Source organism: Mus caroli, unplaced genomic scaffold, assembly GCF_978045245.1.
Source record: "Mus caroli unplaced genomic scaffold, Mus_caroli_1 scaffold_9, whole genome shotgun sequence".
NCBI lineage: Eukaryota > Metazoa > Chordata > Mammalia > Rodentia > Muridae > Mus > Mus caroli.
This window is the reverse complement of record NW_028227264.1, coordinates 93,008,083-93,117,468: the sequence shown is the minus strand read 5'-3', so window position 1 is coordinate 93,117,468 and position 109,386 is coordinate 93,008,083. Positions and strand designations below refer to the sequence as shown.

The 109,386-nt window shown below is 44.6% G+C and overlaps 3 protein-coding genes across 7 annotated transcripts; 2 read left to right on the top strand and 1 right to left on the bottom strand.

Annotated features, from left to right (window-relative positions):
- The first annotated feature begins 41,697 nt into the window (after positions 1–41,697).
- Snrpf (small nuclear ribonucleoprotein polypeptide F) lies at positions 41,698–48,104 on the top strand. The gene is made up of 4 exons (XM_021174681.2): positions 41,698–41,836; positions 43,275–43,400; positions 47,419–47,483; positions 47,969–48,104. Exons 1-4 carry the CDS (start codon positions 41,834–41,836, stop codon positions 48,033–48,035), a joined length of 261 nt encoding a protein of 86 aa, XP_021030340.1. The 5' UTR covers positions 41,698–41,833; the 3' UTR covers positions 48,036–48,104.
- Positions 48,105–48,896: 792 nt separating this feature from the next.
- On the bottom strand, positions 48,897–92,054 carry Ccdc38 (coiled-coil domain containing 38). 3 transcript variants are annotated; one of them, XM_021174676.3, is made up of 17 exons: positions 91,846–92,054; positions 87,182–87,232; positions 83,411–83,511; positions 82,094–82,259; positions 76,680–76,744; positions 69,729–69,892; positions 69,278–69,358; positions 66,603–66,754; positions 64,782–64,874; positions 62,568–62,625; positions 61,599–61,671; positions 57,590–57,741; positions 56,287–56,422; positions 52,594–52,776; positions 51,531–51,736; positions 49,668–49,761; positions 48,897–49,066 (listed from the first exon to the last, which is right to left on the bottom strand). In XM_021174676.3, exons 2-17 carry the CDS (start codon positions 87,216–87,218, stop codon positions 48,953–48,955), a joined length of 1,875 nt encoding a protein of 624 aa, XP_021030335.1. In that variant the 5' UTR covers positions 87,219–87,232; positions 91,846–92,054; the 3' UTR covers positions 48,897–48,952. The 3 variants fall into 3 exon arrangements, with proteins under 3 accessions (XP_021030335.1, XP_021030336.1, XP_021030337.1); XM_021174677.3 differs by lacking the exon at positions 52,594–52,776 and having other exon boundaries at positions 91,846–92,053; XM_021174678.3 differs by lacking the exons at positions 82,094–82,259; positions 83,411–83,511; positions 87,182–87,232; positions 91,846–92,054 and adding an exon at positions 77,253–77,375.
- A 467-nt stretch (positions 92,055–92,521) lies between these two features.
- Amdhd1 (amidohydrolase domain containing 1) lies at positions 92,522–108,891 on the top strand. Of its 3 annotated transcripts, XM_021174155.3 has the most exons (9): positions 92,527–92,745; positions 95,080–95,186; positions 95,782–95,846; positions 97,568–97,845; positions 100,499–100,724; positions 104,439–104,563; positions 104,874–104,967; positions 106,176–106,336; positions 107,677–108,891. In XM_021174155.3, the coding sequence occupies exons 1-9, from the start codon at positions 92,609–92,611 to the stop codon at positions 107,762–107,764; spliced, it is 1,281 nt and encodes a 426-aa protein (XP_021029814.1). In that variant the 5' UTR covers positions 92,527–92,608; the 3' UTR covers positions 107,765–108,891. The 3 variants fall into 3 exon arrangements, with proteins under 3 accessions (XP_021029815.1, XP_021029816.1, XP_021029814.1); XM_021174156.3 differs by lacking the exon at positions 107,677–108,891 and having other exon boundaries at positions 92,522–92,745; positions 106,076–106,207; XM_021174157.3 differs by lacking the exon at positions 106,176–106,336 and having other exon boundaries at positions 92,524–92,745.
- Positions 108,892–109,386: the final 495 nt, after the last annotated feature.

Genomic DNA, 109,386 nt, shown 5'->3' with positions numbered 1-109,386 from the left:
ATGTCATCAAAAGTTAGCAGTTTCGCCCATGTATTTTGCCCATATTGGCGTATTCCATGGCTCCCTGCCCCTCAGCAGATGGATTCACGCTGCCTGGTTTGGCATTCAAGCTTTTCCATGCTGAATCTGTTTGTGTCATGGGCTCCTTGCCACCCATAGTGAGCTTCCTGCAGTCTCAAAGATGAGCAGTCTCCTTTCCTTCTGGCTGACTCTGGCAGGTCCTTGGAAATCCAGTCTTGACAATAACTGTGGTGACACCTTCCTTTCAGAAGGGCTGTCTGCCCTTCTGCTTGCTGGTGGCACATATATATGACGCCAGTATTCTCAGATATGCTCTCCCTGTCTATAGTGGATTAAAACAGAAAGCAAAATTGAATATATGCTTTAATTATAATGATGGGAAACACACCTGTACTAAAGGGTGTACTTAATTATAATGATGGGAAACAGGCAAAGGACTGAAATGGATTTCCATGGTCGAGTCTCATCTAGTATGTGTGAGGCCCGAGGTTTAACCCCTAATACTAAAAGAAAGGAAGGAAGGAACAGGGAGAGGGAGAGGGAGAGGGAGAGGGAGAGGGAGCAAGCAAAGAGATAGATATAGCAATATAACCCATATACTGATTGAAATTACACCTTATTTAAGACTGACAGCAATTTACAGCAAGCTACTCAAAAGGCATAAGGTGGTTAAGAGTTCTGGATGTACTTGTGGAGGACCAGGGTTCAGCTCCAAGCAACTGTGTGGTGGCTTAAAGTCATCTAATTCTCAGATTCTCTCTCTCTCTCTCTCTCTCTCTCTCTCTCTCTCTCTCTCTCTCTCTCTCTCACACACACACACACACACACACACACACACAATGTGGACCTAAAGAGTATCATCTATGGTGGGATAAAAGCATCAAGCAGAACTCTGTGCCTTGGGAGGAGACAAGAGTGAAGTGAGGTTGAAGACTTCAGCTGGACCCAGCAGTTGGATGTGTGTGGACAGCTATGTGGAGGGCACGGGTGAGTGTTTGCTGGGATGGATGGTAAAAATCAGGGCTCACATAAAGTCTGGGCTGTAGGGGCTCATACCTGTAATTCCAGTACTCAGGAGGCTGAGGAAGAATTACCCGGAGTTCAAGGCTAGCCTGAGTTACAGAGTGAGACCCTATTTCAAAAGGGAAAAAGATGGAGTAGACGGGTAGCTGGGGTTATTGGGAAGTTACACCGTCCTACGTGCCATTGCTTAGAAACAGTGGGTCTTAGAATAGAAAAGAGAGGATCTGGAAGAATAGTGAAAGTCTCTCCAAGAGGAATTTCAGGTAGATGATACAACACTATATCCAAACTGTTGGCCAAGCTGGATATACTCCCAGAAGCTTTTAGCCATGAATATGCCCAGCATGGTGGTACACACCTTTAGTCCCAGCACTCAGGGAAGGTCTCTGTGAATTCAAGGCTAGCCTGGTCTACAAACAAACACATCTAGCTATTCTTCAATTCTAAACTTGTATTACAATTTTAAACAGACATCTACCTGAATTTTTCAAATGTGAAATTTCAAAATACTACTAAATGCAGTTTCAAAGGTCAATTATCACACAGTGTGGTGGTTTGAATAAAAAGGCCCTATAGGCTCTTAGGGCGTGGCCTTGTTGGAGTAGGTGTGGTCTTGTTGGAGGAAACATGTTACTGGGGGCGGGCTTTGAGGTCTCAGATGTACAAGCCTGGCCCAGTGTGGGGCTCTCTTCCTGCTGCCTGCCGATCCAGATGTAGAGACTCTGTGCTCCTACTCCAGCACCATATCTGCCTGCACACCTTCATGTTTCCCACCATGACAATAAGGGACTGAACCTCTGAAGCTATAAGCCAGCCCCAGTTAAATGTCTCTCTCCATAAGAGTTGCCATGGTTATGGTGTGGTCTTCATAGCAATAGAATGGTAACTGAAGCACACAGTTTTCTTTAACCCCAAGTTTTCCACAACAGACCTAATGCAGATAGAAATTCAGTTCCCAGAAACATCTAAAGAATCTCACTAAATGATGTCAAGCCCAAATGCTGTCTTCCAAGCTCACAGGAATGGCTACTAATGCTGTTATACTTTGAAAAGTCTGTGTATAAGGTGTTAGAGAAACTGGGACCATAGTCTCTCCAGCTTATATAAAAATCTGTTCCCGACTATTTCTCTGTGCTTCTGATGACACCTCGCATGGTCTGCTGCATTCACACCTCACAGATTCTGCTTAGCCACACAGGAAATTTCTCATTGGATTTGTGGAACCAAACCCTAAATCCAGAGTTAACGCCATGTTTATTGCTCTTGAACACCACACATTCTCCTGCGTGTGGTTGGTCCCTCTAATGTAAAAGCTTCCTTCTTAAAGGAAAAGAGTGTCATTTAGTCACTTCCTATTGTTCTTCAGGGATGTTTGAATGAATCCTGGTTTTTACTGCAAATAGGGGAAAGTATCCTTTGTTCTTCTCTTCCTCCTCTTCTGTTTCTCACTCTTCCTCTTCCTCTTCCTCCTCCTCCTCCTCTTCTTCTTCTTCTTCTTCTTCTTCTTCTTCTTCCCCTTCCCCTTCTTCCCCTTCCCCTTCTTCTCCTTCCCCTTCCCCTTCCTCCTCCTCCTCCTCCTCCTCCTCCTCCTCCTCCTCCTCTTCTTCTTCTTCTTCTTCTTCTTCTTCTTCTTCTTCTTCTTCTTCTTCTTCCTTCCCCTACTTCCCCTTCCCCTTCTTCCCCTTCCCCTTCTTCTCCTTCCCCTTTCCCTTCCCCTTCCCCTTCTTCTTCCTCCTTCTTCTTCTTCTTCTTCTTCTTCTTCTTCTTCTTCTTCTTCTTCTTCTTCTTCCTCTCCTCTTCTTCCTCCTCCTCCTTCTCTTCCTTCTTCCTCTTCTTCCTCCCCTCCTTCTTCCTCTTCCTCCTCTTCTTCTTGTTTTTCTCCTCCTTCTTCTTGTTTTTGATCCTCCTCCTCCTAACCCCTCCTCCTCCTTCTCCTAGTCATCCTCTTCCCCCACCTCTTCCTCTTCTTCAATTTATTATTATTTTATCCATATGGGTGTTTTACCAACACATCATGTACCTGCAGAGGCCAGAGGATGATGTTGGATTCTTTGGAGTAGTAGATGGTTGAATGCCACCATGTGGTGCTGGGAACCAAACCCAGGTCACCTGGAAGAGAAGCCAATGCTCTTAACCCTTGAGCCACCTCTCCAGTCCCAGGAATCTTCTTTAAAAATCACTACGGTGAGCATACATGGTATATTTATGAATGGCAGACTGGGGTTTGGGTCACAAAAATTATATGGAGGTACTTTTAACACTTTTCAAATAATATTCAATTTTATATTGACAAAAGTTCAGATTCACTGGGGGATTTCCTAGGCTACTAATGACCTTGTAAAGATTTTATTCTGTGGAAAGCTGTATTTTATGGTCTCTCACTCACCCACAGGATAAAGAAGACACCCATTGTTATCTTTTACTCTGAAAAAAAAATAATAAATCAGGACCTGCAGTCTTGAGGTAATAAGTAGCCACAGTCAGTAGCTTTGAGTTCCCCTGTGTCTCTGCTGTTTGGGGCACAGCACTTTTAAATACACAAAGAAAGTCAAAGATACTTATGTTTTTCCAGTGTGTACTTTATATGCACATAAAAGTTAATTGCCCCTTTATGACCCAAAACACCCTGCAATCCTCATCTAAAGCCTTGCATTTGCAAATCAGTTAGAGGAACTCTGTGGAGAACCAAGCCTGTGCACATCTGGATGAACTCGTCCTCAAGTGCCTACGGTTGATGGGACTTTCTCCTTCACCCTAACCTATAACAATAGCTGGCATCTAGTGTCTTTGGTGCCCAGCAGGCCCTGTGCTGAGCACCCTGCAGACACAACCTTCAGACCTGACAGTCACCAGGGAAGAACGGACATACAAAGCAAGTCCATACACAGAGAGAGAAGCCTCCTCTATACTCCAGAGATCATGAGCAAACCTAGTGTGGTCGCCATGGGTTTTAAGGGAAATACAGAAACACAGAAAGAAGGGAAAACCCACTAAACACAGAAACCAGCTCTTCAATTGGTACATCTCCTCCATGAATAAGTTACTGTCTTAGTTAGGGTTTTACTGCTGTGAACAGACACCATGACCAAGGCAAGTCTTATAAAAGACAACATTTAATTGGAGCTGGCTTACAGAATCAGAGGTTCAGTCCATTATCATCAAGGTGGGAGCATGGCAGCATCCAGGCAGGCATGGTGCAGGAGGAGCTGAGAGTTCTACATCTTCATCTGAAGGCTGCTATTGTAATACTGACTTCCAGGCAGCTAGGGTGAGGGTCTTAAAGCCCACACACACAGTGACACACCTACTCCAACAGGGTCATGACTACTCCAACAAGGCCACACCTACTCCAACAAGGCTACACCTTCTGATAGTGCCACTCCCTGGGCCTAGATATGCAACCATCACAGTTACTAATAATGCTCTTAAGAAAATGATTCTCAACCTTCCTAATGCTGTAACACTTAATATAGCTCATGTCACAGTGACCCCCCCAACCATAAAATGATTTTGTTACCATTTCATAACTGTACTTTTGCTACTGTTATGCAAAATGCAAACATCTGCTATGCAGGATACTTGATATGTGACCTCTGTGAAAGGGTCATTTGACCCCCCACAAGGGTCATGGCCCACAGCTTGAGAACCTCTGTCCACTGGCTGGAGAGGTAGCTCAGAGGTTAAGAGCACTGACTGCTCTTCCAGAGGTCCTGAGTTCAATTCCCAGCAACCACATGGTGGCTCACAACCATCTGTAATGGGATCCGATGCCCTCTTCTGGTGTGTCTGAAGACAGCTGTAGTGTACTAATATATAAAATAAATCTCTAAAAAAAAAGAAAGAAAAAAGAAAAGAGAACCTCTGTCTTAAGACATCAGTTTTCATGCCTATCTACTGTTTTAACACATGACTAGATCTCGTTCTCATTAGTACCGGAATTATTTGGTCCAAGGCTATTTTCAGTTTATTAATAGTACTTTAATATTTTGGTCTGTGAATTAAATGTTTTCTCAGTCTGGGATTGTTTCCTGATGATCCATTAAATTGGAAATAAATGGAAAAGTACATTTAGGTTACATTCCAAAGTTTCTAAGAAGGTTATATTCCTTTTATAACTTTGTAAATGTATACAATTACACATTCATAATTATCAAAATGTATTTGTGCAGTCACCACTAACGTATTGTGGGAAGCCACATGTGCTGTTGCAGGGTGGCGCTGGCTACTGCTGGCCACCACGCATAAGTTTGGGCAAACAACCAATGCGTACTTATGCAGTAAAGTTTTTCGCTAAAACACTGCCTGGCCCAGGCATGATAATGAGGCTCTGCAAAGTACTACTAGAGTTAACCAATCAGATGAGAGACATGCAAATGAGGTATGATAATGAGGTTCTGTAAGGTACTGAGAGAATAACCAATCAGATGAGGAACATGCAAATGAGGTAGAATGCACAACCAATCCAGGTGTGAGACATGCCTCTCCTAGGCCTATATAAGCAGCACCAGTTCTGGGCTTGGGGTCTCTTCACCTCTGCAATCAAGCTCTCCCAATAAACGTGTGCAGAAGGATCCTGTTGCAGCGTTGTTCTTGCTGGCGAGTCGAATGCGCACAAGAATGTATGGTTGTCTGTTTCCACCTGTCTTAGTCAGGGTTTTTATTCCTGCACAAACATCATGACCAAGAAGCAAATTGGGGAGGAAAGGGTTTATTCAGCTTACATTTCCACATTGCTGTTCATCACTGAAAGACGTCATGACTGAAATTCAAGCAGGTCAGAAGCAGGAGCTGATGCAGAGGCCATGGAGGGATGTTCTTTACTGGCTTGCTTTCCCTGGCTTGCTCAGCCTGCTCTCTTATAGAACCCAAGACTACCAGCCCAGAGATGGTCCCACCCACAAGGGGCCTGAAACCCTTGATCACTAATTGAGAAAATGCCTTACAGTTGGATCTCATGGAGGCATTTCCTCAACTGAAGGTCCTTTCTCTGTGATAACTCCAGCTGTGTCAAGTTGACAGAAAACTAGCCAGTACACCACATAATCATTATACTTTAAAATATATTTCCTACCCCAATATGAGAAAATGACATTTTTATTCACACAAGATTGAATTACACTTGAGGCAGAACTTTTTTCCTGTCTTTGCTAATCAGTCTTATTTTGCCCTTTTGTCAGCCTCAGAGGCAGGATTTCCTGACTTGCCTGGGAGGCTGAGTGCTTATAGTTAAATCAGGGTTTCTTAATCTGTAGGTCACAAGGCCCCTGGTGGGGTCACATATCAGATATCCTGCATATCAGATATTTACATTACAATTCATAACAGTAGCAAATTACAGTTATGAAGTAGCAATAAAATATTGTTATAAGTGAGGGTCACCACAATGTGAAGAACTGTATTGAAGGGGGGCAGTGTTAGGATAGTTGAGAACCACTGCTCTAATGTCTCTCAACAGGAGTGTGAGCACGGGAGGGAGTGTAAGCATGTGAGGGTGTGTGAGCATGGGAGGGGGTGTGAGCACGGGAGGGAGTGTGAGCATGGGAGAGGGTGTGAGCATGGGAGGGGATGTGAGCATGGGAGGGAGTGTGAGCATGGGAGGGGGTGTGAGCATGGGAAGGGGTGTGAGCATTGGAGGGGATGTGAGCATGGGAGGGAGTGTGAGCGTGGGAGGGGGTGTGAGCATTGGAGGGGATGTGAGCATGGGAGGGAGTGTGAGCGTGGGAGGGGGTGTGAGCATTGGAGGGGATGTGAGCATGGGAGGGAGTGTGAGCATGGGAGGGGGTGTGAGCATGGGAAAGAGTATGAGCATGGGAGGGGGTGTGAGCATGGGAGGGAGTGTGAGCATGTGAAGGTGTGTGAACATGGGAGGGAGTGTGAACATGGGAGGGAGTGTGAGCATGGGAGGGAGTGTGAACATGGGAGGGAGTGTGAGCATGGGAGGGAGTGTGAGCATGGGAGGGAGTGTGAACATGGGAGGGGGTGTGAGCATGGGAAAGAGTGTGAGCATGGGAGGGGGTGTGAACATGGGAGGGAGTGTGAGCATGGAAGAGAGTGTGAGCATGGGAGGGAGTGTGAACATGGGAGGGAGTGTGAGCATGGGAGGGAGTGTGAGCATGGGAGGGAGTGTGAGCATGTGAAGGTGTGTGAGCATGGGAGGGAGTGTAAGTAACCAACACTCCCAGTTTTCTTCTTATTACTGTTTCTTATGTTCCACAAACTATATTGTACTTATATTTTCCTTCTTTTTTTTGTTTTTTTGCTTTCATTTTTTTTTTTTTTTTGTGTGTGTGTGTGTTTTTCAAGACAGGGTTTCTCTGTGTAGAATTGGCTGTGCTGGAACTCACTTTGTAGACCAGGCTGGCCTCAAACTCAGAAATATGCCTGCCTCTGCCTCCCAAGTGCTGGTATTAAAGGCATGTGCCACCACACCCAGCCATACTTATATTTTCATCTAACTTAAAGAATTTATTGTTGTGGCAGGGTCTCATTCCATGTCCCAGGCTGACCCAGCACTCATGCAGATCTTGTGTCAGTCTCCTGAGGGCTGGCATTCCAGGAATGAGCCGTTATGTCCAGCTAACTTGAAATATTTTTGAAGTTGAGACTTTTATCCATCAGCATGCTGTGTCTCATGTAAATTTCCAGATATTTGAGGATTCTCTTGCTATTTTTAAAATTTGTTTCTGGTTTAATTCTGTTGTGGTCTCGGAAGAGATTCTGTACGCGTCTTGTCCTTTTGAATGCTCTGTCTTGCTCTATGTTCCGTGTGGGTCTGAGAAGCATCAGAATTATGGGGTGTTCTAGAAGGCTCAGTGGGCCAAATTGATCTATCGGCTTAGGTCACATACAGCTTTATTGTGGTCACTCTCTTCTGACAATACTTTTAGTAGCCAGTGAACAAGACAAAAGAAAGCAAATAAAACTCACTTTGTACTGAAAATACAAAGCAGATTGCCAGACACATTATCCATCAAATTTTCAGTTTGCGTCTGAAAATTTCCAACAACTATTCAGACACGTTCGAGGAAGGAGGGGTAAAAGGGCGGGTCTCGTCACCAGTCGGGTTCTTTCCATATTCTACACGCTTTATGACAACCTCCTGTGCCAAAGATTTTTACCTGTGGTGCTCTTGATAACACATAATAGAAAAACAGTAATAAAGCTTGTAGAAAGAGCATTTATAGACTCTTATTTTGGATCCTCTTTAAACTCTAAAATCCCAAAACCTCAGTGCTGTTGGCGCTACAGATGTTTGTCTAGTTGTACAGTGTTACGGTTTCAAGAGCGGTTTCAGAAGCAATCAGACTGTTTGGGAAACCTTTTTCATAGCAAATGAGTTCTTCCATCGAAATGTAAACAGTGGGCTGATCTCTGAGAGCAAACAGCGACTGCACACTCCCATGGAGTCGGTTGTTACAATGTCCTTCAGCTGTAACAATGCAGAAACGTGAAGCTGGGGTTTACTCTTTAACTCCAATCGTGTTCAAAGATCACTTATTGGCCTCTGAAGGGACAGGTGGCATGCCTGTTACACTTTAACAGGGAGCCTCTGGGCGAGGTTCTGTCAGTCAAATACCCTTGGATGCTCTCATGTGTGGCAGAGTGATCCCTACAACCCTCTCCTCTAGATCAGGAAGCCCAAGGTTCATATCCACTCTGGGTACAGGGCAGGTGTTCAAGACATTTCCTTCCAGTTGTGGTTGGAAAATGCTGTCTTACACCTGAGAGAATGATTGCTTTGCCAAGTAGTCACATTAATTTTCCAATGTTGACATAAATATTCCAAAATATATCTTGATAAATAAGATATATTTCTATCATAAGATATATTTCTATCGCATATACAAAATTCAGATGTTAATCCACATAGTTGCTTGAGCCAGTACTTTCTTAAACATATAATATAGATGATATACTATATGCATATATACATTTCTTTTTACAATATCCTTTGCATTCCTTTTGCATTCATCTTTTTGTGTAACAGAATTTACAGAGAATAACTTTCTATAAGATATGCCATAAATTCGACTAGACTCTCCAAAGAAGTAAAGATTCACTCTCCGTATCAGCAGAGGTTGAACTAGAATTGTTCTGAATTCCCCTTAGCATATAACGGAATGGATTTATTTGCTAAGGGGAATGGATTTGTGAGCATGCAATTCACCCCTCTCTAAAACATCTCAATATATTTATAGACTTTTCTTCATAAAAGCAGTACCAACAGCATATTACATTGACTCTAGACCTACTTTGGGTTGTTTTCATGGACGATATATGTTTAATTTTATAGTTATTTGTTTATTTTGTGTTGGGGAGGGGTATGCCCCAATGAACCCATGGAGGTTACAGGAGTCAGTTCTCGCCTTCCACTGTGTGGGTTCCAGGGGTCAAACTTGGCTTGCCCGGCTTGACTGCAAGCACCTTTATCCACTGAGCCCTCTCACCAGCCCTGAATAGCGTCTTTTAAAAAACAGTATTGTCTAACTCTTAGTTCTTGGCTTATGGAAATTATCAGATTTTGTACATTCATCTTACAACGAGCAACAGTCTATATTTTTAGTTGAAATCATCTGCACTCTCTTGATTTTTTTTCTGTACAAATTACACACAGTGTAATTAAATAGTTTGCTTTTTCCAGTCTCTAATGACTTAAAAAAAATCTTGAAACGTGTTTGTTTTTCTTTCCTAATTTCACCGGGTAAAACATTTAGTGTGTTTTGAAAAGTCACTGCATTGGGGGGCTTCAGGTTTCTCACATCCTCTTGTGTGTAAGGTCAGGCTCGTTTCGACCTAGCTCCGTGTTTTGTGCTAACGGAATTTACACGATGCGTAATCAGTCCACACGATTGCTCGAGTCGGTTCTTTCCCTGATGTTAGAGTCATGTCTTTCCTCACGTCCAGTGGTGTGTCTTGGGAGAAGGGAATACTCACCAGGCTTCTCTGCCGTTCGACCTTGGGAAGACTGTTGGTGTTATGTGAGTGGTGTGTCCTGGAATGTGACAGGACACAATCCACAGAGCTGAAAGTTGGACCTTGCCTGTGCGGCTCACATCTCTATTGCAAGCAAGCGATGGCAGTCCGAGAAGGGCTGACCACAAAAGCATCCCTAAATGTGTGCCAAGAAGGTTTATACTGCCAGCCGCAAGAGGGGACTATCTGGGATATATTATGTAATTAAGAGAATTGTCACTTCTGTTTATAGAAGCACAGTCAGGTGGGGGGAAAGAATGAACATATTCTTTGGAGGAAAAAAATATTAAAAACTGCAATTAACATTCTCATTAAAGGTACTGAAATGTTTTTTATGAGGTGCTGACAAATAGAGGTGATGATGGTGGTGATGGTGGTGATAGTGGTGATGGTGGTGATGGTGGTGGTGGTGATGGTGGTGGTGATGGTGGTGATGGTGGTGATAGTGGTGATGGTTATCATAATGGTGGTGATGGTGATGATGGTATACCCACGAATCCCAATTGTTTGGTCTAGCTCCAAGTTTAGATAAGCTTAGTGGTGGCTTATTTTTCCTTTTTCCTAGAAAAACATTGTGGGGATTACATAGTGACACTACAGTTTTCTTGGTAAGAAATGTCTCCCTTAATGACATACAGTGTCACTCTATATACAGAATAATTGCATCAGTTATAACAGGTACAACACGTATAACTTTAAGACAGCTCAGTGGGTAAGTCTGCCTGCTGCCAAGCCTGGAGGTCTGAGATCAATACCCAGGACCCATATAGTGAGAAGAGAGAACCAACTCCCCCAAACTGGCCTCCAAGCTCCACGTGTGCATACACCCCAAAATAAATGAATGTAAAGTAAATAAAGCTTTCATTCCATGCCCACTTTGGGTCAAAGTTCATTTTTTTTCAGACTAAAACTATTAGTCTCTCTTCAGGAAGGTATTCTGTAAGTAAGTCATACTGAGGTTGGCAAAGAGCACAGCAATCTTGTCTTTGTAGCCACACATCTGAAAATTCACACACAGAGACATTTAAATCACACACACACACACACACACACACACACACACACACACACACACACTGACAGACGTGTATGGTGCTTCACTTACTCATTGATTCTGAACTGGGTAGCACAGACCTAGTCCTCAGAGAGGATAACACCACAAAGGGACTACTGGTAAGGCTGGCCTGGGTACAGAGGGGTGGAGTTTGGGTGCTCTGGAATATTTGCAAGTGATAACATTAGCATATGAGCCAAACAGAGGTCAAGGGTCATAGAACAAAGAGAGGCTTGGAAGGATGTTTTAAAGCACTCCTCCCAGCACAAGGCTTTACTGCTACTGTGACCAAGGATCCCTCTAGGATTGGCTCATCTTTCTATTCCGGGTACCAGGCACCAATAGAGAGCGTATTGAGAAGAAATTCTCAGTAAATATCTGTTGAAAATAGAGGAAGAATGATCAACCAGATAGCTATGTGACCCAGTTAAAAATATCCCAATGCACCAATGCCATCCATGGTTAAGGGAAAAATCTGTCTGTGAGTTGTTTTTGTGGGTGTGGCCCACAGTCAGCTTTGGTGACACATCAGGAAAGATGGCAAACAGATCCAGGACGAGGGCTACAAGTGACCTCACCACAACAGCTTGGGTGGGCCCGGAGGTCAGTTCTCATGCAAGCACACCAGTTCTAGAATGTTCCCATGTGCTTGGGAGGAAGCCGACAGAAGGCTGTGTTCACCACTGTACAAACAGAAACATGACATAGGTAATGGGAACAGAGACTCCTGCCTCCCTCCTCCCCTCACGATGAGCTCCACCCCACCTCTTCAGGAGCACAAACAAAGCTGGGGTATTTCCCTATCCACTCAAAGACATCTTCTTTGGATGTGAACCTGCACAAGAGCACCCCGAAAGAAACCATTATTATTATATGGGGTGTCTGGGTTTCTCAAAAGTTCATGGCTGAAACCTAATACCCAAAAGTCTTCGTATGAAATCACCTTCTGAATGGGCTTCGTGCCCTTACAGACAGACCCAGAGAAAGCCTGTTTTCGTTTATTTTTTTTTTCCCATCAATCACCGAGAAAAGGTGCCATCTTTGAAACAGAGAGCAAGCCCCTCACAGGCAATGTCTCTGCTGGCGTCGCCTGCAACGTAGACTCCCCAGAGCTCCGGGAAGTAGATTCCTGTTGTGTTATAAATCACCTCGGCTGAAGTGTTTTGTTCTGGTCACCTTGGCACTAACAGGTTAAGACAGAGGAGGAGCGGAGACGGAGACAGACGCAGAGGAGATAGAGAGCTGACCTTAATCTTCCCATTGAACTCTATTGTGCACTAGCTGGCAGTCACTGACGCAAGCGCGCCACAGCCTTCAGAGCTTCGCTTTTGTTTCTTATTCTGTTTTAAAGAAACGTTGGCCTTCAACTGGGGTCACAGTCAAAGACCTCAACCTTCTTTACTAAAAAGTCTACTTGAAGTTCCTAAATCACTCATCAATGTAAAACAAGAAACACTAACGATCTTGAAAATGCCCATGCATAAAGAATAGAGGGAAATGGGGGATGAAGAAGAGGTGGGGGGGGGAGATGGGAAGGGGAGAAGGTGGGAGGGGGAGGGGGCGTGTTACCTCCCATTTATCCTCACTCATAAAATGAGGATAATAATACACGTTGTTATCAGATTGTGGTAAGGTTAAATAGCATTACTTAAAGCATTTACAATAATACTTAGTACCTAGCAAGTATTTAACAAAAGTTAATGACTTCTTACTTTTTTCTACCAAGTACAGTAGAATTTCTCTCTCTCTTTCTCTCTCTCTCTCTCTCTCTCTCTCTCTCTCTCTTCCTCCCTTCTCTCTCCCTTTCTCAATTTTTCTTTAGCCTTATTACACTATAGAACACTTCAGTTTTGGAATTTTATTGGATCTTTAGTTCCTTTCTACCCCCCTTTTTTTGTATATTCTCTAGACAATGCATTAGTATGCTATAGCAGAACACCAGCCTACCATAACTTTCTATTTTGTCCAGACATTCTAATTGCTGAAAGAAAAATGAACGGTTATGGATCATGTTGCGAAACAGGACGGAGAAAACTCACACGCTCTAACTTTCTGTTCGAATCTGTATCAGTCAGCTCGCCTCCGCTGAGAGAAGCCATCAGAGAGAGGCAACTCAGCAAGAATGGTTTCTGTGGAGCCAAGGTTTCAGAGCCTTTGGGGGGATAGAGAAAGAGGGGGTGGGGTGGGGAGAGACTTAGTTGCTGGGGACAAATTACACTCTTCATGATTGTCTCAGGGTTTGACTGCTGTGAACAGACACCATGACCAAGGCAAGTCTTATAAGGACAACATTTAATCGGGGCTGGCTTACAGGTTCAGAGGCTCAGTCCATTATCATCAAGGTGGAAGCATGGCTGCATCCAGGCAGGCATGGCTCAGGAGGAGAGAGTTGTGCATCTTCATCTGAAGGCTGCTAACAGAATACTGGTTTCCAGGCAGCTAGGATGAGGGTCTTCAAGCCCACACCCAGAGTGACACACCTACTCCAACAGGGCCACACCTTCTAATAGTGCCACTCCCTGGGCCGAGCATATAGAAACCATCACAATAACCATTCCCTCAATGAGCTATTTCCTCCTAAGATCCACCTCCTGAAGTTTTCAACATTTTCTAATACCCATTAAGTTATGAATCTAAAGTGGATTAGTTCATTCATATGGCCAGCGACCTCCTGATATAATCTCAGGGCTCCATCTCGAAACATTGCTGAACTAGGAACTGAATATTAAACAGATGAGCTCTGCAGGGCATCTCAGATCCAAACCAGAACACCCGCTCACTACCACCGTGACTTTGGGAAGACCCATGGACCTTCTGTATTGCCTGAGTTTCCTCATCTTCAAATGCTCTTATGAGTTTATGTGTAGCAAATGTGTACAGGAGTCCCCAGAGTCCAAAAGAAGGCAAATGGATCCCTTGGAACTGTAGGCACGGATGTTTGTGATCCATGATGTGGGCGCTGGGAACTGAACCTGGTCCTCTGCAAGAGCAGCAAGTGCTCTCAATGGCAGAGCCATCTCTAAAGCTCCGATAGTTTGTATCTTTAACTCTGTTTTAATCCTTATTTATTTATTTATTTATTTAGGATCATCCCCTCCCATTGTTCCAGTCTCTTTCCTTTCTCAAAATCCAGACGGGGGCTTAAATGTCAATGTTAGTATAATTTAGAAGCAAAAATCCCTGAGTAACGACCGCAAACTGTTAGATGATAGCAAATGTGGTATACGTTTAGAATGGTTTTACCTTCTTCTGTGGACATGGCTGAACATCATAAATCATAGGGCTTACGGATCTTAAAGAGTACACGCATGTGTTTTTAGTCTCTGTGTGTAACTACTGTTTATGAAGTCCCAGAATTAACAAGGGAAGCCAAGCCGTGAAGGCTGCCCGTGACTCAGCACATTTCTAATGCTGCTCAATGTGTAGGCTTCCTGTGTGAGTTAGCTCAGAGATACGGCACCTTTTAAAGAAAAGGGACCAAAATGTTCTCCATTTCCTGCCCAAATGTCCTTTTCAATGTCCTCTTAAGGGAAGATGCACGGACACGCTTCATATAAAGCTTCATTCTTTCTCGAGTCAGAATTACCTTACTAAACACATCTTAGAGTTCAGAAGACAAAGACAGGAGACCAGGAGGAAAGAAACCACATTATAAGTTCCGATTGGGCGGCATGGCTCCCTTTTAGCTGGAAACACCGTGCGCGTTACGGTCATTAACCAAAATGACATATACAATGGGGAAAAGGAGAGGTGCCCACTGCATGTCCTGTAAGGCTTTAAGAAAACGGGACATTGTGCTTTCACATACTAATCTCCAGGAGGTGACGTTGTGATGTAATGTTGAGAAACCACCAATTTCGCTATGGCAAAGGCAGAAGTTCAACTCTTACCCAGGACGCTGTTGGCTTTGTCATAAAGAAACAAGGACGAGAGTCTCACCCACAGAATTAGACGTGGCTTGAGCACACTAAGCATTTTGAGAGCAGAAACAGCTTCCTAAAATCTATGAAGGAAAGTGATTAGAGAAAGAAGGAACGCCAAAGAGAGAGGTCCGTGAGTTCTGTTAAGGCATCAGGGAATCATGGCTTGTGAGAACCAGTGGAAGGAAGCTGGAGCTGACAGCCGACACACAGACTCCCTGTGAGCCCACAGCATAACAGGTAAATGTGACTAATTAAAATGTCTTTGGACTGCAATGCATACATAAATATTAAAACCTCAAAAGGAAAGAACACCTGGGTGAGTTGGCACACACCTATAATCCCAACACTGAGGAGACAGAAGACAGAAGGATCACAAATCCAGGGCCAGCCTGGGCTACTTAACAAGCCTCAGTCTCAAAACAAGAAAAGCAAGATAAGAAAAGGATAGGTCTACATAGGAACCCCTCCCCCCCCAAAAAAAAAGTCAATCCAACATCACCTTTGTTGAAATATAACAGTAATAGCTTGCTGGATCCAATATCTAGTGTCACCTGCATGCCTGCACACCAGGTCTAGGTGACGTTAGGGCCACATATCTATCAATGATAACAGCTCCTTGGGAAATGCAAGGAAGAACGTTTGCTATTCAGTTCACTTCCTGCAAAGTTTCGGAGGTATAACAGAAAAAAAAAATGGAATATCAACTGTAAAAGTAGTCTTTTAAAAGAATTAAAATTTAGGAAGAAGCAGAAACACCTAGCATGGCAGGGGTGGGGTGCGGGTGGGGGGTGGGGTGCTCCTGCAATCCCAGGACCTGGAAGGCTGAGGCAGGAAGAGGAGATGAGCTGTGAGGATGGCTGCCCCCGCCCCCCCCCCCCCCCCCCGCACAGCAAGACCCTTGCTCCTAAAACAAAAAGATCCCCAACAAAGGGAAGCCAGAGAGCTCAGTATCCTTATTTATAATCATGAGAAACATGAGCTCAGATCGCCAAGGATGCCATCTTTTTTTTAATTAGGTATTTTCTTCATTTACATTTCAAATGCTATCCCGAAAGTTCCCTATACTCCCCCTGCCCCCGCCCTGCTCCACCACCCACCCACTCCCACTTCTTGGCCCTGGTGGTCCCCTGTACTGAGGCATATAAAGTTTGCAAGACCAAGGGGCCTCTCCTCCCAATGATGGCCGACTAGGCCATCTTCTGCTACATATGCAACTAGAGATATGAGCTCTGTGGTATTGGTTAGTTCATATTGTTGTTCCACCTATAGGGTGCAAACCCCTTCAGCTCCTTGGGTACTTTCTCTTAGCTCCTCCATTGGGGGCCCCCGTGTTCCATCCAATAGCTGACTGTGAGCATCTACTTCTGTGTTTGCCAGGCACTGGCATAGCCTCATACAAGACAGCTATATCAGGGTCCTTTCAGCAAAAGCTTGCTGGCAGATGCAATAGTGTCTGGGTGGGTTTGGTGGCTGAAGGATGCCATCTTAAATCCCAACTCTGTCCTCTCAACACACTAAATGTTTTCTCATTTTTTTTTTCTGACCAAATTTTAAAGCCCCACTTGTTGAAAAATCAAGCTACTATCCAAAAAAAAAAAAAAAAAAAAAGAGTCTTGTCCTGCCTCCCTGCTGTGATTGGTAAGGAGCTAGCTTTACACTGTTGGTGAGAACAGCGGCTGGGGGAGGCGGTTTACCCTCTACCTCCGAGTGATTTTAAACCACATCAATTCTTTTTTCACGTGCAGCTGTTTTCTATCCACAAATGATGGCTTGGGGCATTTTTACTTTGCCACCGGTTTCGGAATCGAAAGAATGAAGGGGGACCAGGTAATGTACAATCCCAGGAGATCGGACCCACAGTGTAGGGGTGCGGGAGGGGGACCCTCAGTGTGGGGGCGCGGGAGGGGACCCTCAAGCTGCTTTAGAAGTAGAGACTGCTTAGTGACAGCCTGGATGTCAACTATATTTCTAATTAACTTGCATTCAAGTATTCAACTAAATAGTGACTTTTGTTTCAATTTCTCCTAGTTTCTGTCAGTGAGAATTTATCCACGTGCTGGGACGTGTGCACACAAAGCATCAGATAGTTCTTTAGAGGCCTGCTGTGTGACTTGGTGTATAATACGTGTATATAAGCCTGGCGCGGTGACACACGCCTGTCTAACATTGCACTCGGGGAGCCTGAAGTAGGAAAATCGGTGGTGTGAGGCCAGCCTGGGCTATAGAGTAAGACATTGTCTCTACAAAACAAAATAGAACCCCCTCTCAAACAAAGTCAGATAAAACCTCACACATTAAACAAATCAGGCCAGAGACTGGGGTACCTAGGGGAAGGAGGTGGATAAATAAGATGGTGACTTTTGAGTAGGCCAAAAAGTGGCAAGAGAGACCTTTCCTGAAGGTATGTGTGAGGGTGGGGACGTCTAGGGGACATTTGGCAGTTCTTCTGTCTTGTGGAATTCAGTAGAATGATAAAGTTTGGTTATCAAATTTCGTAATCCTGTGTGTAACGCAAACGTGTTTCTTCTACTTGTGTGTAAAAGTTGTTGACACCTCAGTTCTCTCAGGTTATTGTAAAATACATGCAGACCAATGGGTCATTTTTGAGACAGAATTTTTCTGCACAAATTTTAAAAATGTTTGTCATTAAGAATTCCTCTTGGTATTTAAAAACCATGAAGCAAAAACCAGACAAACAACAACAGCCCACTGCGCCTCTTGGCAAGTGAAAACTGACACGGGTGCAATAAGTTTCTTATCCCAAAGCCAAAATAATATATTCCTAAATATTGGGTTGCTCATTCATTCATTCATTCATTCACTCATTCATTCACTCACTCACTTGGAAGGCTCCTCTGACACACTATTTCAGACACTGATGACTTCCGGTGGAATGGAGCAGTCGAGGTGCCTGCTAACTCAACACTGTCATTCTTAGAGGATGGGGGTGGAATAGGAGTGGAACTTAATCGTGAATATTAGATAGTTTATGTTTTTGCTAAAAAATTATACTATTCTGAACCCAGTTATTTCTGTCGTGTTTCTAAGAAAAAAGTAACTGGCTTGGTGAATTTGTGGCATCTCAGAATTTAGGAAACTGTAGTAGGAGGGTTGGGGTGACTTCGAGGCCACTCTGGGGTGCGTAGGGGATTTCGAGATAACCTGGGCTATAAAAAAAAAAGACTATCTTTCTTTTTTAAAAGGGGTGAGTAAAAAGTTACATAATCTCCATATATTTATAATCACCATTGAAAAGATAAAAAAAAAGAAAAGAAAAAAGAAAGAAAGAAAGAAAGAAAGAAAGAAAGAAAGAAAGAAAGAAAGAAAGAAAGAAAAAGAAAATCCATTGACCCGAGGAGTGCTTCAAGAGGGCGCCTTCAGCACTGCCTGATTGGCTTCCGCTTGGCAGGCTGCTCCGAACTCCTTAAATACAGCGTCTGGAATTAACATATACAGACAAAACATTCTATCACAGAAGCAGAAAAAAAAAAAAACCCAGTGATCCAGAGTGAGACTACGGCCACGTAGGTAAGGCAAGCGCGCCCTGAGCCGGCGTGACCAGTGTGACCCTTGTGACCCTTTGTGCGGGTGGCTTCTTCCAGAGAGAATCGTTTCCAGTCGAACTCCAGAGAAAGGAATCGGCTTTCAAACCAGCTCCAGGCAGGGCCAGAGAGAAGAATCAATTTTCAATCAAGCTCTTTGACCACTTGGTTTCCGGAAAGAGAAACTGAAGAGGCCAGAGAGACACGGAGAAGCCGGAACGTTTAAAATGTGCTTGCCTAATCATCAAGTACTTACTTGTGAAAATATAACTGTCCCCATAGGTTAAATATTCATACTGATAATTTTCCTTAATAAAATGCCCTGGGAGACATCGCCGATTGCAATGTGCGGGTCAGTATTCAGATTCTTGCTTTTGGTTTTTTTTTGTTTTTTTTTGAGTTGACATATCAGTATCCATTTTATTTAGCAAACAGTCTCATGTCTGCATTTCAAGTCCAAATAATTTTTTTTTTTTAATTTTTAATAGTTTTTGTTTTCAAGACAGGGAATCAGTATGTAGGTTCTGGTACCTATACCCACCCTTTTCCTTGACTTTTCCTTCACTTGGCTAAAGAAAATGGTGGCACGAAGTCCTTTGTGCCTCTGACCTGGGCCTTACAGACGTGAGTTTCTTTTAGAAAACGCTTCGGTTGAATACCTAGAAACCAAGTTAGAATCTCCCATTTTAAAGCAACGTCTATTCTCCACGCATCGTGTCATTTCACAGTGGGGCAGCGTATACTGAGTGGAATAATGCTTACTTTAAAATGTGGGGATCCCATATCCAGGGATCCATCCCATAATCAGCTTCCAAACGCTGACACCATTGCATACACTAGCAAGATTTTGCTGAAAGGACCCAGATATAGCTGTCTCTTGTGAGACAATGCCGGGGCCTAGCAAACACAGAAGTGGATGCTCACAGTCAGCTATTGGATGGATCACAGGGCCCCCAATGGAGGAGCTAGAGAAAGTACCCAAGGAGCTAAAGGGAACTGCAACCCCATAGGTGGAACATTATTATGAACTAACCAGTACCCCAGAGCTCTTGACTCTAGCTGCATTTGTATCAAAAGATGGCCTAGTAGGCCATCACTGGAAAGAGAGGCCCATTGGACTTGCCAACTTTATATGCCCCAGTACAGGGGAATGCCAGGGCCAAGGGGTGGGGGTGGGTGGGTGGGGGGCTGGGGGGGGTGTATTGGGGACTTTTTGGATAGCATTGGAAATGTAATTGAGGAAATTACCTAATTAAAAAAAAAAAAAGAATTTGAGGAATGAGTTAAAGACTGAGTTCTCACTTGTAACACTAATCAGATTACCAAAATTTATAACTACAACATAATTTTTATAAAGTAGAATAAAAAGGTTGCCACATAAAAATAAATAAATAAATAAATAAATAAATAAAATGTGGGGATCTGGGCGTGGCTTCGCAGGCCTTTCCCAGCGGTCCTGAGACTAAAGCAGAGCAGGTCAACCTGGGCTACAAAATAAGTCTTGTCAAGACCGAAAACAAGACGTCCAATCTATCTGTTGTAACGATGTCCTTAGCAGCAAACATAAAAGAGGGTGAGCAGGAATTACTGCCGGCTCTCAGTCTCCCATGGGATAGATAGCGCAGCCGGTAGAATCGACATCCTCTTTCTTTCTAACAAAGAACCCGGAGCAAAGACGCCGAGTAAGCTGGAAGCCTCCTAGTGATGCCTGGTGTCTTTACGCGCTACCTGGTGAAACTTGAAAATTCATTTTCTGTACCAGCCGCAGAAATTGATAAAAAACATTTCAACCAGAAAGGCTCACACTAAATTCAGCGCACGAGATAGATCGCCATCTAGTGTTGATTATGTGTCAGTGAACTCCCTCGGAGCACTGGGCGCTTGGAATTTGTTGTTGTTGCTGTTTGGCTTTGTTACATGGCCAGTTCTTAAAAACAATATTGTTGTTTTTTTTAAACTTTTGTTAAAAACAATGTTGTTGTTTTTCTTTTAAACTTTTTTTGTGTTTGGAATGATTTTTGAAGTAACCTGAATTTAAATGTTAATGGCACTGTTTTGAATATTTTTATCCAAGTGAGATACTCAAAGCACATTGATAACATGGAAAACGTAATAATAAAATAAAGCTATGTATCTATCCCCTATGTTATGTGTGTGACTCCTTATTTACCTGTCCCCCATGTACCTGTCCCCCTATGCAACTGTCCCCGTACATAATCACTTCCTATATACCTGTCCCTCTATGTACCTAGCCCCCTGTGTACTTATCCCTCATGTACCCATCTTCCTGTGTACCTGCCCCCCTGTATACCTATCCCACTACATACCTGGCCCCCTGTATACCTATTCCCCTCTGTACCCATCTCTCTGTGTACCTATCCCCCAGATTTGTCAAATCATTGATTTATTTCCTTCAGATAATTAAGCAATAAAATGCAATAAACACATTTGATCTCATATGAACTCTTTCCTGATTTCATCTCCATGGCTGCTCTTAGACTTGTATTATATATTTGCGTGTAGATATTCATATTGGTGTGGTTTCACATATAATTTAAATTGTTGTGCAAATCCTTCTACAGCTCCCTTCCTTTAGTTCATCTTGCTTCTGATGTGGCCATCGAGCCCTGGCTGCTTAGCCACTGCATAGCACTTGTTCACTGAATGATGATATCACAGTGTCCATGTTAGACCTAGTGAACATGGTCATCCTTGCGGATGCTTCCAGTCTCTTACTCTGGGTTCTGAGCTATGGTGACTAGCCATTCCTGTTTACCTTGAACTAAGGGGTTTCCCAAGATGACTGTTCCCAAGATGCAAGATGCTTTAAAAGAGCCTTAGTTAGGGTTTCATTACTGTGAGAAGACACCATGACCAAGGCAGCTCTTATAAAGGCAAAACTTTCATTGGGGCTGGCTTACAGTTTCAGAGGTTCAGTCCATTACCATCATGGTGGGAAGCATGGCAGCATGCCAGCAGATACGGTGCTGGAGAAGGAGCTGAGAATTCTACATCTTGATTGGAAGGCAGCCAGGAAAGACTGACATCCTCGGGCATCTACAAGGAAGCTCCCTTCTGCACTCGGTGGAGCCTGAGCCTAGGAGGAGACCTCCAAAGTCCACTCCTAACAATGCCATATCTCCTAACCATGCCACTCTCTATGGGCCAAGCATATGCAAACCACCACAGTGTGCATATGGGGAGAATGTGTTATGTTCTGTATATGTGGTATATGTGTGTAGGGGCATATTAAGTGCGTGCAGGTGTCCATGGGCATGCTTGTGGAGGCTAGAAGAGAAGACTGAATATCTTCCCCTATTGTCTACCTCGTGCCCTTGAGGCAGGGTCTCTCTTTGAACCTGCAGCTCATTGTTTTACTAGGCTGGTGGCCAAGAGGCTCCTGGAATTCTCCCATCTCTACCTCTCAACACTGGGGCTTATTGGCTCAGCTTTTAAGTGGGTGCTAGGGATTTGAACTCAGGTCCTCGTGCTTGCACAAAAAGCATTCCTACCCAGTGAGCCATCTCCCCAGCTCCTCCATACAGTACCTTGTTGAACAGTTACAGCTCTTTGGGTGGTTCTTCCACAGAATAGGGGAGGGGAGATGCTTAATTGGCTAGGACTGTGAAATTGCTGACACTGAAGAGTTAAAACCACGTCTCTTGACTACACTACTTGACCATTTCTACTGAGTTGAAGATTGTTGTTACTGCACATACAGAACTTACACTCCGTACTAACTGAACTTCTGGCCGAGGCCATTATGTCTGGCTTCTCACAGACCTTCAAATGGATCTTAGGTTGATATGATGTGTGGTTCTCTGGTGGTTTGAATAGTTGTGGCCCCCACAGACTCATGGGTTTGCATGCTTGGCCCATAGGGAATGGCAGTGTTAGTAGGTGTGGCCTTGTTGGAGGAAGTGTGTCACTGTGGGGGATGGGCTTTGAGGTCTCAGATGCTCAACCTCCATCCAGTGTGGCATGCAGTCTCCTGTTGCGGCTGGCAGATCCAAATGTATAGCTTTCAGCTCCTTCTCCAGTCCTATGTCCGCCTGTGTGCCGCCATGTTCCCGCTGTGACAGAAACGCACTACATCTCTGAAACCGTAAGCCAGCTCCAATTAAATGTTTTCCTTTATAAGAGTTGCCTTGGTGTGGAGAGCTTTTGGGGCCACTCTGCAGGAATCTGACAGTGGACCAGGACAAGGAAATGGGTTTCATGCAGGAATCTGACGTTGGGCCATGACAAGGAAGTAAGCTCAGGCAGGAATCTAATTTTAGGCTAGAACAGAGAAGTAGGCTTCCAGCAAGAATATGACTTTGGGCTAGGACAGGGAAGTAGGCTCAGATATCTTGGTCATCCTGATAAGCCCTTAGAAACAGCGAGCAGGGGAGTGATCCTGGGACCATGTTTATTGCCTTAGTGTTCCTTGACTATTCGTGTTTATTGTACTGCTTGACCTTATTACTCGCATATAATTAAAATGGTATAAAAGCGAATTGGGAAAAAAATAAATAAACCCACCTCAGCCTCAGAACTGGCTGGGGTCATGCTACAATGTTGTCTTATTGACTTCTTTTTAATCCTCCCTCTTGAGCTGGAGAATCTGTTGACTGACTGAACTGGCTTGGTCACCTTGGTCAGGGTGTCTCTTCACGGCAATAGAAGCCTTAACTAAGACAGGCACATACAGCAGACAGGCAGGCAGTGGAGTTTTTATGTTCTAAAGCCAGATCGCAGTTCCGTTTGCTTGGAACAGTGTGAGCTATGGAATGTCTCATTTGAACAAAACCTAGGGGAGACAGAGAAAGGCAGTGCAGCCTGGCAGTGCACTCCACATTGGCTGCACCGGGTGGAATGGTGCAGCTGACTGCAGCCCATGTAGGATTCCACCACACGGGGGGGGGGGGGGGGAAGGGACGGGGGGGCCGTGGTGGCGGTAGTGGGGTAGATTTTCATCTCCATCCATCTGAGCCTTCCCCAGATTTCTCTTGTTGCTGTGTTCCAAATGTTATTTGTAGGCGATGGGCGTAAAATATTCCTTGTTGGATGAGAGTTTCACAAATATTTACAGAAATTAAATGAGGAGCGGGAGAGTGAACATGTCAGTCTGGGACATGAATTAGAATTTCTCAGTTCCCATCTGGTCCGTTAACATTCATTGACTACCGTGCCATTTTCCTAGACCCTGACCTTCTCACGTGCACAATACCCTCCGATACCCTCTAGAGGGCAGCAGAGTCCCCTGGCTTCTGTCCAAGCACTTGTGCATTGATTTGTTTGATGGAGTGCTGAGAACGTGGTCTGTTATTATTAAGTTAGAGAGATAAAATTTCTTGTTCTTATAGAAGAAATGGGCATAAAAATTTAGTTCAATAATAATGAAATAACTATCTGGTGACGAAATACAGTACTAAAAATAAGCCAATCAAATCTCTGACTATGATTGCAAGAGACAAATACAACCACCACGACCCCCTCTCTAGAGGTATTCGGCTAAGAGTAAAGCACTGTTAAATACTGTTACTGACAGATAGATGCTCCTTCCAATGTTCCTTTAAATAACCTAAGATGTTGGTGGTCAAGCAAGATTTCACTCCCAAATCGAGACTTATTTGATTCTTCCCTGGTGACCAGCCACCTTGAATAGAGAACCAGAGGACCAGACGGCAAACCACCCATTTTAGGCAGACAGCTGGACTGCCCTTATGGCTGCCTGACTGCTCTGAACACTCCAGGGCTGTCCCGAGGTAGCTGTGCGGTAACCACAGCTTCTTGCTGCTGTCAGACAACTCTGACACCAGGAGGCACTGTAGGAGTTATCGCTGCCTCGGGTAGCTTTCTGTGAACCTCAGTGACCCAGCTGACCACTTCTCCAGGGCAGAGGGGCAGTACCTTATCTTGGCAGCCTATCAGAAAACAGTGTTCGACGACAGCCACACCCTTTTGGGAAGGGCTATGGCGGGATTAGTTCAAACATCCTCCGCCTTCATATCTTCTGGTAACATTAGCAGGTTATTTGGCTTCAACTTGAAGGGACTCTTCTGCACTGCCCCCTGGTGTGGCAATATTGGACCCAGTAGGGGTAATCCCCTGTGTTCTGTGTGGAAGCATCACCTGTCAATAAAAACCTAATGGCCAATAAGCCGAGGCGGGATTAGAAGGTGGGACTTCCAGTTGGGAAAAAGTCAGGTGAGAGGGTTTTTCCTGACCGGGATGACGTGAGAAGCTGAGGAGAGGAAACCACATAGCTGAGCTCAGTTTAGAATAAATGAGATATTAAGTTAAGAGTTAGTCGGGGAACCGGCCTAGCTTATGGCCCAGATATGTATTAATAATATTAAGCCTCTGAGTTGTTACTGGGGGACAAGGGCACAGGTAGAAAAGCCCGTGGCTTTAGGGCCCACTTAAGTGGTCTACAGTGTGTGTGTGCATGCGTGTGTGTGTGTGTGTTTTCATTTTTAAAATGGGGGTCTCACTCTGTAACCCAGGTTGGCCAGCAACTTACTGCTTAGCCCAGGCTAGTTTAGACTGAGCAATTCTCCTACGTCACTTCTCCCAAGGGCTGGGATTACTAGATCGCATCCGGCTAGGTTTAACCCCCTTTGCTAAGAGCTTCATTATTTATTAGACAAGGCTGAGCCTGTGACACCCGGAGGGAAGTGTGGAGGCAATATCCCAGTGTGACCGGAGGGGGGGGGGGGTGCTGGGGAGGGGGTGGGAAGGCAGCGTGGTAGTGTGGAAGCTCCAGAGCTCAGCCGCAGATATAGACCAAAGGCAACTGCTGTTCCGTAGACTTCTAAAAGTCTTGAGGCGGCAGCAGCTGCTAAGGATGGAGTCAGCAGAGAAATGGAAAGGAAGAATAGAGTCGAGAATGAAGGAGGATAGAGCCAGAGATGAGAAACTTCAGCAGGGTCTCTGAAAGAACTCGAGTGAACCAGCGAAACCTAGGAACAAGGTCCTTGGCACCTAGCTGTAGGAGGGGTCCCCTCAACCCCTGAGGCCTGCCTAGGAGCAGTAACAACCCCTGGGCACTCCTGCACCTGGAAGCCCAGTATTACTATCACTGCCAAGAGTGAGGGCGCCTCTGGGACTAAAGCCCAGAGCAGGCTTCGAACCCCAGTACAGAGCTGTAAGTCTCTGGATTTGGAAACCTAGAGCATCAAGTCAAGAGTTGTCAGGGCTTGATGCTTAAACCACCTAGGTCTATTGTGAGTAATCTCCTAGGTCCAGGATCTCCCAGACCTGGGATAGCCAGAGTTAGACCGTTCTCCTCCCGAACTCGTGAGGTCCACCTGGGATATATTAGACTCTTTCTCAGACAAAACAAAACAAAATAAAATGCAGTCATTGAAAACAAGATGTAAACAGAAATGTGTGTAACCATTTGTAAATTGTTCCTCAGTTGCTTAGCCACCATGTAACAGCTGATTCTCTCTCTCTCTCTCTCTCTCTCTCTCTCTCTCTCTCTCTCTCTCTCTCTCTCTGTGTGTGTGTGTGTGTGTGTGTGTGTGTGTGTTTCTCTCAGTGCTGGAGAATCAAAGCCAAGCCCTTGCACCTGTAGACAAGCACTCTACCACTGAGCTGAACTGTATCTGCAACTGATGGATGTTTTAAACAATGTATCTGATCCATCTTTTGTGAAGGGATCTAGAAATTGAATTAAAATATACAGCTAGGTCTCCTGAGTATATCTTGATTGGTTCTGATAAGTATGTTACTACTGTTCCCATTCTGTAGATGAGATAAGATATCTCAAGTTGAAATAATAAATTTCCCCATTGCTACTTGGTATTAAGGAAAACTGGCTCTCTAGTCTGTGTGTTTAACCACTGCAGTAGACTTAGAACTTATAGAAAAATAAATACTGCCATATGGAAAAATCTATATATTCTCACCTTACACATATATCTATTCTAAAGCACACGTTTATTATCTCTAAAATTTGGGATTTTGCAATTGGTGGTGTCTGCAATTAAAATCACCATAATTGAGACACAAAACAACAGTTCACCTTTGAAATAGACTAAAATAAATCTCATAGGCACTGGAGTAGCTAGTGTCTCTTTTAGGAAGGCACTTAAAGATGCAGACATCTTCTTTCCCCAGAGCACTGGTAAAAATAAATAAAATTTCTGAACATGAAATTTCATCCATTTAGTCAACCATCAAGAAAATTATTTTATAGCCGGGCGTAGTGGCGCACGCCTTTAATCCCAGCACTCGGGAGGCAGAGGCAGGCGGATTTCTGAGTTCGAGGCCAGCCTGGTCTACAGAGTGAGTTCCAGGACAGCCAGGGCTACACAGAGAAACCCTGTCTCGAAAAACCAAAAAAAAAAAAAAAAAAAAAAAAAAGAAAAAAAAGAAAATTATTTTAGTTTCAAGATCAATTAGAGACCCAACTCTGGCTTCGGATCAAATTCTGGCCAAGGCACTTTCAAGCACATGATTGTAAGTTTTATAACATCTGTTGGCCTCCCTCAATAAGATGGAGATGGTAGCAATATCTGCAGGATCACTGCGAGGATTAAATGTAATAGCACTGTCTAGGAGACAGTACAACATTTGTCACACGGTTATTGTCATCATCACGTGTGTATTTAGTTTATGTGTTTGCCTGCATACATGTATGTGCACCATATGAATGCAGTACCACAAGATACCACAAGAGGGCACCACATACTCCTGGACTTGAAGTTAACAGATGATAGCTGATGTGTGTTCTGAGAAACAAACTCATGACTTGTGCCAGAGCATCAAGTGCTCTTAACCACACAGCCATTTCTCCAGCTCCTATGATCATAACTTAAAAGCTTGATAAACACTTTTATGTGTTTCACGCAGTGCCCTTAGCAGAAAATAAATTAAGATATGCATAATTTGTGGGCAAAAACATCATGTTGATACCCAGGGAAAGGATCGATTTCATGGGCGAGAGGCTTTTTGTTGGATGTCCCCTCAGGGTTAGTTCTGGTAAGGAAGGTAGGGAGGGAAGGTAGGGTAGGTGTTCAAGGCTGAGAAAATACGTGTGTAAAAGCCACATGCTACCAATAGTCTATGCAATGAGCCTTCCCTACCTCGTGCCTGGAGACCAGTACGGACAGACATTAGACTATTTGGGACCGAAGGCTACAGTTAGCAGGACCCTTTCTTTGTTCTAACAGGACAAAACTGCTGGTAGGCCATGTTAAATGGCAGGGATGCTTTGCAGAAGCCCACGGCACCCTTCCTTAATGAGCTGTCAGAGGTTCTGCCGTGCTGTTTGTCTTGTGAGCACGTTTTTCTGAAGGTCGTCAGTGAAGAGCAAGTATGGGAATAGCAACAGGTTCACCAGTTGGCAGGAGGCTGGGAATCTGTGCATTCAGAATCAGGAGGGGGCAGTGGGAAAGAGTCTATTCTTCAAGCCTAGATTGACAGCTGCCTTTCAAAAGAGGGGGTGTGCTTGTCTGAAGCTCAGAGAGTCTTGCGCCAATTTGAGATCCAGAAGCTTCGGTAGGGCTCTGTCTGCTTGCAGTGAGATAAAGCCTAGTAGACTCAGTTTCAATGATCTTAATCTTGTGCACTCACCGGAGATGTGAAGTCAAGTCTGATAGAGGTCACATGTCGGGGCAACGATGCCTACTGCCACATAGTTCAAAATAATCTGAAGTTGGGCTGTCACACAAGGGTTCCATTGTTTTAGTGAGGCTGTTTAATTATATGTGAAATTTAGAATTAAAGGTTTAGAGTGGGGTTGGTTTTGCTCTCTCTACCCATGAAGTTCTTACGGTTGTGTTAAAAGGTTAAGGAATAGCATTTGGGGACAGAGAGACCTAGGTTTTGTACCTTGTCCCCTGTGGATCTTTGAGCAAGTTACTTAGAGACTGTAGACAATATCCCAGACTTCACAGACTTGCTTTGAGGATTAAATGAGGGAATGCTTGTGAAGTGCCAGCACAGACCACAGCAGAGATGCTTGTGTGGATGTTGTTACTATGTCTCAGCACAGACCCCTGCAGTGATGCTTGTGAGAATATCGTTACTATGTCTCAGCACAGACCACAGCAGAGATGCTTGTGTGGATGTTGTTACTATGTCTCAGCACAGACCCCTGCAGTGATGCTTGTGAGAATATCGTTACTATGTCTCAGCACAGACCACAGCAGAGATGCTTGTGTGGATGTTGTTACTATGTCTCAGCACAGACCCCTGCAGTGATGCTTGTGAGAATATCGTTACTATGTCTCAGCACAGACCACAGCAGAGATGCTTGTGTGAATATTACTATGTCTCAGCATAGACCACTGCAGTGATGATTGTGTCAGCACAGACCCCTGCAGTGATGCTTGTGAGAATATCGTTACTATGTCTCAGCACAGACCACAGCAGAGATGCTTGTGTGAATATCATTACTATGTCCTTCCAAGAGCAGCCTAACCTTCCCCCAGTGGTGTACCTATATAAAGATAAAAACTTTCATTTAATTCAAATAATCACAGATCAAGGAATTAGAAATAAAATTTTATACACTTTTTGTAATGATGTAATCTAGACTGCTAGCTATGAGTGTGTGTGTGTGTGTGTGTGTGTGTGTGTGTGTGTGTGTAATAATGCAATGTGATCAGTTAATCTTGGTCAGTCCTTGTTGGTATCCTCAATGTAGTGCATTTTCAGTTATTCAACTAGATTAAGTGCATGCAAGTCTGACAGGGCTGCAAACCTTGCTGCATCATGTACTATGTGAGAAAAACAGTATCTACCCCCCCTACCGTATACAGATAAAAAAAACATGAAGTATTATCTGTGAAAAACAAAACCAAAAAAAATTATTACTTTAACTGAAATATTAGCTTTTTTAGGACCTTTGTATAAGCTATTTATATAATTAAAAGCATGGCTAAGAAACTCAGGGAAGCTCTGCATTTTAATCTTTTTTTTTCAGTTATTAATTTAGATGATAATATAAATTTACTATTATACTAAAGCTGGAAAGATCATCTCTAGGATTATATTGTTGCCCTTTCACTTGACTAATACGAAAGCCCTGGGGAGGAGGAGGGTTTAATAAAGATGCAACAATGAGAGTTTAATTGTCCCCAGAATTGCTGTAATGATAATAAAGAGAACAGGAAGATAATGGAATGCGTGTAACAGGAGAGAAGTGGGGTCTGTTGGAGAGAGATCCAATCTCTGGCCTTCCTGACCAGAAAGGCAAGATGGGGCAGTTGGGGGAAGAGATGACTAAAGACAAAGTATGTGGGAAGATGGCTCAGTGGTTAAGAGCGCTGGCTGCTCTTGTATAGTACCTGGGTTTGGTTTCTATCGCCCATATTAGGTGACTCACAACAGCCTGGAACTATAGCAACAGGGGATCTGATGCCCTTTTCCAGCCTCCATGGGAACCTGAACATTCATGGCATATACAGGCACATAGAAATTTACACATCAAAAGCTTAAAAACCAACAACAACCACCTACCAAAATATCTATGAACATGTCAGAAGGAAACACATCACTTTGTAGGCTGCCTTAAAAGCTAATTAAAAAAAAAAAAAAAAGTACAATTGTCTGGAAACTAGTAGAAAGCAATAATAGAACTAAAATTTGCCATGGAGTGATGAGCTCTTTTTCTCTTCTAACTGGTCCTCAGCATGCAAGGACAAACATCAGTTAAGATGAAATGCTGTGTCTCTCTACAGTTCCTGTACACTGACCCAGATCATTTCTACAACATGTGGAGAATGCTCTCTAGTGTCTGGGACATTAAAACACCGTTCAAGCTCCCTCACTTTAGACACCTTGGAGAATTACATTCAGGGTAATATTTGGCTCTAGAAAATTTCACAAGCTTCCTGTCGTGTGGTGACTATATCCCTCAAGTGTGTGTCTATAATGTCTTGTTTACTGTAACTGCATAGGTAATGATGGTATTAACAATCTTTTTTTTGCTGTTTTGATATTTTGAGACAAGATCTCAATCTGTAGCCCAGGATGTCCCGAAACACAACTATAGAGCCCAGGTTAGCCTAAAACTCATGATAAACCCTCCTGCCTCAGCCTCTCCAGTGCTAGGAAATCGTAATTCTTTATTATCGATTTTAGTTATATTTTTATTTATTCATTTTGTGGCATGTCTTTATGACTACCCTCCCATTATATGGGGCCAGGGTATTAAACTCAGGTTGTCAGATTTGAGGCCTGCCTCTGGAGGGATTCACGCTTAGTATTATAAGACTCATCATGGCCAGGGAGGGCACAGGTCGTCAGTGGGAAATCGACAACTAACGGGTTTGCTAACTGGGCATGTTGCCCATTTACACACACACACACACACACACACACACACAATATTGAAGACAGCACTAACAGATATGTAATGTTGTCCAGTAAAGTTCCTGTGTACATTGGTCAGCAGCAGTTAACGCAGATGCACATAACTGGTCAAAGGTGCTGAGAATCAGTGAGCACTCGGCTCTGAACAGAACATCAGTAGCAACTGCCCACCACCATGTTCTGCAACCATTGCAGAAGAGGGGAGGGCTGTGTGTAAAGACTGTGAGAGTTGGTGGCTGGGTAGCCTTGCTGTGAGATGCTGTTTTTGGAGATGACCCCGACATTGTGTTGATGGGCTTACCGTCTTCCATCGCTGTGGGTACCCATCCAGTCAGTCAGCATCCCAACAGGAAGCAACATTTGGCTTGGTGTGTTGGTTTGTTTTTTTAAGGCGAGGACATGAGTTGGGAGAAGACATGCTGAGGGTGTCTGGGAGAAGGGAGGGGAACTTGGTTGGGATATGATCAAGATCCTGTGTACATGAGCAAAGTTGTCGGAAGGTAAAGGTAGCCTACTTATAAAAGCAAGCAAAAACAAGCCCTCGCTTTATGCTTTATATATGAAATAAATAAACTTGGCTTATCTGAAGGTTGCTCCAGGAATAGAAAAACGAGATACCGATTTGGTTGTCTGGTGATCTTACTGGAAGCCGTGGGCCTTTAGTTATGCTTGTACCTTTTTGGTGGTATCTGGGATGCCTCTTAGAAGTCAGAAAGTCTCTGTGGCTCTCTAGGGAGTCATTTGGCATTCTTTTTTATGTGGTAATTTTCTTAATAAGTTTTTTTTTTTTTCAGAGAACAATGGCTAAGTTCAGCTCCAATGGAATTCCCATAAATTCCAAATTAGTCATGTTTGCATTAATGTGGCTTTAATCACAGTCCGGGATAAGAGCGTAAAGAGCAGAACACTCTCGTTGCTCACCATGCACCGCAAGCATGGGGAATCATCTTATGAAGAAATCCTTTGAATGCATATTAATTCCCAGTATGTGTCAATACTAGTTCATATGTTATTGAAGCAAAACAAGTGCATAGCTGTGCAGGCTTGTAGGTCACGTGTAGTCACATATTTTGATCACAGTGCATATGTGGGGTCAAAGAACAAGCCTCAGGGATGTAGTCTCTCCTTCCCCCTGTAGGTTCCAGGGATCTGACTCAAGTTGTCCGGCTTGGCAGCACGCACCTGTATTCCCTGAGCTATCTGCATGACGGCTTTGATGAAAAAAAAAAAAAAAGACTCATGTTAACTGCATATAAAGCTCTAGGTTAATTTTGATCTATTGTTATTATTACTATTACCAATGATAACTTCTTTCTTTTGAAACGGAGCCATTCCACTATATAGTCCTGGCTGGCTTGGGACTTTCTATACAGACCAGGGCTGGCCTCAAACATGTGACCCTCCTGTCTCTGCTTCCCTAGAGCTAGGATTTCGGGTGTGCTACTGACATACTAGAGCTAACCTGGAGAATGAGTGTGTTTCTGCCACCTGTAGGGAGAGATTCCCTGCTTGACCCCTTCAGTCAAGGATTCAGTCTTCAGTGAGAAGTTTCATGTCTAAGCGAGGGTGCACGGGTGAATTAAGGAATGATATTCTATAGTGGGTCCTTGTATGGAACATAACGTTAGGATTATGGGCACAGATATTAATACATTTTTAAGTGCAAACGTCATAGAGTGTCCTCATTCAGTCCTAGACTGTACCACCTACTCCATCCAAGCTGAAACCTGTATGACATGCTCTTGGACCAAAGACTGTGCACAACTGGGACACAATCTAAACACAGGATGGGGGGGACCATGAATATACTAGGCAATAGGAATATTTCTCTGTTGTAATCTCGAAGCATACCTGCCATAACTGTGGCCCACGGTTAACCAGAATGTCATTAGCCACATGTGGCTGAACTGATGAGACTCCTCTAAACAAAGCAATGCTTTATCAAACCTTGCACGATGTAATTTCCTTTCCTCGGTTTTAGATTCTTCTACTTTAAGACTACATATGAATACAACATTGATAGTAAGAGTAGAATGGCTAAGGAACATCTCTACTAAATAATACTTGTATATAACAAATTGTAAACCATTTGAACATATTTGCTGATAATTTTAATTTCATGAAAAAAATATGATACCAAAATACATAACAGGAGTCTAATGATATTAAATAAAATATGAGTACTTTGGCTGGAAAGATGACTCTGTGGTGAAGAACACTGGCAGATCTTCCAGAGGACCTGGGTCTGATTCCCAGGACCCAGATGTTGGCTCACAGCTGTGTGTAACTGCAAGGATAAGGGGATATCCTGACACCCTCTCCTGGACTCCACAGGCTTAAGGCCTGTGTGTGAAGACTTGAGTTTGAAAGCTACATGAAATCCTGTCGAGAGAGAGAGAGAGAGAGAGAGAGAGGGAGAGGGAGAGGGAGAGGGAGAGGGAGAAGGGAAGGGGAGAAAGAACCCCACCACTTCTGGTTTGTCAGGACAGTTTTCTTTATAGTGTATCGCCATCTGAAATTATCTTACTTTATACATCAGTACACCTTTGCAAATACTTTCAACTCCTTACTTTTTCATTTGTTTTCTTCTCTGCCTATCCCTATGTTCCCTCTTAAGCCACACTGATTAATAAGGCTTTCAGTATCAACACTTTACTGGAATGCTCTTCGGAAAATGACCAATGCCTCATCCAATGAACAATGAGTCACCAGGCACGCCCTCATCTGTCTTGGTTTAGCCGCAGCCTCTGATGGGGCAGCTCCTGTTCTCATAGGAACTGGGTGGGACTCGAACCTGGGTCCTCTGGAAGGACGGCCAGTGCTTACAACACTTCAGCCATCTCCTTATTCCCCATACTTAACTGCTCTTTTAGAAGTCAAAGTTCAGTCCCCAGTCCCACATCAGTGTTTAAGAACCACCATTAAAAATAGGATTTGAAAAAATTAAAGTCACAGCAGAGCATCCCACCGGCTTCTTATTCTTAAATGGCTCAGGACAAATAAAGGTTTTAGGTACTATACCTGCAACATTATTATAAGTTTGAAATGAGTTTAAAATAAAAATAATGACACATCTATGAATGTTACTTTATTCCTTTTCCAAGGGATGGGTGTTTAGTTTACTGTAGGTAAAGCCTAAAAGGTCCCCATCCTCTGAAAATGTCGTGGAAATCTAAATCAGGATGACAGCTACACAGCAAATGACTGTAGTGTCCAGCAAATTGCAGCACCTGTCCTTAAGCCACTGGATTGCAAGAAGAGATGTGCCAAGTGTTGGGGCTTCAGACAAGCAGCTGAGGTGCCTATTTAATATATTAATGCGGACCTGGCCTCCAGGTTCTCCCAACATCCCTCAGTCCCCACCTGTTACAAGGCATGGCTGGCACAGCCCACTCTCTATGCTGAACTTTCCAGTCCAAGGCTGGGCTTCCCCTTTTCCAGAGCCTCTTCCCTATATAATCCAAACATCTCTCTCTTTCTCTCTCTCTCTCTCTCTCTCTCTCTCTCTCTCTCTCTCTCTCTCTCTCTCCCTTCTCTGTGTGCATGCCCCCCATGGCAATTTCCCTAGTCCTGTTCCTTGGAACCAATGAACCCACCTGAGAGCTACCCCCAATAAACCTGCCTTTATACTTTTAATTCAGCCGTGAATAGATTTATTTTGTTGTAGGATGAAACCTATTATTAAGATGGAAATGTTTTCCTTTTTCCACTTATACATTTACTCTTTATCGTGTCTCTAGAACACTCGAAATCAAAGCTGAGCCTACTTACTCTTTTTTTTTCTTTTTACATGTTTATCCATTGACTCCATATTGGTAAGGTGTAACATTACCTTGGCTAGCCCCCAGCTGAGCAGAGGGCCACACAAACCTGGCAGGAATAAACAGACAAGTCCTCCATAGGCCTGGCACCTTCATGTTACATTTGCCTGGGGGTGGCCTGAACTTCAAAGACTCAAAGCGGGAAGAGTCTTGTGTATGGAGGGAGATCAGTCCGCACATGGGTACCAGTTACTCATCGAGGAGGTCACATTCCAGTGCAGGGAACAACAGCTGCCCAGAACTGCAAGTCCTTGGAGAGAGGCAAGAAGAAGCCACCAGGCCTGGCCAGCTCGTTGCCAAGACACCCACAGGGATCTAGAAGGGTCATTCAGCAGACATTCCTGTTTGTCTTGTCACAATCAGTCAACGTGCACCAGGAAACAGTTCATGTGTCATTCCTTCCTCTTGGAACTTTTATGTATAGCCCTTAAAATGACAGGGACAAGGCAGATGGCACTGCGGGAATAACACGTGTTGAATAAAGAATTGAAGAAGAAAAACAGCTTCTTTTAGTGTTTTAAAACATTAATGCTTATACACCTTTAATCCCAGCACTTGGGAGGCGGCAGAGGCAGGTGAGTTTCAAGGCCAGCCTAATCTACAGAGTGAGTTTGCATAGAGCCAAGGTTACACAGAGAAACCCTGTCTTGAAATAACAAACGAACAAGCAAGCAAGTAAACACACACTACACAGAGAAACTCTGGCTTGAAAAAAAAACCCAAGTAAATGATAAATAAATATGCTTCAGCTGACTAAATCTGTCTAGACCTGTGGTTCAAAACCTGTGGATTACAACTCCACAGGGTCACATATCAGATATCCTGCACATCAGATATTTACATTACAATTCATAAGAGTAGCATAATTACAGTTATGAAGTAGCAACAAAAATAATTTCATGGTTGGGGGGGTCGCCACAACATGAGGAAATGCATTAAAGGGTCCCAGCATTAAAAAGGCCGAGGACTACTGCTTTAGACTTTGGGAGAGAGAAAGTGTTGCTAGCCTATTTTTATGAATGAGGAACTCAGAAAGCTCAGAGCCATGGATCTGGGATCCTACACTTAACCATGACATTCATCCACCTTCAATAGAACAGAGGTGTATGCATGCTTCTGAAAGACTCACAGATGTGGATGGAGGAATAGGAAACAAATGCACACGTATTTAATATTTCCAGACTCGTATTGAAAGTGGTAAAACAAGACACAACCTGAATGTTCAACAAGTAAGGTATTATCCTAATATAAGTATTATCCATTAAAATATGGCTATACCACGGGAGGAAGTGTAATCTAGCACCTGGAAGGCCAAGGCAAGAATTTGATGCCATTCTGGGATATGTACAAAGAGAGAAGAGAGCTAGGATTGGGGGTGGGGTGGTGTCTTAGTCAGGGTTTCTATTCCTGCACAAACATCATGACCAAGAAGCAAGTTGGGGAGGAAAGGGTTTATTCAGCTTACACTTCCATGCTGCTGTTCATCACCAAAGGAAGTCAGGACTGGAACTCAAGCAGGTCAGGAAGCAGGAGCTGATACAGAGGCCATGGAGGGATGTTCTTTACTGGCTTGCCTCCTCTGGCTTGCTCAGCCTACTCGCTTATAGAACCGAGACTACCAGCCCAGGGATGGTCCCACCCACAAGGGGCCTTTCCCCCTTGATCACTAATTGAGAAAATGCCTTACAGTTGGATCTCATGGAGGCATCTCCTCAACTGAAGCTCCTTTCTCTGTGATAACTCCAGCTGTGTCAAGTTGACACAAAAATAGCCGGTACAGGTGGGGAGAATATTCTGCTATGTGTTGGGGATTGTCTAGTACCAGGCACAAAGGAGTACATTAACAAAATCTCCGAAGTGGAGTTCAGTGTTAAAACAAGACACATTGTGATTGTGTAGTGCTGGAATAACAGAATTCAAGACTGAGAATTCATGCCAGTTCAGAGAGATAATGTCCCTTGGTGGGACTAGAGAGTGCAGTTGGTAAAGTGCCTCACAAACTTGAAGCCCAGAGTTTGATGTCCAGAGCCCACATGCAAAAGCTAGGCGGTGGGCGGCTCATGTTTGGAATCCCAGAGGTGAGGTGGCTCATAGAAACAAAACAATGGAGATAAAAATGGGACGAATTTCCCAGGCAAGGAAATCGGGGCGAGGAAGGGATCGCTAGATGGAGAGAATATCGTGAGGTGGAGGTGTACTAAGAGAAGGGCTTGTGGTCAGAGAGCAGACTGTTCAGGTCGGCGGGAGGAACAGCTCGGTTCAGGATGCTGGCATTGGGTGGCCAGCGGGACTACTAAGCACCAACATCCGGACCTCCATCCTCGTTTTGTTTTGTAGTCCGGAAGATGATAGAGAGCTGCGGCAAGAGGTGAAGATGAAGAACTAGAGTAGAAAGCTTCAGTTTTGAAAATTGTATTCCCTGGAGACACTTGAGGTGAGGAGACCGTGTGGTGCGGGGCATTGTGGGAGAACTCACACGATGCAGCTGCGCACCGCAGGTTCTCAGTTGGGTGGGTACTTAACCGATACCCAGTATCATTTTACTCCAAACTCAGCACCGCCACCGTGTGGAAACACGACAAAGAACCCAACTGAATTTAAGGTCGGTTTATCAGCTAAGTGGTTCAGGATCTCTTTACTACCAAAGATTTGTGTTAGTTATCATCGTCTTCCTAAACTCAATCTGTAACTTAGAAAATAAAAACAATTTATTGGTAATTTGTTCTCCCGTTTCTATAAATCAGATAAGTGCTACTCAAAACTTCTGACCAGACCTATAGTTTTTATTCCAATAAAAAGCAAAGAAGCATCAGGAGTGTATATAGTCTCTATTAAAATAAATGCACGGTGTGCAAGCTTTTTGCTTGTTAAGGATGAAAATAGTTTTGAAGCTTCAATACTACCAGCAAAGTGATTCAGGCTCAGGGTCTTTGTTATAAAAAAAATCTCCTGTCTGTGTTAAGACAACTGAATCCTATAGGAAATACCTGGCGTCTGTTTTTTTGCAAGAGGGAAAGAAGTTGCTGCTAGCGACTACTAAACAGAGGTTGGGGACACTGTTAAACAGTGCACAACACTCACAATAAGAATCTTTAGGGGGAGACTGGGAGGGCTCACCAGAAATCTTCAGCACCCATGTGAAAAGCCAGGTATGGCTGTACATGCCTGTAACCCCAGGGCTGCGGAAACTGGAGGACCACTGCATCTTCCTGGCCCCCTAGCCTAGCTCCCAGCTCAGTGAGGGACTCTGTCTCAAAGGAATAGGTAGAGAGTGACAGAGCAGTATTCCCAAATGACCTTTTTCTTGTCTCCATATGTGTGTACTGGTACCCACATATACACATGTACCTCAGCCCATAACACACACACACACCTAATCCCATAACACACATACACACACCTAAACCCATAATACATACACACACATACACAAACACCTAAACCCATAACACAGAATCATATACACACTACACAAACATATCTCTAAACCCATAACACACATGTGTACATACACACATGGGTACACACACATGGGTACATACACACGGATACACACCATGGGTACACACACACAAATACATAACTACTTTGCGCAAAATAATACAAAAAGGTTGAAAACCATGATCTAGTCTAACCTTTCCACTCTGTGAGTGAATCAAATGAGATTTTGAGGAGTGAGATGACTTCTTAGTTTTTAGTTTACTAACCAGTATCTTTAAGGGTTCCAGAGACACAGCATACAAAAATGTATGCAAGACTTGAGTGGGTATTTCTTCAGAGAACCACTGTACCAATGGCCAGCAAACACAAGAAGGGACGCAGCATCGTTAGTCATTGGGCGAATGTGAGTCAAAACCAGAATGCTCTCTACCACCTCAAACTGGAAGATGGCTCAGACTGGTGCTCACACATCCAGCTGGTGGCGCTACGGAGAGGTGACTGGATAGCGAGGGAGGGTGCTCATCTGGTTTGGGGGCGGTTTTTTGTTTGTTTGTTTTTTTCCTCAAGACAGGGTTTCTCTGTATAGCCCTGGCTGTCCTGTAGACCAGGCTGGCCTCGAACTCAGAAATCTGCCTGCCTCTGCCTCCCAAGTGCTGGGATTAAAGGTGTGAGCCACCACCGCCCAGCAGAGGTGGTGACCTCACAGCTGAATGGGCTCCCAGGAGGCAGCCCAGTCCACTATGGGATCCCAGCACTTGAGCAGGACAGGCAAGGTATGTGCTCAGGAGATGGCCCAGTGTGGGAAGCTACTACTTGAAGTGGCGCTGCTGATCATGCTGGTCAGGGGCTCTACGTACAGGAACTAGATCCTTGAGGTCATGCCTTGGAATAGTGTATTTTGTCCCTAGCACCGTCTATAATCTCTCAGCTTCATGGCTGGCATGAGATGGTCTTTCACCATACACTCTTGGCATCATGAAGTTCTGCCTTACGGCAAAGGCCAAAAGGGACGAAACAGGCTGATTGTGGACTGAAATCCTGAAAGCTGGGAGCCAAAAGAAACACGTGCTCTGTGCTTTAAAAGTTTAAAAGCCACAGCGACAGTCTCATGTCCTATTAAGTACCTTATAACGGTGTTCTTTCAAATCATCTTCTGCTCCCTCATACACTGCTTTTTCTATGACCTTTGCATATAAGCACAGTTTATGTGTTACCTCAGGTCTTCTCAGTTTTGTCTGGCTCCTAGATCTTGGTTACAAATGGGACAGCCCGAATCCTCTACAGTGACGGGCTTATTCAGTGTGGTCTCAAGTTCTGCCACCTGAACCTGACCCCAGAGGCTTCTTCTGCCACATCTAGGCACTCCAGTTAAACTGTTAAACTGGGATCTGATTTTCGAGTTGCCACCTTAGTAAGGAGGTGGGAACTCTCCAGGGGACATTAGGAGGCAGGAGGGGACTGATGTGCAGGCAAAGAAACCCCCCAATCTCTCTCTCTCTCTCTCTCTCTCTCTCTCTCTCTCTCTCTCTCTCTCTGATGTTCTCCACTGCCTATTTCCACAAAGCCTGTACTATGGTCACATAGTACTATGCAACTAGTTTTGTCTCTGTGAAGAAGCACCGACAGACTCAAAACCATAAACCTTTAGCATATGTGTCTCCTTCGTCTCCCTTGTCTTTATGCCTCATTCGCCACCCCAAGATTCTGTCTGCCCATAAAGTGTTCTCATTGAAATCATTCTTTAGAGTAGTGGTTCTCAACCTTCCAAATTGCTGCGACCCTTTAAGACAGTTCCTCATGTTGTGGAGACCCCCAGCCATAAAATTATTTTTGTTGCTCACCCCATAGCTGTAATCTTGCTATTGTTGTGAATATCTCATATGCAGGATATCTGATACATGACCCCTGGGAAAGGGCTACTCAAACCCCCTGCCCCCCAGGGGTGGTGACCTGTTACAGGTTGAGATCTGTGCTTTAGAGTCTGTTTTCTAAAGATGATGGGGCTTAGACGTTGAGGAACTACAGGTCAGAGGAACTGAAACACCACTTCTTCTGGGTGCTTGGACTTGTAGAAATAGCGTAGAAAATTTGAAACTTCTAACTGGTACATCCTCCAGTCTTGTAACTTTGGTTTCTCCCATAACCTGGGAGACAAATGTTCAGTCTGTCTTGGTTTTATTACTTATCTCTCCTTGTGCATTTTACTCTTGGTCTTTTGCTGAATACAGAAGATAGCTCAATACAAGGAGAAAAATACTAACATGAATCTGTCTAATTCCCGGTATTTCATCACATACAGTATTAAATTAGAAGTTGGACTAGGTATCCCCAGGATTGTGAGTTTAAGATTTATGAATTTGTCAATGCTGACTGAATAAGTAGAGCATATTTGAGTGTCAAGACCAGTAATTATTCTTCCATTACCATGGGGAAAAAAATCCGAGCTAAGATTGCGGTCTGATCAAAATGTATCTGAGATTAGCAGCATCATTTTAAAATTTTTCTTTATCATGTTTTGTCTGCATGTGCGCATGTGCACCGCGGGAGGGCCTGGTGCCCACAGAAGCCAAAAGAGAGAGATGGGTCCCCAGCACATGAAACTTTGGATGGTTGTGATTCACCATGTGGGGATGGGATTCAAACCCAGGTCTTTGCACGAGCGAGAAGCGCTCTCCTCCATTGAGCCAACACCCCCAAAACGTGTTGGCATACTTTAATAATATAAACGACAGTCTTTAGGCCTGGGCCAATCTCAAATCTCGAGTTACTTGGGGAATCCATGCCAAAAAACAAAACAAAACAAAACAAAACAAAACAAACAAACAAACAAACAAAAAACCGTTCAGGTTCATATAGGGTTAGATCTCCCGAAAAAGAAAAAAAGTACTCTTTTTACACGGGTTTCATATCACAGGTGAAGCGATATCTGAAATGTTGAGATTATGGGGAAATTAAACGGGGTTCTGATCGATAACTTTCCATCAGAGCGATTAACCTGTGGTAGCGTCAATAATTCCACACATCCTATTCACAAACACACGTAAACGGACCTCCTCTGGCCTCTGGTTCTGGGAATGCTTAGATATCAGAACGACAAGAGGCCACCACATTATCCGAGACTTAACTTGACCTTGTTTCAACTGTTGTAAAGCCCCACTTGAGTGCTTTTCACTAGCACTCACGTAGTCTTGCTTCCCCAGCTTCCTTTAAAAACCGGCAAGTGGACGGACATTCTATAATAAAGAACAGTCCCATAAAAGGGGGGCCGTGCCAGAGGTGTTCCCCAAGTGCTGGATCTATGGGAGGATGAGCAGAGACCTGCAGAACCCGATCTCGTTCTTTCAGCTGAAGGACAGAGTAAACCTTCTTTAGCTAAAGAAACCAAGTCCGTTCGCCAGGGCATTTAGCTTCCCCTTGTCCTGAAGCGAGGACTTTGGGGTCACTCAATTGTTCCCACTTGGAACTTGCGCAGTGGACACAAACACACGCCTACCTGGTTGCTAGGAAACAGTACCGCCATCCCCTCCAATCAGTAAACACGTCTTTGGTGACCAATCACAGAAGCCGAGACAAGGCGGCGGGAGGTGAAAGGTCAGGCCGCCTTTTGGCGGCCATTTCTTTTAGCGCGGGTCGCTTGGGTGTAGCGGCAGCCGCTCCGGTCACGAGGGGCGGGCAGCGGCGGAGTCGGCGGCTAGCGGGGTGCAGCGCTCGCCGGTGGTCGCGATGGTAAGGACGATGAGCGCCGCGGGGGCTGGAGGACGGGCGGCCTCGCGGGGCCCGCCGCCCCCTGCGCCTCCCATTCATCCCCACGAGGCGCCGCGCGGCTGGCCGCTCGCTCCTGCTCCCGACGTCGGAGGCCTTGGCGGCGCGCGCGCGGGAGCCCTTCCCCTCCCCGAGATCCCCAGCCGCCTTTCCGCGTGTTGTTTGTCCCGGAGCCTGAGGTGTAGCCTAGTTTGAGCTCACAGAGTAGGGGTAAACCGAAGCGAGTTTTCCTTTTCTACCTAGCACGCTGCGCAGTGCGCCATTTATTCCTTGCTGTTGACAATTTTAGCAGATTGTCCTCTGGTGCAGAAAACCCCGGCTACCCTTCCACTCATTTAATACTGATCTTAGGCGCCAGGAAGATGGGGTGCTAAGGTAGACTCTGCGTTTTCTCAGGAGTGCGAGGTAGGCAGCCGTCAAATAATAACAACAAAATAAGCAATTACAAGTAGCGGTGATTGTTAAGCAGGGAGCTGACAGGATGCTCTGAGAGGCGCACTGCTAAGTTATAACGCTGTGGAGGAGCGCTCTTCTCCAGAAGGTGTCACATAACCAGACATCCAGGTCACAGAGCAGGTGGAAGAGTATTTCTTGCGCGAGTTCCAAGTAGAAAGCAGGTTTGGCCAGTTGGAATTGACAAGAATTGGCCGCTGCTTACAAGAATAATGGTTTTGAAATACAGCCTGGGACCTTAACGCCTCCTAGGAAGTATGAGGCTCTGTCAAGTGCAGTTAGAGACCATTTGAGCATTCTTTTAAGTCAGGATAGTACATGACTTGATAAGTGGTTTGTGGATGATAAATTATAGGCAGCGTAAATCGGCTACTCATTTAGACCCTGTGCCCTCCAAGATCCTTTGGGATGGTGTGTGAGTAGATTGGAGTATGGGGGTGGTTATGAATTTAAAGGGAATAATACTTCTTGCAGAATAAACTTGATTTAGCATTAAGAGGCCCTCTCACCGATGATACTGAGCTGTTTTTGTTTGTTTGTTTGTTTTTAATGTCTGCAGAGACCACCCTGTATCTTTATTTTGATTCCTTTAGAGCTTGGATAATGTAGGTATTTGGGGCCTTTGTCCATTCGGCAGTGCTCAGAATCGAACCAGTGACCTAAGTATCCTAGGGCAGTGCCCTGCCATTGTGCTACACACTTGCCCCACTCCCATCTGTCACTTGACATTTAATTGCATAATTCATATTTTCGTTTCCGTCAGTGGACTATGAAGTTGACTAAACGGGTACTTAAATTTCTCTCAGACACCTTCCAGCAAATTATAAAGTGATAGTGAATCGGAGTTTACCCTGTGTCATAAAGTCTTGACTGGTGTCTCGGTGGAGAGTGGGTGGTAGAAGCTGAGCTAAGCAAAACTTATTAAGTGTTGCCCTTGGTTTTTATACAGAGTCTACCCCTCAACCCCAAGCCTTTCCTCAATGGACTGACAGGGAAGCCAGTGATGGTGAAACTGAAGTGGGGCATGGAGTACAAGGGCTACCTGGTCTCCGTGGATGGCTACATGAACATGCAGGTAAGCTGAGGTGGAGGGGCATGGATGAGGAGCTGGAAACCAGGTTTCTACTGTGTCACCATACTCCTCAAAGGTTTACTGAGACTGGTGGGAATGCACACAGATTGACAATAGAAAGTGGAGTCAAGATTAAAGTATGAACCAGGGAGGATGTTGAACCATGATGTTCTTAGGAGTGCTTATACCAGAACACAGAGCTTTGACATTTGGTCTCTAATACCAGAAGGGAAAACTAGTTTATTACAGAAAACAATGATTCAGCCTGTCTTTTTCTAAGACGTGTCTGTATAGGCGATTAGCGCTATAATGCAGTGGCATTAGTACTCAAATGGAACTCTACCCATTAAATAGTTCTCTGTTACCTGGACCACCTGTAGTCCAGCCCTTTGATTAAGAGTGAGACTGTCTCTCTGAGTTTGTCGTGGTACCTCATGTAAGTGGAATGTATTATAAAGTCAGCTAACTTCAGATCAAAAATTCTTAAGAGAAATTATATCTATGTTTGAGGTACACAGTCCTTTTGTTTTCTCCACTGTACTAGGTTATGAATAGTCTAGAAATTAGAAGGACATTAGGTTCTATGCAGATACTCAGCTATTTGAAACAAGGTGCTCCAACACCCTTGGTCCTCTAGAGGCCCTGAAACAAAGCCCCATAAATGCCCTGGGGTAGGCTTTTTGTCCTTTTGTCTGGTTTGATTATAGCTTCAGGATTCACTGATATTTTAAAGCATCAGAAGTTCCTGCTTTTCAGGACCGAATAATATCCCATTATATAAGTATAACGCATTTTTACAGTCTGTTATGTTTGTTTTTTTTTAAAAACATTTTATTGTGAGTACACTGTGACTCTCTTAAGACACACCAGAAGAGGGAATTGGATTCCATTACAAATGGTTGTGAGCTACCATGTGGTTGCTGAGAATTGAACTCAGGGTCTCTGGAAGAGCAGTGACTCTTAACTGCTGAGCCATCTCTCCAGCCCCATCTGTCCAGTTTCTTGTAGAGATCAAGCCCAGACCTTTGTACATGTTGTACCAGCAGTCTGACACTAAGCTACATTCTCAACCTGCTCATTCATTTGGATTTCTAGTTTTTAATTTTGTTTTACGGATGTCTTGCCAGTGTACTATGTGTATGCCTGCTGCCCATCAAAGTCAGAAAAGGGCATCCGTCAGTACCCTGGAACTGCAGTTATGGATGCCGTGGGCACCATGAGGATGCTGGGAATTGAACCCAGGTCTTCTGGAAAAGCTGCCAGTGTTCTTAACCTCTGGCCAACTCTCCGGCCTCAAACGAGCATTTTTCCAAGTCTACTTTTAACTCTTTGGAGTATATACACTTGAGTGGGATTATGGCTCACTGTTTTTGAGTATTGTTTTACATAGCAGCTGTGTGGTTTTGATTCCTTCAGATGGTACCCAAGAGTTTCAGTTTTCCACATCTGCACTAGCACTTGTTTTCTACGAGGTTCCTCTTTTTAATGTATAAATATTATTCTCCTGATCTGAAATAGTATCTCCTCTTGGTTTGCATTTTCCCAGTGACATTGGGCACCTTTTCATGTGTGTATTAACCATGTGCTTTCATCTTTGGAGAAATGTGTTACTCACATCCTTCATCTATTTATTTACTTGTATTTTTTAAGACAAGGTCTCATTATGTAGCCCTGGCTGGCCTGTATCATGCTATGTAGTCCAGGCTGGCCTAGCTCAGAGATCTGCCTGCCTCTGCCTCCTAGGTGGTGGGATTAAAGGCGTGTGCCATTTTGCCTGTTTTTGATTTGTGTGTGTGTGTGTGTGTGTGTGTGTGTTTAATTGTAGTTTCTGGCCAGATTTTAAGGGTTATTTAAGTGGATATATTAACTAGAAATCCAGCTAACAAGAATACAGAGAGATTTGGTCTGGAAAATTCTTGAAACGAGTTATTTACAAAAGCTGTAGAAAAGTCTGGAAAGTATGCCTGCAGTGGTGAATATATTGTGGGATTAGAAATGAGAGTTCACGCCGGGCGTGGTGGCGCATGCCTTTAATCCCAGCACTCGGGAGGCAGAGGCAGGCGGATTTCTGAGTTCGAGGCCAGCCTGGTCTACAGAGTGAGTTCCAGGACAGCCAGGGCTACACAGAGAAACCCTGTCTCGAAAAACCAAAAAAAAAAAAAAAAAAAAAAAGAGAGTTCAATGTTATGAATACACTGAAAAAACCCCAGAATGTTTGATTAAAGTTTTGTTTCACCCCTGTCACTTGGTGTGGTGATGAAGGCCTGTGATTCTGTCATTCCTGGGATAGAGGCAGGAGGATCAGAAATTAAAACATCACCCCCATTTCACAGGGAGTTGCAGGCCAGCCTGGAATACATGAAACCCTGCTGAAAAAAATGAACCACCTAATAGTTGATCTTGCAGTTAATGTAGTGTCCCGAGGTATAAAATGTACCTGAGTGAGCCCGGTTTCTGAGTTGCTTCAGTCAGCCAAAAGGTATTGGTTGTCTGTTTGGTACCATGAATATAACAGTGAGCAAAACAAAGTCCATGTCGTTGAGCTTGTTCCAGTGGTGGGAGATGAGTAGGAGTGATGCACAGCATGGCGGTAAAGCAAAACCAGGGTTATGAGTGTGCAGTACTGAACAGCCTCGCCTCCAGAGAGACCTTTGGCATCTGGGACAAAATCATAGCTGTTGGAAGGAGCAGCAGATGCAAAGCTTCTGTCCACGGGAGGTGCGCGTGGGGGTGCTTGGGTATTTGAGGTACAGACAGAAGGCCAGAATAAAAGGTGGGATGGCAATCACTGTAAGCCTTTCAACAGTAGTGAGGCTTTTGAATTTTGTAAGCTCTAAACTTTGGGGCATTAGTATAGATACAACTTAGAAGCCATTTAAGTGTTAGGAAATGTCAAAAATAATTAATCCATGCATACCATTAATCTCAGCAGTTATGAGCAGAGGCAGGTTAATCTCTGAGCACAAGGCCAGCCTTGTCTACAGAGTGAGTTCTAGGACAGTCAGGGCTACACAGAGAAACCCTGTCTCAAAAACATAAATATCTACATACACACACAATTACATTCCTTCTGATAGGAATTATATACAAAATCATCTCACAAACATTTGTTCTAGTGACCACATGTTCTCTGGTTGCTTTGTTTTCCTACAGAGAAACAGCTTGCATGTCTTAAATGCTTTATGCCAGCCACATTTACCTATGTCCACTGCCTGCTTATGAAAGACGCTTCCTTCTCTTCTCTTGTTCTACCTTTGGTGACCCCATATAGCACTGATGGATATTTTTTTAATTGTAAGAATGATAGCTAAAGCTGGGCGTGGTGGCACACTCCTTTGATCCCAGCACTCAGGAGGCAGTGAGTTCCAGGACAGTGAGGGCTATACAGAGAAACCCTGTCTCGAACCCCCCCCCCCCCAAAAAAAAGAATGATAGCTAAAGATTTTTAATTTAAAATTAGAATAGAATTTGCAAAAGTAACCCTAAAGATCATTCTTGATTTACACACCCCCACCCCTACACCCCCATCCCCATTGAGTACCTGAGATTTTAAAAAAAATCTTACTTTTTTGTTTTGGTTGTTGGCTACTATATTTTAGCCATAGCTTTTGTACACCCATTTGAACAAGTTAATATGATTCATAATGTTTTACTCTAAGAAAAGTTAATGTCTGGCTCTTTGGAGCTGAATTTTCAGAAAATTTTAAGAATTATAACTTACTCAAATAAGCTTTCTTCTTTGAGACACTTTGATAGCAGATAGAAATAACATCCAGAAGGCTTAATAACTTTGAAATGAGCTTTATTATACATTAGTTCTATACCCATGCATGTCTTAATGAATATATGAAATCCAAAGCTACAAGAGTGATGGAAAGCTAATCTTAGAGCTGCTGTTTCTGGATCCAGCAGCGTGAGTTGTTGGTGTGGAGGAGTCTCAGTCACTGGGTCCTCACTGAGTAGGGATGCTGCACTCTTCCCTCCTGTGCAGTTATACTAATACCTTTCTTTTTGTCTAAAGCTTGCAAACACAGAAGAATACATAGATGGGGCGCTGTCTGGACATCTGGGCGAAGTTCTAATAAGGTAACAAACTTATTTGTGTGTATGAAAGGAGTTCTAACCTCAGAAATGCCTGCTGGAATACATTAGTCCTATTAAACATTAAACAGGAAGGACTCTACAACTAGATCTCAGACGCCTGTGACATCACTAACATGTTGGAAGATTTCAGTTTATATTTGAGGTTTTCCTACTCTTGATCTACATCTCCTGGCTCCAGCTGTAACCTGTATCAGTGTCCTGGGTTATAGGGATTTAAATTTGAATTTTAGTTGAGTCTGGCTGGTACTCACTGTCTGGTATCAGCAACTACCTACATTCTAAGTCGTAGAGATGAATTGTGATGATGGTAAAAATGTGTGTGGTGTGTCTTTACTACATCTATATAGGACTAACAGGACAAGTGGCAAGCTGTGAGTTCAGTGTCCAGTCTGATGATAGAGCAGTGAGGATTTGATCTTGCATGGGCTCTGAGTGCAGCTCAAAATGGACTGTGTTTTCTGTTACAGGTGTAATAATGTCCTCTACATAAGAGGCGTTGAAGAAGAGGAGGAAGATGGAGAAATGAGAGAATAGCATCGTGGATTTTTTTTTATATATATATGTATTTCTATACAATAAAGATTTGGGGTTCTTTTTTTTCAACTTGACTTGTGGACTATTTACATGCAGACATATGCAAAGCGCAAATGTTGAAACAATGGATGGATAATTCTTAGAACTAAAGTTTTAAAAGCCTCCCAGTTTTATTCAAGGGACTCTTTTTTTTTTTTTTTTTTTTTTGTAATCCCACCGCCGGTTTAACTGAGACCTCATAAAAGCAGCAGTGTTGTTTAAGGTTTCCAAACCACTTTTAACGTGCATAAAGTTAAACATTTTCTTAGTATTAATATATATTGTATTAATAAATCATTATTTCTATATTGACATAGACTAAATAATGTATATTGTAGCTAAGTCAAAACATGAAAATTGAAATAATTATGGAGATAAAATACAATACAAATTGATATTTAGGCTGAAGATGTATGGTTTTGTTCACTTGAAAGTTTTCTGAAAAGGTTTTCGGAGCTTAATGTGAAAGAAGGCCAGTCGCATGATTGTTCTGAGACCGTAGTCTTTAAGCTTTAAACCTGTCCAGTTGTTTTAAGAATAATACATTTTAAAAATGTATATTCAAAGCTGTAAACTTCCTTATTGCTTATGAAAATATTAAAATTCTCATGCTTTGAGGAAGGCCATTCTACTGTTATATCAATAAATTGACTTTGGATATATGTCTCCAACAGGGACAATCTAAAGTGAGTATTGCTTAGCTCATGGCCTGTACTAGTGAATAATAAAGAGTTACAGCAGAAAATAGTTGCCGTTCCTAGTCCTGTAAACTTCCAGCTAAAGGTCTGCTGTGGCCCTGGAATTTTTAGGGCAGTATTGCATCACTGAAAGCCAACATCCACATAAAACTCGCTAAGAAAGTATCCTCATGATCCCGTTCAACTAAAAAAATACTCTTCGTCCTGTGATTTTGATCTTGTATCACCGACTAAAAGGAGCTCGTGTTTGTTAGCAGATTGAGGTTTCGAACGGTAGATAAGTCGTCTTCCCAACTGAAACGAGAAAAACAAAATAATCCTCCTTAGCATAACGCTTCTTTCAATATGTATGTCAATATTTACTTGAATTTTCACGTGAATCGAAGGTTTGAACTAAATACAGTTACAGGGAATTGGTATAATCTAGTAGATGTCCAGCGTTCTTGGCAAGTTGCTCATAGTATACAGGAGGCAGCAGCTAGCTTTTACAGAAAGTCGCAAAGTAGCATGTGGCTCAAATACGGTTGTCCCAGAAAGCAGTGTCTGGTGCTAACATTGCATTGCTCAGTGCTCTACCAGATTTTTCTTCCGTGGTTACAAGAGGGTTGGAGCCAATTTTGAGAAAACCCTTTTAAACATGAGTGTTCTTGGATGTTGGACGTGTTTGCACATGGAGGGTCCAGAGACCTGTAGTTCATACCTGTCCCTCCCATGGAGGGCTCTCTCCCTTTGCTTTCTGTTTCTCAGTTACAGGTAAAGTTTTGGTGACCTAGGCACGTGCATAAGGGAAGTACCATATTGTGTTATCATGAGAGCCTCAGAAGGGACGTGGCCTTTCCGGGAGGACAGTTCTCGTGTGGGACTGGAGCAGGGACCTACTGTGTAGGAGACAAACCTTCTTCTTGGGTTGTGCCACTGCTCTTTCCAGAGCAGCTTTTAGCCGCTCCTCCTGGTGTCTCTGCTTTTCCTTTATCTTCTCTTCACGCAGCCTGTCATAGGTGAAGAGAAAGTTATTAGAAGGTCTAGAAATAAAAAGTGAAGCGTCTACATTGTTACTGTTTGGAAATGAACTGTCCAAATAGAAGATTTCCATGATGATGGCTTTTGACTATTCAAGCAATGGTAAGACATTTAATTTTTTTTTTTTTCTTTTTGTTTTTTCGAGACAGGGTTTCTCTGTGTAGCCCTGGCTGTCCTGGAACTCACTTTGTTAGACCAGGCTGGCCTCGAACTCAGAAAGCTGCCTGCCTCTGCCTCCCAAGTGCTGGGATTAAAGGGGTGCGCCACCACATCTGGCAAGACATTTAATGTCGACATTTTGGATGAAACCTTCTTCCCGCTGAAGCACTTTCTATACCATAGCCACCTTAGCTCCCAGCCTCCTCCTTGACCTGCCTTTAAAGTTTCTTTAAGGGAAATGTGCACATCGCCTGAGTGGATTGCCACAAACTACTCAGATTGTTTTGAATGATGCCTTCAATTTAAGACCAGTACAAGCCATTTCTGCCTTTTAGGGTAAGCATTGGCTCAAACAAGGCATTGAGTGACCCTTATGGACCTGTATAGCGACATGCCAGTGTTTTCAGAGCATGGTAGTGTCTCCTGAACCCTTTTTGTTCAGAACTGGGTGTTTGTCTTCACATTAAACAAAGCAGTTCTTAACCTGTGGGTCACGACTCCTTTACAGTTAAATGACCTTTCCATCAGATGTCCTGCATCATATCAGATACTTACATAATTCATAACTAGCAAAATTAGTTATAAAGTGGCAGTGAAAATAATTTTAGGGTTGGTACTACAATGTGAAGAACTATAAAGGCTTGGATTACTATTAGGAAGGTTTAGAACCACTGCTCTAAACTTTGGAGAAAAAGTTCCTTTAAAAACTGGAATTGAATGCATATTACTGTTGAAAACAGATTGTAATTGCACTCCCTGGTACTGTAAGAAACCTGAGGTCATTTGGAAGGAGTTGTCCTCGGCTAAGTCTGCTCAATGTTCTGTAAGAGCTGTCCGAGTCACCTCACTTTTACATGAGAGAGAGAGAGAATATCCTCCATGCATCAGCAATGTAACATTAATGGTTAGTATCTTTCAGACATGTTCAGTGGTTTTACATCGTTAATTTGATACATCGTCCCTATGACGTAATGACTCATCAGCTTTGCCTATATGTCATGTGGTGGTAGCAGCCATGTTATAGTGATAATCGTTCCAAACAAAATGCCTATAAAGATCCCCATTTAACTTGTAGAGATCTGCAGGGGTGAGGTTTCAGGGATGGCGGTCATGTGAGGTCTGTGGAAATAAATGAGTGGGGGTGGAGTGCCAGCTAAACATTCATAGTGTCACCTAAGAGTTGCCATTCCTTTATAGACCAAATCACCTGTGGTCATCTAAGAACAGACCCTTCACCACAGTGCAGTTCTTTCTGCACATGACAGCCTCTGAGAAATGCTCATATGACTCGAGACCCTCCTCCTCCCACCACAGCCATCCTAATTGGGTCACTTGTCTCTGATAAGCCTTGTATTTACCCAGATCGTTTGGGTCACAGTGCCCATTGCCTGTAGAAACAATAACACTTATTTCCTAAGAACATTCTCTGTGGGAGGGAGGGAGGGCAGGGCCGAATCGACTCCTCCACTGCATCCCCATCCTGCAACGTTTGCCATATAGAGACGGCTAACAGTGGGATGGGATTTATGCAAACCAGCCACGTAAGCCATTCGATATACTGAGGAGACTGTCATAGTACTTTTGCCGTCGCTCCTTCTGTTTGAGCCTTTCGATCGCTTCCACATGTTCTCTGGGAATAGATTCAATGAGGTCGCTCAGCTCCACCAGGCGAGACTCTACTTTGACCAGTTTTTGAACTGCATTCAAGCTGCCAACCTCAGCATCTCCGATGCAGACTCTATACACTTGATTGATCTTTTTACTAAGAGAGTCTATTAGCTTTTCCTGAGCGCAAGAAAAAAAAAAAAAGCAAAAAACATTCCATCACTATATGGTGGCTCACTGTCAGTAAATGCAAAATTCCATTCTACTGTTACAAGAGGAAAGCTCTTTAAGCATCATCATCATCATCATCACCATCACCATCATCTCGTGCTGTGGAGAGAACCCAGGACCTAATGCATGGTAAGCAAATGTTCTACCACTGAGTCACACCCCATCTGCTCCCTAAATGTTTCGAAAGACAAATCACTGAGAACAGGTAGCAAGGAGAATTTGTATTATAATTTATAGTCAGATCATTATTACAGTGACACCTTGGATTGTATTCAAATATATACAGTAGATAGATAGATAGATAGATAGATAGATAGATAGATAGATAGATAGATAGATGAATAAAATTATAAGATAGTATCTTTTGGCTTGAATGTTTCTGTTGACCAGATTCCCTAATTAATGTTCCAAGTGCAGACAACATACACATACACATTTCAAATCACTTTGTACCACCAGTGGCTTAACGTGTGCCCCTCCCGGTTTTATTGTTGAAAACCCTATAATGCTGAATGATAGGTATCCACATATGTGCCCAGTCCCCTTCCTGAGAGGGGACCAGAGGGCAGGGACTACTGCTTATGTTACTGTGCACACCTAAAACAGTGCCTTGCACATAACTACACAATAAATGTTTGCTGAATAAACGAGTGCCTTCTTTCAGAGAAATGCATGTACAAGCAAACAGATTCCTAGGCCGACCAAACAGCCTGCTGGGAGTTTAATTTTTGAGGTCTCCGTGGGGAAGCCATTGCTGTAAGTCTAAGCTAAGGTGCACGTAGGCCGAAGCCCGCCGATCCCTGTACCTCGCCACTTCGATGTTTTACTTGATTCTGCAGTCTCTTGAGCTGGTAGATAATGTATTTCGGGAGATGGAAGGGATCCTTTTTCGCCACGGGCTGGCTGATACTCGTCAAGAGGAACTCAATAAACTTCTCAGCAAAGTAAATCGCTTTCCATGTAGGCTCCTGCCTCAGGATTGCCTGCTTCTGCTCAAGAAGATGAGAATCACCATAAAGACAAGAAAAACACACCCAAGGCTGATGTGACTCCCTCCACTGGGGAGACCCATCTGGAACCATAAGGGCCTCACAGCCGCCATGCCATCGCTTAACGCCAAACAAGGTCTGCCACTTCCGGCAGCTTGTTCCCACGTCTCGCTTTAACGGATGTTCCAAAGATCCTGCTTATCACAAAGCTCCTAGTTTCTCACTTTCTAAATACTTACTTTATTATCACTTATATTAAAAGAACAGTCCTTTAAAAAAAAAAACCCTAGAGAAATATAAAATAATACAAAAGAAAACCATAAACATGCCATGATGTCCCCTCTAGCATAGCACTTACTTTGTTTTCTATTTAGAGAACTCCACATTTCTTAGCGATAGCTAAAGGGCAGGCAAATATAAAAAAGAGAAAATAGTGGAAGTACCCTACCCAATGGGGTGACCCACTGCATATTAAAGAGAAGAGGAGGAATCAGGATCTTAGTAGAAGATGTGGCTCATGTCTATAATCCTAGCTCATGGGCTGGGACAGTGATTGCCACAAGTGTGGGACAACATGGGCTAGGCCAGCAGGGTTATATTTGTTTTTGAAAGAAGAAAAAATTATCTTGCCCTAATGTACATGAGAATTTCAAGAAGTTAATGCTTGTTTAAGAAAAATTGGTAGGGGGGCTGGTGAGATGGCTCAGTGGGTAAGAGCACCCGACTGCTCTTCCGAAGGTCCAGAGTTCAAATCCCAGCAACCACATGGTGGCTCACAACCATCCGTAACGAGATCTGGCGCCCTCTTCTGGAGTGTCTGAAGACAGCTACAGTGTACTTACATATAATAAATAAATAAATCTTTAAAAAAAAAAAAAGAAAAAAAAAAAGAAAAATTGGTAGGAGCATGTTCTTTTTGATGGAAAGAGACTTGAACGCAGAGTTAGGGATGGACAGATGGAGACTTTATATGGTGTCTTTTTCTTTTCTTTTTTGTCTTTTAAGATCCCTCATCAAACAGGAGAGGGAACTACAAGGCGAAAATGGATTAAGAACTAATTAGAAGGAAATGAAAGATGGCTTATTATGAAAATGCAATTGAGTTCCTGGTCTAAGACAGCAAAGAAAAAAAAAAAGCGTTCCAGAATAAGGGCAACTAGAGACAAGAGAGATGTGCAAATGGGTCCTTTAAACTACCACTAGAGGGCGGGCTCGAGTCAGAGCTACTCAAGTTGGAGGCCCTGGCAGCAGGCAGGCCAGGTTCACCAGGGCCACTGGGCAGGAAGATGGATCCAGGACAACTTAGGTGTACGTCCACAGTGAACAGGACCTGATGGACCAGAGCAGTGTTTCAAACTGGAGGCTTGTCTGGATGTCCGTGTGTCATCACGTGTTGATCTTTCCATTACGATTCAAACCAGTAGCAAAATTACAGTTCTGAAGTAGCAATGGAAATAACTTCATGGTTGGGGATCACATCACGAGGAACTGCATCAAAGGGTCACAGCGTTAGGAAGGCTGAGAAAACACTGCTTCAGTGCTAGCCTAGCGTGCGGTGCGTGTGAGGCAGCCCAGAACTGCGTGAGACTGGGTGTGGTGGTCTGTGCTGGTAATCCCAGTCTCAAACAGGAGGTGCAGGAGGAGAACTCCAAGGTCATCCTCAGCTACATAGTGAGTTTGAAGCCAGCTTTGGATAGTGAGATTGTGCCTAATAACAACAACCCTCAAAACAAAACACTTCTAAGTTTTCCATTTTTCTCTCCCTCCATATCATTTCATATTCTTGGAAGGCCATAAGTGATTAACACCATGTTCCAGAGTGTGCCTGCAAATTGTACACATTTATACTTGTGATTGTTCGTTTATCGAAATCTTGAGGGACTTTTGAATCAAGACTCTGTTCTCTGGGCATTGAGCCCTGGGCCTTTCACAAACTAGATTCTCCCTTCTCATGGTTGACTCAATGTTTAAAAGTATTGAGCATGACATTTGTGCCCCCTTAGCTGCCCTAAAACCGAGATTAAAGTGGTTTGGTTGTGGTGTGCATTACCGTTAGATAGCAAAGATAATTTATCTTTTATTTGACAGGGTGGTCAGCTTCACAATTATTTAAGAGTTGGATAGAAACAATACAAGTGTCCATCAGATGAATGTCAATCAATACAGTAAACAAAGTACGGTGCATAGGATGGAATATCATTCAACAAAATTCTGATACACGCCACGGCGTGGATGAACCCAGAGAACCTTATGCTTTGTGACACAAGCTAGACATTAAAAGATACATCCTGCTCAGATCCACGTATATGAGCTATGTAGAAGAGTCGAACTCAGAGACAAAGAAGCAGAGGCTGATCAGTGAAGGGACCGGGAGCTTGTGTTAAATGCGTATGCAGTTCTTGTACAAGATAAAAAGCATTCTAGAGATTGGTTGCAAAACAATGTGAACGTATTTAACACCACCAAACTGTACATTCAAAAAAATGGTTACAATGTCCAACTTTATGCTTCAGTGGTGGCAGAAAAGTTCTGGAAATAGACCGTGGCGACAGTTATGCTGCGTGAAGGTACTTGTGCCATTGAATTGCACACTCGAGATGGTTAGGTGGCAGAGTTTTGGTAGAAGTGTATCACTGATGAAAAGAAATGGTTGATTAAAAACAAAAACGAAGAGCTGGACTGTTACTATCAACACATTTCCTGCCACAGCTTTTGCGTTTAGTAACCCTGCCTGTCTGCACATAGGGGAGGATGGTCATCTGTTTCCTAAAGTAGCCTGTTCCTCAAATCTACCTCTGCCTAAAAGTCAAGAGCACAGCCATACATGTGATGTTAGCCCAACGCGGCATCTTTGGATTCACATTCCTTATGAAGTTTTCCCAAGAAACCAGTGGTTGTTAGAGTGTCTGTAAACTAACCTGATCATTCATTCAACAAACATTTATTGAGCATCGACACTTTAGGGAGCTCTGGACTGAGTTCACTAACAAGAAGTTAGGATGGTCCTTGTGTGGAGGGCTTTGCATGCAGCTGGGAGAGGCAAGCCTATCAGTAAAATAAGGGTGTTAGGATGTGTCACGGGTCCTGGGAGACAAGTCAATCTATTTAGGCCCAAAGAAGTTGACACATATTCTAGGCTTCGTGCTTGGGCCAATTTTCCATTCAGTATTGTGTAGGTTCATGACATGTTCTGTCATTGAGTGGTCACATGAATTTGCCATCAAAACGAATAAAGGCAGTGAACTATATCACACACCACATAGCAACAAAGAAGGGCCATTTGAAATAACTAGAACAACATTTCACGTGAACCCCCAGCTCAATCTAAATGGTTGCTCTCTAGGAAATTGATTCTTCCATATTGACAAAATAATTCCACACTGGTTTGCTACACCCCGTCAACAATTTATGGATTGCCCTAACTCTCCCTGTGTGTCAAGTGCTCAGCACCCAGGGAGGCCAGATCATTACCGGGAGACAAAATAAAGTTACCACAGGCCAAGAAGGTACCTGAGCATCGGAATTGAATTCTCCAAAACTGAAGAGCCTGGACCTCAGCTCCAGCTCCGCTGCCTTCTCCTCCTCTCGTTCACAGTTCATCCTAAGCATATGTTTGTGCTCCAGCAGGAAGGAGATGTTGTTGTTTCTATTGCAAAAGAAGGATGGGACCCTCGTCTGTAACTCAAAGTTGAGGGACTCAGCCCTCTTGCTGGGCACATGTCAGCAACCTGGCACCCAGCAACCACAAAGGGGTCAGCGTGTGATGACATGGCCAAAGTGCATATGTGTGCATTTTTTGTCATGCGAGTGAGAAAGGTGGGGGGAGGGGGAGGGGGGAGAGAGAGGAAGAGGGAGAGGGAGGGAGAGAGAAAGAGGGAGAGAGGGGAAGAGGGAGGGAGGGAGAAAAAGGGAGAGAAGGGAATGGGGCAAGAGGGAGAGGGAGGAAGGGAGAAAGAAGGAGAAGGAGGGAGAGAGGGAGAGGGGGGAGTGAGGAGAAGAGGGAGAAGGAGGGAGAGGAGGGCCTGTGCTCACCATGCACGCACACAGGTCACGAGAACAATCTCAGGTATCAATCCCCATTTTTCACCACGTTTGAAAAAGGCCTTCTTCCTGTTCTTCCTTCTTCCAAAATGTTTGTGTGTGTGTGTGTGTGTGTGTGTGTGTGTGTGTGTGTGTGTGTGTGTGTGTATGCTACGGCCTATGTGGACGTCGCAGGCAGCTTGGAGGACTCGGCTCTCTCCTGCTACCGTGTAGATTTCAGGGATTGAACTCTACCTTAGCAGCCTTTACCCGTCTCAGTGGCCTGGGGTCCTGTTTTGGCAAATGCCAGTGACCTTCTGGGCAGTCTCTTGTCTCTGCCTCCGGTTAGGGGCACTGGGCTCACAGGTGTGCACTACCATGTGTGGCTTTTGTGCAGGTTCCCGGATTCAGACTCACGTCCTCATGCTTGGTCAATAACTGTTCGATCCCCTGAGGCAGCTCTCAGGCCTACAGCCAAGTCCATGGGAGGCAAATAAAAGCTTACATGCAGGTGTTAATTTCCATTAGACCAGATTTTCTGTCCTGAAGGCAGTGATGCCAAAGGGCACCATTTCAACCCCTCCAGCTAGGAAAATGCTTCAAGAGCGAGAGGAAGCAGGAGGAAAGTTAAACTCAAACCAATCTAGTCTGGCCAAATGTCAATTCTTCCTTTGTACCCACCATGTCAATTGTTATTAATTAAAACCCCAGCCTACAACCAGGAGAGGGGCCATCATGAGTGGTTGGATATGGTCTCTGGTTAGTGACTGTTGGATGGGAGGGACCCACTCACATCTTATCCTGTATGAATTTTTCTCTTTTGTTGACATCTTCGAGATTCTCGTCCACATCTTGGGAATACTGAACCAAGGTGAGGTTCTGCTCTTCCAGCTCCGTGAAGACCTGCAGCAGCTCCTCCGGCTCCTTGAAATAAATCTCCGGCAGCTAGTCAGCCAACAGGTAAGAGAAGTGTCTCACAATATGCTCATGTGGTTTGTCTAGACAGTATAGGGAGGGAGCTGTCACTCAGCTCTCCACCCACGTGGCAAGCTACTTAAGAAAGTCAACTTTTAAGGAGGGACTGTTTATGTTTGCCCTGGGACTATAGGAGATGCATAGTGGCAGAGTAGCCAGTGTCAGGATCGCATGGTGGAGGCCACTTCACTATAACCATGAGGTAAAGAGAGAAGACACCAAGGGTCCCCCTTCTCATTCAAGAGCAATGGCCCAATGACTTAACTTCCTTCCACTAGGCCCCATCCTCAAAGACTCCACATCTCTGCAGATATCACAGGGTCTGCAGCGGTGACCCCACCCTCCCGGCAGTAGCTGGGGACCACATTTGGAACACAACTGTTTTTTGAAAGGGTCTGGACCCTCACAACAGTTTGGAGTATGAGGGGGGCCGAGAGAATCGTAAAGGAACCTTGTTCCCGGGGAGAGATGGAAATGGAAAGAGATGATTTGGGGTGTGGGGAAAGATGGGGGATGTTAAAGAGGAAAAGAGGGAGGGGAGGAAAGGAGAAAGGTCTTATTAGAAGAGTAGTAGAGTGTGGTCTCTCTTCCCCCACCCTGGAACCTGCTTGCTCAAGGGTGGAGTTTCCTGCTCATTCGTTCTGCCACGCCTACTGCTGGACCCTGTCGCTTTGCTGCTTGGAGACACACACGTGTTCATTCCTGCTACTGGACCCCGAGTTACTTGGCGGGAAATCGGGTTCCCTCCCCCTTCTTTTATAACTGAGTGTCTGAAAAAGTAAAATTGAGCTTTGATCAGAATGCTGTCTTAGCTGCAATTCTTTCTCTCACCGCCTAGCCCCTCTTCTCTTCCAGGTTTCCAAAATGCCTTTCCAGGCTAGAACCCAGGCTGTGATCTGCTGGCTGGACACAACAGTAGAGGGCAGGAAGGGTGAAAAAGGAAAGATAAGATGAGGAGATAGGAGGCTGATGAAGGCTCATTTCTTCTCAAGGCTAATTATTTGATATGTAGTGGCTTTTTAAGAATATGCATGGCCTTGGTAAGCATTTTCAAAGATGACATATATTAATACATGTGTTCATTATTATTATTTATAGCAGCCTTGACACAGACGCAACAGAAATATTCATAGATAGGTGAATAAAGGAAATGCAGTACACATACACACAGTGTGGAATATTATTCAAAGAGATGTTTCTTCTACAGTACATTTGTGTGGTTCTGTACATGTGTGTGCAGATGTGTGCACATGCCACAGTGTTGGGCTGAACCTCAGGTGTGGTTTCTCAGACACTGCCCATCCGTCTCTCTCTCTCTTCTCTCTCTCTCTCCAGAATCTTTGGCAGACCTGACACTCACCCAGTAGGATGGACAGGCTGACTGGCCAGCAACCTGCCTGTCTCTGCTTCCTGGGTGCTAAGATTATAAGCAGTACAGCACCGTGCCTGCCTTTTTTTTTTTTTTTAATGGGTCCTGGGACTGGAAATCAGGTGTTCATACTTGCAAGGTGTCTTACTTAGGGTTTTATTGCTGTAAAGAGACACCATGATCATGATCATGGCAACTCTTACAGGGCAAACATTTAAATGGGGCTGGATTACAGTTCCTGAGGTTCCGTCCATTATCATTGTGGTAGGAAGCATGGCAGCGTGCAGGCAGGCATGGTGCTGGAGAAGGAGCAGAGATCCACAGGCAGCAGGAAGAGACTGAGGCACACTGGCCAGCTTATAAGACCTCAAAGCCCAGGGCTGGTGAGATGGGTCAGTGGTTAAGAGCACTGGCTGCTCTTCCAGAGGTCATGAGTTCAATTCCCAGCAACCACATGGTGGCTCACAACCTTCTATAGGGGGAATCTGATGCCCTCTTCAGGCAGGCGGATGTATATGCAGTAGAGCACACTCAGACATTAAATTAAAAAAAAAAAAAAGACCTCAAAGCCCACTCACATTAATACACTTCCTCCAACAAGACCACTCCTACTCCAACAAGGCCACACCTCCTAATAGTAGTCACTTCTTATGGGCCAAGCATTCATGCACATGAGTTCTATGGGGTCATTCCTATTCAAACCCCACCACACAAGGCAAGTAGTGTACCTATTTGCTTGCTTCCCAGCCCCATTACGGTGTAATTTAAGTGAACTTTGAGAACCATTATGTTAAGTGAATGAGCCCAGTCTCACGCACACAAAGAAAGCCCAATAGCGCACAAGATGCTTATTTAAATATTTAAATACATATTTAAATAGCCAGTCTCTTAGAACCAGAAAGTAGATAGATGGTTGCCAGGAGCTGGAGGCTGGAGAAGGGATATTAGATGGGCGCAGTGCTTCAGGTTTGCAAGATGAAGATGTAGAATCTGCTATCCAGCAGGGTGGGCGTGGTCAACAGTGCTGCCCTGCACATCAGAAATGTTAAGTTGGACAATCATGCGTTTGAGCACAGGCTTAAAAGCACGACGACCTGGGTAAGCTATGTCCTGTGTAATCACGAGTGGCGTTTGGTGGGGTTGTTTTGTTTCTCTTTAAAATCACTCCCAAGCCTCCGTGATTGCATTTAGACGGGGAAACCCACAATCAGCTCTGCAGCTGTCGTGGGGTGTTTTGCAGGGGCAATAACTGTGGTTCTGCTACCCAGAGGCTGAGGATCAGAGTGCGAAGGACACACGGGCAGGCTGGGTGAGTGTGGCCGCTGACCCCCCCACACCCACCGCCCCCATCACCCCAATGGTTAGGAGATAGAGATAGGAGATTCCCGGGGCAAGCTGGCTAGGTAGCCAAAATCTGTGAGCTCCAGACTCAGCGAGGAGGAGCCTTGTTTCTGGTAATAAAGTGGAATGCAATTATGGGATACACCCAGTGTCAACTCTACCCTCGTACAGGCACACATGCGTTCACATACATGCAAACTTAAAAGCGCACACGCACGCACACACGCGCGCGCACACACACACACACACACACACACACACACACACTAAGCAATCTAAGACCAACAATTTTTACAGACCGGTGGTAGAGTATGTATCTTCTCCAAATTCTTCCTTTCCTTTTATGTTCTGATTTGTTGTTTTGCTTTCATTTTATTTATTTGTTTGTTTGTTTGTTTGTTTGTTTTATTTATTTATTTATTTTGGTTTTTTCGAGACAGAGTTTCTCTGTATAGCTCTGGCTGTCCTGGAACTCACTTTGTAGACCAGGCTGGCCTCGAACTGAACTCAGAAATCCACCTGCCTCTGCCTCCTGAGTGCTTGAGACCAGGGCTCACTAGGTACCTCAGGCTGGTTTAGAACTCACTAAGTGGCGCAAGCTGGCCTTGAGTTTTGTTTTTTGTTGTTGTTGTTTTTGGTTTGGGTTTTTTTGTTTTTGTTTTTTTGGGTTTTTGTTTGTTTGTTTGTTTGTTTGTTTTTTTTTTTTTTTGCTGTTGCTGTTTTTTATTTGGCTTCATTTTCTTGAGTCGGGAGTCTCTTTGTAGGCTAGGCTGACTTCCCACTTGCTAAACATCTGAAGATGACCTGGGCCCTCAGGCCTCCTGCCTCTGCCTCCCAAGAGTTAAGATTACAGGCCTGCGTTGCGCACCTAACTTCTTGGCCTGAAATCTGTGGTTCTTCTGCCTCGCCCTTAAAAGGGCTGACATATTAGCTTCTTATATGTTTGCTTTTTATAGATGACTTGATGACCAGTATTGGTAATTGACAGGATTTAAGAACAGTATCAAATCACATTTCCTTCCGGAAAACGTGTGGTATGTTTGGAATAGGACATTGCAGAAGAAATGAATGAACGTGCGCACCACATACAGCCAGAATCAAGAAACAGTCTGCTTACCAGATCAAACTCCACGATCTCGTCCTCTAAAAAGTACTCCAAACTGTCCTCGGAGGCCATGCTTTCAGGACGACTGTAAAAGAAAAGAAGCGAAAGAAAACCATTTCTAAGGAATTTTCTGTGAGCGTGTTTGTTTTTGTTCCTGAATTGACTGTGAACCCCAAGTATCACCAAGTTCTTTTATCATCATCATCATCATCATCATCATTATTATTACTTCATTTTTATTTTTGTGAAGGGGGTTTGCCTGCATGTATGTCAATATACCATGTGCACGTTTGGTGCTCATGGAAGCCAGAAGAGGAAGCCAGATCCCCTGAGTTGTGGGCCAACGTGGATGGAGTAGGGGCTGCCGGGGGAAGAGGGAGATGGACATGACCATAAAGGGACATGAAAAAGCCAGTGGTGACATTTTGTACTTGATTGGTCCGGGGTTGAGATCCTGGCTGAGGCACTGCACTATGGTTTGGCACAGGATCCCTACTGGAGGTTCTGGCCGTCTTAGCTCAGACTCCTTGCTTCCGGCTGTCATGCCTGACCCAGTCACATATCTTCTCAAAGCACCTCTGGGTAGCTTGGATTGACAATGAACAGTTTATAAAACAATGAATTCATAATCAAGTTAAGGAAGAAGCAAAAAAGGAAGTAGGGATGCCTTATGGTCCCACTGCAATAGGTAAACGAAGGGTGAGTCTGTGGGTACACAGGCTATAGGAACAGCTAGGGGGGGAGACCCATGGGCCTGAGATCTCTGGTGGTTCTGGTGACTAGAGGCGGTGAGTCCTTATAAAGAGAGCAGAATTCTGGGGCATCTCGGGAGTGCACACACTTGGGCCACCACGTACTCCACTGTGTGTGACACCAGGTTTGGAGAGGAGGCCTTTATGTTGACCCAAAGCTAAAAAGACTCATTTTCTAAAAAAGCCCTTCACAGTTTTCATCAGAATTCATTAAGTTTGTATCACATACTTGAACACAGATGACTTCCTGGAGTCTTGGCCCAAAGTATGTTTCCCGTGTCTTCCTCCTGTTCAGAATGTCCAGGTGAGGTCCGTGCCACATGAGATGGGAAAGGAAAAGAAGAACACAATTAGAGGTGAGTCCTTGTCGCTCGATGCCAGCTACTATGCGCCTGTTCTATTTTCTATTTTTTAAAGCACAGTTTTATTATCAAGAAAGTGGTCATATGGAAAGCGGGGGGCCCTTTCATTCCACTGAAATTGGACACCGTGCAAGTGTCCGTGGAGGGTGACATGACTCTGGAGACTCGAGTATGAGGGGCAAAGATGAAGAGGTGCAATCTGTGGTTCTGATTTTTCCCATATCAGCAATATCTACTTCTAATCACAGGGTTCAAAAGGATTAAGGAAGAAAACAAAGGTAATGGCGGCCTCCATTCTTAACAGGACATGGAGAGCCCTGCCTTCCAGCTGGGGGCCTTTTGTCCTTAACTTCCCTGCATCCATGAGCTTCATCAAGATCAGGGCCAACCCTCGGTTGAAACTAACCACTGGGCCAATGCTGGCCCCAAGAGTCCTTATCCACCTGCCCAGTTCATACCAACACCTTTATGGCTCCCTGTCATTTGTTCTATTCTACTTTGAATCCACACCCTTTCCACCTTCTTTCTAGTAAGCTCCTATGCATTCTTCAAAACCCTGACTCACTGTGACCTGGCCTACAGAGATTCCTGAAAATGCATCATGTAGAGCTCCAAAAGAGCCCTCCCCGCCTATCCCTCCTCTGACGCTCTCTCTTCATTGTCCTGTATAACTCTGGGGTGCTGAGCTGCCTTCCAGTTTTCTTTGTGTACCCCAAGTCATTAAAGTTGCCCAGCATACATTGTGTGCCTTTGATAAATATGAATTGAGTAAAGGAAAGAAGAGGGAAGGGGAGAGAAAGGGAAGAGCATCTCATACAATATTGTCTTCGCCTTTAGGATGTGCACATATTACCGAAACCATTTATAAGAGGTGCTGTTGGGGCTGGAGAGATGGCTCAGCGGTTGAGAGCGCTAACTGCTCTTCCTGAGGTCCTGAGTCTAATTCTCAGCAACCACATGGCTCAGCTCACAGCCATCTGTGACGGGATCTGATGCCCCCTTCTGGTGTGTCTGGTGTGTACTCATATACATTAAATAATAAATAAATAAATAAATTTTTTTTTCAAAAAAAGAGGTGCTATTTAAATTGAGTAATACTTCATTTCAGAAAACACTACTGATACCTACCTCTTCTCCCTTCCATCTCTACTTGCTACCACAGATGTCCCAATGGGCAAAGTAATATGTGTTGTGCAGACTCCAACTGATTGACTCTTAAGTGTGAAAAATAAAAACCATCCACTTTTAATTAGCTGGCTGAATGGCCAGGCATGAGGCTTATATATCATGGTCATTTCTGGACAAGTTGTAATACTTTTCCCCTCAATCCCAAAATATACCTGCTGCTTAGTGGCAAGATGAAAGAGAGAGGTCCCAAGAATCAAGCTGTATTGGAATGACCCCTGGGTGGTGCCAGGCACAGGAGGGAAGGAGGTGTGATGGGAACTAGGATCACCAAAATGGGCAAGACTTTCTCACAGGAAATGTCCTTAAAGCCAGGAAGGACCTCAGGTCCTGTGGAAAGAGACTGTCCACACAGGAAACATCCAAAAAGCCAGGACCTCAGATCCAGTGAGTTTTCAAGAGAAGATGGATTCGGATATTTTCATGGCATCTGGTGGTTTTTAAGTGTTGATTTCCAACTCAAACAATGTTAAAACGCCGAGGCCAAATCCCTGGTCTGCCATGGTGATGGAGAGCCTACCTAGTGGCTGACTTTGGTAGAGCGTCCACACTTGCTCTCGTGTCTCAGGCTAGGTAGGGGATTGTCATTACCGAAGGCAAACTTGAACCAAAGGACAAGGGGGCCCATCCAGGTGAACATTTAGGATGCGATTCCTGTCCACTTGGACATTGTGATAATATCACAAAGGGGGGGGGTCAGAGAGAGAGAAAGAGAGAAAGAGAGAGAGAGAGAGAGAGAGAGAGAGAGAGAGAGAGAGAGAGAGAAAACGACTAGCTCCCCAGCATCAGTGGTGATGCGGGCATCACCCCCAGCTCTCCGGCAGAGTTGCCTTATGAGCACAGCCTTCCTCCCTTTGGAGGCTCTGGTCAGCACAGTCACAGGCTTCAGCCCTCACCTTGGCTTCCTCGCCTTGAACTCCGTTCTTCTGAAACCGACATCCTGTCTGAGTCGATGTCGTTATCCCTTTTAGCTGTACTTATGGAGAATTCTAAACATGGGGCATGAAGAGGAGAGAAAGAGTGAGCAATTGTGGGAGGAAGGGGGGGGGGTTAGGGTGGGGCAGGGGATACGTTTCTGAGAGTGAGAGCTTTGCCTCTCAGCATGATGGCAGAGTTACTGGGCAAAGCCTCCAGGATGGAGAGGTGGGATGGAGAGCCTGTATCCATCAATGTTAACTCTCCAATGGTGAGGACTGCTCTCGGACACAGGGAGGAGAGATGAGAATAGACCATTTATGGCCAAGGAGATATCCATTTCCAACATCAGCCCATCATAGTTCCTTAAACCCTGCTGTAGCAATCGATCCTCATTGTCTGAGAGCCTGCTGGGTCCTCAGTATCCTCGCTTAGTCTAGGGAAAACTAAATCTGAAACTCTCTCGTGAAAACACACCTCGGCTTTACTTCCGTTTTCTGTCTTGCTCAACATCTTTTAATGAGCTTTGATCAAGTGCCATCACTGATGTCCCTGACAACCCTGCAAGACAAGTTCTCTCTGATTTTTAGTTTGCCAGTTTCCATAGTGTAAATGCTTGGATCAGCTGTGCTCCCTCTAGACTCCCTGTCCTTGTATGGGATTTCTGGAGATGCTTCTGGCAGTAGCTCAGAATTTTGGCTCTCACCTAATTGCTTTGTCTGCTCCTAAGGGTTAACTTTGCTGTGTGCTTGGCGACCAAAGTCCATCTGTCCAATATTTCAGAATTTTCTTCAAGAAGGAAGTGAGCCTGGGCCTAGCTACTCCAGTGTTGCTGGGAATAAAATCTTCTGTTTTGATGTCGCTCCGCTTGGATCACATATGAAATGTTTCCGTAATAGGCTCTATCTTTGCTCTATAATTGCACACTAGTGCCAGCACAGCACTGCTCTGATTATTGAGACGATGTACTTAAATATTTAACCATATATTTGTATATAAGATTATTAACGTATTTAAATATATAATACTTAAAGTACTATGAGTGGCCCACCTACCCCCATTACATTCTTAAGTTAAAAGCATTTATTCTTCTGTACGGGCCTCAGGATCATGGTACAAAGTCTGATACTCCACTTCCTAAAAATCCCTCGGTAACAGAATGTTTATTATAATTTTACCAAATGCACTTATTTCAAGAAAACTGTGAACTTTACAGTATCAATTCTTCTGATATGTTCTACAGATATATTTTCCTGTTTGTCAAACCCCCAGGTCATACACATTGAAGTTGTTCTTTTCCCAGCTTCAAAGTATTTGTACAGTTCCCAGTGAATAAATTTAGTTTAAGTTAGCATATTAGGTTAACAAAACATAATTGATTTTGTATCCATTGCTCAACTCTAGAGGCCTTTAATAATAGTTTTTGAGATGCTAAATAATGTATTTTTTAATTTGTCCACGTGCTCATTTTTATTGCTTATATCTGAAACTAACCTGACTTTCCAAATTAATAAAAAAGGTTGGAAGAGGACCGGAGAGATGGCTCAGCAGTTAAGAGCACTGGCTGTTAGTTCTTCCAGAAGACCCAGGGTCTAATTCCCAGTACCTACATGGTGGCTCACAACTGTCTGTGACTCCGGTTCCAGGGGATCCGACACCCTCACACAGACATACAGGCAAAACACCCATGCACGTATAACTAAAAACCATTCTGACTATTGAAATAGATAACAAACTTTGAGCAGAGCCACTCTAGATAATCAGGGGGCATTGCCTAGCTTGACTTACGACCCGTGACTTACTTTCCAAGATTTTTGGAAGAATGTGGTTGCTTTTGGACGACTGGGCCCTTTTTTGCGATTGCTGTATTTGCCATTGTTTTGGGGACAACTTCAGCAGGAAGAATCCATATTTCATGTATTCCTTGAGGAGGAACTCTGTTTTTGCTATATCGCTTCAAAAGAGAACAAGGACGTCATGACACCGCTGCCAATGCCTTCTCGCCGTCATTTGCTCGCACGGCAGCACGCCTAACCACACTTGCAAACACACCCACAGACTACACACTTCTGAAAGATACACACTTCAGAATACACCCAGAGGCTGGCCTTTGAATAGACAGACCCAGTGAGACGCCCGTATACCATGGGCTGCTGACAGACTTACTCGGCTGGTTTATTTCTATCTGAAACCTTCTATTCTAGAAAGCTCCAGGCATATGAAGAACTCGGAAGGTGGAAAAGATGGTGGGTATGTGAGGGGAAGAAAGGGAGCGGCCATGTCGGAAAGGCCTGACATGTGTGAGCAGTGTGCAGAAAGCCCGCGTGGCCGCTCACTCGGCACGGCATTTAACAAATCGGTATCCGTGGGGCTGGAGAGATGGATCAGAGCTTGAGAATGCGTACTGCTCTTGCAGGGGACCCAAGTTTAGCTCCTAGTGCCCAAGTCAGGTGGCTCACAACTACCAGGGAGATCCGATGCCTCTAACCCCAGCAGGCGCTTCCACCAGAGTGCACGTCCACAGACACACATGTCAATCTTGAAACAACAGATGTTCTCATTCCCCGCCTTTGGAAGACCTTAGGCAGATGCCCGTGTTTCCACCAACAATACCTAGAGACTTGAGCTAAATGTTTTCCCCGGCTTCACATCGGTTTAATCCCAACCACGTTTCAACCAGACCCATTAGCAAAGCTGAAAACCGAACGGGAAGGCCCAGGCCTGTCTTCCTCAGTCAGAACCTCATTAGTCGCCTTACCACGGTTGTGGTTGCGTCACCTCAAAGGCTCAGCCTCAATCCCTTAAGTCAGAGCTTTCTCCCAGCCCATTATGAGTGGTCTCCAGGGGTCAGCATGCAGTTCCTCTTGTTCAGTGGTTGGGAGGTGGCAGAAGGCCCTCATCCCACCTCCCAGATGTGTCACAGAGACCATGAGGTGAGATGATTGCATGGCTTTCTTGGAAAGGTTCCCCGAGAAAGTCATTTCTGCTTTCCAAATACTTTCCATTCTCGAGCCGCCTTACCACAAAGGGAAGAGGTTCCCCTTCACTACACCAGCGTTCGCTGTTATCTCGCTCACCCTTCTAGAATGGGGAGGCACATAAAGCAATGAGCAAGGCTGTAGAGAGGTGCTGCCAAGTGGATGCTAGGCAGAGCATCGTCATTCATGCAAGCGCCACGTCGACTGCTCTGCTCACACGTGGAGCCAAACGGATAGGAGCAGCTAAAGCAATGGTTCTCAACCCCCGGGTCGGGACTCCTTTGAAGGTCACACCTCAGATATCCGGGATAGCCAATGTTTACACTACCATTCATACTAGTAACAAAATTGCAGGAGTAGCAACAAAATAACTTTATGGCTGGGGGCTGGCGCAATATGAGGAGCTGTATTAAAGGGCTGCAGCGTTAGGAAGGTTGAGAGCCAGCTGCTCTAGGCGGACCTGGTAGTGTGCACCTGTGACCTTCCCAGCTAGTTGGGAAGCTAAGGCCAGATGCTTAAGGTTTGCCTGCGCTACAGAGTGAGTTCAAACCCAGCCTGGGTGATAGAACAAAGCACTATCTATGCATTCAAATAAGGGCTGGAGAGATGGGGCTCAGTGATTTAGCGAAATGGCTGTTCTTCTTGAGGTCCCGAGTTCGATTCCCAGCACCCACATTAGCGCACAGCCATCTGTCGTGGAGTCTGATTCCCTCTTCTGGTGTGCCTGAAAACAGAGTATCCTTATACATAATGTAAATAAATATTTTAAAAAATTAAAAGTAAAATGTTGGGGATGTAACCCAAGAATTTCATTATAGTAGGAAGTGTGGGAGGAAGTTTTCTTTCTTGAAGCATCTTCAGCCTTAAGACTTTTAGATAGAAGAAGCTACTACAGCCAGAATCTGTTTGAAACTTGTATTTTGCATTATGAACTTAGTGCCCCACAGTGGTCTCGAGTGCCTTTTATACACTGAAAATCATTCAACTGAGTTCCCTTGGACACGGGAGGAGCATACAGGTTTGGAGGAGGGGTGACTGATGATGTCATAATAGGAACTCATTCCCTGGCCCTGTGATTTTTCTCAGGATAGACCTTCATTTTAACAGTGACATGAGATTCTGCTAAGGGGTTTAAATACAAGAATGGCCAATGATGAATGTAAGGTGACCATCAAATGCATCCCAGTTGAGATGCGTAAATGTGGGGTGATGGGGGTCATACAGGGAATAAAAAGGAGGCACATGGGGAAAAAAGTAAAATCCCCGTTTGACTCCTAACAAGGTTTTGCTTCTTTTCAATCACTTCCTCTGCTTCTGAATCTACACGTCAGAGAGCCTTCTCAGAAGGAGGCTTATGCTCCGGTGCCTAGGCAGGCACAGGTGATAGACAGGTTACTGGTTTTAAAGCCGTTCACAGTGAGGCTCCACTTGGCTTTGGTGGGCATAAAAGTCATAATGGGATGTGGGGGGTTGTCATAGGAAAGGCAGCACCCCCTCACCTCTTTATGGATTGAACTTCCATGCTTGCTTTCTTGAGCTCTGATGTCATTTGGAGTTTGTTTATTGTTTCTTGTGCTGCCCTAAAAAGGAACACCGATCAGTGAGTTAGTTTGGTTTTCCAAGAAACGAAAGCAAGCACACAAAGACTTAGGGGGAAAGGTAGGGCCAGAATAGAGACACTAACATTCTTTTTCTTCTTCTTCTTCTTCTTCTTCTTCTTCTTCTTCTTCTTCTTCTTCTTCTTCTTCTTCTTCTTCTTCTTCTTTTTTTTTTTTTTTTTTTTTTAAGTATGGAATAGAGTTTATTTAGGGCACGGGGAGGGAAGTTGAGGAAGTAGAGAAAGGGAGAGAGGGAGAGAGAGAATATGTTGACCATGAACATGTGAAGAGAGAAAGGGTAGGTGAATGTGGAGAGAAGGTACAGAGAGGAAGAGGTAAGAGCGATACTAACATTTTGAGAGCATCTACAGATCTCTGGTCGTTTTCTCGTAGGAATTCTTCAAAGGACAATGCGTCATCTTGGAGCTTTTTCTCGGCTTTTTTGAGTTGATTTTCTTTAGTGGCTATGAGTCTTTCAAACCTTTTGATTGTCTTTTTCTTGGTTGACACTGTATACTGGGAGCATTGAAAACAAGAAAATGGTCAAGAGCATTCCATGGCACGGTACCTGGAGGTTTCAAGGGAACCCCACAGAGGGAGTGAGCCCTACATCAGGGGATCACTTGGGTCAGAAGTAATAACAACACCCATAGAGCCGGGCCTGCATCTCCCTGAGGTTGCTCTGAGGACACTCAGCAGGGAAGGTAAGCCCTTCTCTCACTAGCTTTCCTGAAAAGACCTTGTGCTCTTCTAAAAATGGCTGCTCCCTACCAATCAAAACTCAAAACAAAACAAAACAAACAAGCAAACAGGTGCTCTTTAAAAAATAGGTCTGTCTGTCTGTTACCCACGATGCACTCTGGTTTTCTTTTTCTTTTTTCTGTTTGTATGTATATTTATTCTACATTTAAAGTATCTTGGACCTCAGAGGATGGCTCAGACTTTAAGAATGAGTACTAACTCTAGCTCAGAATCGGAGTTCAGTTTCCAGCATCCTTGGTGGTTCACAGCTGCCTGTAATTCCAGCTCTGGGAAGACTCAAAGCCTCAACCTCTGTTGTGCATCCTAACTAACACACCCTTGATTTAAGTAATGCACTCTGGTTTTCTGAATACAAAGAAACCAGGCTATCTGTAGCTACCAACCCTCCAATCTTCTCCTCTAATAGAAATCAGTTTCAACTCTGGGTGCAGTAATGGATTTCTCCGGGCTTGCCTGAGGGTGTGGGTTTATTTAACCAAACCCAGGGAGATCTGTTTAGATCCTCAAATGTGATTTTGACAACTATTTTTTTTTAGCACAGCATATGAGTTATGAGACCACATGGCTCTGTTTCTCTGCCTCGCACTGTGTGTGTGTGTATGTCTATAGGGTTGCTTCTACAGTAGCAGTTTTCTGTATGACTTCCTTTAAAGGCCCCAACTAGACACACACCATGCTAGAAAATAAAAGCCCAGTGCCAGGAATGCACTACTCTTTTTGAGTTGTTGGTCAGTGGAGTTCCGCTGACCTCCAAACATTTTTGGCTATTGACATCGCTGTTGACTACCCTCCAAAACTCGACCTCACACCTTGTGCTTGTTAGGTTTTTTTGGTCAACTTGGAACAAGTTAAAACCATCAGAAAGGAGGGAATCTCAACTGGAAAAAAAATGCCTCCATAAGATTGGCTTGTTGGAAAGACTATGAGACACATTCTTGATTAATAATTGAAGTGGGTGGGCCTAGCTGACTGTGGGTGGAGCCATCTGACCGTGGGCGGAGCCATCTGGCTGTGAGTGATGCCAGCTAACTGTGGGTGGTTGCTACCCTTGGGGTAAGTGGTCCTGGATGGTCAAAGAAAACATGCTGAGCAAACCAAGGGGAGCAAGCCAGGAAGCAGCACCCCTACATGACTTCTGCTTCAGTTCTTGCCTCCAGATTCCTGCCTTGCTTGAGTTTCCATCCTAATTTCCCTCAGTGCTCAATGATGGACCGATACCTGGAAGCGTAAGATGAAATAAACCCCTTTCCTTTCTTTTGGTCATGGAATTTTATCACAGCACTAGAGACCTAACTGAGACAATGTACTGCTGAAGACACCACATATGGAGTCATAGATCATGGAGACAGGAAGGTGACACTGCTGACCCGGAAGCTTCATCCCCACCAGATAGCTGCGAACTGGCCGAGAGGGGATCATCACTCTCACCCAACTGGGAACTCGATGAGCTACAATAATGACTGGCCGCACTGGTACAATAATAGCAGCCACTTACTAATCAGACCTAAGGCCTGCTCCACAGGGTAGAACCCATACCTAGCCCTGTTATTAGGGCCAACAATTTGTGGCTAGATAGGCCCTGGACCCTAGTGGAGAATCTACGAGTACTATTCTACTAAGTGGACATAGTATTAGAACAAAAGCTCTTGTCTTAGGGCTGCTACTGCTGTGATGGAGCATCATGACCCAAAGCAACTTGGGGAGGAAAGGGCTTATTCCACTCACAGCTCCATACAACAGTTCGTCATCAAAAGCAGTGAAGGTGGGAACTCAAGCAGGGCAGGAACCTGGAGTCAGACGCTAATGCAGACACCATGGGGAAAGGCTGCTTAGAGATTCAGCCTGCTTTCTTATGATATCCAGGTCTACCAGCTCAATGGTAGTCCCACCCACCACAGACTGGGCCCTCCCACATCAATCACTAATAAAGAAAATGTTCCTACAGACTTGCCTACAGCTAGACCTTTAGAAAGCCTTTTTTTTTTTAAACTAAAACACCCCCCCGACTCTTAGCTTAGAAAGCCCCCCTTTTTTTAAACTAACCCCCCCCGGCTCTTAGCTTATGTCAGGTTAACATAAAGGCAGACAGAACAACCCCTAATGGCATATTGCTGCACCCACTGACGGCTCCTTACAGTAGATTGTGATAAACATGAAGACGCACAATTGGCCAGCAAGCTGAGAATAGAGACCTAAACGGAACAATGTGTATCACATCGGTCTCCCCGAGGCTTGGGGATCACTGTGGAAGAGTGCATAGAAACTTTGTTAAGAGCCAGAGCTGTGAACAATGCTAAGAAAACCATGTTTTCCGGACACCACAGGAAAATCTCACATAGCAGAGGAGTGATTGGCGTTTGATAACTGCTGGAAGAGGCACAGTTAGTTTTCTTTAGTGGTGTATAAGTATGCGGTGGACAGATGGGAGAGAAAGAATGTTATGAAGACAGGCAGAACTGGAGCCGTGAGGGTGGAGAGGAACAGCCTTATGTGAATAACCTCCCCTGCCACCTGAGGCCATGGTCAAGTCCCGGCCTGGTGCAGCGGCTGAGGGCCATGTCTCCATCCATGGCCATGCAGCAGCATAGTGCCTGTGCAGAATCTATGGCTCATATTACCACCAAAGGTCATGTGGACAGATGTCCCTGGTCTGGGCTGCCTCCTGGGACAGTGTTGATGTTCAAGGGCGGTGCAGAGTTGGCCCTGCCCCTCACTGGCTGTGACATGCCTCCTAACCCCCAGTCTGCCAGTAGGGAGAGCTGGCCCTGGGGTCCTGAGAGTGGGTTAGCTGCCCCCACCCCTCGCCCCTACAGCACTCAGGAGAGTGAGTCCTCTCCTAAGCAGCACAGTAGAGCTGGCTCTGGTGGTAGTGGGCATTGATAAGCTGGCTCCAGGGGAGAGAGAGGGGAAGGAGCTGGCCCTAACACTTAAGGGGTGCAGCTGCAGTATTGAGTGAGGTAGCCAGGGTAGTGCTGGAGAGCACCTTATTGGTGAGAGTGTAGGAGGGCTGGCAGACTGACTGGCTCAGCTACCACCCAGGCCCAGATCCCCGGCTTTGAATTGGCCTATTCCAACATCTACTCCATCGATGAACTGCTGGAGCATGTGAAAGGACTGGTCATGCAGAATCAGGGCTGCAGGATCTCCACGACCCACAGGACGACCCACAGGAGAGGGGTCCCAGGGAGGATCCAGCAATGATAGTGTAGCAGAAGCCAGAGGCCTCAAACCAGACCTATGACTCACTGCAATAAACATTTGCAAGAAAAGATGTGTGAACAAGGGTATACTGAGGGACACACAGCAGTTTCCACGATGAGGTTTTCATTTTGGTTTGAGATATTTATATTTTTGTTTTCTTGGGAGATGGGGAGGTTGCAAGGGCAGAGGGTGGATACCGAGGAATGAGTAGATGAGCGGGATTGGGCTGTATGATGTGAAATTCACAAACAATAAATAAAAAGTTTTTAAAACCGTATTTAAATAAGTAATACATTACTAGTAAAGAAAAGACAGAGGGTGGGTAAGAAGGTGAGGGTCGATCTGGAATGAGTTGGCATGTGTGTGAAATTATCAAAGGATAGGAATGATATTATTAAAAAGAACACATTTTGGATCTAGATGAGTGCTCTTTCTGATTTGGTTGAGATGATTATCCGGCTTTTCGTTTCTAATCTGTTGATGTGTGCTATGCCTATCCATTTTCAAATGTTAGGCTGCTTTCACATGCTTAGAATAAGCCCCAATTAGCCATAATGGATTATCCTTTTTTGTGTTTTATCTTATTTGATTTGTTGAAATTTGTTTGGAACGCTTGCCTCTCAAGTGCTTATTCTTTAAAGAGTAATTTTAGTTAGTTAGTTAGTTGGTTAGTTAGTATAGTCATCTCTCAGCTCTCCTCCGTTGGGCAGGAACACGAGGTCAGAGGACAACTTATAAAAGTCAGTTCTCTCCTTCCACCACGTTGGTCCCAGATATTGAACTCATATATTAAGGCTTGGAGCCATGTGCCTTTACCCACTAAGCCATCTCATAGGCTCCTGTGCTTTCTTTTCTTCTAAAGCCTCTATGTTCTTCAGAGATCAGGTCAATATTAGTGTTAATGAGTTATGTAAAATTAGAAATTTTTTTGTTAAAATGTCTGGTACAATTAACCAGTGAACGTGAATTTTTCTTTCTTTCTTTTTCCTACAAGTTCAGTTTGTACAGTGATATAAAGCTATTATGTGCTTTTTCTTCTTGGATAAGCTTCGATAGTTTGTAGCTCTCCAGAAATCTGTCCCATCCATGTTGAATTATTGGCATAAAAAATCGTTCATAGTATTAAACTCACAATACATTAACATTTACATTTTAAGTGAGGATTTTACATCCCACAAATAAAACTTTGAAAAAGGGAAGGGGAAAAAGAAGGGAAGGGGAGGGGAGTCCGGGAGGAAAAAGGGGTGAACGAAACAAAGCAGGGTGTGATGAGACCAAGTCAGTTTAAAAAATTAAGTTATTCAAGTTGCAAAATTTGAGGGACTCATCCCAAGTCTCACTGACACCACTGGCAAATCTGATGGGTCCCCCAAACAGCTTCAGGTTCCTGGGTCTTACAAAACTCCTGGGTACAGATTATTGCAAGGAAAGGAACCACTAAAGTCAGCCGGAAGAAGAATCCCATGAGGCAGGGTTTAGAGCAGTGGTTCTCAACCTTGCTAAAGCTTCAAGCCCATCATCCAGCTCCTCACACTGTGGTGACCCCCAACCATAAAGTTATTACGTTGTTACTTCACAACTGCAATTTTGCTACTGCTATGAATCGTAATGTAAATGGCCTGATATGCAGGCTATCTGATAGGCCACACCCAAAGGGGGTCGGTTGAGGCCCACATGTTGAGAACCGCTGGTTTAGAGGCTCTCTGGATGCAAAGTTTCTGGGACTCCCTCCCCATGGGGTCAGCCCACGGTTCCATGCCTGCATCTGTAACAAACACACAGTATAGCCATGCACGGAATCAACTGAGAGTCACAGGCTGGAATTTCCAAGGAAGCTTCATTCTGTAGACATGATTAATTGACTGACATCTCTTCAGTCCCTTGACCAATCTCTGTATGACCCCCAAACTGCCACATTGTTGGTTTTTCTGACAAGGTCATCCTACGGCTGGCAGGTGTGGTCAGCCTCACCTTGAAAACATCCTTATGAGCTATGACATAAGTCATCCTATGACATAGGTCATCTTCTAGAAGACAAAGCCAGAGCCCGGCACTGTTTGGGCAAGGTCAGGTTTTCTCCAGCTATGGTTTTAGTGATAAATTGACTTCATTATATCACTTGGGACATGTTATCAACCTGCTTGGGGAGGAGGGGGGGGGGACTGGAAAAATACCAGAGCAGAGAACGAGGCACATTTACTCCAAATGTATTCAAATCCCAGAGAATCTGCCCAAGACCCACCTTCTCCTAGCCAAGGCATTAGTTACATCAGCAAGGTTCCACGGTGAAGGCCCAAATCACACCCAGAAACTAATAATATTAGCAAGCAAAGGTATGGGGTTCTATTCACAACTGTATGGTGTAGTTTATCGGAGGTCTTTCTTGTTGGTTGCAGTTAGCCTCGAAGGCAAGCATTAACTTTGGCCTGTATGCCAAAATGTGTGCTGTGAGATTAGGAAAGAGCAAATATCCTTTCATTGAGTTGCTAGCACTCAAGACCCCAACAGAAACAGACTGTCTTTAAATGATTTGGACTTGACAACAGAGGCATAAACAACAGCCAATTGGTTCTCTTTATAATTGTTCTCAGAGGGTTGCATGCACAGTGTCTCTATCTACGGTAAATTAATATGCACACAAGGATAATAAGTAACGTACTGTCATATGGACTGGAGACAAGATGAGACCTTCGATCATTTTATAAGATTTGTTAAGATCTTCCCTGGTTGGCTGTACTGTGTGTTCATTGGTGACACAGGAATGGTGTCACAATCCAACTCCATGGGGAGGGACCTCCAGCAGCCTTGCTCTGGAGTGCTTCTAAACTCCCGCCTCATGGGGCTGTTCGGGCTGACTTGAATGTTTCCTTTCCTTGTAACAAAGCCACTTCTCTCTGCTCTGACTGGTTATAGAGAGAGTGGGAAGAATCCAGACTGTTCTGACTCCCACCACAGTCAACCAGAATGTTAGCAAAAATCTAAATCCAGTTTGGCTTATCAAGGGCTGTTGAGGCTGCTGCAGACATAATTGGGAAAAATTGGGATCTCGGGGGCCTGACTGAAGTCATCCTCTATAAAAAAATTAAACTGCTTCTCAGGCTACTGGTATAGGTTATGTGAATGTACGTATGTTCTCCAGAGGGAGGGAATTTTGTAATGACTTGGCACATAGTAAGTACTCAATAAATCTTGTTCAAGTGAAGAAACGCAGGAATGAGCCCCTCAGTTCAGGCAATAGACCCGAGGGCTTTCAGGGAAATATCTAACGCCAAGGCAAGTACCTGACAATACTATGCAACAAGTCTTCTGGCTGACAGGAGAAAGAAATTGCTTTTAATACCTCAAGTAGAAATCTGTCTCTTTGGTCGTTAATAAACTCGTGGACGGTCCTCTTTCTGTCTGCACCTGAAGAAAACATTGAAATAGACGTATGTTTAGTAGGCCAGCTTTCAAAGAATAAGCGTTCTCTCTCTCTCTCTCTCTCTCTCTCTCTCACACACACACACACACACACACACACACACACACACACACACACACACACTGTGAATCCAGACTTAGCAAAAGAGCTTTGCCCCCCCAGTAAAGTAACTAGTTCGGAAAGGATGGCAGTTTTAACCGGACAGGGAACTGACTAGGAATTCCAAAAACATCCGGGTTTTCTTCATTTTTGGAAAACGCTAGTCATTCTGTGTGAAGCCGACAGAGTGTGGTATAGAGTACAGCCTCTCGCTAACCACGTAAAGAGAAATGAAGTACTACTTCCTAAACAAGCAGAGGGCCGGGGCTGCGCCGGGAGGCTCAAGGCTCCCTGTAGATGCACGGGGTTTCTGCCTCTAACCAGCAGGGAGAGAAAGACCCTCGCTCTCTCCGTGCCTCAGTTTCCCCATCTGTGTGAAGGCTGCTCTCTCACCCATAGCTCATGGCTGTCGGCACACTAGTCATGGGACAGATGTGGAACTATGTGACTGCCAAGGAGCTTCAAGAGCCCTTAGCTGCAGCCCCTGTGATGTCCCGGAGAGGGGTTGCAACTTTCGCCGAGACCCATACGGGAAGGCAGCAAACCTGATACGGGACTGAGAATTTAAACCTCTGGGAGAGGAAGCCACCGCCATCACAATGTGGCTTATTATTATGAAAGCATAAGGTAGCCCACGTAGTAGCATCCCTCTACTTCACAATGGTGCTCAGAGAAGGAAATGAGGCCGTAGAAAATAAAACACACAGTCGTTTCTCAATCACTACTAGCTGCTGTTGTTCAAGCAATACACTTAGGATGGCTCATTCCTTTTTACGATCAATCACGAAAAGCCACAGTAATTGTTATAATCATTAACAAAATATTCATTGCGAGGGAACCTCGGAGTCAGGCAGGCTTTGACTTGAAGTCTGCTTTTGCTTAGAGATGTGAGATGACTCCGTGTCCTGGAGCCATTTCCTTCTGCGAAGAGGAGTTAAAGACATCTCATCGCATTTTGTTGCAGATCAAATATAACACACCTGAGTGATGATCGCTTAGAAACAGCTACAGTTTTAATACTTTAAAAACTGCACAAACTGGAAATCACTAACATTCAAAACAGTGCATCCTGAAGCTCAGCTACTTCAACATCGTTGATATATTTTAGATCTTGCCTGTTGGTACCCCTCCTTAGCTTTTCCCCTACGAGGATGCTCTGAAAAGCAATAAGACATCTTGGACTCGTTGATCTCTCAGCATCACTGTGTAACTTTATCAGAAAGTTTAAACAATAACGTTGGTACCATCGTTACCTCCAACAAACCAACAATTTGTTTCCTTAACACCATCTCCTGTCCAGCCTGAGTTTTCACAGTTGTCTTCCCAAACCTCTCTATCCCATCATGCCCTGGTGTTTTGAAGCATGGTGAGACATGTCTAGGCGGACAGAACCTGCAACACAGCCTATTCAGAGTTGTTAATGTGTTTGTATTTGTTTTTGGTTTTCCAGGCAAGGTTTTTTTCTGCATAGCCCTGGCTGTCCTGGAACTCACTCTGTAGACCAAGCTGGCCTCAGACTCAAGAGATCCACTTGCCTCTGCCTCCCGAGTGCTGGGATTGAAGGCGTGTGCTACCACTGCCGGCCCTTTTTTTGGTTTTGGTGGGATCTCCTGTAACCCCTGCTGACTTCAAACTTGTTCTAGAGCAGAGGATGACCTTGAACTCTGCTCCCTGAGTTCTGGCACTGCAGGGAGTGCCCCTCCACATCTGGTTTAGAGGTGTTTCCTCTAACAGCAAAGCCAAAGTCTCACTGTCACTGGGTACAGAATGAGCAGGTGTAAGAAACCAATCTGCCACTGGCATTGAGGTATCGGTAAATTTCCTCTGATGGTGACCTAGCCGTTCACCACTAGTGCAAAGACAGAAATACAGGAGTCGAGACTCCCCAAGTGGGATGACTGGATTATTTTACATACACACACATATATGCTATATATATTAATATATATACAAATATGTGCTATATAAAATGTATTTTTCAATCAGAATTCATAAAGACTGTAAGGCTGAGGAAAAGTGATTTCACTCCAGTCAGTTGCTGATTTGAGATGCAATTCAAGGGAGATGTCTTTAAGTGAAAATTCAATATCGATTGTCTGTGCAACCTGCCACATTGTTGACAGAGCCTCAGATGATCATAAAAGTTGGACTCTTCCCTCTGGAGGAGCCTGTCCGATGGCATTCAGTCTTAAGGGGCCAGAACTGTCCCATTCCACAGCAAACAGCACAGAGGAGGGCGGCAAACCTGCCAAGCTATGCTTTCTAGTTACCTGAGGACTGCTAGGGTGGCAAGGATTGTCACCTCTTTTGCATGGAACTGTAGACATGTCACTTGCCACTTTACATGTTCTCGATGGCCCAAGACTCAACATGGAGGCACAAGATGGAACCCAGGGATCTCTGAGACCTGGTGCTGTCGCTGAGCCCTAACTATTGCCTGCCATTTACTGCTGTTCAGTCACGTATGCATCTGCAAGACAGTCTAAATCAATTGACGTTGCTTGCTTCCTCTTTTTAAGAGATGCTTTTTGGGGTCTGGAAAGTTGGCTCAGCGATTAAGAGCCCTTGTTACTTTTTTCAGGTGATCCACGTCCAGTTCCCAACACCCACCTGGCATCTCAAAACTGACTGTTAATCTCAGTTCCCAGGGGATCTGACACACTTATATACATGAGGGCAAAATACTCATATGCACAAAATAGTAAAACAAATAAACCCAAGAGTTTCTTTTATAAAAAGCTTTATTTATTTTTATTGTATGTGTAAAGTGTTTTTCCCTTGCGTGTACGTCTGAGCATCACATATCTGCTTTGTTCCAGAAGGGGACAGAAGAGGGTTCCTGATCCTTTAGAACAGGAGTCACAGGTAGTGGTGAGCCTCCATGAGGGTGCTAGGAACAGACCCTGAAGTTTTCTGAAAGAGCAGCAATTGCCTTTGCTGGCTGAGCTATCTAGCCAACCCATCTTTTTCTTAAGATGGATTCATTTATTTTTATGCAGATGAACATCTTGCCTGCATTCATGCCCAGGCCTGTGTGCCTGGTGCCTGAGGAAGTCACCTCAGGTGGTGATCCACTGTTGAGGATGCTGGGACCCAACCCCTGGTCTTCTGCAAGAGTCGCAAAGGGCTCTTGACTAAGCCGTCTCTCCAGCCTCATGGCTTGCTTTCTCTGTGGGAGCTGCTGACCTCAAAGTCCCATTTCTTGTGAGCCATTCTGGCCTTATTTAGCTGCAAAGGACTTTCATGTGTAGGTGCTTCTTGACCTGTGATGCACAGGAAGTGCTTATGACATTTCTGATGACTAAGTCAATAAACCAGGCTCGTTTTTGCAATGATAGAAAGGTTATTCACCCCATCAGCTTCCTGATGCTGTATACCTGAGTCTTGTTTTGAACCACCAAAGCTCCTCCAACGTTAGGAAGAGTCTATATCTCCATACCTCAAATAGTACAGCTAGCTAGGGCTATCGCTTTCATATAACTCGGCTTTGACAAAGTCAACACTGTTACTTGGCATTGACTTTCTTCCTTCCCAAAGGCAGGTGAAGTAAGGCTCTTCTTGGAAAAATGTCTTCTTAAGCCACTTTCTTTTTGTTCTCGAGTCTATGGCAAAGATCTTACCTGCCACATTGTAACAGGCCCCAGAACTTAACATGAATGACACCATGTTAGAGGTACCATTCTGACCTTAAAACCCAGCACGCAGGCCAAAATGGGAACAGAGACCTAGTCTATAGTTCTAGAAAAGTCCACAAATAAAAAGTCCTATTTTTGGCTTTTATATTTCTGTGTCTTGCTTACTGAAGTGTGCCAACCAGGATATTGTGGGTGTGGGTGTGGGTGTGTGTGTGTACACGCGCGCGAGCGAGCATGTGTTATTTTACCTTTTACATGAAAGACAAGTGGCTGTGAGACTTGGGGCCTCATGATTTGGGCAAGTTCCCCATGTAGCCACTGTCCAGCAATAAAGACTTTCCTTTTGACTTGAAGAATGTCTGTGTTGGCCTGACAGTGGTGGCACACGCCTTGAATCTCAACAGAGGCAGAGGCAGAGGCAGAGGCAGAGGCAGAGGCAGAGGCAGAGGAGGCAGAGGAGGCAGAGGAGGCAGAGGAGGCAGAGGAGGCAGAGGAGGCAGAGGAGGCAGAGGAGGCAGAGGAGGCAGAGGAGGCAGAGGAGGCAGAGGAGGCAGAGGAGGCAGAGGAGGCAGAGGAGGCAGAGGCGGCAGAGGCGGCAGAGGCAGAGGCAGAGGCAGAGGCAGAGGCAGAGGCAGAGGCAGAGGCAGAGGCAGAGGCAGAGGCAGAGGCAGAGGCAGAGGAGGCAGAGGCAGAGGGGCAGAGACAGGTAGATCTCTGAGTTCCAGGCTAACCTGGTCTGTAGCAATTGTAACCAGGGCTACAGAGATAAAACAAACAAATAAACAAGTAGTTCACATTGAGTTCTCCGGTAGCTTATCTCACAACAGTAGAGCAGCTCTGATTCCGTCTCTCTCAGCACCAGAAAATCTCCCAAGCCTACGATGAATAGCATATATCCAGAACCACACCTTAAGATCAAGAATAGGGACTGGAGAGATGGCTCAGTGGTTAAGAGCACTGGCTGCTCTTCCAGAGGACCCAGGTTCAATTCCAGCAACCACATGGCAGCTCTTAGCTGCCTATAACTCCAGTTCTAGGTTATCTGAATGTGCATAAAATAAAAAAAATAAGTTATATATACATATATGTGTATATATACACGTATATACATATGTATATACTATATGAAATACCAATGTACATAAAATAAATTATATATATGTATATATATATATGAATAACTAAGAGTAATGTTGACTTACTGTCGTAGGATTTCAATTGCTGTGAGGAGACACTATGACCACAACAACTCTTATAGAGCCTAATATTGAATTGGGCCCAGCTTACAGTTTCAGAGGTTTAGTCCACCGTCATCATGGCAGGAAGCATGGCAGCCTGTAAGCAGACATGGCACTGGAGGAGCAGAGAGTTCTCCACCTTGATTAGCAGGAAGCCAGGACGAGGCTGGATTTGTTTCACACTGGGCATAGTTCAAACGTTTAAGATGACAAAGCTCGCCCCACAGTGACAAATGTCCTCTAATAAGGCCACACCTCCTCTAGTAAGGCCACACCTCCTAATAGTAACACTACCTATCTCTGAGCCATTCGAACACAGGAGTCTGTAGAGGGTAAAACCTCTTCGAACCCTCACACTTACCTTCTGTCAGCCTGAGAATAAGAGTGGGATCTAGCCCCAGACGTTCATAGGAGGAGCCGCCTGCATCAGCGAAAAAAGCTAGCTGGCCAAGGTGTGAGCGACTCTTCATTCGGGACGAAAATGTTGTCTTCTGGTAGATTTTCATGCTGTGGTTCTTCATTCTTTCCTGCCCAAGATGCAAAAAGCATGAAAGGAATTTTAATGCACCAAAGTATTATACTGTTATAACGGTGCTCAGATGTAAACAGCCAAGACCTTCGGCCTTAGGCATTTCCGGAGCTCGCCCGGGAAGAAACGTACCCAGCATCCTTTGCTTTCTTACCCAGAGACAAGGATAACCTTGCAAAGACGGGCCTTATATAAATTATCTCAGAAACGGAGACAGGAAAATGCCGCTCTAGATTATATGCAGGGAAAATATGGAAATTTCAAAGATTGTTAGCTCACTGGAGCTGAAAACTTAATGGAAGGCAGACTTCCATAGAGAGTAGTGAAAACCCACCCTTTGGATAGCTTTCAACGTCTCAGTTTAATCTCCTGTGAAGCTTGAGGAGGCCCTCAAGGCCCAGAGAAAAGCCACTCCTGGGTGAATACACTTCATGTTTCTGGCTATTTTATTCATCCTACCAAGAGCCAGGAGAGTCCTTTAACCCATTCATTACCTTTGGGAAGAAAAGTTGAATATCAGGCCCAGTGCTGATTTTTCTTTTTTAATTTTAAATTACTCTAAAAAGAATTCCCTTGCCTCTCCACGTCACCACCCCCGTTCTTTCGTCTCCTCTATCCTCAAAGCACGTGTAAACTTGTTTATCCGTAACAGCTTTGACACACTTTGGCTTATTCTTAAAGACTCGGCTCCTGCCACTACAGTGAATGCTTTGGGTCTTCCTACTCTTTCTTCTCTGTCCACAGAGCAGACCTCTGCTGTCTCCTTCACACAGCTCTGGCTGTAGGATCCGCCAGTCCCAAGGTGCTATCCGTGGTAAGACATCCTTTTATTTTGTGCTTGGCCAGTGAGGTACAACATGCCACTTGTGCAAGCTAGACCCGAAACATAGCAACATGAAAAACCCCAGGGGGTCGGACACAAGGAGGAGCGTGAACCGCGTCTGTGGAGCTAGTTGGTGATGGCATGGTGTAGCGGCCTTCTCCCACTAGGTGGCAATCTCTGAAGGTCCTTGTGTACTGTCTTCCCAGAATGGCGCCAAACATAGGACAAGGCGTCACCGTGTCTTAACCCGTAAAACTAGTGAGATCTATGGCTGAAAGCACTTGGCTCTAACCTCTTTGGGGATGCTGATCATAAGAAAACCTTACCCTTTTCCTGGCAGCAATTTCATTTTCTTTGAAAACGAAGAGATCTTTGAAAAAGATCTTGTAGGGTCTTTCCTTTTTGAGTACAGCATCTTTTCCTTCATCTAAAAGAAAAGGAAGAAGAAGAGGGAGAGGGGGAGGGGGAGGGGAGAGGGGGAGGGGGAGGGAGAGGAGGGAGAGGGGGAGGGGAAGGGAGAGGAGGGAGATGAGGGAGAGGGAGAGGGGGAGGGGGAGGGAGAGGGAGGAGAGGGAGAGGGGGAGGGAGAGGGAGGAGAGGGAGAGGGGGAGGGAGAGGAGGGAGAGGGAGAGGGGGAGGGAGAGGAGGGAGAGGGAGAGGGGGAGGGAGAGGAGGGAGAGGGAGAGGGGGAGGGGGAGGGAGAGGAGGGAGGGAGGGAGGGAGGGAGGGAGGGAGGGAGGGAGGGAGGGTGTAGTTAGTTGCTTTGTTGGCCAGAACTATAAAGCCCCCACCAGCTAGAGTAGAGAAATGGGATGCAGGGGTCTCTGAGAAGGTGGGTTTCAGATGGATCTTGCCCTCCAGTTGAACCTGGCAATACAGCTCCTGGGTCTCCCCGGTAAGAGCCACATCTTCTCTGCCCACTCTCTCAGGGCTCAGCATCTCAGGGGACGTGAACCAGAGCTGAGGAGTCTGCGTTATTATGAGCTCACACTTGGAGATGTAGAGATGTGGAGAGGACCCTGGCCCCACCAATCAGTAGCAGAGGAGTGAGATGCTGGGGCCACTTTTGAACACGCCTGCCAGCTCCTTAGGGAGTTAAGCATAGAGGACCACACACAGTAGGTAACTGGATGCATTGAAGGCTGAGTATAATGGGCCCCGTCTAGGAAAGGGGGTATCAGCCATGGAGGGCCACGTCTGGCCACGAGGAGGAGACTGTGGGTGACTCTTGGCTGGCCCTGTGGGTTGTAAAGATGTCAAGAAGGCAGATGATATTGTAGGCCTCATGATACAGGGAGGAGAGACAGCTAGGTGGCAGAGGCTGGGCCCTGGGCAGTGCAAGGGTGTGGGAGAAGCATGGTCAACAGGCTAGGGCTCAGCAGAGAGAGTATCAGTGGTGATTAATTTCATGTCTTAACTTGACTGGGGCTATGGTTTGCCCAAATTAGATGTTATTTTGGGTATGTTTGTGAGGGGTTTTCCAGGTGACTTTAGCATTCAAATTGGTAGAGTTGGTAAAGAAGACTGCCTCTCCCAATATGTGTGGGCAGCAGCCAATCCTCGGAGGGCCCGAGTAGGACAATAGGCTGGTGGGGGGAGGAACATATGCTCCCCACTGTCTCTCTCTCACATGGGTGCCTTGCTGTTTGAGCTGGGTCATTTCCTCTCAGATTGCCACCCATGCTCAACTGACTGGGGCTGGTCCTGTCAGCTCCCCGGGGCTCAGGCCTTTGCACTGGGCTGGACTCTAGCACCAGCTTCTCTGAGTCTCCAGCTTGAGGGTTGTCTCTGTAATCCCATGAGTCCCTTTTCTCAACAGTGCACAGCCTCTCCACTGGTTCTGTTTCCTGGATCTAAGACCACGACTTGGCCTGAAATCATTCTGTGTCCCTTACTATAGAACAACAATGGATTCCAGATAGGGACATATCCCATCTGCCCTCTCTTCGCCTCCAGTCTCCTATAGCTAACTGCATTTAATGCATTTAAGCGCCAGTTACATTTAATGGGGTGTTGTTTTGATTTGGGGGACAGAGTTTTACTATGTAACCCTTGGATGCCCTGGAATTCACCATGTAGACCAACCTGGCCTTGAACTCAGAGATTTGCCTGCCTCTGCAGGGGTCAAAGGAGCACACCCCCACACATGGCCACTAGTTGTATTCAAGGTAGACCATAAATCCATGATCCTTCAATTAGTTCTGTAAAGACCCCTTTTGAAAATATGTTCTTAGTTTCAGGTTCTGGGTAGACTGATCTTTGGGGGCGGTATTAATATTGTACCCCCTGAATAGCACCTTATACCCAACAATGAATATGGGAACCTACCCTTTAGCCTCCTGCCTGGTCCTTCTGCAGGTCTAGGGCAAGGCAACCCTTGTGCCTGAGATCTACAGCTTGCCAGTGTGGCACGAGTCATTGGCTGAATCCAGGTTGCTCCAGGCTCATATGTATCTCCCTCTAGGGTGTGGAGATTCACATCATGGCTGATAAGCAGCCTTTCAGTGCATCCCCATTAGTGTCCCATGGAAGCTGGGAAGAGCGCCACAAGCCCCCTGGTTTGAAGTTCTAGGGGTGGGTCAGGAGCCTGAAAATGAGTCTTCTGACAATGACCAAAAAAAAAAAAAAAAAAAAAAAAAAAAAAAAAAAACCAAACAAAAAACAAAAAAAAAACCCACAACTGGGGGGCGGTGTGTGTGTGTTTCTCTGGAGGCTCTAGGTAGAAACTGCTTACATCTTCTGCTGTTAGAGCACGCCTACGTGCCCTGACTTGCAGCCTCTTCATTGATACACAGAATAAATCTGTCCTCTGTCTCCATGGTCACACTGGCTTCCCTGTCTAAGACACACCTGCCTCCATCTTGTGCAGACTTTTAGGTGATCCCAGGCCCTTCAGATTATACAGAATATTCTTCCCGTGTCAGGCTCCTTAACTTAATCACACTTTAAAAGGTCTATTTTGTGTCAAGTAACATATTCGCAGGCTCCAAGGAATACAATGTATGTATATTTGGGGACTATTACTCTACCTGTGACACACAGACTCATTCCTTTCTTAGCTTTCTTAGCTTTGCCCCTTTCTGTTTTCCTGGTTCTAATTTATTCATTCCATATACATGCAGGAAGGGCCTTGGCTATACATTGGGGAATGCGCATTAGTAAACAAAACAGGGACTCTGCCCTTACATTGTGCTCAAGTGATAGAGGTGGGGGGGGGTCAAATAATAAAAGTAAACACAACAAATGAACATTTTTATCATTCAAGTGACAAGGTCTGGGGTGAGCAAACTTGAGTGGAGGGACAGATCCATTGATGAAGTGACAGATCTGTGGAAAAGCAGTTCTGATGTCCTAACAGAAAATGCAAAGGCCCTGTGGCAGGAAAGAGAGAGGCAGCCATGGGGTCTGGGGTGGTGGGCGGTAGTGAGGCAGGTCAGCTAGTGTCCTGCATGCCTTGACTCTCAGTCAGATGGATTGTTAGTGGGCTTCTTTGCAGGTGAATGAGAAGCAAGTAGGACCCAGAGAGCTAGGGTTGAAACCAAAGTGGCCCAGACAATGGGAGCAGAGCTGGGGGAAGTGGTGAGGCTCTGGCTGGGCTCTGTGGAATACTTTGAAGGGAAAGCCAATGGAATTTCAAAAGGGATTGCACCCACGCTCCTCCCCTCCTCCCCCCTCCCCACGCTCCCCTCCTTTCCTTCTCCCTCTTCTCTGTCTCAGTCTCAGAGAACAGAACCTTTTATCACACTGAAGCTGATTGTTTTCAGCACCTTCCATATGCAGTCAAGCTTGCTAATTCTAATCAATTCCAATGAAGAGCACACTGAGAGAGCACCCACGACCCTGTCTTATCATAAAGCAGGAGGATGGGAGGAGGTGGAAGAGAAAAGCTAGCAGATTCCCATAGTGCTCAGCTCCTTCTGTCTTTCATCATGACAGTAGCTGGGTTAACTGTCTTAACCATGAGAAGCTGATGCAGTTGACTGAAGGTGACCCACTCTGACTGCATGCAGCTTTCTCCCTTACCCCTAAAGCCACCACGGTCCCCAATCACACCAGGCACATAGTAAGAATAAATACATCGACTAGTTGCTTTTTACCTCCAGAACTTATTGATGTGTGCATCTGGGATGCCATTTTGTCTCCTGGTCCTGTCCAGAGAAAAGGAAATACACGTTTTATTAGTCCTGTTGACACAGGGGAGTATGCGCAAAGTAAACTATATACTTAGAATAAACAGTAAAGAAACTGTACACAGGGGCTGGAGACATGGCTCATCTGCTGAGAGCTTGAACTTGCTCTTTCAGAGAGCCTGAGTTGGGGTCCCAGCATCTGTGCTGGGCAGCTCACAGATGCCTGTAACTCCAGCTCTGGGGGCTCCAGCACCCTCTTCTGGCTTCTGTAGGTACCTTCACTCACAGCCACATACACATATACACACACATATATACATACACACACATATACATACATATACACACATACACAATACATACAAATACATCTATACATATTCACACACAAGCACACATATATGTACATAACACACATACAGACAAACACATACATTTATGCATATTCATACACACACACACATATATATACACACATGTATATACACATACATATAAATACATACATCTATACATATTCACACACATACAGACATAGACACACATACATATACACACACACAAATACACACACACACAAGTACACAGACACACACACATACACATAATTAAAAACAAAAGAAATATTTTGACATTTTGGTTGTGAGCCTAGCCTTTCGCGGTTGAAGCATCTCTTCAGCCTGAAAAATAAGATAAATTCTTTTAATTTTTTTTTTTAAATCAAACCTGTATATAGTGCACAAACGTGGCCAAATTCAGCAGTCAGTGACTTCCCGACAACAGTCTGGCTTTAAAAACCATGAGCACACAAACTTCTGTACCCAGCAATTTTTCTAATTCTAGAAACTTGCACTCCAGAAAATAATCAATCCTGAGAGCAAAAAATGTATGTGCAGTAGTGTTCATTCAGTGCTGTTTAATAACCTGGGAGCTGACTGTGAGCCGTAGCACACCATAATTGAAACTACCAGTGTGCTCTTTAGTGCAATGCTGGGGTCACTCTATACCTGGTGTCCACTTATTGTGAGTTAAAAACAAAACAAAAAACAAAAAAACAGAGCAGATTTGATTACTCGGAAGCCTCTGACATCCACACATGTACACAGGCAAGATCAATCAACCACCAACCAACCGATCCAAAGTGTAGGGACAGTGTCGGGTAGAGAAAATTGCATGTGAAGCCTGGTTTCTAAGAGCTGGTGCTCAAGAAAGCTCCTGTAGCCATGCATTTACCACACTCTCTCTTTGGCCAGGCTTGGGGTGAGGCGTGGGGGTTGGGGGAGGTTGGCATACTTATTTCAGCTATAAAACTCAAAGAATGGCCAAAATAAATAAATAAAAGTATATAAATAAATAAGGTGAAAACAAGAAGCTTGAGAAAGCAACTCAGCTGCAAAGGTAAATAACAGGCTAGTGAAATCTTTAAAAATTCCACACTAGTACAGGAAAATTGATGACAAACTGATGCTTTGGGAGTCTGAAATGCCTGTCTTTCCTTTCGTATTTATCTCCTGACTAAGGAGGTCTGTGGAAGACAGAAGGGAGGTAGAAGACAGTCTGCTAGCTCCATCCAGAAGAAGGCAGTTGGGCAATGCCCTCTGTATAAGAAAACACCACCTTGGTGGTAGTGTATAATCAAAAGTTAGGTTTTCAGTTTGTAGCCAGTATCTAGTTGTAGATGTTCTCAACCTGTGGATCTGGACCCCTTTGAGGGAACTGAATGACTCTTTCACAGGGGTTGCCTAAGACTGTTGGAAAACACAGATATTTACATTACAATTTATAATGGTAGCAACGTTGCAGTTAGGAAGCAGCAATAGAAATCACTTTATGTTTGGAGGTCACTGCAGCGTGCACGAGGAGCTACACTGAACAGTCTCAGCGTTGGGAAGGTTGAGACCCGCTGTTCTATGGACCAGTTCTCCCTGACTGCCTTGCCCTCCCCATTTTTCTCCCCACCTCCACCCACCATGGACAAATACTAGGAGGAAAAGCTGTGAACTGTGGCCTTCAACAGTGTGGATCTATCTGAGCCAGCAGTTTGTTGTTTACCCACAAGCCAGGGACCCCTGGGTCCTTGGCCTGCTCTATGGCCGGCCTCTTTTATTAGGTCAGAAGCAGATCAGAAGGGCGAGGAAACACCTGCTCGCTTGACCTCATTTCACCCTGCTGGCGTCAGGCTTGCTGCTTTGTGTGGACTTTTCTGCTGACCTTTCTGATGGCCTCATTAGTAAGCCGAAGGGGAAAGAAGAAAAACTTAACTGAGAGTCAAGGATCAAGAAGAAAAGGGAGGCCAGCGGGAGGGGGTCCTGATGTGAGTCTGGTGATGCAGGAGTGTAAAGCCAGTGCTAGGGGGCATGCTGGAGAGTACCAAGAATTTTGGTGCTTTAAAATGGTGTGTTGTGTGTGCTTGGGGGGGTGGGGGTGGGGGTGGGGTGCTGGAGGGATGGCTCAGCGGTTAAGAGCACTGACTGCTCTTCTGAAGGTCTTGAGTTCAAATCCCAACAACCACATGGTGGTTCACAACCATCTGAAATGAGATCTGACACCTTCTTCTTGTGTGTCTGAAGACAGCTACAGTGTACTTAAATATAATAATAAATAAATCTTTGGGCTGGAGTGAGCAGGGGCTGGAGCAAGCAGAGGTCCTGAGTTCAATTCCCAGCAATCACATGATGGCTCACAACCATTTGTACTGCTACAGTTTACTCATATAGATTAAATAAATAAATTTTTTTTAAAAAAATGGTGTGTGTGTGTGTGTGTGTGTGTGTGTGTGTGTGTGTATACATATGAGTCAAGTGTCTGTAGAGGGTGTCTGATTCCTTGGAGTTAGGGTTACAGGCACTTGTGAGCGGCCTAATGTGGATTCTGGGATCTGACCTTGGATCCTTGGAAGAATAAGGACTCTTTAACAGCTGAGCCTCACACACGCTCAAGTCTGTGGTCCTAAAGCTTCCTGTGTCTACAAGCCTTTTGTTTGCAAGCAGCTTTCAGGCAGCGCCTCCTTGGACAGTCAATCTGATGCGTTCAGGCCACCCACTGACATACCTACCCATGAAAAAGAAGGATAATTCCTTTTTAGGCTTCCTGGGAATATATAAACCATAAGCACGGTGTGTGGTACATTCTATGAAGCCAGGGGAGAAACTGGTACTTTAGCCAGTCAGATCCCTAAGCTAACTGTCAATCAAGGAAAATAGCATTAAAATAGCTATGTCCACTGTTCCTGTACATGCGAGTATTAGCCCAAGTGACCCACGTTTTATCTGAAGGTCAAACAAATCCATAAACTACAAGCAAGCATGGCTATATAAGGCGAAGACAACCGTGCCTCCGGGAAATTTTCAATTGATTTCCTGAGGACAGGTCAGGGGAGAATTAACAGAAGTAGGCATTTGTTGAACCCCAGTGTGAACCCATCTTTTATCCCTGCAGTTACCTTTGCCTGCCAAAAGTTAACAGGTTAGCTAAAATTTTATAGTATAAACATTCTCTAACCAAAAGTGACTCTGTTTCTACCCTCTGTCATTTCTACACCCCACCCCCTTTCTTCTTTTAATTTTTTTTCTTTGACAGTGAGTCACTGTGTAGACCAGGCTAGACTGAAACTCACATAGCTCTACTACCACCCCTGGCTAATCTCTCTCTCTCTCTCTCTCTCTCTCTCTCTCTCTTGGCAGTACACAGACATTTGTGGTTGTGTTTCTGCTTTGTGAGCAGCTGTTGGGGTTTTCACTCACATTATTTTATAACTTCCTTCTTTTGTTTTTGCTTTGTTTTTTTCTACCCCATCTCTATTTTCTAATAGAACATGATGTGGACCTAAAGGACATCTGTTTGTCGGAAGATATTTTTACTGTCTGTTTTATAATGGCTATAAGGTGACCCAAAAAGTATCTTTGTGCTTTGCAGAGTAAGCCTGCTTTTATGGTATTGTTTTCAGTCCTTCACCCTGCCACCCCCATCTCTTGTAGTATTTTGTTGGACTGGGCAGGGGAAGAAACTCTCTTATCTTTATAGGAAACCTACCATAGAAACTAAATAACTTAAGGGTGATGTGGTGGTGTATGTCTTTAGTCCCAGCACTAATGTGCAGTGTGTGTGGGGGGGAGTGGGGGGGACCAGGGACAGAGAGGTGGGGGGGGGTAGCTAGAGTCAGGTAGATCTCTGAATTAAAAGGCTATCCTGGTCTACATAAAGGGCTCCAGAACAGCCAGGGCTACATAGTGAGACTTGTCTCAACAAGAGAAAAAAGACCAAGGGGGGAAGCCCTAAAACCATATATGTACAAATAGCATTATACAGACTAAGTGGGCTGTATTTATGTATTTAGGGACACACACACACACCATAGAAAAGGTCTTGAATTTGAAAGATAACAAGGGCGGTTTAAGAGGAAATCAGGAAATGATGTCATTGTAATCTCAAAAAATTTATGTGTGTGTGTGTGTATGTATGTGTGTTGTGTGTGTGTGTGTATTCTTTACAAATCCTGCCTGCCAGTTCTTTAAACAATCTGGATGTTGTCTGTCTACAACCTTGAGTGCAGCGGTGTGTGTGAAAGCCACCACACTTGGCAGGAGTGAGGGTGTGTGTGTGTCAGACACCCGGGTCAAATCTGGTTTTACCTCAACGAGTCTGGATCACAGTTGAGACCTATCCTTCAAGAAGGCTGTCCGGACAAAGCAGACAGAGGCACAAACTGATACTCTGTGTCTCAGCTTCATCCTTCCCTGCTCCAGGCTCCCTTCATCCTGGGAACCGCTTGGTATCAGACCCAAGTGCCGATCTGGCCAACCGAACACGCGTGGCACCCGCAGCCAGGCTTGGAGGGTCACGCGGACACCGTGAGCCTCTGCCCCGTGCTCCGTGCCCCTGTCGCCTGTCAGCGCAAGTTTGCTAGGTTCAAGTTCCAGCTCCCAGGGCACAGTGTGTTTTTGTCGCTGTTTCTGTCACTGTGTCTAACACACACACACACACACACACACACACACACACACACACACACCACTGGCGTCTCTGTGCGAGCCCTTCCCAACAACACTTCGCTTGGCCACTGCACCACATCTACCTCGTCCAACTTAATCACTTCCGGTGGTGGCTAAATTTCAGTTTTGTTTTGTTTTTAATCCAGAAGTTAGGAGTTGGGGAGGGGGTGATATAACCATCACCTCCTTTATTCCAAACCTGAAAAGGAGACCTGAAAAGACTGGCGACCACAATAAAGTTTATTCCAACTTTATTCCAGCCGCTCTGGTTGGCACTGCTCCTGTCTTCACAGGCTGCTGGTGAGCTCCCGCCCCACGCTGCCCAGCCCCGCCCCGCCCTGCCCCGGAGCCACAGCTCGCAGAATCTCCTGTCCTCCGCAGCCCGCCAGCGGCTATAGCGACCATGACGAGCAGCCACCGCCTCCTGCTGGAGAACGCACAGCAAGTGGTGCTGGTGTGTGTCCGCGGCGAGCGCTTCCTGACCGGGTCTGCGCTGCGCAGCCTGGCGGTGCTGGAGGGCGCCAGCGTGGTGGTGGGCACGTGAGTAGCCAGTAGCTGGGGACAGACGAGATGGGGTTCCGGAGCGAAAGCTCTTTCTCCAACAAAACACCTTCAGGGCATCTTTCATTATGATCATTGATCATTGATCCCGTTATAGCTTCTAAAGTACTGGCTGGTGGGTTTGCTTTGTTGTTTACAGAAGAGTCTGGAGACTCTTTTTTGCCCTAAAATCCCGGATATTGATCCAGGTGTGCAGTCCCAGCACCCAAGAGGCAGAAGGTGAGGTCTGTAGTCTAAGGCCATCCTTGACTGTATGTAGAGTTTGCACGCGAGATCCTGTTTCAAAAAACAATCAAGAACTTAAAAAAAAAAGAAAGAGAGAGAGAGAGAGAGAGAGAAAGAAAAAAGAAAAAGAAAAAAGGACAGGGTTTCTCTGTGTAGCCTTGGCTGTCCTGGACTCTTGTAGACCAGACTGACCTCAAATTCACTCACAGAGTTCCACTCATCTCTGCTTCCCAAATGCTGGGATCAAAGGCATGCCCCTCTTTAAAAAATATTTTAAAATAAAACTAACATTACATCTTTTTTCCCCCTCAAAAAGCACCTGTGGTGTGCATTATGTAGTCCAGCATAGTGGCCATGTCTTTAATACCAGCCCTCTGGAGGCAGGGGTAGACTATTCAAAGTCAGCTTGTTCTACATAATTCCAGGGCAGCCAAGTGAGACCACGTCGTAAAACAAACAAACCCACAGCTGACCGGCAAAATCACTCAAACCCTGCATCAGGGAACCAATGCTAACACACAGGCGCTTTGCTTTGGGGCTGTTTTCTAAAGTAAATAAAAATGTGTCAACACCCACACCTTTTAAAGAGAAGGAATGAATGTGTATTACTTTGTAGTTTATTCTTTTTCCCACTTAGTAGTAAACAGTGAAACCTCACTACTCCATGTTAATAGTTTCTAAAGGGCCAAAACTCCTGACACCTTTGGAAGGTGGTTTCTAAGTTCCTTGAGTAATTAATAATGTGACTGGATGTGCACTTTGTTCAAACATGACTCCACAACCCACCACTGAATGACAGCCCACATTCTTAGGAGGTGGACAGCTGTGTGGTTAATGTGGTCCTGAAGAGAACCCCACACCCCCAGAGTCATTCCACACAGGCTGGGGCCATCAGAGATCTCCATCATAGGCCTGAACTCATTTAAAGTCCAACAGCACACATGAAGTGGTGTGCTTCAACTGCCAGCTCTCGTCAGAGCCCTTTGCCCTGTGGCTCCTGGTTAATTCAGCTCCATGTCAACCAGGACAAACCTCTGACAGAAGAGGAATTCCTAAGTAGGGAGTCCCAAGTTGAGGGATTTGTGTTTAACCTGCATTCATAGGTCAGCTTCCAACCTGTCTGGTCCTTTCCATCACCGGATTTACTGCAAAGTGGGCATTTTATAGAACTCGGCCAGATAAAACGCTGTCCGGATTCAAAAATCAGAACACAGTTTTTTCAAAATTCAAATGTAGTTTCTTGTTCTCTTCCTGAATTTGCCCCCCTCTAAATGCACCCCTCCCCAGTTAGGTGAGCTTTCCATCACTGTGACAAAATGCCTGGGACACAAACAAAGATCTAGTGGGTTTCACTGTGCTGGCTCCATCACTCTGAGACCTTGTCACCACAGGGCCAAATGTCCTGATGGCAGGGTGGGGCACGGGAGATGGAAGACACTTATCCCATGGTGACCAGGACGCAGAGACAGAGAGAAAGAAAGGAGCCAGGAAGAAGATATAGTTTTGAAAAGCATGCTCCCAAGAACCTCTCCCTTCAGTCACGTCCCATGTCCTAAATTCTAGCATCTCCCAAATACCCCAACAACTTATGAAGTCATCAATGCACTGATTCCCTGATGAGACCAGAGCCTTCTGGTCTGTCTACTTTTCCAGAGCCCTACATCAGAGACCACAGTTTCAACACAGGAACCTCTGGAGGGCATTTCAGAGTCGAGTCCCAACTGATGGGCAGCAGTGACTAATGGGGAGTCTGGGAAATGTAGTCTCTTTACACTGGATGGTCCCGTGTTTCAGGCATAATCTAGGGGTCTAGGACTGTGGGAAAGTAGAATACTGATCTTAGAGAAAAGGTAGCAATCAGTCTCTTTGACACAGGGTTTGACTTTTTATGTCCACCATCTCCTTCCAGAGAGAGAGAGAGAGAGAGAGAGAGAGAGAGAGAGAGAGAGAGAGAGAGAGAGAGAGAGAGGAGAGAGTTGGCTAACACCAGGGCATCCAAACCATATTTAAATCATTTATCAGATTTTTCAGAAAAAAAAATTTTCCTCAAAACTTAGGCACTGTTTTCTTGATTTTTATTCCCCTCAGTGATGGGCTTATAAAAGCTGTCGGCCCTGCTGCTGTTATCCAAAGTCAGTTTTCCGGAGAAACTTTTGAAGAAAGAATTGATTGCTCTGGGAAATGCATCTTGCCAGGTACTGATTTTTTGTTTTTTTGTTTTTTTGGTTTTTTTTTCCTCATAAAACTCAGAAAACAGTTTTAACAGCGGCTCGGGGACAAGAAAGAGGAAGACTATCGGTTTGTTTTCAAAAGAATCTTAGCCACAGTGTTCAAAAATATCTATGGCTCCATCCACTGAAGTTCTGCTTTGCCAATGTGATTTTTATGTTGAATCCTGGTAAAGCAATTCCAGATTCTCCTTGGCTATCTTTCCTGAAGCTATGCACCATCTTTATGATTCTTTCTCAAAGTAGCAGAGTGTGTTTCCTTTTCCTTAGTGACACTGTTCCAGTTTTGTCCAGTTAGTAGTTTAGCCACTTCAAGGTTTCTTTTGGTGAGCATAGTTACTGAACATGAGAGCTGGCTATCTCTAAGGGGTGTTTGTCTTGTGTTGAGTTATTCTCCTCTATTAGAACGTTCTAGACCAGCCAAATAGAGGGAACCTCACAAAGTCTTGCCCTCTTGCCCTCCTCCAAGCTGGGTGACTACCACCATGCTTTCAGAGCGGTGTGATACAGAACGGTCAGGCGTGGTCTAAGCACCTTTTCTGTTTCTTACCTTTGGTTGCAGGTTTGGTGGACGCACACACACATCCGGTGTGGGCGGGTGAAAGAGTCCACGAGTTTGCAATGAAGGTAACTGGAACGGACGGCAGCAAATCAATACAGTGCAAACAGGGGAATGTCTCTACTAGTGATTGCCTAAGTGGTCAACCTATGCCACATATCTTTTTCATGGTTATCTTTACCTGTCTTAATAGAGAACACAACTGACCATCAAACTTAATAGAAACTGCCCCCAAATCTTTATATGACGTATGTATAGAGAGCTAGCAACTAGTTTAAGAAAAGAGGTATTGAAGATTTTCAACTCTAGACTTTTTTTTTAGAACAGAGTTCAGCAACTTGCTGGCTGATTTCCACTTCCATCCTGTATTCTAAATCGTTATTTGTAATTTCGAACAAGTAACTTTTGAATGAGTTTCAAGAAATAGTTTGAAAATCACTGTTCACTGTGGATAAATTTGGAAAAACAGGTTGCTTAACCAAAATAATGAAATGTCTTACATTAGTCTCCTTAGAAATATGAGACTTGAGAGTAACATAAATGTAGTTGTATCTGTTACAGAAGCCACAACCAGCTCCCAAGCAAAGCCATGATCGCATTGCTAAGGGTTCCCACCTTAAAAGCGCAGGCTAGCAGTGACATTCTATTATTTTGGAAAACAGGATAAGAAACCATTTCTTCAGCCATCGTGTGTCTTCTTCAACAAATCAGAAGCCCTTTTAAAGACAATTTTATTATTGCAATGAATGTCGGAGCTAAAAGGCACCTTAGAGACTATGGTCCAAATGCTGCTATCCTACAGATGATGGAGAAAGTTGTGTCTGGGAAGGGAGGGTGTAGCAAGCCGAGGGTGGCAGGTCCAGGCCAAGTCTAGCCCAAAGGCTCACATGTTTTGATTGGATCGCACATCCCTACTGTCCAGTCATTACTGGGGTTGTAGAAAGAACCTCTTTATTTGCTTGAGTGACAGAAATTAGGCTCCAAACTGTGCCCACATGACATGGAGTCTGCCCTCGGTCAGTAGAGAGCTGAGTAATTGCTTGGGGCTCCTGAAACCCTACAAGCTTTGTTTTCTCAAACAGAATGGTGCTGAGGCTGGGCTGGTTATGCACTGGGGCTGACTTCACACATTGAAATGCTCCTATATCTGAGTGTCGATTGACTGTTACTGCTTTCAGATGCCCATTTGCCCACCCATCACACTGCCCATCTCTGCCTCTCAAGTACCTTTGGGGATTCCCTTCTGCACATCAGGGGGAGGGGGGTGGTTAAGGGACTAGTGTCTTCCTTTCTGATCTGGCTGTTGGTATCTGTACCCTGTTGCTTACTAATTTCATTGATTGAAACAGGGTCTCATGTAGCCCAGGCTGGCCTGTAACTCCCTATACAGTTGAAGTAGGCCTTGAGCTTCTAATGCCCCTGCCTCTACTTCCTGAGTGCTGCCATGACAGGCTTGCATCATGCCTAGCTGCGTCTTAACCATCTTGTAATATTGATTTTATTTTTATTTCCTAATTCTCTCTTTCCCTCTTCCTCCCTCCCTCCCTCTCCCTCTCTCTTTGTGTGCGTGTGTGTGTGTGTGTGTGTGTGTGTGTGTGTGTGTGTGTGTGTGTGTGAGTTACAGGTGGTTGTGAGCTGCCATGTGCACCCTGGGAACTGAACCGCCATCCTAGGCAACAGCAGCACCTGCTCTTAACTGCTGAGCCCCCATAACCGTCCTCTAGTATCACCCCTGGAGGTAGGTTCTGCAGACCTACCTGTAACCTCCCTGAGTGAGCCTTGCGTTCAGTTGGCAGGGGCCACGTACATGGACATTCACCAGGCAGGAGGAGGGATCAACTTCACGGTGGAGCACACCCGCCAGGCCTCGGAGGAGGAACTGTTCTGCTCCTTCCAGCAGCGGCTGCAGTGCATGATGAGGGCTGGCACCACGCTGGTGGAGTGCAAGAGCGGATATGGCCTCAACCTGGAGACAGAGCTCAAGATGCTGCGCGTAATCGAGCGCGCCAGGCGGGAGCTGCACCTCAGCCTCTCTGCCACTTACTGCGGGGCTCATTCAGTGCCCAAGTAATCTCCGTGGTGGGGTCCAGCTGTCACTCGGGCCCTGGGAACAGTCAGGGATGTGTTCTCTGGAGGGTGGAGGTTCTCTAGCACTTCTGCTCTTGCCCGGAAGACCATAGAGAAAGAGAACTTTCCGGAAAGATGCTCTGTTTCTAAAGGTGGTTTTAGGACAGGGGATCCAACAGCTTCATCAGTTCTCCTAGTCCTTTAAGGATGAAAAGGGAGGAAATATTGCCAAGCGTTCTATTCATTAGTATAAAGTATAAAGGATTCTCCCCTTACGAGTCCTTTCAAATTACAGCTACCAATTCAAATAATTTCCCTGATAATCAATTAGCATAATCCACTGTAAAAATGACTAGGTATTTCCTCTAGGAGATCAAATTGCATAGTCTGCAGAAGGGTTTTCGTTAATCTGTTTACTCAAGAGCAAATATTTTCATTTTATTAGTATAATATTGTTCTTTTACTTTTCTTCTTCCTCCTCCTTCCTCTCCCTCTCCCTTTGTGCCTTTATCTTTGCACTTATCTAAAGATTTTTTGATACTTTATGAAGAGAACTTCTTTACCTCCTTATGCACATACAGCCTAGCTGTGCCGTTCCTTTTTGTCCTGGAACTTCTGGACAGGAAAGCCCACGGGTCCAGATCTGAAAGGTCTGGAGAGCAGGTGTCCCCAAACTCTTTGCCCAGTCTTCAGCTTGTTGAATAGAAGGAGCATATAGCTGACATAGACTTATGTCACAAAACATATCTAAACTTAAATCACTTCAATTATTCATATTTTTGTACTTTAATGAACTTTAAAATATACTTTATTTGCTAATTTAAAATTGTGAATATTTACTATATACAAGATGTTTGGAAAGGTGCATGCATTGTGAATGACTGAATCACACTGACATAAGCACGACTCCACTTACCTCTTTTTTTTTGTGGGGAAAAGGCTTCAAAACTACTTTGGAGTCATTTAAAAAACACACCATGTGGCCAATCACTATATTGCCTCCGTGTTGCATAGCAGCATAATGGTTAATGCAGATATTCACGTACTGTCTTCAATCAGAGGAACCAAAAAATTGACACTAAAGTTTCGTATTAATAAAATACTCCAGGCATGATGGTGCATACCTTTAATCCCAGCACTCAGAAGGCAGAAGCTGGAGGATCTCTGTGAATTTAAGGCTAGCCTGGTCTACAAAGCAAGTTCTAGGCCAACCAGGGCTACATAGTGAGATCCTGCCTCAAAAAAAAAAAGCATACAACTGATTATGCAGAAAAACATAAATATTTAACATTTCCAGTGATCTTCATTTTAAGTTTTTGGCATTTGTGTTTTTTAAAATTACTAAAGAAGTTTGAATCGAGACCTTGAAAGAGTTTGTCTATTGGAAGGTACAGTTGTTTTCAAATGGAATATAAAGTATAGGATAGCCTGCTCTTTTTTTCTAAGTATTGAAACCTGAATTTAAGTTCAGCTTCGCTGCTAGCTACATGATTAAGTTTCTTAACTGTTTCAAACGTGAACAACACAGGTGCAGGAAAGAACTGAATGCACCCTGTTCTCTGTCGGTGATGCGGCAATAGAAATAACTTTAAATCCCCTTCCTGCCAGCCTCTTCTGGTTCAAACTACCAGTGCTGTTGAATGAGGAGCACTGCGCCAGATAATGAGCTGCAGTTTCACAGAAATTCTATCCAGCTTCCAATGACGCTTGTGTCCTGATTCCCACTGGTTTATCCCAGATGCGCAGATCACAGCCAAGTCACGTGTCTAAAGTTTCGGGGTGAGGAGGGGTGGGGATGCCCAGTGTCTCTCTGATGTTAACATCTTCGCTCTTGCTCATGGCTAACAGCTCCCGAGTTTTACAGAGCATCCCAAGACTTGCTTCTCCCTGATCCATTCCTGTTAGCGAGACAGGTGGCCTTAGATAAAGGCTTCAGGAAAACTTGTGCATAGAGAAGCAAAAGACAATGTGATCGCTGAGGTCAGAGTGTCCTCTAAGTCTCTGAGACAGAGAGGCAGCCTTGTTGACATCCCCAAGGGCCACACAGCTTGGTGAAGCTGAGCAGTTTACATCTCTGTTGTGTCTACACAGATCCTGGAACGGAAGTCTCATTACTGCATCTGCTGTGTGAGCGCTGGCTCACAGCTGGCTAATGCTCGGAGCTCTTTTATAGACTTTTCCTCTCCCTTTCTGAAGCTTAAACTCATTTGCCTATACTGTTTATTATCCTTCCTTTATTAACTATATATATTTGGGGCTGGAGAGATGGCTCAGTGATTAAGAGCTCTGACTGCTCTTCCAGAGGTCCTGAGTTCAATTCCAAGCTACTACATGGTGGCTCAGGACCATCTGTAATGGGATCCGATGCCCTCTGCTGATGTGTCTGAAGACAGCTTCAGCGTACTCATATAAAATAAATAAAATCTAAAAACAGAACAAAACAAAAACAAAAAACCTATATATACATACATATATATATTCTTAAATGTATATATAGTATAGATAATAAAACATATATACAGTATACATAATAAGCATATGTATTAAGCAATGCATTCCATATCACATATATTAAAGAATATGCATATTGAAAATATGCAAGTATCACATATATATAGAATATGCCCATGGTAACCTCATTTCCTTCCATTAGAGGGAAAACTGCGGTGGAAGCTGCTGATGACATCATCAATCACCACCTGCCAAGGCTGAAAGAACTCAGCAGAAATGGGGACCTGCATGTTGACAACATAGATGTGTTCTGTGAGAAGGGTGTCTTTGATCTGGATACCACCAGAAGGATTCTGGAAGGTGGAAAAAAGATGGGCTTACAGATCAACTTCCACGGGGATGAACTCCACCCGATGAAGGCTGCTGAGGTATGGCTGACTGTAGGCTCTTTCCTGCACACTTTGTTCAGAGTTCGGAGGACCCTTCTGAAAAGGCAGGAAGTGGGAAGTTTCTGGTCTGGCTGGGCCTAGAGAGTTTCTTGGGGAACCGGGGGATGACTCTCTCAGTAAAACACTGGCCTTGGAAGTACAAAGACCCAAGTCTGATCCCCAGGATGGGGATCACATGGGGTGAAGCAGCCTAGGCTTGGTGGTATGTACTTATTTATAATCCTGGCCCTGGACAGACAGAGATAAGCAGATTCCTAGAGCTCTAGGCTAAGTTCTTGGTGACTTCCAGACCTGCAGACAGGCCCTGTAAGAAAGAAAGAAAGAAAGAAAGAAAGAAAGAAAGAAAGAAAGAAAGAAAGAAAGAAAGAAAGAAAGGAAGGAAGGAAGGAAGGAAGGAAGGAAGGAAAGAAAGAAAGAAAGAAAGAAAGAAAGAAAGAAAGAAAGAAAGAAAGAAAGAAAGAAAGAAAGAAAGAAAAGGGAAGGAAAGGGAAGGGGGAGGGGAAGAGGGAGGGAGGAAGAAAGGATAGATGGATACTTGAGGTTGTCTTCTGACCTCTACATATTCACACTCACAGAGAGACAGACAGAGAGACAGAGACAGAGAGACAGACAGACACATTTACACACATTCACAACAGAGACACACACAGAGAAACTTACACACATACATACACACAGAGACAGACATGTATATAAGACATACACATAGACACATACAAACACCCATAGCCATACTCACAGAAAGATACAAACTCACAGGTGACACATATACACACACCAAAGGATCCACACAGACACGTGTACATTCATACCTATACACAGGGTTGGACACAAACATTCGTACACATGACTTATTTCTGTTTGTCATTGTGTCCTATGGTGGCTGTTGTCCTGCACACGCTATGCAGGTGCTTGTGTGCTGTGCTACCCCCAGCCGAATTGTTTCTTTTATTTCCTAGGACCTTCTGTGACAGCAAACAGGTTGATGGTGTGTAGTACATAGAACCACAGGGTGGCTTGCATGACTGTACAGGCTGCCCAGGTTCATTTATCCAGCTTTCAACAGTGTGCCAGGCCAAGAATCCAACAGTGAAGAAGGTCATGAAGAATCGACCTAGCTGGCCTGGAACTCACTGTGTAGACCAGTGGCCTCAAACTCCTAGAGATCCACTTGCTTCTGCCTCCCAAGTGCCGGGATTGAAGGGGTACTATTGTGCCCAGCTGAGTCTAGGTGTCTTTCCTGTAAACATAGAGCACCCTTGAGACGTAAGCATTTGCAAATGTTCTGCCTGTGTCTCAAGTTTGAGACTCACTGTCTTTTTTTTTTTTTTTTGGTTTTTCGAGACAGAGTTTCTCTGTGTAGTCCTGGCTGTCCTGGAACTCACTTTGTAGACCAGGCTAGCCTTGAACTCAGAAATCTGCCTGCCTCTGCCTCCCGAGTGCTGGAATTAAAGGGGTGCGCCACCACCGCCCGGCTGAGACTCGCTGTCTTAGTGTCACTTTCAAACTTTGACCTGTGTTTCATGCCGTAGTGAACACCACCATCTGTTGTCTGTCAGTGAAGTCAAAGACTCAGGCATCAGTTTGAATCCCCCCTCCCTTTCACCCACGATGTTATCCAATCACCATGCCTGCTCAGTTCCATTCCCAAGTATCCCTACATCCCTGTCACTCACATGACTGCTTGGCTCAAATCATACACTGTTCTCTTTCCCTTCAGTCTTGTCTCTGTGTTAATGCTACCTTCCATCCCATTCCCTGAGGCAGTCCATCGTTCCCCTGTTACAGGCTTTAAGGGTTTGAGTCTTTATAAAAGGACTTTTAAAAATTGGAGTGTTTATATTAGAATGTACTAATGTGTGACCTTTGGGGTGAACCCCCCCAAAAGGGCAGTGACTTAACAATCGTGTGTGTGTCAAATTGACTAGGGGTTATTTGTGACGGCTACTTTTATGTCAGCTTGGCACAGGCTAAAGTCATCTAAAAGGGGGGAGCCTCAGTTGAGAAAGTGCCTCCATAAGATCTGGCCATAATGCATTTTCTTAATTAGTAATCAATGAGGCAGGGTCCAGCCCATTGTGGGTGGCGCTTACTCCTGGCCGGTCTATAAGAAAGCAGGCTGAGCAAGGCATGGAGAGCAAGCCTGTAAGCAGATTCCCTCCGTGGCCTCTGCATCAGCTCCTACCTTGTTTGAGTCCCTGTCCTGGCTTCCTTTGATGATGAACAGTATTATGGAAATGGAAGCCAAAAACCCCCACCCCCAGCTTGCTTTTAAGTCCCTCTGTGCATGGGTACCAGGATCCGGGCCTGCCCTATTTCTCTCCCTTTATCTCTTGTATCTTTTCACCTCCTCTGCCTCTCCATCACAAACCAAGCACGGCCGACTACCTTTGACATCCTATATCCCAAACCTGCTGTTTTCCTGATTCATATTCTCATCCAAGGCTCACCATAGCTACTCCTCCTCTAAGACCCTAACCCAAATCTCTTTAAGATTGTACTGTGATTTCACCCTGCTTTTTCCCCACTGGCTAAACTTGCACCCAACACTTGCAACTCTCTATCCCTGGAGGTCAGTACAGTGCCTGGGGTAGAGATAGGCTTCTGCAAGCTAGCATTTGCTGACTTTGTTGTATGGATGTAATCTCTGTGGTCAGTGAGTGACTATTGATCAGAGAGAGCAACAAGTGGATAAAACTGAGAGAACCCAATAACCCTGATCAGCAAATTAGTTTCAGAAGCAGGCTGATTCCAAAGTCAGAGGGAAATGTCCTCTAAGGAGTTTCCTGTGAACCCACTGACCTTCCAGATCCTCAGTCGCAGACATCTTGAGTACTGACGACAGGGGTCAGCGCTTCCTCCAGTTAGGACGTGGCAGCCTCCCATGGCCATACAGTACAACAAGTGACAGTTGTTTAACATGGATTAAACCCTTGGGTTGTTTAACATGCCAGTCTTCAGCCTGGGAATTGTGTGTGCATGTGTGACACTCGTCCGTGGAGGACTAAAGTATGGGATGGAACAAGCTGAGAAGAAGCCCGCTATAAAGCTTCCGTGGTCCTGATGCAGCATCTCTCTGAGCTGTCTGCCGACAATAGAGTCCCAACATTTCTGCTGGAGGAAAAACACTTTGAAGTTGACAACTCAAATTATTTAAAGTTTTTTTTTTTAACTGAATTTGGTTTTAACCCCAGAGTGGATGGCATTCTGAGACATCTATCTTTGTTGCATTTCTGTGAATTCTAGAATAATTAGATTTTATTGCTGATATTATTCCCATTTTTTTTTATTCCGATCCCTGGGAGTCACAACATAGTTTCAGAAAATATCGATATAAGATTCATTTATTGTGTGTTTCTGTGTTTGTTTTGAAACAAGGTCTCTATATATTGCTCTGGGTGGCCTGGAACTCACTATGTAGCCAGCCTAGGCTGCCAATTGTCCTGCCTCAGTCTTCCAAGTGCCTGGATTACAGATGTGATCCACCACACCTCACTTCAGTACTACTTTTTATCCCCAACATGCTAATTTTCAAATGGCTTGTCTGTGACAAACCCTATATGTTTTTGAGAGCTTGTGCTCATCAGAAATAGTTGACAAGGATTCTTAACAGGGCAGAGGAAGCAGTGTCATAGTATTTTATTGAATTGTAGTTGTATGTTAAACCTTTCCCTCTCTGCCCATCCTGCCTAGCTTGGGGCCGAACTGGGAGCACAGGCTATCAGCCACCTGGAGGAAGTCAGCGACGAAGGCATTGCTGCCATGGCTGCAGCTCGGTGTTCTGCTGTCCTCCTGCCCACCACAGCCTACATGCTGAGGTAAGGAACCTCTCTTACCCTGACACAGTGCCTTCGAGTACAGGTTGTGAGGACGCAGACTTCGGAGGTGCGTTGTTCCAAAAAGCTCCTGAGAGACTCAGATGCCAAGGGATGCGGCAACAGTGGCGCGAAGCCATCATCCTAATGGTGCAACCAGCAAACCCATGAAATGTCAGTGGATGCCAATGCTCACCTCCACTCCACCTGGAGCTTTCTCTCCTCTTCTAGAACATGAACGCTCCCGCCATCCCTGCATCCATTCTGAAAATGTCCCACCTGGAGAATGACACCTTTCTTCCCCTCCCCTTAGGCTGAAGCAGCCTCGAGCCAGGAAGATGTTAGACGAGGGTGTCATAGTTGCTCTGGGCAGCGATTTCAACCCCAACGCGTACTGCTTTTCAATGGTAATTACTTTTTGGATATTTCTCTGAACAGAGTGGAAACTATGGAGCGTATAAATGTTTAACTTTTTCATTAGTTGTGAATTTTTTTGTTTGTTTTTTGTTTTGTTTTTTGAGACAGAGTTTCTCTGTGTAGCCCTGGCTGTCCTGGAACTCACTTTGTAGACCAGGCTGGCCTCGAATTCAGAAATCCTCCTGCCTCTGCCTCTGGAGTGCTGGGATTAAAGGTGTGCACCACCACGCCCGGCGTGAAAATGTATTTTAAAATATAAAAATATGTCTTTGAGAAGAAAGAGGAAAAGGGTTTAGTCAGTGGTATAATTGAATTTTCCTGCACACACAAATTCATCCAGTTCTGAAGAGATAAATCTTCATTTTTTGAGACTTAAGGGTTTGTGATAAACCATTTTCCTTCTCTGGGGCATAGCAGAAACTCAGTGAGACTTTAGTGAGTAAGGGTGGAGATAAGCTTCTCACATAGCACAGGATCTTAAAAAACTGTATAATATTATTTAAGTAAATATTAAATACACAGTGTTATTAAATAATAAAGGAATTTCCCCCAAAGTTTAAGAATCTTATATGTAAATTGCATTTTCTAATAACAACTTAGCAATATACATATATGTTTACTACAGATATGTGTGTAGTATATAATGTAATAAAATATATGTAATATATTATATATGTATAAGTAATATATTATAAATATCTATAAATACACATACACACAATATAACATGTAATATTATAGATATAATATATAGTATATATAATATTATATTACATATAATAAACATTTTATTGTATGTACATAATATATTGTATATATTATATATTTTTGAAAAAGAGTTATTTATTTATTATATGTAAGTACACAGTAGCAATCTTCAGACACCCCAGAAGAGGGCATCAGATCTCATTACAGATGGTTGTAAGCCACCATGTGGTTTCTGGGATTTGAACTTAAGACCTTCGGAAGAGCAGTCAGAGCTCTTAACTGAAAAGCCATCTCTCCAGCCCATACATTGTTTTTGGGGGGTAGGGAGTAGAGTAAAATCTGGGGCCTTTTACATCTGAGCCCAGACTATCCCTGAGCCGTTCCTTCCAGACACGCGTTCAATCGTCCTGCTTGTGCTGTGTGGAGAGGCTTCCTAGATAGCAGTCGCTGCTGCTCTGCTGCTCTCCAATGCTGTCTCTCCTTGCCTTAGCCGATGGTCATGCACCTGGCCTGCGTGAACATGAGAATGTCCATGCCGGAGGCCTTGGCCGCTGCCACCATCAACGCAGCTTATGCACTGGGAAAATCTCACACCCACGGATCTTTGGAAGTTGGCAAGCAGGGGGACGTCATCATCATCAATGCATCCAGGTGCATGTCCTTCCCCAGTGACTGGTAACCATAGCAACGATTAGCTGTCTTATTCGATGCCCGTGTAGACAAGTTGTAGATGTCTTCCTACTTGTACTTAGTAAGTATCAGGCTCTGTGTAGACTCCACACCACCAGACCCCCCTCTATCTTTACCCCTTTCCAGCCAGAAGGTCTCCCTTGATATCATCCTCATCTTTGTAGTAAAGCCAGTCTCCAAATCCCTTTCTCTGCCTTGCCTTTTTCCTGGGCCTCCAATTCCTACTGTTTTCCTGGACTTGGGACTTGTCCCCGAGCCTGTGTGTTTGCTTTCATGCTTGCCTCCTGACCTCTTGCTTGTTTACAGACCTGTTTATCACCTGGCTCTGATTTATTCGTTCTCCGACTCATGGAATCAAAGGACGCTCAAAGCCTCTACTCAGCTCTCCTATTCCTGAGTTCTTAATTCTCACTTGTGGTCTGCTATGACCTGGGCCTCCAGTGCCACAAGCTTGGGCTTAGTGTCTAAATCTAAATGTTGGAGATGTTCTATCTCTTTGACCCTCATAAGCCCATAATAGCCACTGGACCCCACGCTCAACAGCGGAGAGCAGCTCCTTAATTTCAGTCCTTCTCGAAGCATCTCCTCCATCCATCAAAGATAATGTGCATGCGCTACTCATGAATGGGGTTTTAAAGGTTCAGGGACTGGAGAACTGGCTCAGCTCATAGAACACTTGCTGCACAAACAAGGGGACCCGAAGTTGAGCATCAGTGCCCACGTAAAAAGCCAGGCTTAGCAGGATGGGCCTGTGCTCTGAGCACTGGAGAAACAGACACAGGGGAATCCCTAGGGTTTGCTGACCAGCCAGTCTAGTGAAATAGAGGGACTCCAGGTTCAGTTACAGAGCTGCCTCACAAAAATAAGGTAGATAGTAATCAGGAAGGCACCAATGTGGAGGACTGACCTCCGTGTGCACTTACACAAGTGAGCAGGCATACACCACCCATATGTACGTACACACACACACACACACACACACACACACACACGCACACACGCACATGCGCACACGGAATTCACTTTAAGTTAGGTTTTTTGGTTGGTTGGTTGTTTCTTTGGTTTTTTTTGTTTTTTTTTGTTTGTTTGTTTTTGGAGACAGGGTTTCTCTGTGTAGCCCTGGCTGTCCTGGAACTCACTTTGTAGACCAGGCTGGCCTCGAACTCAGAAACCCGCCTGCCTCTGCCTCCCAAGTGCTGGGATTAAAGGCGTGTGCCACCACCTTTAAATTAGTATTAACTGACATGGTGATACTTTTGATTTATGCGCACCGAAGCAACTATTTTCTACTTTCTTTCTAGATGGGAACATTTGATTTACCAGTTTGGAGGCCATCATGAATTAATTGATTATGTTATAACTAAAGGAAAAGTCATCTATAAGAAGTGATATCTCTGAACCAATGAGATGCCTCAATGCGATAAGTCTCCTGTCACCAAACCCTGAGTTCGATCCTGGGGCTCATGAGGTGGGAGGAGAGAATGTCTAAGAGTTACCCCCTGACCGCCACGTACTCACCTGCTATGTACCAGACCTCCTCACCTCCACATAAATCAATGCAATAAGATAAAAAATATTTTTAAAAAGTGACAGATCTTCAAGGAGAGATTTGATACTTTGTATCAAATAGCACCATGTAAGTTAAAGCCCTTCTGTGGCTTTCAGAACTGTGTCACTTAAGCCTAACCATATGTCAGGGTTTTACTATTCACCTGAAACCCCGAGGGATGGACCTGTGTGACATGAACATGTATGGGTATCTGGAAGTGTAAATAGGTGGAATAGTGGGATGAAATGTGGAGTTGTTTTTCAAAGACTGGCTGCAGACATTTTGAGATGAATATGCTATGAATGTGAATTGAATATATGGGATGAATTTTAGATAGCTCAGAAATTCCCTTGTGGGAGAAACAACCTTGGCCTGAGAGGTCTCTTTTGTTTCTGCAAATGCTATGCCCCAGTGAGGCCAAGGGTACCATTTCCTAAGAAGCAGGCAGAGTCTTCGCTCCCCACGGTTTGTCTCTTGAGATGCTTTCCAGCCAGTCAGGGCCTTCTGGGGGGCAGAGATGGCCTCCCACTTTTAACATTGTATCAGCCCTTGTAATAAAGCTTCACCACAGAGTTCAAGACCTGATATCTTGCACAGATATGGAAACTCTCCTCTATAGACACACTTTAATCAATGGCAATGAGGTTGTGTTAAAAAAGAAATCTTTACGTTAATTTTTTTTGTATCACAAAGTCATGGGTTTTACAGTTCTCCATAAATATTTGCTGTAATTACCATTGTTGCCTGACAACCCCGGACATGGATCAGTTGTTTTGTCTATGGAGTTTTTGAAATGTTCAAAGAACTGATCACAAAATTATTTGCAGAGGGAATGACTATTTAGGTAGACTTGTATTTCTAAAGCCACATCCCCTTGAAAACTTGTAAAATATTTCAGTGAAATTTGCAATCCTAATACAAATTAGTGACGTCACAAATAAACGTTAGTTGCCAAATAATCATCAAATCCAGGCTGGCGGGGCCGGATTATGAGGCGTTGTTGGGTTCCGTGTAAATCAAGTCAAGATCCTGAACGAATTGGGTGTTGCTGCTGCGATACTGGAGGTCACGCTGCTTGTGGAGTGAAGAAGTTTATTTAACTCCCAGTTGTGTCTGGTTAAGTTCCAAGGGAGCCCATGTCCAACCCCTGGTGCTGTGTCAACTCAAGGCAGACTGCAATAGAGGGAATGGTGGGTGAGTGAGCCACGACATCCCCACACAGAAGACAGATAGACTAGGTATGGTTAAATCCAGGGTTTTTATAATGCAGGGCTTTAAAGGACTATCCACAGTCTCAGGAGAAATGCCTTCTGTCTCTCTGTGTCTCTCTGTCTCTTTCTCTCTCTGTCTCTGTCTCTGTGTCTCTCTCTGTGTCTCTCTCTGTGTCTCTGTGTCTCTCTGTCTTTCTCTCTGTCTCTCTTTCTGACTCTCTATCTCTCTGTGTGTGTCTCGCTCTGTTTCA

Excerpts from the sequence above, each read along its gene's own strand:
- Ccdc38 (XM_021174676.3), bottom strand. The coding sequence starts at position 87,218 with ATGGCATCCCAGATGCACACATCAATAAGTTCTGGAG. Across the intron at positions 64,875-66,602 it reads TCTTCCAAAAATCTTGGAAA|AATTCTCCATAAGTACAGCT; the intron begins GTAAGTCACGGG and ends CCCCATGTTTAG. Across the intron at positions 51,737-52,593 it reads TAAAACATCGAAGTGGCGAG|GAAAAGCTAATAGACTCTCT; the intron begins GTACAGGGATCG and ends TCTTGCGCTCAG.
- Snrpf (XM_021174681.2), top strand. Across the intron at positions 43,401-47,418 it reads ATGGCTACATGAACATGCAG|CTTGCAAACACAGAAGAATA; the intron begins GTAAGCTGAGGT and ends TTTTGTCTAAAG. Across the intron at positions 47,484-47,968 it reads CTGGGCGAAGTTCTAATAAG|GTGTAATAATGTCCTCTACA; the intron begins GTAACAAACTTA and ends TTTCTGTTACAG.
- Amdhd1 (XM_021174155.3), top strand. The coding sequence starts at position 92,609 with ATGACGAGCAGCCACCGCCTCCTGCTGGAGAACGCACAGCAAGTGGTG. Across the intron at positions 92,746-95,079 it reads GCCAGCGTGGTGGTGGGCAC|TGATGGGCTTATAAAAGCTG; the intron begins GTGAGTAGCCAG and ends TATTCCCCTCAG. Across the intron at positions 95,187-95,781 it reads TGGGAAATGCATCTTGCCAG|GTTTGGTGGACGCACACACA; the intron begins GTACTGATTTTT and ends CTTTGGTTGCAG.